The sequence below is a fragment of the Chenopodium album genome, chromosome 6 (genome assembly GCF_948465745.1).
Source record: "Chenopodium album chromosome 6, dcCheAlbu1.1, whole genome shotgun sequence".
Lineage (NCBI taxonomy): Eukaryota > Viridiplantae > Streptophyta > Magnoliopsida > Caryophyllales > Amaranthaceae > Chenopodium > Chenopodium album.
Window position 1 is genome coordinate 79116340 of NC_137839.1, and position 144179 is coordinate 79260518.

Here is a 144179-nt window from a genome sequence, read left to right on the forward strand (position 1 = left end):
TGAATGATGATGGCGATCTTCAATGTGTACAAGATATAATTTTTCCTTCTATGTTTCCTTGACATATTCATCCTGTGCTGATGTTGATTGGTTTTATTATAATTGGTGGTGAAGGTAATCACTAATTTTGATAAATCAGAAATCTAGTATTGCATGAGTGCATGTTGTTGCACTAATCCTTGGTATTGTTGGTGTTTGAGACTTTAAGTTGCTTTTAAGTACCTAAGAGAAAGCTGAATAGCTAATAGCCTATGGAAGAAGACTGATCTACATGTGGATAACATCACTAAAGAAATACAGTTTACTGTAAAGAATAGGATTACACAAATGGTTAGACAGGATACTCATACTAGGGACCTTGATTGGTTCAATGCTTTGTAATTAGATGGATTCATTCTGTGTATAGGGGATTTGATTCTTATGTTTGAAGGTTTTGCATTGCTCAGTAGGTCTGCAGCACTATGCCTTCTACCGGCACTGTCAAATGTTGAACCGCCCATTTAGGTGCCTAACACACGCTCAATAGTCAATTCATTATATGGGTGGGCCCTTCTTCCAGTATACTCTCTCTTATAGTGGATTTCCAGGTTGACGACTAGCCCGTGCGATGCACGATTTGTAAATTTTTCTTGGATTTACTTTACAACTAATGATAAGTAATAAAATGAGCTTTGCAAATACCTTATTGTTAGTATATGAATTATTCCTTAAAAAGTTATTTACTACCTTTGTCTCCATTGTATTAATACGCACTTTTTATACCTTTTATACCTCTTCACTCCGTCAAAATATACTTGCAACAATAATAGTATTTGGGGGTTTTCGTGGGCAATTTTTTCCTTAATGGTAGAAAAGTGTTGAAAATTTTGTTTTAATAGTCAATTATTGGACAAAAACATGTGATTAAGATATGAAAATTTTACCATAAGAGCTAGAATTGTAGAAAAATTGTTCCAAAAATTGTATGACACTCTTAAATGAAAATTGTTTCAAATATTGTGTCACCAATTGATTACTTATAGAAAGAAAGTTGTCTAACAATTATTTCAATATAAAGAGAAAAAAAAAATACATTTTTAAGTATGAGCCCCTTTAGTTCAGCTTTTAATGTAAGATATTATTAATTTTGTAATATAATAGCAAAATTTGAATCACCTATTTGATTAATTATATTTTGAGACAATATTGAACACCAAGACATCAAGAGTGCGTTTGATCCGTTTGAAATTTTGAGTCCTCATATGAATTTTTTTATGTGATCTTATCCGATCTGAATTTTTTTATCTGATTTGAATTTTTCTTATCTTGTCTAATCTAATCATAATTTTTTTTATCTTATCTTATTTTTTCTTATTTGATCAAAATTTTTCTTATTGTAGTTGTTTTTATAGTTATAATTTTCTGATTTGGTATGAATTTTTTCTTATATGATCTGAATTTTCTCATCTTATCTTATCTGATTTGGATATTTTTTATCTTATGTTAAATTTTTTTATCTAACCTGGTCTGAATTTTCTTAAAATAAGCAAGAAAATGCTTATTTAAGTTGAATCAAATGCACCCCCAAGTCCTATATATAATAGGAGTAATATATCTATGCTACCATTTTAGTGGAAAGTAAATAATTTTACTTTTGAAATTATATATAAAGTTTAAAGTGTAACATATATTTGTAAAATGTTACACACACAATGTCTTATTTGAATTACTTTTTTTTCGCTTCTAATATCCAATTCAATGTTATTTTGTTTATTTAGTAGCAACCCATCTAATTATTTTATAATCCCCCATAAATTAATACAATAACTTTGAATATGTTCCCCCGTAAAATAGGCTTTGAATATGTTCTATATTTCAATTAGGACTATTTTATTTTTCTAATAATAATTAATGTATTATTTTTTCCCGTGTGTGAGTATCACTTAGGGCATGTGCTCCTCAACTTATGCTTACTCCAGTTTTGCTTAATTCACTTTCTAATTTCCTTCTCTCAAAAACAATATTACATTTAACCCAATTCAGTTCATTTTAATTTAGTTCAATTAAATTCAACTATTTTCAACCAAAACAAACCGGATCTATTGCTTAATAATTATTTAAAAGGACGATGCATGCATCTTGTTGATATTAGTAATGAGTTCCCCATGAAACCCTCTTAAACCAATCTTATGAGTATTACAATAATAATGTATTTTCTTCCTTAAGAACTTATATAATCTTTTAACATATGAAAAATACCAAATTAATAAATAGGCATAAGTGAATCAATGTCCTAACTTTGCCAAAAACTTGTTTGATAAACTTTGCCATGTTAAAATTATTCGAAATATGTATCGAACATATTATAACTTTGTCACTAAGAATAAGATTGTATGATAAATTTTTGTTACGTGTATTTTTTAAGTCATCAACTAATAAAACTTTATAAAATTTTGTTATGAATATATTTCGATTAGGTCTCTCTTAATTTTCAATTAATAAATAATGCATTATTTTTTCCCGTGTATGGATATCACTTAGGGCTTGTTTTCCTTAACTTATCTTTAGTTTAGTTTAGTTCAGTTTTGTTCAATTCAGTTCGTTGCATTCCCTCATCAACAAATCATACAAGCTCAATTCGATCAGTTTAGTCAAGTTCAAATAATAAATAATGATATGACAGCCTATTCGGATTTGTTCGATTATTTTTTTAATTTTATTTTTATTAGGTCTCCTTTAATTGTTAATTAATAAATAATGCATTATTTTTTCCCGAGTATAAGTATCACTCAGGGCTTGTTCTCCTCAATTTATGTTTAGTTCAGTTCAATTTAATTCGGTTCATTTTCTAATATCTTTATCTCATAAACAATACATTCATTTCAACTCAATTCAGTTTAGTTTAATTTAGTTTAGTTCAATTCTACTCATTTTTTTTTATTTAGTTCAATTTAATTCGACTATTTTCAACCAAAGCAAATAGGTCTCGTTGCTTAATGACTAATTAAAAGGAAGTTTCATCTTGTTGACACGAGTTCCTCATCAAATCGTCTTAAACCAATTTTATGAGTATTACAATAATAATGTATTTTCTTCTTTAATTATGACCTTATATAATATTTTAGCATATGGAAAAATACCAAATTATTAATAAATAAGCATAGGTGAATCAATGAACTATAGCAAGATTATTATGTTATAGCAAGACTATATTATATTTTTATACGTGCATTTATATTTTACTATAGCAACACATTATAGTATGACTATATTATATTAGTAAAGATATGCGTGCCAATAAAAATATAGTAATATTATATATATTTTTTTATAGTAATAAGCATTTTGATAGGAATACATTTTAAATTTAGTTTAGTTTATTTTAGTTTAGTGTATTACATATTCATTGATTCGTAGAAGCTTATTAAATTTGTTATCAAATTTAGTATCCAAAAGATCAATATGGAGTATTAGTTAAAATCAAACTTTCCTTGTCAAAGGTCACAGGTTCAAGTCTCTTTATGCACAAAATAATGTGTTTATTTTTAAATGATTCTATATATACAGATGACATGGCTTGGGACAAGTCCAATTGGCAGATGACATGGCGATGACTGGGATAGCGACGTGGCAGCACACGTGTCAGCACTACATTCATCCGCTAGCGCTTTATTAGAATATATATTGATTGATTGATATTGATTGATTATCTAATTTTATTATGTTTTACATTGAATAAATACTCGTTATTTAAAAACAAATATGACAAATATTATTTGAGTTTTGTTTTAAGTATTGATTCCAAATTTATTATTAAAGATTTTGTAATGGTTTGGATCAATTTCATGGTTATATTAATTTTTGACAAATAAAATTATGTCGTTTATATTATTGTATATTAAGGGCCTATTTACGTTTACTGAAAACTCATGAACTGAACTGGACTGAATTGAGATAAAATTAACTGTTTATGAGAAAAATAAATTAAGATTTTAAAACTCTTGAACCGAACTAAACTGAATTAAATTTAACTGAACATATATAATAGAACTGAACTGATTTTATGTCTTTTTTCAAAACTGTGAAAATGTGATTCTCACTCTTTGGATCCTAACCGAACTGCAATTTTGAGTAATGATAATTAACGCCTAAATTAACATAACAAATTCACACATTAAACGTTGCATAAATATTCATGTTTAGTCAAATAATAAGTCATTATCAGTCGCATGAGCATAATTAGTTAATTTCATCAACATTTTATTCCAAAAATTAAATATATTTAAGCAACAAATTAAGTACTGGACCTATATTAATAATCCGGTTGGGAGTTCAGTGTGCAGTTTTTGGGCTCTGAAAACCGAATCCAAACAGAAAACCAAAATTTCCAAAATTTGGGTCAATTTTATGATCATAATAGTTTTTGATAAATATTTTATACTATACTATTATCTAATTTTATTATGTTTTACATTGAATAAATACTCGTTATTTAAAAACAAATATGACAAATATTATTTTAGAGTTTTATTTTAAGTATTGATTCCAAATTTATTATTAAAGATTTTGTAATGGTTTGGATCAATTTCATGGTTATATTAATTTTTGTCAAATAAAATTATGTCGTTTATATTATTGTATATTAAGGGCCTATTTACGTTTACTGAAAACTCATGAACTGAACTGGACTGAACTGAACTAATCTGAATTGAGATGAAATTAACTGCTTATGAGAAAAATAAATTAAGATTTTAAAACTCTTGAACCGAACTAAACTGAATTAATTTGAACTGAACATATATAATAGAACTAAACTAATTTTATGTCTTTTTTCAAAACTGTTAAAATGTGATTCTCACTCTTTGGATCCTAACCGAACTGCAATTTTGAGTAATGATAATTAACACCTAAATTAACATAACAAATTCACACATTAAACGTTGCATAATTAGTCATGTTTAGTCAAATAATAAGTCATTATCAGTCGCATGAGCATAATTAGTTAATTTCATCAACATTTTATTCCAAAAATTAAATATATTTAAGCAACAAATTAAGTACTGGACCTATATTAATAATCCGGTTGGGAGTTCAGTGTGCAGTTTTTAGGCTCTGAAAACCGAATCCAAACAGAAAACCAAAATTTCCAAAATTTTAGGTCCAAACCAAACCGATTATTTTTTTTAATAAAAAAAAAAGATGCAAAAACAATAAAACAATATTTATATTTGGGTTCGGTTTTCGGTTTTGAACCGATTTAGTTTTCGCCCCGTTGCATGTTCTTTAGCAGGCCATTTATTCTTAGATACAATTTTACCATTCATCATTTCATCTAAAAAGTATATGACATATGAATCTTATTTTAAAGCATTTTTCAAGCTGATTTCAATGATTCAAGAATTATAAAAGATTTCGTAACAATATTGTTCTTAATTTAATATTGAGAAATAGTTAGATTAGGATTAGGAGAATAATAAAAAAAAATTAATAAAATAAAAATCTTATCTTTTGTAATCCTAATTCTATATATAATATATAAAATAAAAACTAATTAATCTCAATCCTATTGGCCAATTAATCTTATGTGGCTTCTTAATTTAATTCTATTGGTCAATTAATCTTACGTGTCATGTTAATTTAATCTTATTGGCCAATAAATCTTACGTGTCATCTTAATTATTTAAAGGTAAAAGAAATTAATTATCTTGAATCTTATTGGCTTAGAAATTCTTTTTGATGAGGTGGCGCGCCGTATGCTCTCGGATTTTACTCCTTTATATATATATATATATATATATATATATATATATATATATATATATATATATATATATATATATATATATATATATATATATATATATATATATATATATTAGATATTAGTTTAGATTTTCATCTCAATTTCAGTTTAGTTCAGGAATTTTCAGTAAATGTAAATAGACCTTTAATATACAATAGCATAGACATAAATATTTGTCGAAAATTAATGTAATCATTACAAAATTTTGAATCACTACTTAAATTAGATCGATAATAAATACAGTTAATATTATCAAATTTTAAAAAAATTCAATCCTTTAAATCATAAAATAATAATTTACTTGTATTATTATATACTAGATTATGGCCCGAGCAAATGCTCGGATAAAAAATTGTTTGTGTTATGAGGAGTGTACCCCAATATTTCAAACCAACTTTTGGCATTATATAATAGGATTATCAAGTTACATTTATATGTTTATTAAAATAGGATTAGGGTCAAATAATAATTGTAGCTTAGATCCTAATTAAATCGAAAACATCTTTTTGTTTTATAAGTAGAAATTATATAGTTTTATTTATTTCGTGTTTTGTTTATTGGATTGGAAATTTTTTTTTAAGTAAAGGGTTTTTTTTTTTTTTTTTTTTTTTGGTGGTTACATGTTTTTTTTCCCTAATACTAATTATATTTGTTTTGTATATAAATCAACTAACAGTTTTATCTAACCATGTTTTCAAAATAACTTGTTTCACGTAATTTGTTAATTTACAAATTGTAAACATAATTTGTTAATTTACGATTTATTTCATGTTATTTGATAATTGACGGATAATTTATAGGTGAGGTTAAGAGGCAAAAAAAAAAAGTTTGGGCGGGATTTGTAGGGGAATTAGGAGGGAAAATATATTAATTCTGGACTTTGCTTTAGTAGGATAGATAGATATAAAAAAAGATTAATAGTGCTAAGAAAAACTCTAAAATAATATTTAATTTTGTTTTGAAACAAAGAGTATTTTATTGAATATAAAACCCACCAAAATTAGATATAATCAAAATTTTCGAGAAAAGTAGGAGAAGTTAGGAATAGGAAAGTGTGAAGCGTGGGATATAGATATTTGGTCAAATACTTTGGGCCAGGCCCAAATCCAATAAACCCAATTTTGAGGGAGCATAAATACTAGGAGCATAAATTTGAGGCATAAATAAATCTCAGACAAAATTGAAAACCCTCTTAGAATCCATCGCTCAAACAAAACAGAAAAAGAAAATCGGTGAATCACTTATCTCTCATCGATCTACTCAGCCGACATCCCTCTTCTCTCGGCGAGGAAGCCCACGAAGAGCCGACGCCGTGAAGGTAAAATTGGTTGATTTTATTTTACAATACAACTATAGAAATAGGAATTAATTGTTGAAATTATTTGTTGATTTTTATTAAAATTGGTTTGATGTTGGTGAATGGTGAAAGGATTGATTTTAATCTCTATGATGTTATGTTGGTGAATTACGAATAGATTTTAATCTCTATATACCCCATATGGAAGGATTATGTATGTATATTGTAAATTTACTACTCGTAATTGGAATTTTATTATTAATTAATATAGGTAATATTGTAAACTGCTTTCCAACAATTGTAATTATTGGATATTTTCATTGTTAATTAATTCTCCGTCTAATTCTCCGTCTTTATATGGTTTATATGGTTTAGTCCATGAATGGTGCTACACATGCTCAAAATTCCAATCAACTAAAAAGATTCTTGTAATCTTTGATATCACATATTTTATTTTTAAAATATATATATATATATATATATATATATATATATATATATATATATATATATATATATATATATATATATATATTTATATATATTTTGAAAAAGATATACCATACAATGCGCTAGCCAATGGGAGAGCGACAAATGTCAGCTTATCGTTCATCTGCTAGCGCTTTAGTAGAGTATATTGATTGACTAGGTGTGAAGCCCGTGCGATGCACGGGTTATGTTTCAATAACTTTTGTATACAGCCGATGTACAATTATTTACTATACATCGGGGTCACTTTTTGCCAAACTAGTCGCCCTCTCGCGCGCTACGCGCGCGATAGTTCTGCATAATTTTGATGTGGTTGTATTATGAAATGAATAGCATATGATGATTATTAAGTTATATTGTATAGCTTTTTAAATTTTATAAAGGACGTCCAAATTGGGTTAGGTATTATTGAGAAGGGAAAATTGATGAATTGTTTGTGATAATTTTAAGGATATATAATAATGGTATGGTTATGTATATGCTAAATTAATTAATATTTCCTTATTTTTATTTTTATTATTATTGCTTTTATATACCACATAAGTGATAATAATGTTGCTAAATGTAAAGTGTCACAGAGGTTATATTATAAGTAAATATAGTATATTAGTTATTCAAAGGCATTAGCATTATCTTTAATTGTAGAATGTTTTTAAGTAGAAATGAAAAGGTTTGTAGGTTGTTGACAATTGCATATTGATTGGGCTTTGGTTGTAAATTGGGCCCATTATTGAAGGGACAAAAGTAGTGTTATGGTTACTATGCTGGTTAGTTGATATGAGTTGTGGAATTGGTTTGATCTATAATATGAGTTAGGTATTTTTAAAAGTTTTTAAAATTTTTTTCTAAAAAAATATAAGAATCGGCTAAAAATGGTTTAAAATTATTATTATGCGTATAAAGTATAATTTACTTACAAGTATTGGTAAAAGTTGTTTTAAAATTTATTTATACTTTGGCACACATATAGTGTTGGGAAAACGGTATTTATTTTGAAGTTATTTATATGTATGATTTAAGTGAAGTGTTTGCTCGGAAAGGTATGTTGTTTGAAATAGTACGACTTCTTTTGCATGGTATGATTAACTAATGAAAAGACGCGAGTTTTTATAAGCGACGATTTGCAGTGTAATTAAAGGGAGAACTGATCGTCACACGGTTCTCGAAATTTGTTTGATTATGTTGAAAATTGGAAACCCTTGCCTTTTGTTTTCGTCTTCCTTGTTCTGTATTCCGTCAAAAGCGAAATCCCCTATTTTTCCTCCAATTTTATTTTTGCTTTCTTTCAATTGAAAATTAACTTACGGCCATGGCTGGAAATGAGGATGATGATACTATTTTTGGTGATTAGTACCGAAAATTTCTAGAGAAGCGCAAATATAATCTGCGTGGCCAATATGTGGCTATTGCGGAAGTTTGAAGCGAGGCTACAAAGAAGCTTGATGAATTGATGGATGAAATGAAGGACTGTGATGTGCAGTTAGCCAAGTGCGCTGAAGTTGCACAGAGGAAGAGGAGGGGCAAGGAGGTGAAACATGGGAGTAAGGGTAAAGAATCTGATCTTGGAAGTAACTATGATTCTCCAATTAAAGTACACAGCGATCCTGATGAGGACGAAGAGCCTGTGAGAATGATAAGATACGTAGGTGTTCAAGGTGAGCCATCCAGATTTAGGCGTGGATGCAGTGCTTGTAGACTGGCTTTCGGTGTTAGGGCTGAAGAAGAGAAGGATGATATGGATATAAGCGAGGATGAGGGTATTGTGAAGTATGTGATTGATGCAACGGTTGGTGCGTTTGCTGAAGCAGAAGAACAGGCTCCGGTGGTTGATGCTGAGGTTGCTAGTGCAGTGGAACAGGGGCTTGAACAGCAGCAGGAAAGACAGTCAGAGCTTTTAGAGGAGCAGGATGATGAGGAAGCAGCTGTTCCGGATTATGGGTTTGATTCTGTCTAAGAATGAAGTTTGGTTTCTTTGTTTTTTGCTTAGGTTTAGAGGATATAATTTAGCGGTTTGGTAGTTATGTTCTCTTTATATATATCTTTCTAAATAATGGATACTTTTTGAGATGGATATAAAATTTGTCTCTTTGGAACATCATATGAACCCTTTGTGAATTTAGAACTTTGTATTTTGCTATCTTTTCCACAATTAACAAGCTGTTGGTTGCAAATCATAATGGATTCTTTCTTATTTTTATAACTGCATGGTTGTCTTCTTTATTCATTTTTTCTTGTATTAGGCTAATCAGTCATCATACATTAATATTTATAAAAGTATTCCTAATTTCCTATACGTACTTTCCCAAGTTCTAACTGGTATGATTACGTTTTCTTTATTTGTTTGATGCTTATTGATCTCTAGTTTATTTTTCCAGATGCACTTTTTCACCATTAACTCGTTCATTTTTGGTTAAAAGTATGTATTTAAGTTGGGTGCCGATGAATGTTTTTGAGATATTGCTGGTGATTTATTAAGCATTTTTAATACTTTTTGTTGTGAGCATTGTGTGTGAGATTGAATAGCTTATGCTGTTATGTTTCTTTTATTGATAGCCGCTTAATGAATGCACTTTTGTATATGACACAAGCAAGTACATGGATGCTTGTGTTTTCCCTTTTTAATTTGAACAGTTTATTTAAGTGACATACATATTTGTTGTGTAGAAGCAAGATTGGATGTTATTAGAATTGAATGAAAATATATAGACAAGAAAGTGATGAATGTTTGTGGTTTACCATTATTTTGAAGAGGGTATGTCATGTTTTTCGCAGATTTTGATGTGATAGTCGTTTTAATTCCTATCTAAACCTTTATAAGTTCTCTGTGTTTTAGTTTTGATTCTTGGTCGCTGCATAGAAATCCAAGTGCTAATCTTCATGATTCAATACTATTGTTTGATTCTTGGTAGAAATCATTTAAATAAGCTGAGTAGTTGCTGAGTTGCTGTCTATCATTGAGAATTCTATAAAAGAAATTTTAATATACTTCCGTAGTGTGAATTTTGAGTTGAACTTTTTGCTCTTCTGGTTACTTATCTATGCTATATTGTGGCACATTATCAATTATCAATATAATGCAATGGGTTAACATGTAGTTCATCTAAAAAGATGTGTTTTTATAGTCATGGTGGAGCAATGAGTTTGTTATTGATTTGTTGTCTCCATAAAGCTATGCTATGATTAGTGTAGTTTGATTTGGTGAGTTATTGGTGTCATATGTTTGTTCCTGCTCATGGTATTTGGCAGAATTGGATGTGTTGGAATAGGTTGTTAGTGATCTCATGTAGGAGTCAATTGTTGGAGTGGATTGTAAAGGGGTTATAGTTGTTCTATTCACTTTGGTAGAATGCAATAAGTTATGCTATGATTAGTGCAGTTTGATGTACTGAGTTATTGGTGTCATATGTTTGCTCCTACTAATGGCATTTGGCAGAAGTGGATTTGAATATGTACAGAAGCCATCAATGAATGACATATTATCTGTGAAGTCTTGCAAATCTGATGTTCACAGTGCATTTTTCAGAATCTCTAACTTAGCCTCAGAGATCTCTGATTGAGCATGATTTCTTGTTTGAGTATCTTCTTGCTGATGCCCTAAGAGCATGATTTTTCTAAATTGTATCCTAATAGCATGTTTGCTGTCATATGAGATGAAGAGCATAATTTAAAAAGTCAAGATCATTGCAATTTACTTTCTTTCCAAGGTTAAAACAATTATAGTTTTAGAAATGTGGAAAGATGATTAGTAGTATATTACTAAATCAATTGTGATTTAAGATTATTATTTAGAGCTAGAAAAAATTTTGAGTAATCACCATGTAATATTGAGCTTATCATCAAATTTTATTACAAATTTGTTGTGTCATTGTTTTAGTAATAGTGATTTTATAAATGTGTCTACAAAAATTAAATTGAAGTCCCAATTCAATGTAAAATAAAAAAAACAAATTACTTGTATAAAATCAACAAAAAAAGCAAAAAAATTAAGTAAAGGTGAGCATGGAAGAAGACAGAATTGAAGTAGGGGTAAAATTGGATGTACATGTACATAGAATGAATCCATTATTATTGATAAGTGTATAATTTAAATCACTTTTAGGCAAGGGAAGCTTTTAAAAAATGAATTTCAAAGGCTGTGGTTTTTTTTTTTTCAATTTGTTAGGCTTGAAGGGTATAATAGAAGAATTGAGGAGAAGAGCTCAACTTTATTTTTAGTTTTTTTTTTTAATATAAGAATATAGGTTTTTGTTAGGAATATCTGTGGATAAAGGTTGAAGTTGAATAGTAGAAAGACTTAAATTGAATTAAAAGTGTTGTTTACCTTTTTATTGTTTTTTAGACTTCCTTTTTTTAGACTTCCTTTAAGGTTGTCTCTTTGTGCAACTTTTAAGGCTTAAAAGGTAGTAGAATAATTCTGTGTAAATTAGTATTAACTATGATTGTTGCTCGGGTAGGCAATAATGATGAATGCTGGTTGATTTTGTAAGGTTTTGCTGAATTCTACCTGTGAATTATTGTTTTATGAGATTGCAATGATATAAAAACTATTACTTATTTTGTTCTTGCTATTGTGTGTGATTGTATGAGTGATGCTTAGTATTTTGAGTTTCAAATGATGTAAAAGCTGCTATGATTTTTCAAAACTTGCATACACTTGCTGACTAAACTCATAGGGGATTGACAATCAGCACTAAAATTATGTTATTATTTGATAACTTGGTTACAAATGTATTTGTAGGCATGATCTGTAAGATTTAGTTGCATGTGTGTGGGATGTTTTTTTGGGTTCCTTGAGTTAGGTGTGGGTTCAGGTATATTAATATTCATGTTGACATCAGAATGTAGAGGGGAGTAATACTATTTTATGAGCAAGGGTCACCCTGCATATTTTGTTTCATTGAATTTGATTACTCTGCATTATCTTATATTAATTTGCTCATTCACAATAGTGTTTAATGAACACAAGGCAAACATTGAGCTTATACGATAGAGAAACACAATTATCAGATGCTTAGAAAATAAGTCATGAATGATGACTAAGAGTAACAAAAATGGAATTAAATAAGCTTTGAAGCCCTCTCATGTAAAGAAAGACCAAAAAGGAGATTACGCATGGATAGCGTAAGATGGACATGAAAAAGGCAATGCAGTGTAGCAAAATAAGTTTAGAATCACTGAATGTGTGTCTACAAATAGGAGGGAATTCCAAATTTGTAAACAAAAACCTGGCGACATTTTGGTATATAAAGACAGAAGCCACGATAATTACACCTAAAAATTAATCATAGCAGCCTGTATACTGTAATTTTCAATATATACCCGCTTTCAATGATAGTTCTAATAATTATCATAACATAAGCTCCTTAAGATCAAAAAATAATTGATTGGGACTGTTAGGAAGGTTAGGAAGGACAGGGCAAGCTGGCTTACCGTTCCAAATAAAAAATTCTCAAAGTGTTCGAATTTCAGTATTTGAAGCAAAGGATTAAGTGTTTAAATTCAGAAATCAATTCAAAATCAGTAGAGGGGAGTAATACACACTACTTGAATTACAAACTTGCTTAGGTTTAATTGTTCAATTGTTCAAATCTAAATTGGCGAACTAAAATCATACCCTATTTGAACTATAAACTTAATAGAATGATCATTTCCATCAAGATGATTAGGGTTTATTAATCAAGATCATTTTTATTTTTATTTTTATTTTATTTTAGCACATAAATGGCAATGAATTTGGGATGATCAATTTCATTTTTGCTTACAAGTGATTAATTAGTATTAGCACGCAAAAATGAGGCCAACTTTGTAATGATCATATTTTTGATTGGCTAATTAATCTATTATAAGTAGATTGAGATTGGTTAGAAATGTATAATTGCTTGATTAGGCATTAAGGGGAATTTAGTGTCTGATTTTGTGCTTGATTACATTTGTGCACGTAAATTGGGGATTAAATTATAGAATATGGTGAAGGGTACATTTAGGGTGGCTGCTTAGTGCTAGGGTGGCTTGCCCATACCTCAACTGTTCACTCAACAGTGAGAGGCTTTCCTTGTTACTTATGAAGGAGACTTAACAAAAGATTGATAGATGATGGGTCTCTAATAAGGAAATTTTGGATTAGTAGCTAGTTTGATATTATAGGTTTATGTCTTTTATTAATAATTATCTATGGTTAGAATATTGATTTAGTGTCAGTTTGAGCTATCAGTTGGTTTTAATTGCTTACACTTTGGTTTTAAGAAATTTCTATGTGAATAGCTTATATTTTAAAAGATGCTTATGTGATTAACTTACTTAGTAGTCTTTTGAGGTATAAATAGTGAAATACTTCATGAATCAAGATTAAATTATAGTGGCACAATAATATCTTTTTGGCAATGGTATTAATTTCTGGTCTTTGCATTGTTGATGATTAATTGCATGCTAGATTTTGTATTGCATCAGTGTTTTTTTGGTTTGCATGTGAGCAGAGGAGTGAGTCTTGAACCTGAATAATGAAAAGTCCATTCATTATATAAGTGAGGAGGTTTTTATTCCCTGCCATTTTTTTTTTATAAATTATAGGTTTCTTAGTCTTGTTTATTTTTCAATTGTTAGTGTATTTGCTTTGCTGCCATAACTATTAAACTTCATAATCTGGCATTAGTTTACATTGAACACGGGAAGAAATGGCAGTGATTGTCTAGTTGTTGAAGACCGTAATGTCCAAGCTAGGCTTCTGGGCTTACAGCTTAGGGAAGCTAAGCTAAAGGGCAAGCTATCTGATGCACGGGTTGTTCGAGTTCATGCTGAGAAAAGAATAGGCAAGCTAAAAAGAAAGCTGAATAAATTATCAGATGAGATTTTGGAGATCAGGAACTTTGGCACAGGGAAGAGGCTCATGAAGAGCAGTAACAATAATTGTCTGCCTGTGGTGCAATTAAGCAAAGCCCAAATGCACAGAACTGAAGCTGCTGAAAATGTTATGGTAGTTAATGATAGCCAAGATGATATGTTAGCTGAGAAAGACGAAGAAGGTGAAGCTGTCAAGGGGCATTGGTGGTGGCCAGGGATAATGAGATAGGTAGAGCTTTTGGTGAAGAAGACTAAGCAAGCAGACTAAGTTAATATGTTGCAGTATTAGTAGTTTCTGTTAGAAGTTGGTTGTAATAAGTAATCTGTCTAGGTGCATGAAATGGAAGCTTGTTTTGAAGTTTATGTGCTGTATTGAATGGTCTAGTTGTGCAATATATGTTTAGAAATGCTAATCTATAATTTAAAATTGGAGTTTGTTCATTTTGTTGAGAAATCAGTAAAGAACTAATCGTTGCCGATGTGTCTGATTTGTTTTTACAAGTATTCTCAGTTATAATTTATGAATCATGTATGCATCATGTGTAATTTGATAATTATTATTATACACATTAGTTTTTTCTAATCTAAAAACAAAAGGGAGAAAACAATGGTTGAAATTTGTGAAATTATTATCATGCAGATTAGTATAAGTTGATTATTAAGTTATATTGCTGTGGTTGTATTACGAAATGAATAGCATATGATGATTATTAAGTTATATTGTATAGCTTTTTAAATTTTACAAAGGACAACCAAATTGGGTTAGGTATTATTGAGAAGGGAAAATTGATGAATTGTTTGTAATAATTTTAAGGGTATATAATAATGGTATGGTTATGTATATGCTAAATTAATTAATATTTTGTTATTTTTATTTTTATTATTATTAGTTTTATATACTACATAAACAATTGTTATCAATCACATGAATAATTTATTTTTCTATATTATAACAATGTATAAGACTAATTGTAGGGGTATATATGACTTTGCTATTTTTTTTTATTTTTTTCTTGAAATAAGTAATTATTTACTTTTTTGTTGAATTGAAATTTAATTTTTTAACTTGTGTAAGATATTAAAGTTGCTAAATATATTGGAATAAGTGATATAAGTTAATGAAACAAGATTGTTGCCTCTTGTTTAAATCAATATTATAAGTTAGTTTGTTACTTTATTTTTTGCCATTTGTGTTTTCTCTGTTTGGGGGTTTTCTTATAGGCTAGGTTTAGTTTTTCTTTTATTCGATTAATTTTCTTTGTTTAGGAAATGGGTGATGAAATTATTGATTTAATGATTGAGGATGGTAGTGTCTGGTCTCCGGCTCCTGAGGACACTGCGTATGAGAGGTTGAAGAGCTACTGGTCGTGGGTGCAGCGTCAACTCAAGGTGTTTGCCAGAGAGCTGAAGGCGAAAGGCAAGGAAGCCTTGAAAGAACTGGAAGAAGAAGAAGCGGCGGCGATCAAAGCTCTGAAAAGGAAGGCGTGTCCGGAGATTTCTTCCATGTGTGCCGGAACTTCCAATGTGAAGAAGCCAAGGTTTGGAGCTTAGTAGGTTGGCTGGTGCTTTGATTTTAGCTGTTTTATTGTTCTAATTTCTGACTATTTAAGATTGTAATGTGAAATTTGTGGTAGAAGATAGTTTAATTGAATCAGAATGTATGGTTAAATTATGAGTATTAGCAGATATTTTGCATGTGTTTGAGTTGCATGTGTTTTAGTAGGATGATTGAATTAATTGTTAATCATATGCAATAATATAGTAGGTGATTCAGCATGTTAGATTATGTTTTTATTGTGCAAAATCTATTAAGAAATTTAAAGTATAAAGATTGGTCAGTAGCTGTGGTTCTTGTAAAAAGATCATGGTTGATTTGTTATAATAGTCTAGAGTGTACAAATGGGATGGGAATCTTCAATAGTGGAAGGCTATTGTTTGCTAGTAGAAATATTTTAAAGATGTGGTGTAGCATTTTCTGAGCAAGGTGTACATAGATCTTCTTATGGATTTTATGTCTGGAATCTATCAGTTGTTATATGTGGTTGAAGGTGAAGTTGTCTATGTGTACCATGTATTGTGAATGGTATTTTAGTGATTAGGTGTTGTCTATGTATACCATGTATTGTAAATGGTATTTTAGTGGTTAAGTCAAGTTTTCTTAAGCTCCACTCCCTTAGTATACATATATTAGTTATTTATGATATATTTGCAATTGATACTTATTGAAACTAAGTAAGGTTAATATGTGATTATCTAAGTTAGGTTAATATGTGATTATCTAAGTAAACTAAGTTAGGTTAATATGTGATTATCTAAGTAGGGTAGGGGCAGAGTAAAGTTGCATGGGAACCCTAGCTTGATCAATAAATTAGTCCTTGACAAATAAAGAAGGTTTATAATTGCTTCATGGTTTGGTATCATTTAAATTTTTAGCATAAGCAACTATAATTTTAGGCTTAATGTTATGGAGAAGGATCGGATTTCATATTGATCATGCTAACAATACCTATCTTTTTGGAACACTGGGGAAATAATGTTTTTTTATTTATAAAGAGCTTTATGAGTATTCTGTTTTCTATGAGTATTCTGTTTTTGTATGAGTTTTGTAATTATTAAAGGAACTTAGTATGCCTTAGTACTCTTTTGTAAGACTGGTGGTTGTATTATCACAATTATTACTTGCATGTTTGTATTCCTTGACTCTAATAAAGAAGATTGAGGAAAAATTGATGCAATTACAGAATTAAAAAAAGTAATTGTTTACAATAATTGAGATGTAACAACTAATAAATAGTAACTACTAATAAATAGAAATAGAAATGTACAAGGATGATACTTATTCCTTCTTGCTTGCCTACTCTTCAAAATAATAGCTTTTTTTGCCTTCATTCTTCCATGATATGTCTCAATTTTTCTTCCTTTTTTTCCCTTCACATGTCTTTAGAGATTGAGAACCATTCCTTTGTTCCCATTTGTATTTCTCATGTTTTTTTCTTAATTTGAAGCTCATTCATATATTCAGATTTTAACAATCTCTTTCACTAAAAAAAAAAAAAAAAAAAATTCCTCTTGTGCCTTTGGTGGATGATAAACTGCCACCAGCGATTTCATCTGCCATGGGCTTAAGTCCTTTGGCAGATAAAGCTGGTGACGAACTGGCACCAGCAATTTCATCTGCCATTGGCTTAAGTCCCCTGACAGGGAGGACCTTTTCTAACATTCCCAAGTCCTTTGGTGGAGTGTGGTGTTATTTGTGAAGGATGGCCATTTCTTTCACATAAACCCCAACCTCGTGTTGTGTATTATTGAACTTGGGTGTTATTTAGGTGTATAAATGTCAACTATTATATTTTAATTTTAGTTGACATTGCACCTAATTTTAGGAAAACGTTAGCAAAAACTTTGCCACCGATTCCATGTATTAGCAATAACTTTGCTACCGAATGTATGGGTTTAATTGTTGGTAATGGAATATGGAAGTAAGCACGTATTGTGCGCTGGTTGATGAGAGGGAGGGTTGAAGTTTTTTTTAGTAGAGTTTCCAGAGACATGCTAGAAAGTAGATGATGAGAAAGAGATGTGTGCGTCAATTTACTATATTGAGAGTTTTTTTCTTTCTTGATTGCTTTTGGTTAGTGTATAGGTGAGATAAGAGGTTGTGTATTTATAGCAAAAATGTTGGCGCAATTATTAATCAGTAAAAAGTAAAAATAAAATAGTTGTTTTCCCCTTTGTTGAATATTGTCAGTAATAGTGCATTTTTGTCTGTGATGAATGCTCATAGTTGGTTTGTGACACTGTAAGTTTTTGGCTTGTAGTTTAGTTTGAAAACTGGTAAAGTAAAATGGAATTTAATAAAACAGGGCTCAAAAGCAGATTTCCCTTGCTTTTAGCATTGATAAAACTATTTGTAACAAATATCTCTTAAGTTGAGTTGCAAGCAATCAAAGAGAATTTCTAAAGGGAAAAGAAAACATTAGGTTAAAATATTCAACAATAATGAACTTCAACTTGTCTTCAGCATAGAGTAACTATGTTACATCATAAGATTTTAAAAGTCCTTACAAATACTTAGGATAGATTTCTTTGGTTCATCAAAAGTTGTAAGGTGCAATGTTGCCTAACATGCATTATACTCAAGGTTTTTACTTCTGTTGAATATTGGCAGATTTCGTTTCCAATTAAGCCGTTGCTACATGGATATCATTCAAAAGGCATGATGTATTGCAGGAAGGTTGATCATTTCACAAAAGCAGAAGTATAGATATTGCTGGGAGCTTAAGTCCAGCTGACATCCTTAAGTACCCATGACAGAACCTGCTTCTTTGTCAACATGTATGATGGGCCAACTGCAACATAAAACTCGTTTGAACTGAGGTCTCGAGAAATGGAGCCAAAGTCAAGCGTTCCCTGCATTTGATAACATTAAATGGTAAGTAATCATTTGTGTAAATTATTAGAAATTATAGATTTGATGGTGAAATGCTTACAGTATTTGTTTGTTCGAATATTTGTATTATTGGTAGCTTAAATAATTTTTCACAATCTTCTGCAAAAGCTGTTAGACTTAGTTCTCCAGTCTCATCTACTGCATCAAACTTGAATGTAGCCCTGGGAATTAATCAACATATGTATATTTAGTATAAGGCTTTAAATCAAATAAATCTAGCAATTGATTATGTGACAAGATATGAAAGAGTAGATTTACCTAGGAATACTTGTGCAATCTAGTTTAAAACACTTTGGACAAGTCATTGATGTATTCAATGGTAGATCAATCCTTTTGCCACATTTGTTACATCCTTCATATGCAATCAGCCTAGTTTGATCTGGCTCAGGAATTTTGACCTTGATCCAATGAATTTCTTGCTGAATTGTTTGGGAGGACTAATAATAGATAGAAATCCAAATAATTATACTAATTTAAAAGTATATTGAAATGACTAATGCACAATAGAGAAGTTGGCTATAGTTTATAACCTTCTTATCCAGAAGTTGCTGAATGGTTAGAATGCTTTTCTCTGCAGTTGGATTTTTGGTATCTACCAACTGTGCCATCTTGTTTGCAAGCTCATCAAAATTTGCCATCACCCTTCAAACCATTGTCATGTATAGAATATTAGTAGTGTATAGCCAAGTAAATATGTGTTCAAAGTATATTTTTGTTGTCTAGAAATAATCTACCAGTCATGGAAAGCTACAAATTCTTCTCCAGTTGGGTTAGTGTCAATAGTCGTCGAGAGACTGCTTGTGAGAATGAATCCTGTATAATTTAAAAGTTTTATTGTTGCTCATTATATATATTGTTGATTAGTGGAGTATAGTAATATGATTAGATATACCTCTGGTTGTTGTCACCCTTAATCCTAGGAAGGCAGTTATAACTGGTTTAGTGTTCCATGAAAGTAGTTTAGGATCTTTAATGTCTGTGAGATCATCCCATATAGAGATAGTCATTGGCACTGTGGTACTGCAAAAGTAAGTAAACAATTGTTAGCTGAAAATATTAGCCAAGTTCTTGTATAACATTAGAAATTATATTGTGCTTATAGGAGAATTTGCACTGACCTGTGGTCTATCACACTGATGTCTCGAATTGGATGCTCAATGCCTGTGTCAGTTGTTATTGTTCTGATATCGCTGATGAAGAGCACCAAAGCTAGGATATCTGTGTTATCATGATTATTTATTTAATTATGAAAGCAACTTATAAAATCTATTATAGAAATGAAAGAGTGGATAGTGTCTAGAATACCATAACGATCATCTGGGCCACTTTCATATGAAATTGAGGCAAGAGGGACATATTGCACTTTGGTTGGAGTAACCTCAGTAGCAATAGGTTGGACCATTGTTTGGCCACCAAATCTTAGCGAGCAATCACCATCCCGGTCTTTATATTTTGGATGTACAGGCTCCAGTGGTGCATTAGAAATCTGATAAACATTGTCTTTCTGAAAAATGTCTCCATACTCTTTGATCTGATTCTCAAATAGAGTTCCTTTCATTTTGGTTCCCTAGGACAGACAATACTAACTTAGTGAGAATGATGTATATATGTTGTAAATTTTTAAAAACTAAGATCATCTGATTCTCAAATAGAGTTCCTTTCATTTTTGTTCCCTAGGACAGACAATACTAATTTAGTGAGAATCATGTATATATGTTATAAATTTTTAAAAACTAAGATCAGAGAATACCTCATCATCTTTGAATGTGACAACTACAAATTTTGTTTTTTTCTGTGGAGAAATAAGAACCTGAGATTTCTCAACAACTTGCACTTTAACTTTGTAGTTTCTTGAATTAGGCTTGAGATCTTTTAAGAAAGACTGATTAGATGATTGGCCTTTTCCTGTTTCATGGTGTTTTCCTACAGCATGTAATAGAAATAGGTTTAGTGTCATGTCTAAATCTAGGTAAGAGTGATTAGTACAAGTATGTGTAAAGCTGAAATCCAAATTTTATGATCATTAAGATAGGAGTAAACCTTGACAGTTGAAATTATTCTACAGAATTCATATCGAGGTCCAAATACAAGTAGGTACAGGTGATCCTAATGAGGTAATCAGAAGTATATAGTTACAGAGGTTTAATTAGCAACATTTTGAGATAGTATACTGTTATCTAGAATCACTTTAATACAGAGTTATATAAGATGTTGTAAGAAAGTGACAATACTATTATGCAAGTATAACTATGCAAGTATAACTATATATTATTTGTATGTTGCATTCTACATGTTGTATAAGATTTTATTTTCATTAATTGCATATAATAAAATGGCAGATGTTGGATGTTCTATTCTTGGCAACATAATTTTGTTTTCATTAATGGAAGTAACTGAAATAACCTGTTATGCATTTATGAGGAATAATCTGCTGTGTATTAATGGTAATTGTAATGAGTGTAAATCAATAAGCATGAATGGAGAATGATAAATTTTAAACTGTTTTGCAGGGAAGAATGACTTACCTTATGACAGCAGACTTTATCAGAGTTTGAGTTGAACCAGTGAGAGTTGGTAGTGTGAATTGTAGGAATGGAAATTGATGATGAGAAGTTCCTTTAATTTATAAACTGAAGCAAGCTGTCTAACTGCTTTTCTGTGAATGCATTTTTGTTTGTCCTTGTCAATTAGATATGATAGGCTAAGAATCAACAGTGTTTTCATTAAATGCAAGCTTTAAAAGTTGGTATATATATTTAGACTTCCTTTTTTTAAGGAAGGATGTTATTTAAGCTTGCTTTATAAGATAAGTTTTTTATCAATTACAGTTTTTACGTTCAAGATTTTTTTTTACTTTCACTTTTTTAATATCAGTAATATTTTGTTTTGTAATGATAAATACCTATAGTTAGCCATAATATGATAATTTTCTTATGTCAGTATTTTTTTTATATCAGTATTAATGATAAATGCTTATCAGATGTTTTTTTTTTTTTGGTGCGCGTAAATTTTGTTTATAATCTTATCCTAGAATGATTAGGCTATGCAAATATTATAATAATTAAATAATTTCAAAATTATAGAAAAATAGATTAAAGAATGTAGATAATGCCAAAGTTAAACCTAAATTTATATTTGATTTGATAAACATTGAAATTTACTCATACATTATTTCTATATAATTACTTTTCATTAATATTCATTTTATCTTAGGTCTAAAATTGAGATAAATTTATTTGAATTAAGACAATGGACAGATTTCTTTCATATAATTTAGTTGTTCAATTTTTATGGTTTATGATGGGTTGTTCCTTAATGTAATCTATACCCTTTTTAAATTTACAAGAATGAATTCCAATGTCTATCTTATATTGTTGTTTGAAATTTTATAGATATTAGATAATATATGAAGTAGTAATTGAGGTATTTAAAATAAAATTCGAGGTTATATTAAATAATATATAAGTAGTAATTGAGGTATTTAAAATTAAATTAGGAAATATAATATAAGTTAAATTCTATATGTTGATCATCTATGATACATTCAATGTTATAAGTGTTTTTTGGTCAAAATGTGGTAAGATTATATAGTATAAGCATTTAATGCAAAGTGAGTACATAAATCTTCAATGATAGAATTCCCCTATTTTAAGGATATTTCTTTATCTATATCTTCATGCATGGCTATTGTGATATATTTATTTTTGTGCTAAATTTCAATGCTTCATATTCATGGTGCATAGAATGCTATAATATAGGAATTCAATAATAGGTTAAGCTTATATACTACAAGCATTAAATGCAAAATGAGTAGGTTAACTTTACAATGTTTAAAACCCCTATTTTAAGGATTTTTGCTTTTCCTTATGATTTATCTATGCATGAGTGTTGTCATACTTTTTCCCTTATGAATGGTTAAGAATGAATTCTAATCAAATTTTTTTTTTCCACATTTTAATGCTTTCTATTTTACGTCGAAGAATAGAAACATGAACTTAGATTGTGTAAGACAAGTTCTTGATACAAAGTAGGCTAAGATTTATTGTAAACATTTTAATGATTCAATGTGAAATCATTATCTAGCATTATGAAATATGTTAAATTTCAAAGTTTCATATTCATGGTACATATAAAGATATATTTTTTCATATAGAATTCAATAATAGGTTAAGATTGTGTACTACAAGCATTAAATGCAAAATGAGTAGGTTATTTTTACAATGTTTAAATCCCCTATTTTAAGGATTTTTGTTTTTTCCTATGATTTATGTGTATATGACTCTTGTCATAGCTATGAATGGTTGAGAATGAACTCTAGCAATTTTTTTTTGGACATGTTAATGCCATATATTTTATGGGAAAGAATAAAAACATGGGCTTAGATTGTGTAGCACAAGTATTCATAACAAAGTAAGGAATGTACATTTACAATGTAAAAATCACCCTACTTTAAGGATTCTTGTATATTTGTATTATAGTATATATTATATGTATGTGTATGAAAGGATCAATTTGACATTTAAATAATAAATATATATATAAATTTGGGTAATAAAATTGGTCTTGTTGTGCATTCTTGTGAATGCTAACCGTGTTGGAAACTAATCATAGCAATGTAGACTGCAAGGTCAAATAAGCATAGCAAAATTCCTTAAGCCAAATCAACGCCTTGAAAATTCTTGATTAAAATGAGCTAAAAATCCTTAAGCCGAATTCGTTTAAATATAATGAATGAAATATGATAAACAAAAGAAATGCGCATTTATATGAGTGAGTTACGTTTGTCAATTTTCATTGAGAAATTACAACCTAAATATAACATGTCTATTTTTTGGTCCTACTCGTGTTGACTATAGTTAAAAATGAATTAATAAATCTAAATTTGGACGCGTATATTTTGTGTAATGCTCATCGATAACTATATTGTTGTTTCTCAAAACTATGTATGATTTTTCCCGTGGATGAATAAATTCTTGTCCGATATTTATTTAAAATGTAAAAATACCTGCTTTTAACATTGGAACTTTTTTTTTTAAATTAATCATCAATCATATGATAACAAGTCGCATTTTATTTACGTGTTTTTTAATTTTAATTTAATAATTTAAATATGCATGTAAGTATCGTGACTATTACATAGCTCATTGTCTAAATACAAAGGTGCATGACAACTATTTATTACAACTATTACATCAACTATTCGAAGTGGAATTGGAAGAGTTTTCTTCGGATTAGACGTGCTTGAACTCTTTTTTTTGTCTGCAATTCTTAACACTCTTCATTACAATTCATAAACCCTAGAATCCTCAGACTAAAACTTGTATTTTGATTCCTAAATATTGATTCAATGGCAAAAGGTTCCTCATCTAATTGTAAAGAAGAAAGTGCAGATGAGCGTAGGCTCAGAGCAGTGGTGAATTTTCGTTTTTATGTGATTAAGATGCTCGTTGGATTGCGAAATGCAGCGCAAGGGTATAACAAAATGGTAGAAAATTGCTCAGACATTAAAAAAAGGTTGAAGGATACTAAGAATGATAAAGCAAGGAGGAAGGAATTGCTGGAAGAATGTGAATGGTATGTCCTGTATCTTCGCCAAGTGCAAATTGCAATGGAACAAATGCTGAAGGAGCTCCTGAGTCACAAGGATGATCTTGATCAAGTGCTCAGAGAAGAAGAAGCAAGAGAGAAAATGGCTGAAAGAGTAAGACAAAGGGAGGAAGAACTAAGAAAGAGAAAGGAAAGAGCAAAGGAAAAGCAAATTTTAGAGAGGAGGAAGGAGAAAGCTAAGAGAATTAAGAGATGGTATGAGCCTGATTCTCCAGTACAGCTTTCCGAGGAATCAGATTATGACTCTGATAATGATAGGCACTCCATTGATGATTTGGGTAGAATTTATGATGCTGATATCTAAGTTGATTATGCTTAATCATAATTTTGTACATGATGGGTGGTTAATAGAATATCATAAGTTGAAATAGAATTGTAAGATGCTTCTCTTTTATTTAGAATGCATCTTTTGTAATGTGATTAATCATAATTTTGTTTAATTATAATTTTGAAAAATCATAATTTTGATTAATCATAATTCTGCTTAATCATAAGTTGAAATAGAACAGTGAGAGGTTTCTCTTTTATTTTGAATGCACCTTTTGTAATGTGTTTAGCACATATATTCCATATATGGAATAGTAACATTTTGGGTATTCTCTTAGTCTTTATTATTCTATACATTAGATTGTTAGCTATTTACGATATATGATATTGCGATCAAATTTGGAATGCTCAATTGTGTTAGATTGTTAGTTATTTATGATATACGATAGTGTGATCAAATTTGGAATGTTCTATTACATTTTTCACCTAGGGTTGATCAATTCATTATGCATAAATTTGGAGTATTCACATTGTGATACTTATGAGTGACCAATTTAGATTTGAATTGTTTCATTTATGGTGTTGTCAAAATGAAGTGGCATTATTCATGTATAAATTGACATCAAAGCGTATAAACCAGTTTACAAATCAGTGAAGGTTTTGTGCTTCTAATTAGGTAGGAATGAGCAAAATTTAGGGAACAATAGCAAAAGAAAAGCATGTTCTGTTCCACGGAATCATTTGCTAATGAGTCCTGTACTTAATTTAAGGAATCTGCAAATGTTAAGGGCTGTCCTGTGGTACTAATAAAATGTCTAGTGCTTAGACATTGAAAATTAATTAGTTTTTATAAATGCTTAGATATTAGAGGTTATATATAATTTTATGAAGAATAATAGCTGAGTTGGTAATAAAATGGAATGGATAGTTGATCATTCATCATTTTTACATGTCGTTGTTCCTGGAATATTGCTGATGGTTTGGCTTCAAAAGAACTTTTAATCACTGACTGATTTTGCTGTTGTCATATCTTAAAGATCATAATATTTAAGGCTTTGTGATTACTCCATTGTTGGTAACTCATGCTTGGTAACCATCTTCTGCAGGATTACACTTGAGGAAGTGTGATAAGCACAATTCTGACTGCATCTGTAGCTGCAATAGCATAATATGAAAATACGTTTAATTCATTTAGGAAATAATATGTTTTAGCCTATAAATAGTAATAGCATTCATAGCCACATGCTTACCAACATGTGTAAGTCATACTTAGGAAGCATTTTGTTCTAGCTGTGGTAGAAAATCAAAGCCAATATTCAGAATCTTCCAAACTATCAAAACCAAAATTCAGAAGCTTTAAAATATCCAAGGCTGAGGTTTGATTTGAGTATTTCTGAAACCATTGGTTAATTTCAGAATCTTCAAAATACTATAGGCAAATTGGAGCTTCAAAATATCCAAGTCTAGTTTCAAATTCTCCTGCAACCTGCCCCAAAAACAATAAAATATGGTCATTAAATCTGTAATCTGAATAGTAATGAACACGATTAAACAAGTGTGAAGGAAGAAGTTAATGTATAACATGCCTATATACAGCTTGTTCCTAGATGATGCCCGCTTTTTCAAGAATGCTGAAGGATACAACATTTCTGACCATTGTTGTTGAAACCTGATCTGTCGTAGGCTTAGATAAAACTTTAATTTGAGCCGATGTCTGAGCCCTGGATAGACATACATATAGTTGCCCATGTGAGAAAAAGGGGTGTTTAGATAGAGGCCAACTTGTGATAGAGTCTGTCCTTGAGCCTTATTGATAGTCATAGCAAAACTAAGTTTAATAGGAAACTGTATTCTTTGAAACATGTTCTCCTGCATGATGGCCAGTTATTATGGCACACTCAATTATATTAGGGTAAAAATTCTTACATAGCATACGAGTGCCATTGCAGAGACCTGATGCAGGAGCAAGGTTTCTTAGTAAGATTAAAGGACAATTTTGTTTTGGCACTAATTCGTGTGGACTCATACCACCAGGAGAAAGAGTATTTAAGAACTCTGTTGGATAAACACTTCCTGTATCATCAAGCAATGAATCATAGCTTTTATAACAAACAGATTCCCCAGGGAACTCATCAATTAGGGTAGAGTTTATCTCATCCACAGCAGCGTTGAGAGGAGTCAAGATTGCTCTATCAACAAACATGCTTTCATTGAAAATTGCCATTTTCATTTCTGGGAAAACAAAATCAGTAAGACTTGTTATAGTATTATTAGATTCATCATAAGGCACTATCATATGACCAGGCACCTGTATTTGTTGAACTTCTGCAGTCTGCAGCTGACCATTACCCATGGCAAGCAAAAAATCAGCAAATTGGCTATCTGTCCTTGCCCTCATATTGTCAGTGAGTCTGAATCTCTTAAATTGGTTCCATAGAGAGGAAGAAACTAAACTTGCTTCCACGGCTTCACTTTGTGATTTCTTGGGCACGACAGGCAATACTTGCCTAAAATCTCCTCCAAAAACAATGACTTTCCCACCAAAAGGTAAAGATGGTGAACACAAATCACGCCAAAAGAACATCCACGGCTTCAATATTCTCCTTTTTGGCCATTGAAGCTTCATCCCAAATTATTAAACATGTTTCTTTTAGCAAAGCAGCTAAGCTACTTTGTTTAGGAACAGAACAAGAGGTTGAAACAGCAAGATCAATTGGAATCTTAAATCGGGAATGTGATGTTCTTCCAGTGACTATATTGGATGCTGCTATGCCTGATGTAGCAGTAGGGAGCACAATTTTACCCATTGCCCTTGTGGCTGCATAAAGTGCACAATATAGATAAGTTTTCCCTGTTCCCCCAGGCCCGTCAACAAAAAATGCAGCTGGTTGTCCTGTTGTAACATGCTCCATAATGGAGTCAAAAGCATCTTGTTGTTTTGGATTGAGGTTAAAGCATGCTTGCTTGTACATATCAGGTACTGGTGCATCTAAGGCATCAACAATATCCCGAGTCCTTCTGATTTCATCATCTATCTCATGGATTAGACAATATAACCCAAATTCATCCAAAGTTTTACCCATTTCCTCTAAAAACTGCTCAACAGAACGGATTGTTAGTTGTAGAACCTTATCAGCATGGTTTGAAAGATTACTTGCAAAATCTTCGGAAAGATGAGGGAAAAATTTGTTCCAGAGAGCAAGTGGATTGCAAGGATTGCAAAAAATGAGTATAGTTGCAAATAGGCGTCTTAAAGCCCTGGGCATATGAGTTTCAGAAGCTTCTGACATACATTTGTCCACAGCATCATCTTCGACTATAAGACCCAGCTTGACAGCAGCTTCTTGGTAAGTTGCATGAACGTAGCCATTAACAGTCCTCAGATCTTCAAAAGACTTAGGCCCGCGAACATTCGCAAGCAAAAGGCGCAGATAATAGCGCTCACCTTCAGATGGGGATACAAAGGCCATCCTACCAATGACCTTTTTTTTAGTCTCGCGCTTAGTCCAAGTCTTTGCAGATGCTGTCCAAACAAAATGCTCTGAGAATTCTGAATACAAATATTGTGGACCATTTGGATTTGCAGCATTCATTGCAAAGAACTCTGTGAGAGAAGTTTTTTGCCTCTTGCTGTCATTCACAATAGAACCTACACTTTCACTTGGCCTAAATTGAACAGTGTGCAAATTAGGAAGATGGACTTGAAGAGGCAAGACTGGTGGTATCATTTCAAAGAGTCCAAAACTGAACAAACGCCATGCAGCTTCACAAGGAGAAACCCAACATCCTGATTGAAACTGCTCTATTTCATCTCTGGGTTTTGGATTATCCACAGAAGAAACATTAAAAGAAATACGATCATGCCCCTTGTAAACATACTTGTAGAGATATTTTACAGCCCGAATTGTAGAACACACTTCAACATTCACGTGACAATCAAAAAGTGCTAACAAATACGGATTATATGGAATGACCCACCTATTATCCATAGGCTTCCTTCGAATCATTACTGTTTCCCCAGTATCGCGCCTTCTATACATAGGATACCCATCCTCATGGCTAGTTGTCTCAGCTACACATGGTTTTGGATATCCATACTTACAAACACCCAATCGGCCCTTGTGTTTCATACACGAGCATTCAGGATTTGCCTTCCCACAAGGGCCATGCATCATGTGAGACAACACAGCTTGCCTTAAGTGAGGATTTTTTGTTGAGGGGATCTCTGCAGTTACAAACTTATCAAAAGCTGCTGCATCTTTAATCTTATAATCGGGAGCCAATATCAATAAAATATGAGCATGAGGAAGGCCACGTTTTTGAAACTCAACAACATATATCAATGCAGCAACCTCTCCAAAAAATTTCTCCTCCATGATTTGCTTCTTAAGAGCAATTAACTTTGCATGGAAAACCCTTGCAATTAAATCTGGCCTATTTTGGGCAAGCTCTCCAGGAGCAAGTTCTTGTTTAATCTCTGGCCAATTAGGATTGCATGTAATAGTTATGAACAAATCTGGTTTTCCAAACCGCTGCACCAAAGTTATTGCATTCAAGTATCTACTACGTAAATCTCTAGGACCACCCAAAAAAGAAGGGGGTAATATGACATAATGACCCACATTTGCAGAATTATTTTCTCCGCTTTCAAAACAATCAAGAATTCCCTGATAAAGATCAGCACGAATGGCAGCTTGATTTTGACGGAAAAAATCCAGTCTTGTGTTCTCTAGCTTTACATACATGTCAACTATATATTGCTGCAGCAATCGTGCAGCACGCAGTAAATAGTCCCCCTGTCTTATTTGCAACTTATATGCATAATACTCTCTACAAGAAATCTTCTACACTTTTTTCCGCTTGCCATTAGTTATATCTGTATTATATACATAAAATATAAAATTAACAATCACAACAAAATAGGCTTTTTAGCTAATAAGCTCATGAATGAGAACTAAATAAAAAATTAGTATAGTTTAACACATAAATATTCCTAATGAAATACTCATTAGCTGACTGCAAAGAGTATTAATACTTATATAGTAACATAAATAAATAAACACTTATTAGGCCAAAAAGAAGCACAAAAAATAGAAAATGATGACTCACTTGCTTCTTCTTCAGCCAGTATATCCTCCACACTGTTCATTGACTCTAGAGGGCAAACTTCTTCCTGTAAGTGTCTGCTACTGGTAGTTCCATTTATTTTTTCTAGACCCTCATGCCATCCACTGTCTCCACGCGGATAGAGCAGAGGATATTGAAGAGGATCATAGCATCCATAATAATGCTTAATTCGATGAGGTTTATCTTTCTCCTTTCGACCATAAGCAACAATATGAACACTGCTATATTTGCTAGACGATGTTTCTTCTGACCATATGACAACCACCTCATTTGCAGTTGGGGCATTGTAAACTCTCTGGTCGAGAACTGGATTCCGGTTCAAATGAATTTCAGTGCTTTCAACAATTGGAATATCCCTGAGTGAACGGAAAAACTGAGCACATGGATTGCACTCCATTATCTGCATAAGGAGCTCAACTATTTCTTGCTGCACTTGTGGAAAGGTAGATGTACGATTCCTAATCTCGTGCTCTGCATCATAGAAATACATCTGCAGATACTTGGGGCGCGTATCATGAGGTAATAAGTCAGGAAGATTATGATATATCTGACCGTGCAACTTGAATACATATATTCCTTTCTTAGTATCAGCTTTAACGGATCCCCCCAAGGAAGTAAATGCAAATAGATTATTATACATGCGACAATACTCTCTAAAATGATCGCTTAATTTATCCTTAGAAGTAAAAAGCCAAATCAACTGTGGTGGCCATGGATTTTCAGCCAACTGGACACCACCATTCCGACAGCAAAAGAACAATGGCTCATAGGCAAACCTTTTTGCATAACACTTGGAACGGAATGTAGGAGCAGACAGCTTAAGAGCTTCAGTAGGTACATCTCTATCACATATCAAGGCAATAGCTTCAACTGATACATAAATAGAATATGTGAACAACAGTAATTGAAACTGATCGTTGAAACTAATTATGGCTATTTAAAGAAAGAAAAAATTCTTTGAATACCTCCATTTTGCTGTTTTGTTCTTTGGCCACGTTTTTTAGGATCTTTTGAAGTCTTATGAACATCAGTTGTGGCCTGGTCAAGGTCACTCAAATTAATTCCAGGCTCTAAACCCTTTAAACGCTTGGTGTTATACTGTGTACAACTTGATCTAACACAACGTGTACCAGCATTAATATAAGCTTCAGAACGTTTTGATTTACGTGTTGCTACTGCAGGCGAACTTGGCAGGCATTGCACTACAGTCACAGGTTGCTTTGCAACAATAGGAAACTCTGCATCCTTAGTTTTATGCTTTACTAATTTGCACGATCTAGTCTTCGATTCTGCAGCAAGTATTTTTGCATTACAAACTAAAGCTATAAAGAATGATCACCCTCTATATATGTAATGGGATATTAATATTTTGAGCTATCCAAATGAACATATGCTCTTTTTCAAATATCTTCTTACTAATTGTAAACTAACACATGCATATGCATATAAAAGCATAGAATGTATCCATATATTAATTACTAAAAAGCATGTGTAGAGATTAGAACCCATGTTTTAGACTTGGCATGAAAGCATCTTTCAATTCATTCTCTTTGACATGTAGTATGTGATGTAATTCTGCAAAAGCCCACGCCTTTGCTGCAACATAGTACGCATTATCTGATATAACCCTGTAAACGCCCACAGCCCAAAGAATTGTAGTTATAGTTTTACCACAACAATACAGAAGCTAAATGTAAGATGACACTGTTTATACTCAGCAAAATAAGGTAGACTTTACCATTACATTAGGATATTCATGTTGCAAAATCTAAGATCAGATTTGCCACACACATGTTCATAACATCTAGTTACATACTATAGCCTAAAGTAGTTCCATTTTGGCTAGGAAATTGAAAGTCTTAATAGAAATACATTGGTGCAGCTAATATTCTTTACTGATCACCAGTTAGCATCAACAACTGGCCAAAAAACATGAGACAAACATCATCCAAAGCTAAGGTCAAAATAAAGCTCCACAACCAAGTAGAGATTACTGAGCAAACTACAACCACATTGGATGCCCAAAAAGTGGCTAGCTATTCAACATCCAGGCATCTACCCAATCTTCCTGCGCTTAAAGACAGTCTCAAGCTCCCCAGGAATACTCCGCATAACCTTTCCAGTCCCAGCAGCAGAAGTGGAAGGAGCTCCAAATGATGGTCGTGACACACGCTTCTTAGGAGGGTGTGGAACAGCAATTTGAGCAGGGATACTTGCTTCTTTACCATCAGGAGTGACACTCTGATCCTCAGTTCAGCAGATAACACTTCTCCTTGAACTGCAGCTTGTTGTTTGCACACCTCCTCAGTCAATGTCTTCTCTTTCTCAAGAATGGAAAGGGCACACTTTATAGAATGGCGACCAGAATTTGCATCAACTATATCGAAATTGTAGTTGTAAAACAGCAAATATATCACTTTCTTCGCCACACTCTGCTCTGCAACTTCAGGCTCAGGACGTACATCGCCAAATATGCATTCAGGCAAATCTTCACTTGGATAGAAAGTCACCACAGTCCAGGCAAAGTACTGCTCACCACTAAATTCAACAGTCACAATTGGAGTCATAGCAGCACCAGTGCGTACCAACACGACCTTTAAGTATGCTTTATAATCAATGGCAACAGAATACACAGGCATGTGAGATCTGTAATCAGGAATAGACTCATTGGCAGGCTCAGTTCCATATCCAGTTGTAAGTCGTAACTGGCGTCGCTTCATTCTGAATAAATTGGCACATCTCCTGTAAGTTCGAATTCTATCAGCAGTAAAATCATCAACAGCTACATCATACAAATCCATCAACCCATGAATTGCCTTTTCTGCAGCCTTTTCAGATGCTTTCCTCAAGCTCCCTGCTCCCTCACCATTGAAAACACAGGTCTGCTGACCATTTTTCAACTTAATCCTAACAGAAACCTTGTTTGAGGTAAAATCATCAATTACATAAACCGGTCTTTCAAGGCCTATAAAATCAGTAATCTGCTCCAGCAATGGCTGAAGAGGAATGGAAATTGTTGCAGTCATTGACGCCTTAACCTGTGTAATGCAATAAGCCATAGGGATTTGTTTATGATGATTTTTAAGTACCTAGTATGCACAACAATAACACTCTTCCTAGCTTTTCTCACTCAGCATTTTAAAACACAAACACTCTACATAAAGATCCTACAACCTCTCATAATACTGGTCATGCAGCATTTTAAATTCCAATTCATCTTGCTAATACCATACCCTTCATCAATTTCATAGACTTAATCAACTCTAATTAGAAGAGATTCTTCCCATGATACTAAATATGTCCCTAAGATCATAACAAATATTGACCAACACATGGAACAAAGATATTCAGCATACTATAATTATCATGCCTTAAAAAAGATTTCTATGTAATAGCATACAATTACAGAACAAAGTTAGCAACTTAAGACCAACATGTTCAGCAAAATTAGAATATAAACAATTCACTAACCAATATCAAACTTTACATGGAGGAACATCCACAATAATACTATAAACAATTCAGCAACCAATATCACACTTTACCCATAATACAGAATATAATATCAATGAATCTTATGATAGTAACATACCAGCAGACTCAGAACACGTTTGATCAACCTGATCGCACTAAATTATACCCTATGACAAAGCTACAAATACAATGGAAAAGAAGAATTAGTTGTTAGAAAATGGCAAATTCAAGCAACACATGATTTGTTTTTTCTTTTTAACCACATAGATAGAAAATTAAACACGGCAACACAACTAAATCGAGAGCCATCATAATATTATAACAAACAGATTCTCCTAAGAATTGGGAAAACAATAAATCACAGGAAAATCCTTCAATAACCCTTCACTTGAAAGATTTGCAGGATTTTCCCGTGAATATTCATTGTAAATAATAGATTATAGGCCAACATTGTAAAAAATAAATCAGAAGAAAATCCTTCAATAATAGGCCAACATTGTAAACAATAAATCAGAATAAAATCCTTCAATAATAAGCCAACATTGTAAACAATAAATCAGAGGAAAATCCTTCAATAAGATTATTCATAGATAATAAAGAAAATCCTTCAACATAGAGCTATAGAAAAAACCAACACAACAATACAACCATGAAACAACAATTCAAGTGAAACCTAAGAGTTATTACTCAAACATCACAACAAAATTAAAACATGAACAATGAACACCGGCACTAAAGAAAATTATTATGTCCAAAGCATGATTTCAAGAGAAAGTCCAATCTTTGTAGCACATCGAATGCTGTCCAGAATGTCCAGATCATGCCTTATTCAAGTTCAATAATCAAGTTCATTTTTTTAAGCTGCATTACATAACAATGAATCAAAATTGACACTGCTAATCAGCTTCATGACAACACAACCCACCACATAATTTCAAAGACTTTCTATGTGCTCTAATTATTGTTATTATGAATTTATTATTTACTATTTATTATTAATACAAAAGCTTAGAATAGAATCATACCAACGAAAACCAATAAGAAGAAGAAAGAACCATACAAAGCCTCTTAATAAAATCAAGGTATATATAGAAGAAGATGGCCAAGTATACTGCAAAGGGGCCTCCATTAAAAAATGTATTAAAGTTGTACACAAATGTACTAAGCAAGACAATGTTGCACCAAACAAGGAAAGCCTCTCACTGTTCAGTGAACAATTGAGGCATGGGCAAGCCACCCTAGCACTAAGCAGCCACCCTAACTGTACCCTTCACCATATTCTATAATTTATCCCCAATTTACGTGCACAAATGTAATCAAGCACAAAATCAGACACTAAATTCCCCTTAATGCCTAATCAAGCAAGTATACATTCCTAACCAATCTAAATTAATTTGTCCTAATTATTAATACATGATATTAATTAATTCATTTCTAACGAATCTAAATTAAATAGCTACATTTCTAACCAATCTAAATTATGCCTCATTTTTGCGTGATAATAATACTAATTAATCACTCGTAAGGGAAAATGAAATTGATCATCCCAAATTCATTGCCATTTATGTGCTAAAATAAAATAAAAATAAAAATAAAAATGATCTTGAGTAATAAACCATAATCATCTAAATTAATTTGTGCTAATTATGAATTCATGATATTAATTAATTCATTTCTAACCAATCTAAATTAATTAGCAACATTTCTAACCAATCTAAATTATGCCTCATTTTTGAGTGCTAATACTAATTAACCACTCGTAAGCGAAAATGAAATTCATCATCCCAAATTCATTGCCATTTATATGCTAAAATAAAATAAAAATGATGTTGATTAATAAACCGTAATCATCTTGATGCAAATGATCATTCTATTAAGTTTATAGTTCAAATAGGGTATGATTTTAGTTCGCCAATTTAGATTTGAACAATTGAACAATTAAACCTAAGCAAGTTTGTAATTCAAGCAGTGTGTACCTTTATTTCATCAATTTCGATTAATAATCCATTTTAACAATGAGTATTAAACGTGATTATCAATCATTAATCACAATGTCATGAGTAATTGAACAAGCAGTATACGATTGTAGCTAATTAATTAAACTTAATCACAATATCATGAACATTTAAACTTATGCAATAAATAACTAAATTAACATCAACGTTATCATGAACACAAATGAATATTATGAATCCCTTTATAAATTAACATCAACGTTAACAAAATTTTTAAACTTTGTTAATGAATATTATGCATTATAAATTAACATTAACAAAATTTTAATATTATGCATTGTAAATTAACATTAACAAATTTTTTTAAAAAGTGTAAAATTGTTCATACTAATAGTGATTATTAAACTTGATTATAAATCACTAATTAAATGAACATATAATCGCAATAGTGAGCATTAACCATTGTTCATTGCCAAGGAAGTTGAGAGTTGAACATAAATTTGCCAAGTCACCAAATGTCACAAAATGAGAATGGAATGACATTGAAATGCAAGTTGGTCAAACTCTCCCATTTTGCAACTTAGGAATAGTGAAATTTCATTGACTTGTGACTCATATCACTATTCCTTTCATTTGGAGAAGTTCCCACTTTTTAAAGGGTTATAGATTATAGATTTAGTGTCACTTTTACAAATTTTTGTGTAACTTTTATCAATGAAGTATAACTAACTCTTAATTATGTCAGAATAACTTTTATTCATTCTAAGGTAACTTTTGCACATGTTAGTGTCACTTTAATTATAACGAATGTATAATATTTTATTGTACATTTGTTTTATTTAAAAGGTTTGTGTTTTGTGCGTGTTTAATGTTATTTTATTATTAATTACATATTATTATAAAACACCATTTTTTTCAAACTTTATAATATGAAAAAATTATAATGTATTAAAATTACTAAGATAATAATAATTTTTACAAAAATATCTTATTTTGCTCCATAGATGATAGATATAATCTATTATAGTTTTGATAGATAACACCAGCAACTAATCATTATCTTTTTTAGGAAGAAGAGTGCTGATCATAAATATCGATGTGAAAGTATGTTTTTGTTTGTTTATTATTTTAATGGTAAAAAGATATAAAAAATTTATTTTAATCGTTATTTGGACAGATATAATATGGAAAACACAATTTTTCAGAGGGATAAAATTTTCATACTTTTTGTTTCATATTGATTAAAACAATAGATAAATAACGATGTCAGATAATAAACTTATAAGTTCCTATGCTATCACAATATGAAATCTCAAAATGAAATATAATTAAATAAGATTATTAAAAAAAGTTGATTTATTTCTTTATAGTTGATAGACATAATTGCAGTTGATAGACATAAAAGAATTTGCATCATCTGCTTTGGTGCTAAGTATATGCATCATTGTTGACTTATCGTGAAAGTTGTAATCCCTTCACAAATAAAGAAATAAAAGTCATAATCTTACAATTTGCACTTGGCAGTTGTTACTATAGCACACATGAAATTTAAGAGCTAAAAAATGACGAAAGATGCAGCTAATAAAAATGATGAAAGATGCTGCTAATGATAGTTAAGGCTTCCTAATGTTAAAACACATAATAATTATTTCTTTATAATTCATTCATAATTCCTTGTTTCTCTATAATTCATATTAGATCATGCTTGTTGGTTCATCATTCAGTCAACAACGTAGGATTAAGTTTTTTTCTACAAAATTTGTTTTTAAAACTTTAAACAAATAAGCACACATAATCTAAAAATTTGGCTTTAAATGACACTTATACTCTTAGAAAAAAGGTGATGTGTACAATGTGATAATGCAAAATAAAAACAGTAGTTGACAACTTTGAAAGGTAATCTTTGATGGTAATATAAAATTAATAATGCTCATTGGCTCTTTGCCTTGGCTAATCATGCATATACGGATATACCACCTCCTTGATTAAGGTTAGGGAAATTTAGCTTGATATAGCACAAATAAAGTACCAATATTATTGTACTACTATATTGTTTGCATAAGTGTGATGTGGCGGGTGATGTAACGATCAGAGCAAAAAGGTCATTAGAAGAAACGAATAAATTATTTGCTTAATAATTGTAAAGTCTAAAATATTAAACCATACAAAAAAAAAAAAAATCCTAATGAATAATATATTGGGATAAGTCTAAAATTTTCAATGACTATCTAATAAATACTAATTTGAAGTTTAAATATCTTTTCACTCCATGAAGCTTGTTTGTCTGTTTGATCTTTGTATAAGAAATCTTCTCCGTAAAATTAAGTCTGCAATATATATTAGATATGTTAGTAATCAAATTCAATAGGATTTTATATAAAAAGTGAAATATCTAGCAACAAATTTTTGAAAGAATTAGATATATACCTTCACTTTCTTCAATGGGTTATTGGCAGAATCTTTGTCTTCTTCATTGTTATAATCAGATTCATCATGAGAATGTTTTCCATTTTCGTTAATTATATATCTAAACTGATTAAACTATCTTGTTGTTGGAAGTTTAGTACGTCAAATAAGCGAGAAATTCGTACTTTGATTCTCCAATCATTTTTGCTGGAATTTAATTCTCTAATTAAGTTAACCCTGTAGGAAAAAATATCAAATAAAATATAAGCAATTAATCATTGAACATTACAAATTAAACATGATGTAAGTAACAATATAAATATGAATGTTTCCCTCACAAAAAAAAAATATAAATATGAATGTTAAATATGAGTTAAACCATGAATTACCCCGCCATTAATAATTTAAGATTGATAGAAAATTGCTAATACGTTTGCGTGAAGTGGTGTTGTATTGATGTGAAAGTTTGTTGGTTTCATATGATACATCTATTTATAATGGTATGGTATTAGAAATTTAAATAGAATGAAAATTGTGATATATTTTAATTCAGTATGAGCTTTATCATTAAACTTATAATATAACATATTTATCTTAATTACTAATTTGAACACAGAAAAGCTAAAACCAACTAATTGGGCGATCAAATTAGCTCCAAGTGATATTTTAAAGTTTTTTCCTTCCTGACATTTCATACCAACTACAAATTCGGACACATAAATACAGAAAGTCATCAATAATAGTGTCTTTATTCTATGGAGTACAATTTATGCTCTAGTTGACAAGTTGTCATATTTTTGTTGTATCTATCCAATTGCAGATTTTCACATTCTTAGCATTTTATTCAACTGAGCTTGTTATGGAGCTTCAATCCAAAACTGAAACTGTGGATTATTCGTTGGAAGTATGGCCTGCTAAAACAGTTAGAGAAACTTTCATCTCCTTTTTCCAATCAAAATCTCACACTTTCTGGAAATCTAGCCCCGTTGTTCCTTTCAATGATCCTACTCTGCTTTTTGCTAACGCTGGTTTGTCTTCTTCTTCTTTTTATTTTTATTGTTTTAGGTTTTTTTTTTTTTTTTTTCGTTAAAGCTGTTATGAATTTTATTTATATCTCAGTATTTGGGTCTGGAGTATACAGTCTAGTACCATGATTTTTGGATTATTGGTTTCACAAAATGTTATCTAAGACCTTATTTGGTTTTATGTAGTGCTTTCCAATTCCAAAGGTTTTAGCTTTTCTGGACCTGAAACCCGGTAAAAATGCCTTTTTTATTAAAAAAAAAAAAAAAAAAATCCAAATTTCAAAACAAGTCTGTTCATTTTTGTAACCCACCCACTAACCCTAACTCACTCCTCACTCACGCACTCTCTCTCTCAGCCGACACCGACACCGACACCACACCAACACTCACTCCCTCACGCAGCAGATCTGCACAGACACCAGTCGCCACCGCCCAGACACCAGTCGCCACCGCCCAGACACCAGTCGCCACCGCCCACCAGACCAGCAGCACGGAAACCTCTACACGCTGCATCAGCCAGACTACCATCTTCGTCCACCTGCACGAACTCCTTCACGGTGGGATTTGTAACTTCTTTTTTTTTTTTTTTTTTTTTAATTAAATCGAATTATATTTGAATTGGGTATTTTGTATTTGAAATGTTGAATTAAATGTGAGGCATTCATATGTTTATTCATGTTTCAATTGCTTATAATGATTGTTTGATATTTGCATGTTGAATTTCTGTTTTTTAGTTCATTTTTTTCGAATTCATGTTTTTTTTTTAGTTTTTTATTTATTTAAAGTAACTGTTTTTGAATTTTTTTAGTTCAATTGTTTCGAATTCATGTTGAATTTTGGTTTCTTTCGATTTGTGAGTTTAAAATATGTTTATATTGTGAATTTGCTGGGAGTATATTGATAAATCAGGGATAGGCTACTCTACTTGTTGTATAACTTATGGAACAGTTTAAAATCTGTTTATATTTTCAGAATATATGCAGTGTAGTATTCTGTGAATTTGTTGTAAATTTGTTGGACAGTGTACTAATCAAATGGTGTATTGCACGGTTTATACCACATGCTAGTGTATTGTATATTTTGTATGTATTCTGTTTATTTTATGAATTCAATTTGAATTGTAATTGAATTCTATCATTTTATATGTTTAGGATCAACAAGAACCACGGATTATACTCATTAGTGTGAATCACGCAATCAAAGGGAAAGCAACTCGCCAAAATTCAAGTTGTCTTTGGATAATTAATGTATTTCTAGTATTTGAGACTTAGAGACTTTATGTAATTTAATGAATTATTTGTTATATTTGAGACTTAGAGATTTTATGTAGTTTTTGTTATTGATATTTTCAGATTTTATGTAAACAGGTCCATAAACAGGTCTATAATCAGGTCCAACAGATTATTTATTTTCTTTTTAAAAAAAAAAAAAAAACACACAAAACAGGTCTGTTCAGGTCTGGACCTGACCCGGACCTGATTGCTCAGGTCTGGACCTGACCCGGACCTGCTGAATCATGTCCGGTCCCCGGTCCTCAAAATTGGCTGATTCAGGTCCCGGTCCTAACAGGTCCGGTCCAGGTCCGGTCCGGTTTTGGACCGGTGTACAGCCCCTATTATGATAATAATAATTAATAAAGATGATGTTTAATTAGGCCATCAAATTAGCTCCAAGTGATATTTTAAAGTTTTTTCCTTCCTGACATTTCATACCAACTACAAATTCGGACACATAAATACAGAAAGTCATCAATAATAGTGTCTTTATTCTTTGGAGTACAATTTATGCTCTAGTTGACAAGTTGTCATATTTTTGTTGTATCTATCCAATTGCAGATTTTCACATTCTTAGCATTTTATTCAACTGAGCTTGTTATGGAGCTTCAATCCAAAACTGAAACTGTGGATTATTCGTTGGAAGTATGGCCTGCTAAAACAGTTAGAGAAACTTTCATCTCCTTTTTCCAATCAAAATCTCACACTTTCTGGAAATCTAGCCCCGTTGTTCCTTTCAATGATCCTACTCTGCTTTTTGCTAACGCTGGTTTGTCTTCTTCTTCTTTTTATTTTTATTGTTTTTTTTTTTTTTTTTTTTTTTTTTTTTTTTTTTTTTTTTTTGCGTTAAAGCTGTTATGAATTTTATTTATATCTCAGTATTTGGGTCTGGAGTATACAGTCTAGTACCATGATTTTTGGATTATTGGTTTCACAAAATGTTATGTAAGACCTTATTTGGTTTTATGTAGTGCTTTCCAATTCCAAAGGTTGTAGCTTTTCTGTGTTTTTATATGGTCTTAATTTTCTTTTTACATGTTGGTTCCCTTGTGTTTTTATGCTGCTAAAGGTAGCAATTTTTTCGCCATTAAGAAAGGACGGAGGAAGTATTATCTTAGTTTTGTTATTGTAATGAATATATACATTGTATTTTGGCTCGAGCGATGCCCCGGGTCTATGATATTGTTTGAGTTATTTAATCATAATTAGAAATTGAAATATGATAATTATATGGCGGTACATTATTCTAAAATAAATATCCAATACTAAAAAAATTGGGCGATAATTGAAAAATGTCCATAAAAAATACTATATATAGAGATAAAATTTGAACATTAACTTTTAAAACTTAAATTATATAAACCAACTAAGGGTGCGTTCTTTTCGTCTGAATTTTCCTTATCTTATTGGAATTTTTCTGATCTTATCTGATCTGATCTGAATTTTTCTTATCTGGTCTTGAAATTTTCTTATCTTATCTGATTTTTTCTTATCTGATCTGAATTTTTCTTAATGTAGTTGTTTTTATAGTTAGAATTTTTCTTATCTGGTATGAATTTTTCTTATCTGATCTGAATTTTTCTTATCTAATCTGATTTTTTCTTATCTTATCTAATTATTTTTAAAATAAGCATTGTAGTGCTTAAATAAGTTGAAAAGAACGCACCCTAAGTGTAGCATAAATAGTTAAGTCGAGTCTCTCACTCTTTATCCCGCGATAGATTCGAAAGTAGTGAAAATTCTTCATAGTAATAGGAAGGAAATAAAGTTTAAATGAAGCGTTTAACATTTTGTAATGCAAATAAAATTATGTGCAATTGTAAATAAAAAGAAAAAGAAATTGGGCCAATTTTTTGTTACACCCTAAAATGGAAAGTTGGGCCAATTTTGTGTTACGGAGTGAGTATTATTTTTTTTTATTTTTTTTGTGAATTTGTACAAAGTTAGCTTGAACATTATTTAATAAGAATGCATAAGAACTTATCATATTAATTATGAAACATTAAACAATAAAATTAACTTGGTTTAGTGGTTAAGATTTCACATACCTTGCCAAAGGTCTTGTGTTCAAATCCCTGCCTTTTAATAGATAGTCTAGATTTGTGTCAAACTTGTGAAGAAAGTGACACGTGGCACGTACACGTTCTTAGGAACGCCTTTTAATAGATAGTATAGATAGATTCAAGTACACAAGTTGGTTTTGATCATTTACTTATAATTACTGTGATTGGGCAGGTATGAATCAATTTAAGCCGATCTTCCAAGGAAATGTTTATCCTAACAGTCCTTTGTTGGAACTGAAGCGTGCTTGCAACACCCAGAAATGTATTCGGGCCGGTGGGAAGCATAATGACCTTGATGATGTTGGGAAAGATACCTACCATCATACCTTCTTCGAAATGCTCGGCAATTGGTCCTTTGGTGATTATTTCAAGAAAGAGGCAATTGAATGGGCCTGGGAACTCTTGACCAAGGCAAGTAAATTGTGGGACTTGTCTTAGTCGGCTTCTTCTATGTGCTCGTTTAGTCTTTTAATGTATTTGCATTTTAGGGAATGCTATTGTCTGTAGTGAGCGTTATGATTAAATCTTGCTTCATTTTGAGACTATATGCAAACTTTTTTCTGTAAAGGGGCTTTTGAACATGATTATTGCTGGTGTTCTGGTCACAGGTTTACAAGCTACCTGCTGATCGAATTTATGCTACCTATTTTGGTGGTGATGAGAAAGCTGGACTCGCTGCTGACATGGAGGCCAAGGATATTTGGCTGAACTTCTTGCCTCCTGAACGTGTATTGCCTTTTGGTTGCAAGGTGAATTTTCTTAATTATGTGGACCCTATGATGGCATTGTTAACTTTACAAGCTAAACTACATTTTATTGCGTAAAATGGTGAACTTTCTAACCTTGGATGTAAAAATAAGTTTTATTGCTATGAATGCTCTTGAAACCTTTTTCAATACTCTCTATCATGGAATGGAAGCTTCCGCAATGAAGCTTATTGTTTCATATATAATGTGGCTGAGGGTTAGTTTGTAGGTATATGATCAGTTTATTGTTAATCGGGCTGAATTCTTTTAGTGAACATCTACAAAGTTGCGATAGCAGTGTACATTCTTTTGTAGTTATAGCTAAGCTGCAGTTCCTACTTAGTTCATACAATCGATGTTCTAGCCTTGGGAAGTGGCTAGTGTCAAATTTCATAATTTACTGAACTTGATTGCTGATTGACAACTAAATAGGGGTTCCGTAGTCAGTTGACTTTAGAATCACCTTCCACAAAGACTATGTTTCGTGCCATAACATTAATATATGACAAACTTGCACATCTAAGTCCGAATAGTTTACTACAAGACTTGTGGCTGTCATATGAATAGCTTTTTCTTTTGATTATTGTATCAGTGGGGAATAAAGAAGACAGTAAATGAATTTATGTTTGTATGCAATTGGATTTTATATTGTGACATTCTTGATTTTTGAATCTTGCAACCTTTTCTAGAGTCCCTTGGGCATAATTAAATCAGATCTGTTTTATTTTTCTATATTCTTTTTTAATCCTAAAGGGGGAAATGTTTGCTTTCAAGTTCCTTTGGTTGATTTTCTATGACATGAACCAAAATGATTGATTGATTGATTCATTCATGCTTCATTTATTATATTTTAAGTGATCTCACTTTTGATTTTGATTTTTTGAACTAGTATGTAGTAGCTATATGAATCTAAACAAGATCTTCAGCAAGCCCTTCATTTAGTCCAGGAAATACATCTTAACTTAACTGATACCCCTTTTGAAAGGGGCAATGTTAAAAATGATCACTTCCAAAGTGATGTCATTTTACTCCTCATATAGCCTAGGAATTTTCTAAATGGAAACCAGTTTACTTAGTTAGGAAGGAGGGATTGAAGTTTCTTTAACCAGTTAGGCGTGTGCTACCAGTTTGATCATTATTTTCAATGCCCAAGCCATATTACGATTGCTGTTGCATGCATTCGTAATCAGATCTTAATCTATTTGGCTTTATGTTTGCATGACATAGGACAACTTCTGGGAGATGGGAGATACTGGTCCTTGTGGGCCATGCACTGAGATTCATTTTGATAGGATTGGGAATCGTGATGCTGCATCACTTGTTAATGATGATGACCCTACTTGTATAGAGATTTGGAATCTTGTCTTCATTCAGGTATTTTTATTTTTTATTTCTTCATATTTTGTGGAACTATTGCTACAAAATATCAGACTTCATATACTGTTTTCATTCTTATGAAAAGTTTTTCTTTGATGCTGATCTTGTCAGTCACAACAATACCAAAGTCCTAATACCAAAAGATGGGCTGCTGATCTTTTTCATCTGTGCAATATTATTATTATTATTATTATGTTTTGGCTACGAAGCATTTGTTTCCTTTGAAAGGCTTCTGAATATTGGCTTCTGAATGATGTACAGTTTAACAGGGAAAGTGATGGTTCTTTAAGAACCCTTCCTGCCAAACATGTTGATACAGGAATGGGTTTTGAAAGATTGACTTCTATTCTTCAGAAGAAGATGAGTAATTATGATACAGATGTCTTCACCCCCTTGTTAGATGCTATTCAACAGGTAATCAGATGATGGAAATATATTTTATTGGTAGGTACTCTGCAATGTGAGGTTTTATAGTTGGTTTTGGTCTGGGGCGAGTGTCCAAATATAAGGTATTCACTTGTATGTGCCAATGTGTTTGAGGGGTTCATGTATTTTCATAGTGCCACATTTTATGGTAGAAAAGATTTTGAAGAGTCTTGATGTGATGGTCAGATTGATACATAAGTCTTAATGTTGGGTATAAATCCAAGAAATTAGTATCTAGTTACAAGTGTATGGAGTTACAATGTGGAGATGAGCATAAAGGATTTCCTTACATTTATTTTACCAAAAGAATTACTTGTATAGTATATTGAATATTTGAGCATCTGACATGACATGGATACTTGAGCTGATATGAAGAGCCATAACATCATAAGTCTTCAATTCTGCATTTAACAATGCATCTTCGAGGAATGTAAAGTTTATCATTGGTAGATTAATGGGAAATTGAGTGTCTTTGAGTAATTTATTTTTCCAATTTAGAGTTCTGCCTGTGCTTGGTGGTTCAAAATGTAACAGAATTTCCTTAACATTTTTATGGCATGGTTCTGGTCTTGATCTGCTGTACCCTTGTGGCCTTGCCAGTCATCTATTTTCAAACTAATGAGGAGTTACACTGTTTAAAGAGAGGGGGTCAACTTGTGTTTCATATATAGCAATGAATGCCAATACATTAGTAGGATATAAAGGAGCACTACTTATCCGAGATACTAAACCATAATTATGTGGTGTCATGGTGGTTGGGTGGCCTTCTTTGGGTTAAGGGCTAAAGCTGTATTTCCATTCCGGCTGCTTGAATTAGTGATTTTCACTAGAAGGATAACTGGCTATTTAATGAACTGTCTGTTCCAGCCTATGAAATTCAATGAACTTATATGCAACCTCCTTTATCCTAGTAGACGCGGGAGTGTAGGCATTAGCAATGTTTATAAATGCATAGTTTTACTAAAGCAATCTCATGCTGGTTTTCATTTTCTGCCCCTACATTAAGGTACATTACCGGCTATGAAGATTTGTTTCAATATAATTTTTCTCCTAGTTGTATGAGCTTGGTCTATTTTGGACTCTTTTCAGTTGGTTTGTGGTTTATGTGAAGGTTTTTGTGTGGACAGATTCTAGATTACTTAAAGTTAATCCTTTAGTGTTGTGTTGTTGTATTAGTTTCGTGTGTAACTTGGTTTTGTATGAGTAATAGATCATTTTTGAGCTTTAAGGGTTTGTTCTACTAAATTTTTTTTACTTCAATTTTAATTGAATGTAACGGAACTTATTTGATCTTAATTATATTTGACTGAATTTGAAGAACTCCTACTGTATATAATTAATATAAGTCAGGTGTGTAGAAGAGAGCTTATATCTTTAATATGCATTCAGGCAACTGGGGCTCGTCCTTATTCTGGAAAAGTTGGAGATGATGATGTAGACACAGTTGATATGGCTTATAGGGTGGTTGCTGATCATATAAGAACTTTGTCCTTCGCAATTGCTGATGGTGCTTGTCCAGGTATAGTCTGAATGCTTTGTAGGTATTATTGTTGCTGTGGCCGGTAAATCTTATTATATATCCTCATAATCATGAGCAAATGAGAGAATTATTCATTTTTGTATTCAATGATTAGGTAAGAGGAATAATATTGAGTTGAAGATGATGGGTAATTATATTATTGAAGTTCGCTTTTGAAGCTTTGGTGGTTATTTAGTCCTTGTCTTATAATACAACTTGTTTCTCTTTTCTCAATCATAGAGAGGCTCAAATTGCTTATTTTCTTAGCAAAGGTTATATATTACATCTTTACCTTAGGTTTTTAATATTGTGATTTTTGGTGGAGTACTTTCTTAGATATATTTCCTTTGCTTCATTTTGTTGTACCCACTTATCGTTCTTATCATTTGTTTTTTTTTTGTCCCACATACTTTTAGATTATTCCTTTTTTAACTTTCATCCTACAACTCCCTGTCAAGATTAACAAACTTACGTTATCTCATACACTCTCCCTTTTACCTTTTCTCACACAAACCCTAAACATAACTCCCTTCCACACACAACTCCCGCTACCTCTCTAACCACATTTGCTTCTGTTGCTAGTTGTAGTAGATGGTTAAGACAAAGAAATGGAGGGAGTTGTATATTAGATGTGTTACATGTACTGCTTTTAGTTTGTTACAACCAATGAATTTCTAGGTCACACTATTGGGTCTGGGAATGTTGATCTCATAAATTTCATACTTCGTATATGAAGAAGATGTTACTGACCTTAAGGCAGATCATGGGTAATTAGATTATTGAAGTTCGCTTTTGAAGCTTTGGTGGTTATTTAGTCTTAAAATGGCAACTTGTTTCTCGTGTTTTCAGAGAGACTTATATTGCTTATTTGCTTATCAAAGGTTATATATTACATCTTTACCTTAGGTTTTTACTATGTGATTTTTGGTAGAGTAGTTTCTTAGATATACTCCCTTTGCTTTATTTGTTGTACCCACTTATCGTTCTTATCATTTATTTTTTTGTCCCACCTACTTTTAGATTGTTCCTTTTAAAATTTCCTCCTCTTCCTTGGTTGCTGCCTCGTCCATGACCTCGACCATTGTGGTATCCACCACGAGTAGTAATATGTGCTCTAGTTTGTAGAGCATGCTCCGAATTTGAAAGATTATTGTTCTTGCAATATTCGTTGTTCATGTGATGACAACGAACCCATTAATCTTTCCAGGGTCATTTGAGACATATTATTCCCTTCTTCTATAGCTGGAACAACATTGTCAAATTTTGAAATTTGTCGATCGTATAATTTTCTCAAATACACGTTGGTCGCTAATAATTTCTCCATTGGCCCGTAATTGATTGACTATATATTGAACACGATCAAAATAGGCTGCAATGGTCTCATCTTCACTCTTGTTTAAATTTTCAAATTGGCCACGTAATGTTTGCAAACGTATGTGTTTAACTCTATCATCACCTTTGCAAAATGTCCCACGCAGCATGTGAAGTTTGAGCCAAAGATATTTTTTGAAAAATTGTTTTTTGTTCAACTGAAGAAAATATAAAGCATAATGCTTTTTGATCTTTTTTTTTTTTTTTTTTTTTTTTTTTTTAATACATCTTTCTCCTCCTTTGCTAGAGACTCAAACGGTGTAGAGTCCTTGACATCTTGAAAACCATACTCTATTACATCCCATAAATCTTGGGCTCTAAAGAAAACTTTCATATGAACTGCCGAATCATTATAATCCTCTCCATTTGACAACTTTGGAAGAGGCACCTGAAATGTCTTGGTGGTGGATGCTATTATTAAAATCAATAATATATATTGGTTTATGATTCTAGCTCTGATACCATGTAAGGAAAACAGGAATTTGCCAGATAAAAATAAAAGATGCAATGTAGGAGGAGAAAATATTTATTTGTTTGTAATAATAAAATTTTATTAAACTCTGTGATATATATATTTTCTTGATTGATATATTCTTGTTTACATAAGCTGTTTATATAGCTACTCTAATGCTAAAGAAACAATGGCATATATATCATCCTTATTTTCATCCATTTATATTGGATGGATTTAAAACATTTGCTAAACATGCTTTGCTATTAGTAAGTCTTCCCTATATTCAAGTTTGTTCATTCTTCACACCCGCTATCTCTCTAGCCACATTTGCTTCTCTTGCTAGCCGTATATTAGATTTGTTATATGTTCTGCTTTTAGTTTGTTACAGCTAATGAATTTCTAGGCCACACTATTGGGTCTGGGAATATTGATCTCATAAATTTCATATATGAAGAAGAAATTACTGGCCTTTGGCAGAAAATGGGTTCTGTGATTTCTTACTTGTTTGGTTATTTGTCTAGTTATTTGTCTAATGCTTGTGTTTATAATGATGTTCATATTTTAGATATTCATCATTTCATGGCTATCTTGGTTTCTTGATTTACCCTTTAATATATATGGACAAAGTCACGTTGGTTGGAACCAAGAGCTAGCAAAAAATGTGAGCAAAAATTGATCGTAATAAAACATGCATTCTAGGATTCAATTATATACTTGTATGGAGTATTGAACTGGATTACACTCTTATGTTTTGGCTTACATGTCATTTGGAAAAAGGTACTCTGTTGTGAATACACATATGAGACTTCACAAATTTGTACTTTAAATGCAGGTAATGAGGGTCGTGAATACGTTCTAAGGCGCATTCTGCGTCGTGCTGTACGCTACGGACGTGAAGTGTTAGGTGCCAAGGAAGGGTTTTTTAATGGGTAAGAAAGTAAAGCATGCTCTTTTTCAATCATTTTTGCTTTTTTGTAACTACCACCTTTGATACTCCTTTCTCATTAATCATGTTTTGTGTAATTTTCTATTATATTCACACTAACGTTCTGCATGTAATTAATTCATCTCTGGCATCAGGCTTGTACCTACTCTGGTGGATCTAATGAGTGATGTTTTTCCTGAGCTAAAGCAGCATGAGAAACAAGTCAGGGATATCATTGCAGTTGAGGAGTCCAACTTTGGGAAAACATTGGTTAAGGTGAGAAAGTAATGCTTGCAATAGATGCTTACTTTCTTGCATGTGGTAATGCCTTTACAGATTTGCTAAAAGTTGTTTTTTTCTACATGTCTTTTGCTCCTGGCTGTTCCTCATTCAGGCTACCTCTAAAATAGTTTTGTTTATTTGAAAACCTTATGATGTGATATATTTATCAAAAGAGGGACCATTGCCTATGTTTGAATTTGATATTTACCACTTCATTAATTCTGCCCTCTTGACTTCGTCTTTTGCTATTGTTGCTTATAATTGCTTACTCTAGCTTGACAAGCTAGTGATGGTACATGACTTGTTAAGATGCTTTCAAGGAAGGCACGAAACTGTATATCAGAGAAGAATATTTCCTTATACTTGAATGCAATTAATTCATACATGTGATTTTCAATTTGCAACCAGGGAATTGAGAAATTTAAGAAGGCTGCTCAGGATGTCCAAGGGAAGACTTTGAGTGGCCAGGTAAATTGCTTTCCTTTGGTCGTTTGTTTATCTTTCGTTTCTGTTGTGAGTGCTTTGTTGCATTTTTACTCGTATTTTGTGAAAATTGTTTGAAATTCTTACTTTGCCTTTGGTCTACACACACACACACACACACACACACACACACACACATATATATATAATATATATATATATATATATATATATACACACACACACACACACACACACACACACACACACACACACATTTTTTTATTTAATATTTTTAATGAAATCACTTAATATGGTCCTAGCTCAGCAAATTAGGCTTAAATGGGGTCGAATGTGAATGTTCTGGGCCTCAACAATCTCTTTTTTGGCTGTTTCACATATGCAATATGGCCATTGCTTTCTAAAGTTCTTTTCTGTTAATGCAATAGAGCTGTCAATGATTAATAAGGTGTTTGTTGCAGGATGCATTTGAGTTGTGGGATACATATGGCTTCCCATTAGATTTGACCCAGGTATTGAGTTTTTGGATAACTTTTGAACAAAAGCAATCATGCTGTTCACATACTCTGACTCCTAGCCATTTTTATTCTGTAGTTGATGGCAGAAGAAAGAGATTTGACCGTTGATACAAAAGGATTTGTTGATGCTATGGAGAAAGCAAGGGAAAGATCAAGAAGTGCTCAAACTAAGGTATTTCTAGAAATACTAGTATCTATAGCTGGATCTATACATGTTGGGTGGAGGTGAACTGCATCTTTGTTTAAAAATGCATGCCTTAGGTGCATAGCTGATTTACAATAAAGGGAAAAAAATCCTTTCAGTTGATGGGATTAGTTCCTTGAATCTTTCTAGTCTATCGAGTGGATTTATGTCAATCTAATTCTGTATATGAACTCTTCTAGCAAGCTGGTGGTGCAATTAGAATGGATGCTAATGCTATAGCATTATTGCAAAGCAAAAAAGTTCCGATCACTGATGACTCCTTCAAGTACATCTGGTTTGAGGTTAGTATATACTCATTTCCCTTATTCTAGTAATGTTACTTTAGTCTTCAGCTGAAACTCTGGATTTATAAAAATTTTATGGCTTACATTACATGTAATGGGGGCATGTTTTTCAGGGTCATGATAGCACCATAAGAGCTATATACACTGGATCTGAGTTTTTGGAGATTGCTGTAGCTGGCCCGGAAATTGGTGTCGTTATGCAGTCCACTAGTTTCTATGCCGAGCAAGGTGGTCAGGTATTATGCTCTTTACCAGTTATATGAGACGCATAACTTGTCAACTGTTCTTTGTTTTCTGGTCTGCTTTTAGATAACTGCTCTCTCATTAGCTAGCTGTTCAGCTTGACATTGCGTGATTGTACTTTGATGACTGCTTTTGTTTAGTGTTTGCTTATTTCTGTTTTTAAACTGAGTCACAATAATTTTGGTACAATTGGAGAGTTTCCATGCTTAACAAATGTGCTCCACGAAGCAGAGCTTTTTCTTTATTTTCTGCACATTCTATGCTTATCTTTATCTAGTCCCTTCTTTAAGTATATTGTTGCTGGACAAATGTTACTTGATATTGATTTACATGGAACGTTACTGTCTAGTATTTATGACAAGACTTGAATTTGTTTTAAAGGACCAGGCCTTCCAACTTAGCCTTGAATGGGCTAAGGTGGTAATATACAGGACATTAATAAAGGGAGATTGACTTTATTATACGTCAATCTCATAGGGAGTCTCAAATGAGCTTATGGGGAACTCATATTTATAACAGTGTAGACCGTATAATCCATGGAAATAAGAGAATTGATGTAAAGGATGCAATTGATGTAAGCCTCCGCTAGTTCTTTCTAAAAGACAATTCACTTAACATAAACCATGTAAAACTTCTAGTAACAACCTAAAATAATTATGAAGTATTAAAGGTTAAAATTGATAATCACTCCATGACTTTTTGTTAGCCAAACAGTTATTTCTATGGAGCCTACAAAATCCCAATTTGTATGAAGTTTTGTTACTTCACGTGATGCGATTTCTAGTTTTATCTGTTAGCGATAATATTGTGATGAAGGATGATATAAGAAGCAAACAACATCATGGTGAGATATTTTAAGAATTAGAAAGATATTGAAGACTACATTGATATCAATATCGATTTCTTATGCCATTAGTAAATGCAAGCAAGCCAAATTTTCTTAATATTTAAGGGTCTTCCGTTTTCTTCTTTTGAATGCTGGTACAAGACTTTGTTCAAGATCCTATGATCATCATCACATTCTAAAAGCCCACTCCTTCATTTTCCTTCTTTTTATAACAACAAGTCCTTTTTCTATTTGTTTTAGCTTGAGATTAAATTTGTAGGTGCAAATGAATTGGGCTTTGTCTCATTTACTCCGTAATTCCTTTCACCCAAATGGCTTCCTTCTTGTGTATATTTAACTGCCACATTACCAAACATAAATCAGTTGAACCAATTCACAATAATTGTATTTGCTAATTCTAACTTATATGCAGAATTAGATAATTAAGAATACTCAGGGTGCGTTCTCGCCGTCTTATAAAACCTGATGAGGTCTGATCCGATTTGATTTGATGAGTTCTTATGAGATCTTATGATAACTTATTATGAGAACTTATGAGTTCTTGTGAGATCTGATCTGATGAGATCTGATCTGATAAAATCTGATCAGATCTGATCTAATAAGATCTTAAATAAGATGAACAAAACGCACCCTCATAGTACATATTGTTTCAAATCTGATTAAAGTATTATAAATGCAATAATGACCATCCACTAATATTTTTCAAGGACTTAGCAAGTAAATGTAAGTGTATAAAAATATATAATATTTAACCATTATCACCATGTAATTAAGTGATGGCATGTCACAATTGAATAGTGCCTTGGACTGGGTGTTGGAGAGGGAGCTTCGTTTGGTGAGATAATGTGTAGTGCATTTGCATTGTAATAATAGTTTAGACTAATTAATTTAGATTTAAAATATTTCAAAACCTTTCCAAACACACGGGCGTTACTTTGTTTTAGATGTAAACGATTTTAAAATCTTGTATTTTAGCTTTGAAAAGGAGAAGAAGAATGGGGAATTTGGGTTTTCTTCAAGTGAAGAATTCTCATTTTTGAATTGGTATATGTGACCTAGGATTTCACCTTAAAACCCTAAATTTAGCCCTCGTAAATCAGACTCATAAGTCATAACTGAAGGCTGTGCTAAACTACTTCCTCCGTCTCTAATTAATGATTACACTTTTAATATTTTTTTTTTTATCAAAGTGTAGCTATTTAAAAGAAACGGAGGAAGTATTATTTTCATTTCTTATGTCCCACTTTAATCATCTAATTATTTATTTGCTTTTTGTCTCATGGAATTTTCTAGTTGATAGGAAGTACATGACTTAACCTTTAAACTTTAGAAGTATATAATTTTTGTTAGCTAGTTGTCCAGTTGCACTCTTTCATTTGATCTTTTTATTTCAGATTTTTGACACTGGATCACTTGAAGGCCCACAAGGAAGTTTCAAAGTTTCTAATGTTCAAGCATTTGCTGGTTTTGTTCTACATATTGGTTCCTTTACTAGTAATACTGGTAGATTTTCTATTGGCGATTCAGTCACTTGCCAGGTAAAGTTTGGTCAACATTGATGAGGCTTTTTCCATATGTACCTGTAAAATGTTGCCACATGCTTGTTTTCCCTTAATCAATATATTTTTCGGTACAGGTGGACTATGAGAGGCGTCAACGCATTGCCACCAACCATACCTGTACACATATGTTAAATTTTGCTCTAAGGGTGGGTAGCGTCATGGGAGAAAGACCTTTTCATGTTATACGTGTTGCTACATGCTGTGTCTAATTGCTGTACATATGTAATTGTGCAGGAAGTTCTTGGGACTCATGTCGACCAGCAGGGATCTATTGTCCTCCCTGAGAAATTAAGATATGATTTTTCACATGGTAATTGAATTTCAAAATTGTGTTGGCCTTTCTGCCAGTTATTTGTTTGCTGAAAGTTGTTGATTTTCTGAACAGATGGGCCCGTTCAACACGAAGAATTGAGAAAAATAGAAGGCATTGTGAATGAACAAATTAAGGCTGAACTAGATGTATATTCAAAAGAGGCAACTCTTGCTGATGCCAAGCGTGTGAACGGTCTAAGGGCTGTGTTTGGGGAGGTAGATTTTTAGTTTTTATCCTAGTGGATTTTTATTATATTATACTCCCTCCGTTCACTTTAGATATTCCCATATGGAATTGGGAAGGGGACTAAGAGAATTAAATTTGCGGTGAAAATGCATTTAAAGAGTTCATACATTTAAGTTTGTTAGTAAAATAAATCGTTATCTCACCAAAACATTGTAATTGTAAAAAAAATCATTGATGCAATATACATCCTGACTAAGACCACTGAAATTGCAAATTGGTTTGATTTTATATGAGTGAAATTTAGAAACATTACATATGTGAACTTAAAGGAACACTAATCGGGAAATGGGAACATTAGGGAACGGAGGGAGTAATATCATTCTCAGTGTGCTCTTTTGGTCTGCTCGGGCTCTTTTGGTCTGCTCGGTATCTTTACCTAGTAAAACATTGTGATTGTCATGGCAGATATACCCTGATCCTGTAAGAATAGTATCAATTGGGAAGAAGGTGGAGGATCTCTTGGCAGATCCAGATAAGGAGGAGTGGCTGCAATACTCTGCTGAGCTTTGTGGAGGTCCCCATGCATTGATTTCCCCTATTTTTTCATTTTGAAGTACCCTCCGACCTCTGTCACTTTGTACTGAAAGTAGTGTGTATATTATGTAGGAACCCATATATCAAATACAAGAGAAGCTCAGGCATTTGCTCTTTTATCTGAGGAGGGAATTGCCAAAGGAACACGTAGGGTGACTGCTGTTACAACTAAAGATGTAGAGAAAGCATATGAGCTGGCACACTCCCTTGAGCAGGAAGTTATTGATGCAACAAATCTTGAAACAAGCCTGCTTGAGAAGGTTGTATTTGGTTTTTTTTGAACCATTTATTCTGTTTTTCCCCTTTAGCTTTCTAATACCGAATCTTATAATGTATGTCGCTCCATGATATTAGCCTCACTTTTATTCTACAACAACCAAACCTTAGTCCCAAAATAATTTATGGTTGGTTAGACATGATTCAATACGTGGATTTGCAAAAATCAACTGAGCCTCACTTTTGCTCCACTTTCTAATATTTTTTGCCAGAAAGTAGCTTCTCTAAGAAGCCAAGTAGCTTCAGCAGCCATCCCAGTAACCAAGAAAGCTGACATCAATCTGAAGTTACGTTTGTTACAGGTAATTTTGCCTGTGTTCTCATTGCCCTTTTTTTTTCCATCTGATAACCATCTGCTTATATAGTTGTATATTGTCCTTGTTTTCTTGCAATGACTTCAGGAGCAAGTGAGCATGGCAAAGAAAAAATTGGATGAAGAGAACAAACAAAAAGCACTAAAGACTGTAAGTGATCAGGCAGAGGCTGCTGTTTCGGAGGGGAAATCCTTTTATATTTCTCGTGTGTATGTTGGTTTAGATGCTGCTGCTGCTAGGGAAGCTGTAAAAAAAGTGGTAGAGCGAAAGGTTTGTGGCAGATATTGAACCTTTTCTTGGTCTCATTTTTCCCTTTCTATAATTGTATTCCCCTTTCTATAATTGTATTCTTTAAACATATTCAGCTACATGGCTACTTGTGTGTGTATTATGTTGATTGCTAACTTTGCCTTTACTCGGGGAATCAGGGAATACCAATCATGGTATACAGTGTGGATGAAACTGCCCATAAGGCTATGGTATGTGCGAAAGTACCTGGTGATAACAACACATGGAAGGGCTTAGAAGTGTCTGAGTGGTTAAAGAAGGCTTTGCGCCCTTTGAATGGAACGGGCAGCGGAGGGAAAGGTAGTTTCGCTCAAGGCCAGGTCAGCAACAAATTCTCTTTTTAGGAGATTGAATGCTTATTTATTATGCACTGACTAATATTGCATAACTGTTTTTTTGCTAATGTAGCTTATTTCCGCAATATTAGTTACAATGATTATGTTGTTTTGAGCTTTAATCAAGAGATTTAGACATCTGCCTTTCAAATTAGAGCTCTAAATTACTATTATTGTGGATTCATTCATAAATATCTCTATTATATAAGCCAAGAGGGGAGGGTGGTCTCCCGTGTCAAGGTGGATTATGCATTTGCCCCTCTCCGCTTTGCAAATTACACACTGCCATTAATGGCTTATATAATAGAGATGTGCACGCGATGTCACGCACGCATCGCGTGTATAGAAAACTAGTATTATATATTGAGGAAATAGGTTCTCTTGATGATGAGTGGCTTTTCCTCTTTAGGGTCGTGACGCATCAAATGTGGAGGAAGCTGTAAAAGTTGCAGCAGACTTTGCGTCATTGAAGCTGAACTGATCTTTGTTTGCGTAAAAATTTGGATAATCAATCAATCTTGCTGCTGCAAGATTCTAGGAAAGGTCATATTTATTGCTTATTGACAGATGTTAGATATGATTTTTATTTTATTTTAGGAAAGCTCAGGCTTTTTTCCGAAATTGTTTTTTTTTTTTGTTTTTTAAATAACTAAAAATCTATAATTCTAAAAAAAAATACCATAAAATTCCTCATTTTCAGATCTATAAATAGACACCCATATTGACATACTTTCACTCACTTCATTTCTCACCCTTTCAATTAAAATTAATTAAATTTCCAAAAAATAAAAAAAAAATCCCTAAAAACAGCCAAAAATTCTATAAAACTCCCAAAAAATTAAGAAATTTTTTTCTAAAATTGTGAAATATTATCCTCTTATATTGTGATCAACTACTAAAAAAATGAGTACAAATCCTAACAATTTCCCACTAAACATTGATCCAGAAATGTTGCAAAATCCTCAATTTCAAGAATATTTGAGGAACCTTTTATCCCAAAATTCATCTTTATTTCCACTCAACCCACCCCAACAATCACAATCTGCTTTCAATTTTGATTCAACACCTAACTACAGTGCATATGAGCATGTGCCAAACACTCCACAAAGTGAAATGAATGTTACTACACCAAACCAAGGTAGTAACAATTTCGTAACTCCACTAGATGAAGTGGAGGAAGCTGATGTTGCTGAACCTATTTTTCCACCTCCATATCCGTTGCATTCCTCCCAACCATCCTCGTCTGAACCTGCGGGTAAGAAAAATTGGTCGAGAAAAGAGGAGGAAGCATTAATTGCTTGTTATATGGAGCATTGCACTGATGCAACCACAACACAAATCAAAAAGCATCTGTTCTTTGGAGGAGTGTGGCTGCCTCATATGAAGCTGCAAGAGCATCACGTCCTCATGAACTTAACAAGAGGACTGTCAACATGTTGGAGAGTCACTGGAATAGAATGTGTACTGCCATCATGAAGTGGGTCGGATGTTATGATGAAGCTAAGCGCAATACAAGGAGCGGTGAGAATGACGCCGATGTGTTGAACAAAGCACATGTGATATTCAAACACACGAACAACAAAAATTTTGGACATGAAAGTGCCTGGAAGATGTTGGAAAAGTACCCAAAATGGAGCACAAGGGTCAACCGCTATTTACCAGGTAAGAATAAGAAGACTATTGAGCCTTCCAATAGTGATAGTAGTGGTAAACGTACAAGAGATGACCTTGAGACGGAGATCAACACACCAACCGATGGTGGTGTTGGTAACTTCATCTCCGGTGGTATTTCAAGGCCACAGGGTGTAAAAAATGCGAAAGCTGCTAGGAGGGAAGGATCCAAAAGGGCCAGTAGTGGGTCTGGGTGAAGTTGATCTGGTATCGGCTACTGGTATCGGCTACTGAGAACATTCGAGCAGCTTCAGATGTGAGGGCAAGACATATCAATGTGCAAATGGAGAGGTTGGAGCTCGACAGGGCTAAAGAGGAGAGGAAGTTAAGGCAAATGGAGTTTGAGAAAAATAAAATGAAACATGATACACTCAACGCTTTGCTCAATAGGACAACTCCATTAAATGATGCTGAAGAGAATTTGAAAAATCGTCTATTGAGAGAGATCTATGGGGATAAGTCTTTTGATTTCTATGTTTGTATTTTAATTTGCCTTCGATTATGTTGTTTCAATTTCGTACTTTGATTATGTTTTTTCAATTTCGTACTTTGTTCTACTGTTGTTTTAAATTTTAATAATTATGTATTTTAATTTGTTGTTTTAAATAAAATGTATTTTAATTTGTTTGTTTTATATTTCAAATTTTGATATTAAGTGTTTTAATTCGTACGTTATAATGAGTGTGTTGTTCCATCACTGGCAAAAACACATATAAATTGAAAGAAGGCATGAATGAGACTGCCAAAAGCAATAAATTAAGCATGCATGTGAGTGATCACATCATACTGAAAAAGACTGATATATGATGAATCATCACCTTTAATTAAAGCAAACAGATACATTTCAGTGGTATGCAATAATACTGATATATATGAATGGAATGCATTAATACTGATATATTTGAATGGATAGCATGCAGCCAATGAGTAATCAAATCAAACTGAAAAAGACTGAAATAAAGCAAAAGTATCACCTTTTACCAAAGGAAACATATATATTTGCGTGGGTTACAATAATACGGATATAATTGAATGGTGTGCATGGAGCAAGTGAGTAATCAAATCAAGCAGTAGTACCTCTGAAATAAAACACAAGCAACAGATATAATGGATGGTATGCATAAGAACTGATGTAAAGTGAATGGCATGCACAAGAAGACAAGGCATGCATCAATGCCATGCATGCAACAAAAGTTAAAGATTTTTTGTTTTTTCTTCTTGTCTACATTACACAATATATAATAAGCAACGTGTTTATATTTATGCACACCATCACTTATATTTATCTACATTACACCATTTTATGCACACCATCACTTATAAACAACATCTATTTTAGACTCATTTAGTTTACCACTTATTAAGTTTTATTAGAATTATGTTCAATAGTACCTCTAGTTCAAATTCTTCAACATTTAGGCGGTTAGATGAGGAAGATTTCGAGTTGGAGGAGGAGGTGAGTAACTATGTATTAGAACAAATAGCAAGAAAGAAGGTAGAAGCAAAAAAGAAAAGTAAGAAAAAAAGAAAAACGATTGAAAGAAATAATGAAGAAGGCCACAATAGGCTGTTTCTTGATTACTTTGCCCCCAACGCTGTTTATCCAACAAATATATTCAGAAGAAGATTCCGTATGAAACGGGATCTTTTCCTGAGAATCGTTGAAGGGTTGTCTAATTATGATGAATATTTTCATCAAAAACCTAACTGTACAGGTAAGCTTGGTCTATCTAACCTTCAAAAATGTACAGCTGCATTAAGGATGTTAGCGTACGGTGAAGGTGCTGATACGACGGATGAATATTTACGTATCGGCGTGCGACAACTGCTAGGGAGTCTTTGGAAAAGTTTACCGAAGGTGTGATTGCTGTGTACGGTGGTGAGTATCTAAGAAAGGCAACTCATGATGACATGGTGAGGTTGCTAAATTCCGGTGCAGCAAGGGGTTTCCCAGGAATGATTGGAAGTATAGATTGCATGCACTGGGAGTGGAAAAATTGTCCAGCAGCATGGAAAGGTCAATATCAGGGTCGAAGTGGGAAGGCTTCCCTCATTCTTGAAGTTGTTGCTTCGCAAGACTTATGGATATGTCATGCATTTTTTGGTATTCCAAGATCATGTAATGATCTGAATGTCCTCTATCGAAGCCCGGTGTTTGATGATATTCTACATGGTCGTACGCCTCCGGCAAATTTCATCGTCAATGGTCGTAGTTATAACATGACGTACTACCTAACAGATGATATTTATCCTCAATGGGCTACATTTATTCTTGGAATAACTCATCCACAAACAAATAAACAAAGAGTCTTTGCTCAACGCCAAGCTGCAGTCAGAAAAGATGTTGAGCGTGCTTTTGGTGTGTTACAAGCTCGTTTTGCAATAATAAGAAAACCATCACTAGCTTGGGATGAAGACATTCTGAGTAACATCATGAATGCTTGTATAATCTTACACAACATGATAGTAGAAGATGAGCGAGACACATACTTAGGATATCAAGATCCTTCAGAATTCAATGAAGATCTCCGACAGAACATCCCATCCAGCTCGAGCAGAATGAGTGGTGAAGATAACACGTTCACGTACAATGTAGAAAGACCATTCGATATGGGTGCATATCTTGCAAGAAGAGATGAAATTCGTGATAGGCGCACACACCAAATGTTGAAAGATGACTTAATCGAACACAATTGGAGTAGATATGGGGCGTTTCATTAGATATCTTAATGTTGTAATTTTCTATTTTAATGTTGTAATTTTCTATTTTAATGTTGTAATTTTCTATTTTAATGTTGTATTTTTTTATTTTTAATGTTGTATTTTTCTATTTTTAATGTTGTATTTTTCTATTTTTAATGTTGTATTTTTCTATTTTTATTGTTGTATTTTTCTATTTTTAATGTTGTACTTTGTTTTTCGTTTTGTAGTAGATCAGTAGCTTATACCATGTTTACCGATGAAATAAAATTTATTAACGAAAATTTAATGTTAAAATAAATAACGATCATGTTTTTAACATAAATTTAGTAGCAAAATAAAAAAAAAAAACAATTTCATAACGAAATACAATTTAATAACGAAAAAAATAAAAAATTAAAAATAAAAAATATTAACGACAAAAAAATGAAATTAATTTATATGCGTTTTAAAAATAAAATAATAGCATCAATTCATTAATCAACTAATATAACTGGGTTAATATTGAAAATTATGAAAATAAATGAAAGAGAGAAAAAATAAGGTGGGGTATAGTAGATAAAGAAGAGAGAGAGGGATGATGGTTTTTTTTTTGGCATTGTTGTGGTGTGGATGATTGAAAAAATCTTGAGTAGTGGAAATATGAGGTGGATGAGTGAGAAAGTGTTAAAGAGAGAGGGATGATGAGTTTTTTTTTTCATTGTTGTGGATGGTCTAACCAATTCAACCAACATTATTTGTTGTTACAAATATAACTTATTTAATTGATATTATTCTATTATCAGAGTGTCCTTCACTTTGTTCTGTGCGATATGAAAATAAAAAACAGATTTGAACCATTAATCGAAAAATTATTAATTATATTGTCTAATTACTCTAATATAAAAAATGACAAACTCCGATTAATTTTTAATTTATTTTGGTGATGAGGCAAAAAAAGGGACGGTTATTATTAGGAAAATGAGTATGTTTAAAAAGCTCAAAATTTATGTCTTAAAGGAATTTAAAATTTTAAGACAAAATTACATGCTCCCTTTGTTGAGTCCTTTCCCCCAATAATGCTGGGAAGAATTCTAATTCCCAAAATACCGCTCAACTTTTATTTATTCCCTCTATACCGTTGAAGTAGCGCTTTACACATATAAACCGCTAAATCATGTAGCGGTTTTACTAATTTACAAACTGCTACCTCAAGTAGCGGTTTTGTTGAATAAAAATATGACTTTGCAAGGGATTATAATGTAGGATAATGATATAAAAACTCTATGTTATATTCTTCTTATTATATGACTCACACTTTTTCTCTCATACAACTTATTCGTTTACAATGTCATGAATGCATATATATAATACAATATAATTCTAAAAATGAAAAATAACTTTACTAAGATTTTTGCATGAATAATTGATATTAAACTGCTTTTCAACAAACTTTTGTTATTATGTTTTTAACTTTACTATAAATAGCTTATAATTTAGTTATTGATGAATTGTTTTTAACACTCTCCCTCGTCAATAACTTTCTCTTAAAGATGTTATTGACTTTAAACCGAACTTCTTTCGTAATTCTTCAAATTTGATTTCGTTGAAGCCTTTGGTGAATATGTCAGCCACTTGATTTTCTGAATTGATATGTTCCATGTGTATCTCCTCACGTAACACTTTCTCTCGTACATAGTGATAATGTACTTCCACATGTTTAGTTCATGCATGAAACATAGGATTCTTTGCTAAGCATATAGCTGACTTGTTATCGCAATATAAATTCACCGAATAATCAACTGGTTGATGAAGATCTTTTAATAATTGGATCAACCAAGAACTTTCTTGCGTTGCCATTGCTGCAGCTCGATATTCAGCTTCTGTACTTGATAAGGATACAGTTGGTTGCCTTTTACTGCACCATGAGATAGGACTTGAGCCAATGTTAAATACATAGCCTGTAGTTGATCTTCTTGTATCATGGTCAGCGTCACAATATCCTGTCAATTTGATGGTGTCACATTTCTTGTAATAAATGTCATAATCAATAGTTCCTTTTATATATCTCAAAACTCTTTCAACAGCCTCTAAATGGGGCTTCTTTGGATTTTGCATGAACCGGCTTGCAACTCCAACTGCAAATGATATGTCTGGTCTTGTTAGAGTAAGATATATCAAACTTCCAACAAGTTGTCTGTACATGGTTCTATTTTCTAAATATGTTCCTTCTGCCGAGCATAAACGAGTGTTAGCATCTATTGGTGTAGCCATTGGTTTGCAATCTAACATACTGAATCTTTGCAACAAATCTTTTGAATATTTGTGTTGACATAAAAATAACCCTTCGTTGGTCTTGTGCACTTCTAGGCCAAGAAAATGTTTTAACTCTCCAAGCTCTTTCATTTGAAACCGAATAGAGAAATTAGCTCTAACTTGACGGATTTCTTCTTCATCGTCTCCTGTGATGATGAGATCATCTACGTCCAAAACAATTGATAGTTTTCCATTACGAGCTTTCACAAACAAGCTTGAATCAGATGGTGCCATTGAGTATCCACTTTCTACTAGAAATTCTGCTATTTTGTCATATTATGCCCTAGGTGTTTGTTTTAATCCATATAGAGCCTTCTTTAGTTTACACACATATAATGGTTGTGTGTTACTTGTGAATCCTTTTGGTTGTTCCATATAGATATCACGATCAAGTTCTCCATGAAGAAAGCATTCTTCACATCCATTTGCCATAACTTCCATGACTTGCTAGCTGCAAGTGCCATCAATACTCGAACTGTAGTTATCTTAGCCACGAGGCTGAAAGTCTCATCATAATCAAGTTCATATTGTTGTGAAAATCCTCTAGCTACTAGTCTAGCTTTATGTCTCTCTACGGATCCATCTGGTTTCCTTTTCAATTTGTAAACCCATTTGCATGAAATAAGTTGAACACTTTCAGGCTTAGGCACTAATTCCCATGTTTCATTTTTTTTTAGTGCCTTAATTTCTTCCTCCATTGCTTTCCTCCATTCAACACTCTTCATTGCTTCTTCATATGTAAGTGGTTCCACCATGGGCACAACATCTAGTATTGCGGCATTAGCAGATCTAGGATTGGGTTTTCTTGGTCTCGTTGATCTTCGAAGAGTTTGTAAGTTATTATTATCTTCAGGGTCATTAGGAGCTTCAAGATTTACTCCAGTCTTCCAAGGGCTCTTTGATTTATTTGGTGACTGAATATTAGTTGTTTCATCACCACTTGATGCAATTTCAACCGCTTGTTTTTCATCCGAACCTTTTCTTACATCTGATGCACTCGACTCAATATTCAATCGTGACTGTGCTTCAATTTTCTCTAATCTTTGTTGTAGTTGTTCTTCTATCTCTTTTGAATCTGGTAAAGATATCACTTGCGATGACCACCATGATGACGCTTCATTAAAGACTACAATTCTGGATACATAGCATTTATTTGTGCTAGAATCACAACATTTCCATTCTTTTCGTTGATTATCATATCCAACGAATATACACCTGATTGCTTTCTTTTCAAATTTTGTACGCATGTGATCTGGTACAAATACATAGCAAACACAACCAAACACTTTGAAATGACTTACATTTGGCTTTAAATTCCATAATTTCTGGAATGGTGAGATAAATCCAAGCCTAGCCTTTGGCAATCGATTTATCACATGAGCCGTGGTTGTCATACACTCTGCCCAAAAATTTGCAGGTATATTTTTGGCATGTAACATACTACGACATACCTCTGCCAGATGCCTAATCTTTCTTTCAGCAACTCCATTTTGTTGCGGAGTATAGGGACATGTCAGTTGTCGCCGTATGCGATACTGCTTCAAGTAATCCCTAAATTCATGAGAAGTATATTCTCCTCCATTATTTGTACGCAAGCACTGAATATTGTAGCCGAGTTCTTTTTCTACCTTCTCTTTGAAAGTCACAAATTTTGTAAAAGCTTCTGACTTATCTTTCATAAAATCAACCCACACGTACCTTGAATAATCATCAATAAAAGTGATCATGTACTTGTAACCACTTATTGAAGCTTGCTTAATGGGTCCAAAAACATCTGAATGAACTAACTCAAGTGGACGTCTCGCCTTATAATTAGAATCCTGAAAAGGTAATTTGTGTGCCTTTCCATATTGACAACCAGCACAAACAATGCCATCTCAAACATTAAGTTGGGGAAGACCCTTAAGTGAAGCTTCTTTCATCATCATCTTTAACATGTTATAGTTAACATGTCCTAACCTCGCATGCCATAATTCAGGCGTCTCATTCTTCCTTGTTTTATCGACATAGGCTTCTTGGGCCGACATAACATATATAGAATTCAGTCTTCGTCCTTCCATAATCGGTGCACTTGGTGGATTAAACTTTTTATATATCTTAACATCATCAGGATCAAAAACAACATAATTACCTGAAGATGTAATTTGTGAAACTGACAAAAGATTTTTCTTCATACCTTCGACATGAAAGACATTGTCCAGCTTAACTTTTTCAGAGTTAAATCGAGGCGCAATAGTAGTTTTGCTAATGTGAGTGATTGGCAATCTTGAGTTGTTAACAATAATCACATGATGTGCTCCAGGGACATTTTTTGTGTTTTGTAGCTATTCTATGTCTCCTGTCATATGATTGGAACACCCATAATCAACTATCCAATCTTTCTCATAACTTAAATCTTTGTGATTGGATACAATTTATGCCATCTCTTCATTTAGATTAGTTTCATTTATCGTACATAACGCATGGAAATCCCATTCAACTTCGCTCTTAGTTTCAGAAATGTTGCTATATTTCATTCGGCCACTTTGCTCCAACAATCACGTGCAAAATGACCTCTCTTACCACACTTGCTTGTAGCATTGCACAACTTCCTTCTGCTTTCTTTGTGCATTATACATTCCTTTTCCTCGATCATAATGTGCTCCCCCTTGTTGAGGACTTCTCCATGTTTGCTTTTTCTGCCAACGATCTTGCTGTTGTTTTGGCTTGTGGTCATTATTGAATTTTGAACCACCTTCTCGCCCATTTGAATATTTTTTAGTGAATCGCTAAACCCCGCCTGCAATTTATCAATATCGCCCACATTTTATAAGGGTATTCCAAAATACCCTTACTAAAATTGATTTAATAAAAAAAAAAAAATTGACCCGCCCAAATTACCCAGACCCCAACCCCAACCCAAACCCCAATTCAACATTTCAACCCTCTCTCCCTCAACTCTCTTCTTTCTTCTCTCTTCGAAAAAACCAATCCCCATAGCAGCGGCGGCGGCGCGGTGTAAGAGGTCCCGGTGGACGAATCGGTCTCCAGAAGCGGCGGCGGCAGCCAGGCTTCGACGACAAAGCTTTGGCGAATTATCATTGTTGGCGGCGAATTCCCATCGTCGGTTGCCAATTCCCAGCGTTGGAGGCGAGTTCCACAGCGTCGGCGACGATTTCAGGAACCCCGGCGGCGAGGGCTTTCCCCTGTGGCCGTACAGGAGGCGGCGGCGTCGAAGGTTAGTTATTTATTTCGACGTTTTGTTTCAATTAATCAAAAATTAAGTTTCGATTAATCTAAAATCATGTTTTGATTAATCTGAAATCTGAAATTAATCTGAAATTATGTTTCGATTTTGTGTTTGTTGTTGAAGTTGGAGTTGTTGTTGAAGGTTGTTAATCAGCTTTTCGTCGCGGAGTCGGTGGCGTTGAAGGTCTGTGGGTGTCGAGGCTCTAATGTCGAAGAATAAATGGACGTCGTGGCCCACTACGGCGGCATCGACAGAGGTAATTCTTCCGATTCCTCAATCTCGAACATACACATGGCTGTTATTGTTATTTTTAAATGGCAGTACCTATGATACACCATTTTTGTGAGATAATACAACCTAGCATCAAATGTTTTTTGAAAACATTTAGACAGTGGTGGTACCATTTTTTTTAGACAGTTGAACCACACCAGTAACGTTTTTTTTGGACATTTCACCTATTGATGTAATGTTTTTTTCAGACATTTTTCCTATGGTGAAAACGTTTTTTCTAAACATTTGATCATAGGTAGAAACGTTTTTTTTTTAACATTTGGCTTATGGTGGTACCGTTATTTTGACACGGTTGATCGTTGGATATAAAGTTTTTTTTTGGACATTTCTTTTTTGGTGGTACCGTTTTTTACAAACGGTTCTATTTTTTCCCTAATAATTATGTCTACAAATATTTTTTAGCATAAATATTGATATGTTGTATGTTTTTTGTCATATTTTAACTAAAAGCAATTACAAATTAAAACTTGTTTAATTAATTAATGAAATTAAAATTTAGTTTGGTGAATTTAGAGATATGATTTTAATTTTGTAAGATTATTAAAATTGTTAATATTTGTAAATATATAATAATTTATGAATTATATTTATTGTTAATATTTGTATTTGTTTTGTTAATATTATTAATATTTATGAATTATAAATCACATAAACATAGCTAACATTGAATTAAATTCATAAAATTATATTGTTAATATTTGTATTTGTTTTGGTATCAATAGCATCCATTAAGACGTATTGGTGTTGATTTTGAGGATGATAATGATGATGAGACTGTCGAGGGATCTGGTCCTCGACATGCACACACTAGGGGATTGACTGCATCAGTTAGGAGGGAGAGAGGGGCAGGTAGAGGTCGTTCTAGTCAGAGTGACGTAGGTAGTGCTTCTCAGGCTGGGGATGATGAGTTGGATGAGGCTGAGCGTATGATATTGATGGAACAGGATCGAGTGCTTGGTTTAGATCAGGGTGTAGGTGAGGATAGATTTGAGGACAGGGGAGATATTGGTGGGTCTACCGGAGGGTCTGTTGGAGTTCAGGTTGATGTTGGTACGCGTAGTATGCGTATGCGTCGAGGCAAGAGGGGTAGGTTCCAGAGGGCAAAGCATAGGGTTGATTCAGGGGCTGGTGAGGCAGAGGGTAGTGGTTTGGATGTTGTTTCTCATCGTTCGAGAAAGGGGAAAGGGAGGGATGAGTGCTGGGAGGTTAAGGAGGCGATGCCTGGTGGTCCAGTAGATGGGAGTGTTATTCCGAGTTTCGGTGCTCACATTGCCGCCCTTGTTTGGAAGGGCCCCGAGCACGAGCGGGATACGCTTAGGACTTATAATAGAAGCACAACATGTGCTCAGCTAAGGAAGTGGCGGGTAGAGTCCATGAGTGAGGAGGTGAAACAGATTGTTGACCAGAGTGGATTAGCTCACCTGCCGGATGCCATGATGTCAAACATTGATGCTCCCTTGATTTCTGCATTTGTTGAGAGGTGGCAGCCTGATAAGAACTCTTTCCATATTCCATTTGGAGAGATGACTATCTTGTTGCATGATGTTGTTGCTATACTTCGGATACCCATTGATGGCTTACTTGTATTGGAGACCGGAGAGGTTTTCAGAGATGACCAACCCGGCCTACGAGATCATTTCTGTGAGCTACTTCAGGTCACTAAGGATGAGCTTTTGGCATAACCGAAACCATTGTGGGACATTGGTGGAGTCATTGTGGCAGCAATACTCGATAAATGTTGGACGACGAAAAGGGCCTCTGACATTGAGGTGATTGGATATTTGGTAGCTGTTCTTGGGAATACTTTGTTTGCTGATAGGAGTGGTAATCGTCTTCTGCCGGCTAACAACCTCGAGGTGAGGAATGACTTGAGAGGAGTGAGCAAGTACTCTTGGGGTTCGGCGACTCTTGCCTACCTTTATCGCCAGCTGGGTTTAGCTTCCCGGAGCGGCTGCACTGGCATTGCAGGTTGCCTCACTTTGCTGCAGGCGTGGATATATGAGTACTTTCCTTGCTTTCGGCCCAGAAGTGGTTGTCTTGCCATTTCTCCTGATGCTCCTCGTGCTGCTATATGGGATTCGGGGAAGTCGGGTAAGGAATTTCAGAGGGTCTTGTCGTACCGGCTCCGGATTGATCAGTTGACTGCTCGGGAGGTATTGATATGGCCTGCTTATGTTTTCATGTTTTTTTTGGTTTTTTTAATTTTTTTTTTAATTTCCATGTGTCACATTTACTAATATTTATTCACTTTGTATATTTACAGGTCAACTGGTTGCCATACTCTCCTCAGCCAGAGAAATTCGGCTGCAAGACTATACTTCCAGGTTTGTGCATATTCATTCACCTTTTATTTTTGTTTTTATTATCATAATTAATGAAATGCAAACTTATGTTGTGTACATATGGTGATTGTTGGTTTTTGGACATTTGGAGAAAATTTGGAATTTGGTGAAAATTTGGATTTTGGAGAAATTTGTTGATATGTGTTGTTAGAAATTCAGTTGATCATTCAACCCAGGTTTTGGAAATCTTGCCGATTTCCCATTTTATGGGACATGCTGCCGAAATTTTTACGGATTTTGTATCGATTTTGCAGGATATGTTGTGTATCGGGACATTATCGAGCCATACCTTCCCGATCGGGTGATCCGCCAGTTTGGCTACGTGCAGGACGTTCCAGATGAGATCCTCCGGCCAATGAAGGTGCGTAGGCCTTCGTCTGCCAAGTCTTACAAGTTGGTGTTCTCCAGGCCAACTATGTTGTCCCAGATGAGCAGTAGATCGTCATTGAAGATGTTGAATTTTAGCAATGTTCCACGCATTGATTCACAGAACGGTCAGCCATTCGCTCCAGAATATTGCACAGAGGACTACATGGACTGGTTCACGACCTATTCCCACCCTCGAGTCACTCCAGACGGTGCGCAGCGGTCTGCTGATGGTCCCGTCTCTAGGACAAACACGGACTACGTATGTGATTTGGTGTATTTTCGTTTATTTGCAAAAAAATAATTCTCACTATGCCATATTGCAATCCCAAAGTGAATTATTTCACTAACTTTATTATCTTTAATTATTTCAGTGGGTGAACTACACGACGGAGTGCATGCAAGGACTCATGGAGGAACATCCAAACAAAACCAGTGAGAAATACAAGAAGTGCGAGCAATTTTTCGAGGATTGGCACAGAAGTGAGGGTGTTAGAGGTGTTGTGTAGTGTTTGAGCTTATTTTGTGATAAGTAGACTTTATTTCAGTATTTTCGACTTTATTTTAGTTTTTTGCACTTGAATGTACTATTTGGACTTAAATAACAAACTTTGTTTGAGCTTACTTTGTGATAAGTACACTTCATTTCACTTTATTGTAATTTTTCGACTTAATTATATTATTTGGAATTAAAATCATTTATAATAGTTAATTACAAACCAAAATCAAAGTAATTACATAATTTATTAAAAAAAAAAGTAACTACATAATTAGTGCTTCACATACTAAGAATTCAAAAATCAACATCATTGATTGTTTGAACCCACTAGCACTTGTCAATCATTCAACCTATCTTGAAACTGACGCTCCCACCCAACCACACTATTATCACGCCACCAAAACCACATATATGCAATAGGTGGCATGGGGGAACCCTCTGTCAGCCTAAGATATATGTAATGTAAATACTGATCACTATGCCCTATTGCAATCTCACCGATCGGACCATCGACCTCTAACTCATTGTAAGAAGGTAATACAGTTACAGTGGCTTCAAGAGAACCATTAGGGAGGACCTTATATAGCATCACACAAACATTGAAAATGTTGGCAATCGAAAACATGTCTTGTATGGTATGCGTCCAATGCCTATCATCACAAGCATCCCCATACCAGTTAATGCGCGCAAGAGCTGCATCGACACCATCAAAGTAGATATGCTCATAGTGGGCCCGTTAGGCGACCAACTCATTGGCCACCATACGCCTAATAAACCTCCACTCCCCCTAATTGCCGAAACGCCAATGGGCAACACACCTGAACCCGCAGTTTCCATCTCCTATCACATCGAGGACCTCCTCCAAGTTATTAAAGATCTGCGAGGGAATATCGTGCTTGTACCTCCATGTGTCGAAATCTATACCTGCACCAATCCATGCACGGGTAAGTTTCACAAAAACGCAGATAGTATTATGAAAAATAATCACACATGGTGTTCAAAACTTACCACAACGTGAATGAATAGGCTGCGACACATGTCTCCTACGGCTACACTCTCGGGCAACATGCTCATGCAAACTCGGTTCCCCTCCGAACTCCTTGGGGGTGACTAGGACGACCTCGGCGCACCTCATTAACAACTGGCTCATGTATATCGGAACTATCTGGATGTAATTCCGATTCAAGTACGCGAGCAGCACTCCGAATCGTGGATGGGTCTCTACGAAGAACCTCCTCAACAAGCTCTCTCAAGCGAGCCTCATCCTGAGTGGACTGGTCAACTATATGTGCCCCTTCACCTATCACTAGTGACCTCCAAAATGGGTGAACCATGTCCAGATACAAACCCTGTGCCGTTTGTGATGGAAGTGCGTATAGTACACGCACAAGGTAAGCCGTGAGTACTGTGCAAGACACAACCACATCGTTCATATTCCTCGTTTCCAAGGCCTCTCATCCTTATCCGCTCATCTTCCAAAAGTTTTTGTGCGTAGTGGGAGACATTACCAACAATGTTATGAAAGGGCATCTTCATAAACATGCCTCCAAACCTACGACGAGTGCTCTCCAAAAGCTCTTTAATCTTGGTCACTTGAACTTCCGTGGCTCGTTGAACCGTATTGAAAATTGTATCTAAGGAACTAGTCGAAGTCCCCAACCAACTTTTCGAAACAGAGTGCTGGCTCTCTACACGACAAGTAGTAGTCTGTCCACAATGCATCACCAAGTTTGTCCATGCGGGAACAAACTTCTCCCTGTGGTCTCTCAGCCAGGTGGAGGGCACATATTGTAACACGGTCGGCCTTCTTACCCATGTATCTTCCATGATGCGCACATTTCTCATGTATTCATCCTCTGTCTCAGATTCCATGATCCTCTTCCACACCCCATTCTTGAACGCAACTCCTGCTTTCATGTCTCTTCCACATTTTCTTGCAACTTGTGCCTCCACATCCCTACAATTATCGAAAAAAGAAAAAAAAAATAATAAGAGAAAAACAAAACAAATAATAAGGAATAAAAAACCAATAATAAGGGATAAAAAACAATTAAATAAAAAAAACAATAAAGTAATGACTTTTTACATTTCAATATGTGGTATCACTTACTTGTTGATATGCCATGTGCAGAGTAAGTGAGATGTCGCCGGGAAAATCTCCTGAACGGGTTGTAGCAAACCAGCCTCGCGGTCTGAAAAGATGGTGGTGGGGTTTAGATGGGGCCCGAGGATGTCATCCTTCAACTTCTGCAACACCCACCGATAATCCTCCTTGGTCTCTCCCCTCATAATGGCATACGCTATGAGAAAGTTCTGATTACAAGGGGTGACACCAACAATCTCTATAAACGGCATGCCGTATCGGTTGGTCTTGTATGTAGAGTCAATACCAATGCAGTACGGCCATGTATGCACCATGTTAATCATGTCAGGGTGGGCCATAAAGCAACTAGTGAGGCGTTTCGTGGAGTCAACCCTGACCCCTCCGAAGATAACCGGCTTCCTCAGCTAAGTGCATAAGTTGGTCTACCACATCTCTTCCTTCAGCTTTCTCTTTCTTTATCTTTTGCCGCTCATTGTATATATGCCTTTGAGCCACTTTATCGTCCGGAAACTTATCTTTCAAGGCCACCAAGATTTGGGATGGCTTCACTTGTGCTTTGGTCATCTCCCGAACAACTTTCTTAGCGCCTGGGCTAAGGTGGCTAAGAGATCGGTGACCCTCACAGTAAACAATCAAGGGGTGGTTGTGCATCCCATTAATCCCACCCTTCACAACAATAGTGAACCGGCCTCCAGAACTTATCTCCCGAGCTTTGACAAAGAAAGGACAATCACAACCTTTGCTCTTCGTATCGTGACGCTGAGCCGCACTCATGTCCCTCTCAGCACTAACATTCTTGTGCCATCGGGTTCATCTAATATACACCGATAAACGACCATTCTTCTGTTTCTTATGAGACTGAAGCTGCACCACAAAGCCAAGAGCCACGGCGATTGGACGAGTGTAACGGAAAGCCTCATCGTAACTCTGAAAAACACGATCAATCACAAAATGATGACTGTAATCAACACCATTACCGCCATAATTAGGAATCTGTAAAGAAAACAAACAAACAAATAAAAACGATCAAACACTTTATAATATTAATTAATTAAAAAAAAACAATATTATTTTTTAATATTATTTCTATATTTAATTTTTTTTAAATATTATTGAATTTTATTCTTTTAAGTATTATTAAATGTCATTTTACAATATTATTAAATAAAATAATATATAAATATATTTCTTTAATATTATTTTTTACAGATTTTTTACAATTTTCAAAATTAAAATTGTATTTCCTTCATTTAATAATTAAATCTAAAAAGCAATTCTCTCTATCAAATATGTTTAAATTCATTCAAAAATAATTAATTCTAATAGACAAATATTGTTGAACTTCAACTTTTTATCCCCCGGCCAAAATGTTTTAAAAAAAAGATTACCCAACAGGACAACCGTTTTTTACAAACATTTCACCAGCGAAAGTAACGTTTTTATTAAACTTTAGGCCACATGGTGGAATGTTTATAAAAAATGTTTCGTATGTAACAATAAATCTTCGTAAAAAAACATTTTACCTAAGGATCAACCATTCGACAAAAACGTTTGATGGAACGGTTAAACATGCGACAAAAACGTTAAATTCATGGTCTAACCGTATCTTACAAACATTACACGCACCAGCGGTGCAAATGTTTTCAAAAAACGGTTATCCATGGGCACAAATGTTTAGAAAAAACGTTTTACCGTTGAGCACAACGTTTTTTTCAAACATTTGTGCCCGATTCCAAGAAAAAAAAAAGAACGAAACTTTACCTTGTTTGTCGCCGGAAATGGTGGCGTCTCCCGCCGTGATTGTGACTTCGGTGGTGTGGAGGACCCAGCCATTGCAACAAAGACCAAGAATTTGGAGGTCGAGAGAAGGAGGACTTAATGGTTGATATAGGAGAAAGAATTGGTAGGGTTGTTAACGGCGATTGGACTCGGTTGTGGAGCGGCGGTGGCGAGGCAACGGGAGGCGACCGGCAGTGACGGCGCGGCGGTGCCGGAGGGTTTGTGGAGTAGTCGGCCGGCGGTGGGAAGGAGAGGGAAGGATGGAGGAGGTGGTAGTATGGAGGAGAGAGAAAATTTTTAAAAATATGGGTTTTAAGGGTTGGGTTTTGTTGGGTTGGGTTTTGGGTTTCTTCTTTAAAGGGCGGGTAATATTGGAAATGCCCATATGAAATGTGGGCGATTTCCATAGATTGTGGGCGGGGTTTAACAATGCCCATTTTTTATTGCTAAAGAGAGCCTTTTCCTCTTCTTTAACAGTATATCCACCTTTTTGTTTGTCTAAGGTTTCTTGATTAGCCAATATATTTTCCAACTGCTCTAGTGTAGGTGGCTCGACCCATCCACGGGTAGCTGTGATAAGTGAACAAAACTCTGGTCGTATCCCACTTGTAATAATCCTCCAAGTCCTTGTATCGGTAATAGGATTATCCTTATCTAACTTTGTTATTTCTTGACAAAGAGATTTCACCTTTGAAAAATAATCGATAACGGTCTTGTTACCTTGTTCAATAGTCATCAGCTCATTTTCAAGGTATTGTAACTTCGCATCATTTGTTTTCTCAAACAACGTTTTCAAGCTATCCTAAATCTCTTTTGGGGTCTTTGCTTCTCGCACTTTGTGCAACAAACTATCTTCAATAGAAATAGTGAGAGCATACATTGCTTTCCCGGCCTTCACATGTCATGTCTTTAATCCTTCTGCATTGCTTGCAGCTGGTGCAGTTGTATCATTTCCTCCTACAATCTCTCAGAGATCTTGCCCTTGCAAATAAAACTTCATACGAAAACTCCAATTATTGTAATTGTTTACGTTGAGTTTTACCAATGTACTCATGGAATTAGTAAATTCTGCCATTATAACTTTAAACTTGGAGTTGATCACGAATCTAGCTCTGGTACCAAATGTTGAATAAAGATATGACTTTGCAAGGGACTATAATGTAGGATAATGATATAAAAACTCTATGTTATATTCTTATTATTATATTGATAAGTGTTTTATTTGTCCACTTATCATGGTATTTTTAGCACAATTTTGTTGTCATTTTCCCCTCTTTACCCCCCCTTTCCGACTCCTTTTTGTGTATGATTACAACTTTTGGCTTCCCCATTCCTTTTTATGTGTGTGTTCGTGTTTGTAGATGCAAGGAGAAATTGGTCATATAGCATGAACATGAAGAACTATATTGGAAGCAAAGCACAAGAGGAGAGGGCGTGCAACCCCTTAGGAGCGGGCGCTCCTCCCTGATCTTCCACAAACTGCCTCAAATCGCTGCAGGAGGAGAGGGCGCGCAAGAGACAGGAGAGGGCGCTCCAGCCTGAGGAGCGGGCGCTCCTCTATGTAGGAGCGGGCGCTCCTACATGCAGACCCGACTTTTTGGGCGGATTTTACAATGTTATTTCGGGGTGTATAAATACGACCCTTGGCTTCAGTTTTCTGCATCTTCTTCCTTGGAGAAGATCACCTTCTTCCCTTTAGTCTTCTTAGGCCCTTAACTCTCTAAACTCTTATTAATTAGCTTAGTTTCTCTCAAACTCTATCATTGAAGTAGATTAATTGAAGTTTGTATTCTTCCTTTCAACATTTTCTCAACCTTGAAGCTTCATTAGTAATCTCTTTCCTCTATCCCTTACTCTTTATTTTCTGTTTTTAATTCCTTGAATTGTAGATTTCTCTCTTAATCTTGGTTAATTGTTGTTGCATGTTCAATCTACTTTGTTCTTACTACTCTCTTCAATTTGTTAGATTAATTTTGAATTTAGATATTGTTGTTAGAATGTTCTTCACCATGTTTAGTGAGTAGTTTCTTAACTAGGGGTTGGGTGGAGACCCAACCAAGCCATGGGTTAATTGATGTTTGTGTTTGCATGTTCATTTTGGGTTGATGATTGATTGTTAAAGAATTGGTTAATTGCATGTGTAATTGGATGGCCACTTATTGCTCATGTATTCACTTCTATGCTTGCATTGAAAGATGAGGTCTAGATGTGAGCCATTTCTTGTATGATTATGCTAAATTCCTCTTGATTACGGTACCTCGTTTGGATGATGTAGTAGTCTTAGTTGCGGTAATTAGGAGAGAAATCCCAATTATTTGTGCCTTAGTACTATCTCGAACCGATCGAAAGACAAACCCGAGTTAGTAGTCTACTTCCCATCGTTAAAACTTGGTTGGCCTATCTTGTTAGTCGAGTTTAGTTTAGGAATGCTTAGTGTTGTAGTTTCGAGAGAAGTGAACCTTTTCTTGTATGATTAAACCGAATTTCTATCTTGATTACGGTTCCTTGTTTGGATGATGTAGTAGTCTTAGTTGCGATAATTAGGTGAGAAATCCCAATTATTTGTGCCTTAGTACTATCTCGAATCGATCGAAAGACGAACCCGAGTTAGTAGTCTACTTCCTATTGTTAAGACTTGGTTGGCCTATCTTGCTAGTTGAGTTTGGTTTAAGAATGCTTAGTGTGGTGGCTTCGAAAGAAGACAATGTTGAGTGCCCTCTCTATCACCCAATTTGTGTTCGTGCTTGCCTATTGTTTTGATTCATTGGTTTGGTTGGTATCGATTCCCATTTCCCCCTAGTGTTTGTCTCCATAGTAGTTATCTAATCGAAACCTCCTATTTGTGACCGAACTAGATTACAACCGTTTCATATTCTCGGTGTACTCATACCCATTCCCTGTGGATACGATCCTTTACTTGCCCTAGACTTGTCTTAGGTTAGTTTAGGTAGAAATAGTGTTTGGCTTGAGGGTGATCGTCCAACGACCGAATATCCCACTACCAAAATGGCGCCGTTGCCGGGGAATGGCATTGAGCATTGAGTTACTTGTGAAACATGTGAGACTAGTTCATTTGTATAGATTTGTTTTTCTTTGATTTCTTTGACTAACTTTTTGTTGTAGGTGTTAGTGAAGAAACCAATCTTCGAATTTTCGTCAAGCTAGTGACGTTAAAGAAGCGCTCCCGGGAGGCAACCCGAGTATTTTTGCTTTTCCTCTAAAAAAAAAAAATTGCTTTTAGAATAGTCCTCAATGAGGATATTGGATTGCATGTGATGGATATTTGCTTTCTTTTGGTAATAAAATTTCGAGCATGGTTTAGATGCCCTTGGTTGAACATAGAATTGGCTAGTTTAGGCTAGTGTGACAATAACCTTACCGAATGTACGAGACCTAAAGTCTAGGATTGTGGTAAGAAGGTTGTCGCCCATATCAAAGGAATTTGAACCCCAAAAGGTAGTAATTGATCCCATATTGTTCCCAAAAGTGAGGTTGTAATATTTTTTTTTCAAGCCTACTACATTTTGAATGAGTGGCAAGGATCCTCTTTGATTTAGTACCTAGATCGAGAACTTGAGTCTTAACTCCCAAGATCGCGGCCTAAACTACTCTTAGTGATTATGAAGGTTGTTATGTATTGTTCATTCGCACAAAGTTAAGGCATGTCATTCTTGTTTCATTAGTTCAATCTTTAAGTTGTTATAAATAATAGTTTGTGATGTAAATGCCAAGTTTGAAAAAAAAAAAAAAAAAAAAAAAAAAAAAAAAAGAGAAAGAAAGAAAGAAAAAGAAGTGATGAATAGCTACCACCCTAGCAATTAAACAAGCTTGGGGGTGCATTTTTGTTTCAAGTTTATTCATAGTTTGTAACGGGTCAAAGTCAGAAACCTCTTTAGGTTTGCTCTTAGTGTTATATATCTTAGCTTGACTTTAATTGCAAAGCACTTCTAATTTTCTCTATGCCTTAACTTTGTGCCGTAATCCTTGAGTCTTGTAATGTTAGTAGAATAGTTGAAGCCATAGTCGGTGGAGGGAGTTGGTTCACAAGCATATGGAGAGGGTACTTATCATTGAGATGTCGAGTGTTCTAAGCCTTCTTTTGTTTATTTTTCTTCCGGCTCCTTCGAGGAGTCATGAGACACTACCATTAAGGGGAATTTGAACTTTGTGTTGGGGACGCGGTAAGATTGGTTGAATGGACCAAAGTTGAGTACATTCGGGAAGGTTAGCTAGGCCTTGGTTAGTCATGACCGTGGTTGATCTTAGGCATATACCTCATGCTCGAGTTTTATTGCTTAAGGATTCTTTTATCTTTACATGTGCTTTTCTTTGGACTAATCTATTAGTTTCTTTAGCGCCAAGTGAATTGCTTAGGGACAAGCAATTGGCTAGCTTGGGGGAATTTGATAAGTGTTTTATTTGTCCACTTATCATGGTATTTTTAGCACAATTTTGTTGTCATTTTCCCCTCTTTACCCCCCCTTTCCGACTCCTTTTTGTGTATGATTACAACTTTTGGCTTCCCCATTCCTTTTTATGTGTGTGTTCGTGTTTGTAGATGCAAGGAGAAATTGGTCATATAGCATGAACATGAAGAACTATATTGGAAGCAAAGCACAAGAGGAGAGGGCGTGCAACCCCTTAGGAGCGGGCGCTCCTCCCTGATCTTCCACAAACTGCCTCAAATCGCTGCAGGAGGAGAGGGCGCGCAAGAGACAGGAGAGGGCGCTCCAGCCTGAGGAGCGGGCGCTCCTCTATGTAGGAGCGGGCGCTCCTACATGCAGACCCGACTTTTTGGGCGGATTTTACAATGTTATTTCGGGGTGTATAAATACGACCCTTGGCTTCAGTTTTCTGCATCTTCTTCCTTGGAGAAGATCACCTTCTTCCCTTTAGTCTTCTTAGGCCCTTAACTCTCTAAACTCTTATTAATTAGCTTAGTTTCTCTCAAACTCTATCATTGAAGTAGATTAATTGAAGTTTGTATTCTTCCTTTCAACATTTTCTCAACCTTGAAGCTTCATTAGTAATCTCTTTCCTCTATCCCTTACTCTTTATTTTCTGTTTTTAATTCCTTGAATTGTAGATTTCTCTCTTAATCTTGGTTAATTGTTGTTGCATGTTCAATCTACTTTGTTCTTACTACTCTCTTCAATTTGTTAGATTAATTTTGAATTTAGATATTGTTGTTAGAATGTTCTTCACCATGTTTAGTGAGTAGTTTCTTAACTAGGGGTTGGGTGGAGACCCAACCAAGCCATGGGTTAATTGATGTTTGTGTTTGCATGTTCATTTTGGGTTGATGATTGATTGTTAAAGAATTGGTTAATTGCATGTGTAATTGGATGGCCACTTATTGCTCATGTATTCACTTCTATGCTTGCATTGAAAGATGAGGTCTAGATGTGAGCCATTTCTTGTATGATTATGCTAAATTCCTCTTGATTACGGTACCTCGTTTGGATGATGTAGTAGTCTTAGTTGCGGTAATTAGGAGAGAAATCCCAATTATTTGTGCCTTAGTACTATCTCGAACCGATCGAAAGACAAACCCGAGTTAGTAGTCTACTTCCCATCGTTAAAACTTGGTTGGCCTATCTTGTTAGTCGAGTTTAGTTTAGGAATGCTTAGTGTTGTAGTTTCGAGAGAAGTGAACCTTTTCTTGTATGATTAAACCGAATTTCTATCTTGATTACGGTTCCTTGTTTGGATGATGTAGTAGTCTTAGTTGCGATAATTAGGTGAGAAATCCCAATTATTTGTGCCTTAGTACTATCTCGAATCGATCGAAAGACGAACCCGAGTTAGTAGTCTACTTCCTATTGTTAAGACTTGGTTGGCCTATCTTGCTAGTTGAGTTTGGTTTAAGAATGCTTAGTGTGGTGGCTTCGAAAGAAGACAATGTTGAGTGCCCTCTCTATCACCCAATTTGTGTTCGTGCTTGCCTATTGTTTTGATTCATTGGTTTGGTTGGTATCGATTCCCATTTCCCCCTAGTGTTTGTCTCCATAGTAGTTATCTAATCGAAACCTCCTATTTGTGACCGAACTAGATTACAACCGTTTCATATTCTCGGTGTACTCATACCCATTCCCTGTGGATACGATCCTTTACTTGCCCTAGACTTGTCTTAGGTTAGTTTAGGTAGAAATAGTGTTTGGCTTGAGGGTGATCGTCCAACGACCGAATATCCCACTACCAAAATGGCGCCGTTGCCGGGGAATGGCATTGAGCATTGAGTTACTTGTGAAACATGTGAGACTAGTTCATTTGTATAGATTTGTTTTTCTTTGATTTCTTTGACTAACTTTTTGTTGTAGGTGTTAGTGAAGAAACCAATCTTCGAATTTTCGTCAAGCTAGTGACGTTAAAGAAGCGCTCCCGGGAGGCAACCCGAGTATTTTTGCTTTTCCTCTAAAAAAAAAAAATTGCTTTTAGAATAGTCCTCAATGAGGATATTGGATTGCATGTGATGGATATTTGCTTTCTTTTGGTAATAAAATTTCGAGCATGGTTTAGATGCCCTTGGTTGAACATAGAATTGGCTAGTTTAGGCTAGTGTGACAATAACCTTACCGAATGTACGAGACCTAAAGTCTAGGATTGTGGTAAGAAGGTTGTCGCCCATATCAAAGGAATTTGAACCCCAAAAGGTAGTAATTGATCCCATATTGTTCCCAAAAGTGAGGTTGTAATATTTTTTTTTCAAGCCTACTACATTTTGAATGAGTGGCAAGGATCCTCTTTGATTTAGTACCTAGATCGAGAACTTGAGTCTTAACTCCCAAGATCGCGGCCTAAACTACTCTTAGTGATTATGAAGGTTGTTATGTATTGTTCATTCGCACAAAGTTAAGGCATGTCATTCTTGTTTCATTAGTTCAATCTTTAAGTTGTTATAAATAATAGTTTGTGATGTAAATGCCAAGTTTGAAAAAAAAAAAAAAAAAAAAAAAAAAAAAAAAGAGAAAGAAAGAAAGAAAAAGAAGTGATGAATAGCTACCACCCTAGCAATTAAACAAGCTTGGGGGTGCATTTTTGTTTCAAGTTTATTCATAGTTTGTAACGGGTCAAAGTCAGAAACCTCTTTAGGTTTGCTCTTAGTGTTATATATCTTAGCTTGACTTTAATTGCAAAGCACTTCTAATTTTCTCTATGCCTTAACTTTGTGCCGTAATCCTTGAGTCTTGTAATGTTAGTAGAATAGTTGAAGCCATAGTCGGTGGAGGGAGTTGGTTCACAAGCATATGGAGAGGGTACTTATCATTGAGATGTCGAGTGTTCTAAGCCTTCTTTTGTTTATTTTTCTTCCGGCTCCTTCGAGGAGTCATGAGACACTACCATTAAGGGGAATTTGAACTTTGTGTTGGGGACGCGGTAAGATTGGTTGAATGGACCAAAGTTGAGTACATTCGGGAAGGTTAGCTAGGCCTTGGTTAGTCATGACCGTGGTTGATCTTAGGCATATACCTCATGCTCGAGTTTTATTGCTTAAGGATTCTTTTATCTTTACATGTGCTTTTCTTTGGACTAATCTATTAGTTTCTTTAGCGCCAAGTGAATTGCTTAGGGACAAGCAATTGGCTAGCTTGGGGGAATTTGATAAGTGTTTTATTTGTCCACTTATCATGGTATTTTTAGCACAATTTTGTTGTCATTTTCCCCTCTTTACCCCCCCTTTCCGACTCCTTTTTGTGTATGATTACAACTTTTGGCTTCCCCATTCCTTTTTATGTGTGTGTTCGTGTTTGTAGATGCAAGGAGAAATTGGTCATATAGCATGAACATGAAGAACTATATTGGAAGCAAAGCACAAGAGGAGAGGGCGTGCAACCCCTTAGGAGCGGGCGCTCCTCCCTGATCTTCCACAAACTGCCTCAAATCGCTGCAGGAGGAGAGGGCGCGCAAGAGACAGGAGAGGGCGCTCCAGCCTGAGGAGCGGGCGCTCCTCTATGTAGGAGCGGGCGCTCCTACATGCAGACCCGACTTTTTGGGCGGATTTTACAATGTTATTTCGGGGTGTATAAATACGACCCTTGGCTTCAGTTTTCTGCATCTTCTTCCTTGGAGAAGATCACCTTCTTCCCTTTAGTCTTCTTAGGCCCTTAACTCTCTAAACTCTTATTAATTAGCTTAGTTTCTCTCAAACTCTATCATTGAAGTAGATTAATTGAAGTTTGTATTCTTCCTTTCAACATTTTCTCAACCTTGAAGCTTCATTAGTAATCTCTTTCCTCTATCCCTTACTCTTTATTTTCTGTTTTTAATTCCTTGAATTGTAGATTTCTCTCTTAATCTTGGTTAATTGTTGTTGCATGTTCAATCTACTTTGTTCTTACTACTCTCTTCAATTTGTTAGATTAATTTTGAATTTAGATATTGTTGTTAGAATGTTCTTCACCATGTTTAGTGAGTAGTTTCTTAACTAGGGGTTGGGTGGAGACCCAACCAAGCCATGGGTTAATTGATGTTTGTGTTTGCATGTTCATTTTGGGTTGATGATTGATTGTTAAAGAATTGGTTAATTGCATGTGTAATTGGATGGCCACTTATTGCTCATGTATTCACTTCTATGCTTGCATTGAAAGATGAGGTCTAGATGTGAGCCATTTCTTGTATGATTATGCTAAATTCCTCTTGATTACGGTACCTCGTTTGGATGATGTAGTAGTCTTAGTTGCGGTAATTAGGAGAGAAATCCCAATTATTTGTGCCTTAGTACTATCTCGAACCGATCGAAAGACAAACCCGAGTTAGTAGTCTACTTCCCATCGTTAAAACTTGGTTGGCCTATCTTGTTAGTCGAGTTTAGTTTAGGAATGCTTAGTGTTGTAGTTTCGAGAGAAGTGAACCTTTTCTTGTATGATTAAACCGAATTTCTATCTTGATTACGGTTCCTTGTTTGGATGATGTAGTAGTCTTAGTTGCGATAATTAGGTGAGAAATCCCAATTATTTGTGCCTTAGTACTATCTCGAATCGATCGAAAGACGAACCCGAGTTAGTAGTCTACTTCCTATTGTTAAGACTTGGTTGGCCTATCTTGCTAGTTGAGTTTGGTTTAAGAATGCTTAGTGTGGTGGCTTCGAAAGAAGACAATGTTGAGTGCCCTCTCTATCACCCAATTTGTGTTCGTGCTTGCCTATTGTTTTGATTCATTGGTTTGGTTGGTATCGATTCCCATTTCCCCCTAGTGTTTGTCTCCATAGTAGTTATCTAATCGAAACCTCCTATTTGTGACCGAACTAGATTACAACCGTTTCATATTCTCGGTGTACTCATACCCATTCCCTGTGGATACGATCCTTTACTTGCCCTAGACTTGTCTTAGGTTAGTTTAGGTAGAAATAGTGTTTGGCTTGAGGGTGATCGTCCAACGACCGAATATCCCACTACCATATATGACTCACACTTTTTCTCTCATACAACTTATTCGTTTACAATGTCATGAATGTATATATATAATACAATATAATTCTAAAAATGAAAAATAACTTTCCTAAGATTTTTGCATGAATTGATATTAAACTGCTTTTCAACAAACTTTTGTTATTATGTTTTTAACTTTACTATAATTAGCTTATAATTTAGTTATTGATGAATTGTTTCTAACAGGTTTTACCCTTTACATTATTAATGAATTATACTTGGTGAAAAACATGAAACAGGGAAAACTGCTACATGAAGTAGCGATGTTCATCGAAAACCGCTACTCCATGTAGCGGTTTTCATGGAAAACAATAAAAGAGAATGCAATGACGTGGATGGTATGGTGGGAATAAAAAAAAGTTTAGCAGTATTTTTGGAATTGAGATTCTTCCCAGCATTATTGGGGGAAAGCCGGAAAGGACTCCCCTCCGTTACATATTTTATTGTGCAATTTTCCCATTTGGATGTTCCATATTATTTTGTGCATTGTGCTTTATTTCATTTTGGGGCATGTTTTTACTATTTTTTAATAGAGTGGATCTACCACTTTTCCCACTTTTCTTACTTTTCCACATTTTCTCCTCTCTCTGTAAGGGGGGGGGGGGGGGGGGTACCCCCTCCGCGGAGGCCCAACACCAAGTTAGCTTTATTGCTTGTGTGTTGGTAGTTATATAGAGGAATAAGGACAATAGCACGAAAGTAACAAAATAGAAGTCGCCAATGAGTTTTTTATGGAGCAAACTCATAAACACGTAATTGCGTGGTTTATTCCCACGATGACTCCATTAATGGTCTTACAACCAAAGTGTGGATTCGGGGAAGATGGTACTAATGCAGTAAAGGTAGTGCATTAGCCCTTTGACAAGGCCTCTACTTTAAGATTCAAATAACTATTTAACAATTACACACCATGCAATGATAATACAATCACAATGTTACTTTGGCAATAAAAATTAGATCTTGATTTAGTGATCACAACAAAATACTACTTTTTTAGGCCAAGTTTATTTAGAACATAGTTTTAATAAAAGAAAGCCTAAAACATGATTAGATATGTCCAATAATTATTCTTTATTATGCGATCAAGCAATGAAAGCAATAAAGAATCAATTTTTAAGCCTTTACACAATTAATATGGTGATTAGGGGGTTTTTCAGAAAAACATATGATGAGTCTATTTTATATATATATTTATTCCCCGTCCCACGGTCATATTTGTGCTTATTTGGGCTCCACGGAGCTATTTTTATTACTAATATACGTTTTCTAGCGTTTTTGTAGAGTTGGTATTATTTTGTAGGAATTTGAAGAATTATGACAATTCCCGAGCTTATTGAGCCACTATGAAAATATTAGAGATGATCGTACCTTATGACGAGTTTTTGAAGCCCAAGGTCGAGCTAATTAAATTTGGTTCGGTGATTAAGGGCTCGGTTTGTTTGGAGTATTAATTTTGTTGCAAGTCCAAGATAAATTAAGAAAAGAAAAATTCAGCCCAAGTGAAAAAGGCCTGTCGAAGTTATGCCCAGATTATGAAGTCGAGGAAAAAGGCGCGCCCGATCGGGCGGCCCTTTGCCCGATCGGGCGCGTGTTTCCGGAAGTCGGTTTAAGCGTTCGTTTTATTTGCTTTAGCTTAGGTTTCGTAGATTAGTATAAATACTCTTTTGTGGAGCTAGTTTTGGTTGTCTTGAATCATTGTGTGAGACAATTTTCCTTAGATCATCTCTTTTCTCCCTTACTCTCTCTCTACTTTTCTCTCTCTCTCTACTTTTTTCTCTCTCTACTTTTCTCTCTCTCTCTACTTTTTTCTCTCTCTACAACTCTTGGTTTATTCCATACTCTATCTCTTTTACTCTAGTAACTATTTCTCTCTCTTACTTTAATCTCTTTCTATTATGCTTTATTTAATTGCTTTGTTTAGTTTAGTTTTTATTATGTCTGAGTAGTTTAATTCTAGGGTTTATGGGGATCCATAATTAATATGAAGGGATAATTTGTTATTGTTGATTATTGATATTGCATGATAATTTCTTATTGAATTGTTTTAATTCTTTGCAATTAGATTATGAATCGAGAAGATGTAATTTGATTGTGAATGTTTAGCAATATTGAATTGATGAATCGAGCAGATGTTAATTTAATATTAAAGGTTATTTTCAATAGGAACTTAGATCTAGTAAATTGCGAGAGCCTGTTAGATCTATGTTGATTAATAAATTGCGAGAGCCTGTTAATCATGTTATCTATGCAATGTTAATTATTGATTGTTATGATTTATCCCGGAGTATTATTTATTGGTGAACCTATGCCCTAGATCCTTTTATATATTGTTTTCTCCCTATTCCTATTCTTTGTAGTTTAGTTTCATACTCAAACATAAATATTGGTTACTTAGATAATTTAGATTATAATAATTAATTAGGAGTAAAAAGACTTGTTTCCCTGTGGAGATCGACCCTACTTCCCTATCTACTTTAGTTAGTGAATTAGGTAATTATTTTTGATTAGGGGATACGACTTTACCCTGTCAAAATTTGGCGCCGTTGCCGGGGAAACGGTTTTATTTTTATTTCTAGTTATTATTAGAGTCTAGATTATTTTTAATTTATTATTATTATTATTTTTTAATTTTTAATTTTTTTTTATGAGTTGAAAATATCCATGCTTATGTCACTACAAGAATTATATAATTTTTATGCAGCACCTAACTACTGTAGTTGTCAACGTCTTTGTCATGAAAATCCTGAATGCCCTTATAGTGAGTTCTTTGTGCGTGCTCCGGATGATTTTAGAGTCTTTCCATATACATATGATCATATTCGGAAACGATTAGTTGCTAATGAAAGTTATTGGAAGGCTCTTGATGAAAAAGTCTATGGACACTATAATAATATGAATGTTATTGAGGATGAAGAACCATCGGTTATAGAATTTGTGGTTGAAAAATCATTGGTTGACGAATCGGTGATTGAAAAATCATTAGTTGTAGAAACGGTGGTTGATAATTCCTTTGTTGATGATGAGGTTATTTGTGAGGGTAAAATTTTAAAGTCATTATTGGATGATAAAGACAATGACTACCTCCATGTTCGTTCTATTAATTCTAAATTTTTAGCGGAGGAAGTAGAAGGTTGTGGTATACTTTCATCTCCCTCTTTTCATTTTTCTTTCTACCTTGAGTTCTCTTTATGTACTCCTAACTTCTTCTTTATAGGGATATATGTGCTTGCTATTAAGCCCTATATAGTGCTTAATGAAATGTTTGCAGGAGCGTTTGATAAGTTACTCAAGGCATTGAATTCTTCCGATTGAGAGAAGGAGTATGGTCGAGCGGGACCTTGATAAACTAGCGCTTTGCGGGAGGCAACCCGTATTTTGTTGATTTTTATTTAGTTTTTTTATTTATTTATTTGTTTGTGTGTTTTCTTTTTGTTTTGTTTTAGAGAGGTAGAGGAGAGTATATCTTATATTTGTGGGAGTGTTATTTTGTGCACAGATACTAGAAAAGTTGAGAAAAGATCTAAGGGCTAAAGGAATCCCAGGGCAATTAGCAGCAGCAAGCTGCCCCGTCAAATCAGTAGCACGGGCCCGATCGGGCAGAGCTCGCCCGATCGGGCGCGCGTACGCGTCAGCAAACTACGTCAACTTCGACAGGCCATAACTTTTGCGTTTCTTATCCGATTTTTGCGTGTGACCTGTCGTTGGAAAGCTCTTCAAGTCTAGTTTCCAATTCAATTGGAATAACTGCATTATCATTTATATATCAAAATTTATGATCAGAATAGTGTACCTGACTCAAATTTGGACTTTTTCCCACTAACACTTTGTTTCTTTCTTGCCCAATTTTGTTCCAAAGAGATGCATTGCAATCTTCGAGGCTTTGGTGACATTGATGTGGTGATGATGAAGAGTAGTCACCTTGACTACTAGCTTCCCTTTAAGACAATGAGGACATTGTCTGATTTAGTTTGGGGGGGAGGTTCTCGTGTTCGTATGGTACATCTTTCACTCTCTCTCTTCTCTTTTTATTTTTATTTTTCAATGAATTGTAAATCATGCTTCCCTGTGCCCCTTACTTGAGAAAATTGTTTTGATTCTTGGTATTTGATGATAAGCATTGTGGATTAATTAATCATGATTTGAAGTTTGATTGCCTTGAAAACCTTAACATGCGTCAATTTTGTCCAACTACTTGTGAATATAGTGTTTGACTAGTTGTTTGGTTAGGAAATGTGTGATAGTTCCATAATTCCTGGTATGTCAATGAATTTGAGTATTGATTTGCAACTATGAGTAGTGTCTCATGACTTATTATTATGCACATGAGGAGGACGAAGGCGTTCATTCTTTTAGGTAGCCTTCAGAGTATTAGATACATTTGTTCCCTTCTTGTTACCCATGTTGTTGCTTGTGCCCTTTTATTGTTTATTTAGCCACATTACAAGCCTATTTTGCCCCATTGGTTACTAGTCCCAAGCTTGGCTTGGGGGAGCTATTAGTGAGTGAGGTGAGGGAGTTTGTAGTGTACTTATTATTTGCACAATTTGGGTGGGATTTTGAGAAGTTGTTTTGTTGTTGATCATGTTTATTTTTGATGAGTTTGAGAGTTATATTTTCTTGAAAAAATAAAGCATGATGTTATAAAAAAAAAATGTTCAAATGCTCTAGTTGGAGGTTTGTAAAGAATAATTTTGAGCCTCAATGGAAAATTCAAGTTTGGAAAATAAAGTTTGTTTATTCACTCTATTGCTCCATTATTATATCTTATGAGTGAAATTGTAAGAGTTGGGTTTATTTATTATGATTGGAGTTTATTTGGTTGATGTTAGAGTTGGTTATGTAGGAGATGTATGATCATTATTTATTTTGATCATGGGTTTTATTAGGATATGGCTCCTTTAAGCATAGCTTTTCTCTCACTTATTCCCAAATTTATCCTACCCTTTACCCTAGCCTTACATTACAAGCTTTAAAGACCTTCTGACCTTTGTGCATAGAATTATATGAATGTGAAAGTGTTGTTTATCAATGCAAGTTATGATTTAGCATATTTCGAGTCGACTAGTAGGATTGAGCGTTCATTGTTTTATACACACGAGAGTGTGAGTTGGGAGGGCATTGTTCACATTAAAGGGGTGGTTGGAGAGCGATCGAGTACATCTTTTACTCGCCACATAAATGAGAGTTGAGTGTGTGAGCACTAGTCTTGAATTCTATATGCTTTTGTGGTTTGCTCTATTTGACAATTGTTAGGGAAGATTGGTAGTTGGATGGATTTGATTGGTTGACTTTGATACATGTTTGTCAGATTTACCTTAAATCATATTTGTTAATTTAAATTGTTTTTGGGGTGAAGTATTGATTTATTTATTCATTGCTTTGCTTAGGGACAAGCAAAGGTTTGGCTTGGGGGAGTTTGATGAGTCTATTTTATATATATATTTATTCCCCGTCCCACGGTCATATTTGTGCTTATTTGGGCTCCACGGAGCTATTTTTATTACTAATATACGTTTTCTAGCGTTTTTGTAGAGTTGGTATTATTTTGTAGGAATTTGAAGAATTATGACAATTCCCGAGCTTATTGAGCCACTATGAAAATATTAGAGATGATCGTACCTTATGACGAGTTTTTGAAGCCCAAGGTCGAGCTAATTAAATTTGGTTCGGTGATTAAGGGCTCGGTTTGTTTGGAGTATTAATTTTGTTGCAAGTCCAAGATAAATTAAGAAAAGAAAAATTCAGCCCAAGTGAAAAAGGCCTGTCGAAGTTATGCCCAGATTATGAAGTCGAGGAAAAAGGCGCGCCCGATCGGGCGGCCCTTTGCCCGATCGGGCGCGTGTTTCCGGAAGTCGGTTTAAGCGTTCGTTTTATTTGCTTTAGCTTAGGTTTCGTAGAGTAGTATAAATACTCTTTTGTGGAGCTAGTTTTGGTTGTCTTGAATCATTGTGTGAGACAATTTTCCTTAGATCATCTCTTTTCTCCCTTACTCTCTCTCTACTTTTCTCTCTCTCTCTACTTTTTTCTCTCTCTACTTTTCTCTCTCTCTCTACTTTTTTCTCTCTCTACAACTCTTGGTTTATTCCATACTCTATCTCTTTTACTCTAGTAACTATTTCTCTCTCTTACTTTAATCTCTTTCTATTATGCTTTATTTAATTGCTTTGTTTAGTTTAGTTTTTATTATGTCTGAGTAGTTTAATTCTAGGGTTTATGGGGATCCATAATTAATATGAAGGGATAATTTGTTATTGTTGATTATTGATATTGCATGATAATTTCTTATTGAATTGTTTTAATTCTTTGCAATTAGATTATGAATCGAGAAGATGTAATTTGATTGTGAATGTTTAGCAATATTGAATTGATGAATCGAGCAGATGTTAATTTAATATTAAAGGTTATTTTCAATAGGAACTTAGATCTAGTAAATTGCGAGAGCCTGTTAGATCTATGTTGATTAATAAATTGCGAGAGCCTGTTAATCATGTTATCTATGCAATGTTAATTATTGATTGTTATGATTTATCCCGGAGTATTATTTATTGGTGAACCTATGCCCTAGATCCTTTTATATATTGTTTTCTCCCTATTCCTATTCTTTGTAGTTTAGTTTCATACTCAAACATAAATATTGGTTACTTAGATAATTTAGATTATAATAATTAATTAGGAGTAAAAAGACTTGTTTCCCTGTGGAGATCGACCCTACTTCCCTATCTACTTTAGTTAGTGAATTAGGTAATTATTTTTGATTAGGGGATACGACTTTACCCTGTCAACATACCAAATCGCCTTGGAAATCGAGATTATTATAATTAGAACACTTTTTCCTTGCTTCCCCGACCTTCTTTGCCAGAATTTAAGAACTAATAATTAAAAGTTTTTAGAGAGTTTTAGAAAATATTATGAGTATTGTAAGTATAATGAAAATTCAAAGGTGATTTTTGAAGAAGGATGACAACCCCTATTTATAGGAAAAACCATCATGAAAAGATGATAGAAAAAAATAAATAAAATCTAATCTAAAAAAATCTTTTATCAATTAAAGATCATTAAAAATAAATAAAATTTGATGACATCTTTTTTATTACTAATCCTAATAGGAAAACTAATTAAAAATAATATCTTATTTTAAAAAACTGATGACATCTTTTTAAAGATAATTTCCAATTAATTATTAATTAAAAACTAATTATAAAATTCAGTCATCTTTTTTAAAACAAAATCTATGACACGTTCTGACCAATCAAAACGCACCAAAGATTCCTAATCTAATTTTATTTCAAAATATCTTTTGAAAAACACGACTAATAAATCTGATTTTCTTATTGATAATTAAAACTGATTTTATTGAATAGGAAAACAGATCAGAAAAAAAATAATTTTATCCGAAAACTTAATCAGAAAACAGGTTGTACGCAAAAACAGGAAAGCACGGAAATGGATCGGGCCGGACCCAGCCTGGCGCGTGTGGCACACGAGCCTGGGCCTGGGCGCGTGTGTCACACGCGCCTGGGCCTGGCTGGGCTCGGGCGCAGTACGCTCGTTTCCGTATTTTTTTTTAAAACTAGTTTTTTTTCGTAAAAATAAATAAAAGATTAATAAAATAAAAAATTTAACTATTGGCACAAGATCTCAGCTCTGCGTGTCTCGATTCCTGCAAATTGAAAGTGATAAGCTCATCACCAAAACCCGGGCTAATCGCCCGTGCACAACTAGTGTATTTGCTAATTGGCACACGACAAATAACGTTGAAATGAACATTATTGTCATAGAATGCTGAAAATGGCATTCACTAATTTCCACTAAAGTAGCGAAAATCATTAATAATTAAATATTTACTTCAAGGCTAGAATCGTGATTATTTGAAGTAATACCTAATTATTATAAAATAAAGCAAATTAAGACGAAAAAAATTTGCCGTCTACAGTTAGCCCCCAGTTTGATTGAGTCTGAAGAGACGAAGTCTTGTAAGACGAAAATCAAAGTACCATCTTCATGGAGTGCTTGAAAACGAGATGATTGAAGAAATTAGCAACGGGTTGTGCTAAAGACTTAAATCGAAATAAAGTATCAAGGTTCGGATGTGTACGACCCTAGGGATAATATAAGGATAATAGTGGCAAGAGTAAAAGTAGTGGCAAAGGTTTAGGAGTATAATAAGAAGAACTTGAATCTCGTGTTCAAAAGTATGTGTGGATGTGAATCTCGTGTTCAAAGAAGGCAAGACTAGTGTTCAAAAGGATTTGGGTTTCAAAGGCTCGTGTTTGAAGGAATGTTTGAATCTCGAATCTCGTGTTCTAAGTATGTGAAGCTTGTGTTCAAGAAACTCGTGCTCAACGGTTATGAAACTCGTGTTCAAAGAATATGAAACTCGTGTTCAAAGAATACGAAACTCGTGTTCGAAAGGATATGAAACTCGTGTTCGAAGGATATGAAACTCGTGTTCGAAGGATATGAAACTCGTGTTCGAAGGATATTAAACTCGTGTTCAAGGATATGAAACTCGTGTTCGAAGGATATGAAACTCGTGTTCAAAGGATATGAAACTCGTGTTCAAAGAGAATGAAACTCGTGTTCGATAGATGTGAAACTCGTGTTCAACGGTTATGAAACTCGTGTTTAAAGAATATGAAACTCGTGTTCGAAGAATATGAAACTCGTGTTCGATAGATGTGAAACTCGTGTTCAACAGTTATGAAACTCGTGTTCAAATAATATGAAACTCGTGTTCGATAGATGTGAAACTTGTGTTCAACGGTTATGAAACTCGTGTTCAAAGAATATGAAACTCGTGTTCGAAGAATATGAAACTCGTGTTCAAATAGAAGTGATGAAACTCATGTTCATATTATGGAAAAAATATATGGATGTTGTTTCAAAATATTCTTAGCCCCCAGTATCTTGCAATGAGTGCAAAGGGTAATGCAATGAGGAATGTGCTCAATATATATGTCAATCATTCAAAAGTTATTTAAACGATGGTGATCGTGTCATGTGGCGACTTGCGAAGTTGCTTAGTGTAATAATTGATGAGACTTAATAAAACATTGGTGCTAAGCAACAAAAATCAAGGGGAGGGTATCCGACTTACTACCCTAAAAAAGAAACGAACATGGAGAGTAATACATATATAATGTCCAACTACTGCACTTTAGACACGACTAATATTTAAATAGAATTAATGCACTCACAAGAATGTTGTGAATAGTCTAGGAAGGAGCCCTAATACAAGAAAGCTTACGCTAAGGCTTGTAATGACGCAAGAAGATGTGCGCTAGATGAAAGGTTTTTTTTTTCATATTCTCATTTTTTTATTTCCTAACTGTCTAGGAGATAAGGTGCTGGTACTACTTGTTATAGGATAACATGAGTAGGATTTCAGAGTTGTCATAAGTAGGTCAATATGAGTAGGAGATAAGGTGGTGACTCTACTTGAGATAGGCTAATGAGGAAAGGATTGCAGGGTCAAAGTGCATGTGTAGGTCAATGAGAAGGTGGTTGAATGTTTGTAAGTTCAGGCCTTGTGAGCAAACTCATGGTGAGTGTATGTAGCTAGAATGTAGCATTATTGAAGTTCTCTTTTTTTTTTTTTTCTTCTTTTTTTTTTTTCTTCTTTTTTTTTTCTTTTTTTTCTTTTTTTTTCTTTTTTTTTTTTTTTGCTAAGTATGAGGACTCTGGACTAGGACGTGGAGAACTAGGCTCGGAGATCAGATGGACCAATGCATGTGAGAGAGATGCTCGGGATGTGGTGCAGGACCATGTATATGAGTGAGATGTTGGGCATAGAGCACGTGGCAAGTGTGCCACAAGGACTTTTCTTTTGATGACTAGCTTTGTCGAGTCTTCATTGTGTGAATTGACTATAAGTTCCATACTCAAAGTAATGGGGAGAATGACACTGGAGAACGATAAATGTGATGAATGATTCGGAAAATGTGATATAGAGAAAATGGAAGATATGATATAGAGATCATGAGGAGACATAAATGATACATAGGATGGAAGATACGGTATGAGTAAAAATTTTTGTGGATGAAGTATAGAGTACATGAGAAGAGATTTTATGGGTGAAATAAGGAAAAGGAATATTGGGAGAGAATGAATGGGAGAATGAGGATGACTCTAGGAGACCTGTTTTGGAGAAATAATGATGAGAATGAGAAGAAATGTGAGAGACATGATATAGAGGTATAAGTAATGAGATGAGAAAAGTATGATGTGAGAGTAAGGGAATATGAGTTGTCTTGCTTTGTACTTGTTAATTTTTCTTTTAAGGCAATGTTTGGGACGTGATTTGCTGCGTCCTTAATAGTAATATGACCAAGTCTTTGTAGGCTGCCTACGTATCTCAGATGAGAATTAGGTCGTGCGTAGTTTTGAAGGGTGTTTGATTGAATGACTTAAAATATCTAGATGAGATCTTGTTATCTAAGGACCGATTTGCGAGACCTTAAATTAATTCCAACTAACAAGTGTTCTACTTGTAGAGTCGTATGGATTATTATAGAGTTTAAGAATGAAACTCTAATGTGACTACATGAAGTGTATATGAGAAATTAAGAGTTATTAAGACCGCGCCTCTTGGGAGGTTGCATACGCATCCATGTTGGAATCAGGTCTAACGTAGCTCTAATTGTTGTAGTCTTTTAATATTTGTGGATTTAGGCACAAGTTAAGAGGCATGCCTAATTGAGGACTTTTGCGGTTGTAATGCGTCTGGGTTGTGGGTTAAAGAAAGAAAAGGGATATGAAGGCTCAAAGTTCCCATGATGACCCCCCATAGTAGTGTGCTTAGCCTTTTTTGAATTTTGGACAACGTTATGATGAGCTTTGTGGATTTTGTGTTGAATTTTTTATGTTTTAGGCTTTTAAAGTTTTGATTTCCCCATTTGTAATGCAATAGTATTGAGGCCTTAAAAATATGGAATAAAGTATTAGTTTGGCCTTATTAGGAATTTTGATATTTGGTGCAATTTTTGGCTTTGGATAGCTTGGGGTTCTTTTTAGTAATAACGCAACTAGGAGTTGCGTTTGGGTAATTTAGCATAGGTGCGAGTGGTACCTGTGCCAGTTTCAACATCTTTATTTATTTATTATTATTTTTGTTTATTATTATTATTTATTTATTTTTGTTCTTATCTTTTGAGGTGTTGCCCGTACTTGCTTTTGTTTCTCTCTGAAAATGTTTGGAGCTTGGTTGTCTTTTTTTTTTGTTTGAATTGCTTAGCACACTCCCATTCCCACGGGTTAGGAAGATGTAAGTGGAAAGAAATAAGCCATTGTGTTTAGGTTCAAAGGGGTTTCCAAAGAAAGTGGATATGATATGTAGGGTCAAAGGTGAGATGATGTGGTTACGAAGTTGCCTCTTATGTTAATGAGTGTGTGCCTTTATCACTATAGGTGAACTTGGTGTGAGTCCCCTGTTTTGTAAGACCTAAGATGGGTCTTTTAATGTAGATGAGCTAAGTGAGCCCCCATTATTGAACATTTTAATATTAATAGCATGGTTGTTCTTTGTTCATTGTTGTCATTCAGGTGATTAAGCATTGCCTTTGTTAATTATATACTTGATAGTTTGATTAGCAAGACAAATCAAGAGAGCATAGTGAAAGGTAAGATAAAGAAAGGAAGTGAAACATCAGATGAATAGAGTCATTTTTATTAATGGCAAGAATAAGAAGTACATATTGAAAAGGCTTAACAAATACAAGCCTCGAAACAAGAAAAGATATAGAGAATTGATGAATGAAGAGAACATAACCTAAACAACTAGACTCAATTTCTAAGCTAAACTAGACTCTTGGGACTTTGAGCATGGACTTGGACTTGAGATGGCACATGGACGAGTGGGTCACGCGTCTTCGTTTCGTAGCTAGTCATGATCTAAGCATTTGAATGGAATAACTAGATTGATCATTGAACAGTCACTTGGAGCGTTCATTTTTAAGGGAGTGATTTGCTGCTCCCAAAGCTCTAAGGCCATTCTTATATTGGAAGAATGAGCCTTCCATCTTCGATCATGTCTTGAATTGTATGTTTAAGGATATAGAATTCTTCAGTAGTGTGCCCATTTCCTTTATGGTACTTGCAATAAGCATTCGGATTCCATCGCTTGCTCTTCTTATCCGGAGTTGGTTCTGGAGTTGGTCCTATAGGTGATAAATTATTTTGACTGCACAACTTCTCAAAGGCTTGTGTATACTGGATCCCGATTGGCGTGAAGACTCTGTCGCGATTCCATCTCTTCTTAAGACTGGCGTCGACAACGTTTACTTCATTTCCCCATTTAGTGATGGCCCCTCTATTGTTGTGTTGCTTAGCCTTGAGCAAATCATCTTCGATTCTAATTCCGACCTCATAGACCTTTTTGAAGGAGTCATGGCCGGCATATCGTAGGTACTTTTGATAGGTTTCAGTGAGGTTGTCTACGAACTTTTGTACGAGCTCGGCATCAGATGGACGTTGAGACATTTGTGCGGCTCTTTCGCGCCATCTGGTATAGAAGGCAGAGAATCCTTCGTTCTCTCGCTGTTTAAGGACTTCTAGATCACGCAAAGTGACTTGGAGGTCAACATTGCTAGAGTATTGAGCTAGGAAGGCCTTTGTCACCTCGTCCCATTTGGAGACCTTGATCGAGTGAATAGAACCAGTTCAGTGGAACTGCTTCGAGTGACACGGGGAAGACTCTTGCATAGAGACTTGGGTCGACCCCTTTCAATATCATGCACCCTTGATAGCTTCTCAAGTGGTGCACAGGATTGTCCGTTGCTTTGAACTTAGGGATATCAGAAGTAACGAACTTGTCAGGGAGGGATGCTCCCGTAGACGGTGATGCGTAGTCATATTGGAAGTACGTTTCAGGGCGTACGATCCTTGTGACCACGTTTTCGAGTTGTTTGATCGTGTCAGGATCAGAAGCAATACTCTTCTTTCATTCCTCTTCAAGCTCAGTTTCGAGTTGAGAGAGGCGTGCGGTGAGATCTTTAACTAGTTGATCGACTTTGCTCATGTCTGACCTTGTTGGTTCGCTAGAAGGGCTAGGAGATGAAGGTATTCTAAAGAGGAATGGAGGGAACAAGGTAAGAGAGTTCAATAGATCTGAACTTCGCGTGGATGAGTGGGGTGAGGGTTCTAATGGTGTGGATAATTGAGGTTGATGGACTAGAGATGGTTTGTGGAGGAAGGTGAAAAGATATTTGGTATTGTGGACTAGAGGGTGATATGGTAGGGTGTTTTGGCTTTGTGGACTAGATGGTGGTGTGATATAATGGGGAAAGACTCAAGAGGTGGTTAGACACGAGAAGGAATGTCACTCGATCTACGTCGTAATGGTTTGGACCAAGTTCGACGCCAAGTAGTATCAGTTCTCCTAACAGGATTAAAACGAACCTTAATGGGAGACATATTTTAGACTTTAGACTTTAGACCTTTGAAAACAGTCCTAAGTGCAGTAGTTGGACTTCCTTAATTGTGTCTAAGACTCTCTAAAGATTCGTTTAGAAACTGGACCATGCTAATAGGCTCCAACATTGCTATTGGATCGTGTTCGCAAAGTCCTTAAAACAAGTCCATATGAACCTTTGGACCTTGTGGGTCCATTGGTACATGTGGGCTAGCGACCTTAGTTTAATGACCTAAAAGTCGAGACTACCATGAACATGACCGTTAGGAGAGCTAAGCATGACCACTAAAGGTTCCTTTCTTGAAGGAAGCTATTAATGGTAATGATTAACATGGAAAACTTACTAAGCATTCCCAAAATAGCATGGACGAGTATGGCAATAACTATTTCGGGAAACATACCCATGTTATCCCATGGAGAAGATAAAAGTGGTAAGTTTCCTTCTATATCCATTGCAATAACTTTCCATATTTGGAAATGGCTAGTAAGGGTCCAATCCTCCTAATGGTCAACACTAAGCCTATAAGTCATATGACTAGACATGAACACACTATAAGGAGAATCAATCGCAACTACGAAAGTTTCCTCTTTTTGAAGAAACTAGTAAGAGTCGTGATTAATATGGAATTCTTACTAAACACCTCAAATAGTATAGAGGATTATAACGACGCTCTTTGGGGAAACGTGCCAAACTCGTCCAAAAATAGGAAAGACGAAGTTGATAAGTTTCCCTCAATTTCGTTGCAATAATTTTCCATATTTTGGTGATGGTTAATAAGAGTCCATGCCTCCTAATAGTCAAGACTACACATATAGAACCTATGAACTAACATAATAGCATAACACATAAGTCAAAACAATACAACAACCACAAGCGTATGCATATGAGTCAAAAATCCTAATCCAAGGTTCTAAGTGTGCTAAATTGGTCGGCTTGGTTCATGGTCAAGTCAAGTCAAGAGGGTCCCACTATTAAGAAGACGTTCCTCCATGTGGCATCCCAATGTGTACATCCACGAAATGCGTGAGCACATATCACATTGCTAGTTGCATGGCCGACTAACGCCCTCACATCCAAACATGGAGTGCAAGATGGAAAACATAGTGGTTGGGATAAGGTCTCGTTTGCGAATTCAGAGGCCGAGTGGGCCAATCATGACGTGGGTGAGCACCTCCCCGGGGGGTAGTTGAGCCAAAAGACTCGGGATTTACAAGGACATCTTAGTATCCTCCGGCCGTCCACGGATGGAAAGCTTTTCGGATGTATGCATATGAATGCAATGCTTACAATATTTGTACGCAAAAGTTAAACAGTTATTTGAACCTTTCCTTTTTTAAACACAAATCGTACTGCGAAACAGGTTAATGAATCGGACTAGAAACTCAGAACTGCACAATATGTTGGGCGCACCTGAGAGGTGCGCCTGGTATGAAGGTATGTTTTTTTTCGTTTTTGCTGAAATCTTACCTTTCGGAGTCGGAAAAACAGGCAGGGGAAATTTTTTTTTTTTTTTTTTTTTAGAAAATCAAGTTTCGGAGTCGGAAAACAGGGCGGAGGTTTGGGCGCAAATGAGACATGCGCCCAAAAAATTTTTTTTTTTTTTTGGTTTTCAAAAAAAAAAAATCGAAGTTTCAGAGTTGGAAAACAGGACAGAGGTTTGGGCGCATGTGAGACATACGCCCAAAATTTTTTTTTTTTTTTTGTTTTAAAAAAAAATCGAAGTTTCAGAGTCGGAAAACAGGGCAGAGGTTTGGGCGCATGTGAGACATGCGCCTAAAAAAAAAATTTTTTTTTTTTGGTTTTCAAAAAAAAAAAAAATCGAAGTTTCAGAGTCGGAAAACAGGGCAGAGTACTGGGCGTGGGTCTTAGGTGCGCCCCATACCCGAACTATTTTACCTTCTTTAAGCTCAATCCACGTATGCGCTGTGCACGGCGGAGATCAAGACGGTAGGTCATGGGCGCATCTGAGAGGCGCGCCCAGTCCAGTTGGGTATTTTTGGCTTATTTTGGCTCAGAATCACGTATGCGCTGTGCAAGGCGAGAAACGGAGCGAGGGAAACTAAAACGCACATGAGATATGCGCCCAACCCTAGGGTGATTTTAGGTTGTGCAGATTACTGTACGGTACAGTAATTTCGAGTTTTCAAAGAAAGTGTAACATTGTGGCGTGCAACGTCAGTTTCCGAACCTTGTTTCAAGTCTCTTCCTCTTAATTTCGGAATTTGGAGTGCAAAAATCGAAATACTAGTCCCCAATGAAGTCGCCACTATAAGGGGGGTACCCCCCTCCGCGGAGGCCCAACACCAAGTTAGCTTTATTGCTTGTGTGTTGGTAGCTATATAGAGGAATAAGGACAATAGCACAAAAGTAACAAAATAGAAGTCGCCAATGAGTTTTTTATGGAGCAAACTCATAAACACGTAATTGCGTGGTTTATTCTCACGATGACTCCATTAATGGTCTTACAACCAAAGTGTGGCTTCGGGGAAGATGGTACTAATGCAGTAAAGGTAGTGCATTAGCCCTTTGACAAGGCCTCTACTTTAAGATTCAAATAACTATTTAACAATTACACACCATGCAATGATAATACAATCACAATGTTACTTTGGAAATAAAAATTAGATCTTGATTTAGTGATCACAACAAAATACTAATTTTTTAGGCCAAGTTTATTTAGAACATAGTTTTAATAAAAGAAAGCCTAAAACATGATTAGATATGTCCAATAATTATTCTTTATTATGTGATCAAGCAATGAAAGCAATAAAGATTCAATTTTTAAGCCTTTAAACAATTAATATGGTGATTAGGGGGTTTTTCAGAAAAACATACCAAATCGCATTGGAAATCGAGATTATTTTAATTAGAACGCTTTTTCCTTGCTTCCTCGACCTTCTTTGCCAGAATTTAAGAACTAATAATTAAAAGTTTTTTAGAGAGTTTTAGAAAATATTATGAGTATTGTAAGTATTAAGAAAATTCAAAGGTGATTTTTGAAGAAGGATGACGGCCCCCATTTATAGGTTAAACCGTCATGAAAAGATGATTAAAAAAAATAAATCAAATCTAATCTAAAAAAAATCTTTTATCAATTAAAGATCATTAAAAATAAATTTATTTGATGACATCTTTTTTATTACTAGTCCTAATAGGAAAACTAATTAAAAATAATATCTTATTTTAAAAACTGATGACATCTTTTTAAAGATAATTTCCAATTAATTATTAATTAAAAACTAATTATAAAATTCAGTCGTCTTTTTTAAAACAAAATTTATGACACGTTCTGACCAATCAAAACGCACCAAAGATTCCTAATCTAATTTTATTTCAAAATATCTTTTGAAAAACACGACTAATAAATCTGATTTTTTTTAAAGATAATTAAAACTGATTTTATTGAATAGGAATAGGAAAACAGATCAGAAAAAAAATAATTTTATCCGAAAACTTAATCAGAAAACAGGTTGTACGCAAAAATAGGAAAGCACGGAAACGGATCGGGCCGGACCCAGCCTGACGCGTGTGGCACACTTCTTATAATAAACAATGATAATTACGAAAATATAAAAAGTGCATACTTCTTATATAAGCATGTGACATAGTATAAGGTAAGTGTCACTTGACACAATTCCTTTAAAAGGAGCTCAATATAATATGATGTATTAGTGTTTCGGCCTGAGATATACTTTCGGTCGATCACAAAAAACAATTGTGTCAGCATTAAAGCTCTCTATTGATTTATATTTCAAATTTTTGTCTTGTGAAAACTTGCAAATAGGAATGGCAACAGGTCGGACTCGGACCGGATAATGACCTTGATGATGTTGGGAAAGATACCTACTATCATACCTTCTTCGAAATGCTCGGCAATTGGTCCTTTGGTGATTATTTCAAGAAAGAGGCCATTGAATGGGCCTGGGAACTCTTGACCAAGGCAAGTAAATTGTGGGACTTGTTTTATTCGGCTTCTTCTATGTGCTTGTTTAGTCATTTAATGTATCTGCATTTTAGGGAATGTTATTGTCGGTAGTGAGCGTTATGATTAAATCTTGCTTCATTTTGAGACTGTATGCAAACTCTTTTCTGTAATGAATATTATACTAAAAAGAGGCTTTTGAACATGATTATTGCTGGTGTTCTGGTCACAGGTTTACAAGCTAAGCTACCTGCTGATCGAATTTATGCTACCTATTTTGGTGGTGATGAGAAAGCTGGACTCATTTTTTTGTTCTTAATTTTTGGCTTTGTTTACTTCATTTCACTTTTTGGTCAAGTAGTGGCTTTATTAATTTTAAGTTATTTCTTGGTCCCGTTAACTTGTTCACTTGTTATACAAAATTACAAATAAAGTAAAGAGAAGTCATGTGAACCCACGTGGGCATGCATTAATGATTTTTTCCCCTTTTAAAACAAGTGATTTTATTTTATTTATTTTTAATATTCTGAAATAAAAAGATATTTCCCTTAATTATCTCTTAACACCTTTCACTCTAACTCCTCCCTCGTTCAAAAACCACCATGAGTAGCACCTCCACCATCCTAATTCCTAATCCACCACCCAAACAAAACCTACCTCCACCACGCTAATTGTACCCATAAAATGCCCATCTTCACGCTGAAGACCTTTACAACCTGAAATCGTCTCTCGTCCTAACTAACCTAAAATCACCGACACCTATAATACCATATAAACACAAACTAGCAACCACCATCTTTAGACCCCCCCACAACACAACACCCACTTAAAGCACCCATTACCCCAAATAAAATCCGTTCGAACCCTACTCGAAATTGATCATTGAGAACCTTCCTCACAATCACAAGTGCAACCACAAGGACCCTTAGGTCCCTAGAAAATCCACAACCCAACCATTGCGACCCTAGCACTAGAAACTCGGTCACCACCATGACCCTAATCCTTGAAACCCTCACAACCCCCAAAACACACTAACCTCAAAAACGTAGTCATTGCCACTCTAACCCCGACAACCTATCGATCCACCACCACTGTAACCCCCTACCACCTTCCACCATCACCATTCTAACCCCTTGACATACATCAAAATTTCTATTAACTTTTGTTGACCGATCGTTGGACCAATTAAGACCAATAGAAGTGCACATGATCAGGCCCAAATGGTGATAACACAATAGCTCCAGCTAAGGTGTGGGAGTGACTGGTACAACCCAAATTCGCAAAGCCCAACAAGTGGTACACTAAAGGAGACAAATTATTATTGTCTAGAATTGTTGTATGAGCATAAAATATTATGATCATGACTTAAACTATTTTTATTATTAATTGGTCATTAAGAATAAATTATAATATTTTCAAAATTTTAAATGAATTAAATTATGCTTTTGATGGTTTTAGAATTGTCTTTAAACCCCAAATTGTGACTAGATTCACTACATACAATAATTCCATGAGTTTTAATGGTTTCGTATTTTATAAAAGTTGAAATTATTGGGGTGTTACAACCACTACCACCACTCCTATTACTACCATGGAATTTGATGAAAGTATCTTGAATTCAATATTTTATAGCTCGAGGAAATTTCCTCCTAAAGATCATCTTTGAAAATAATGGGGTAGAAGATCTTCTATTTTCATTAGAGAATGATTTAGGTGACACTAATTTTGAATATGTTTTGAGTGCTATTGTACAAGAAACTTTATACGATTTAGCCCAATGTGATAGTTTGACCCTTTCTCTAACCCATGATGACTCTATTGCTTCACTTGGTCTCTTGGACAAGCTTGTTCCTTCTATTTTGCATGCACCTCCAGTTGAGCTCAAAACACTGCCCGATGATCTCAAGTACATTTTCCTTAGCCTCAAGGAAACTTTACCGGTGATGATCTCTGGTAAGCTCAACAAGGAAAAGGAGGAGAGGCTTTTTCAAGTGCTAATTGAGCAAGGCATAGTCTTGGGACATGTTGTTTCGAACGAGGGTTTAAAAGCGGATAAGGAGAAGATTGATATCATTCAATCTTTGCCCTTTCCTATGTACCAACATTTGAGACATCCGGTCTATTCTAAGCCATGCCGGATTCTATTGAAGGTTCATCAAAGATTTTTCTAAAATCCCATCTCCACTTTGCAAACTTTTGCAAAAAGATGTGGATTTTTCTAAAAGGATCAACTTGTATCGGATCCTATCATCAAACCACGTGATCGGTCTGTACCCTTTGAGATAATGTGTGATTCAATCGATTATGCTGTCAGGGCGGTATTAGGTCAAAGGGTGAAGCGGCCACCACATGCCATTTATTATGGGTCCATGACCCTTAATGAGACACAACAAAACTGTACTATTCCACCACTGAAAGAGCTTTTAGCCATTGTGTTCTCCCTTGAAAACTTCCTTTCTTATCTCCTAGGTACGAAAGTTGTTGTTTCAATTTGGAGCATTGTTGCAAAATATGTACGAAGTTTATATCTGATACGGTACTGCAGTTTGGATTAGATTTCAGTTTTTATCCGATTTACTTTCACCATTTAAAATATTTAAGGGAAATTCCCAATGTTATACCCCAAGTTTAAGGTATTCCCATTGGTATACCCAAGTTTTTTTTTATTCCCGTTGGTATACCCGAGCTTAGATACAAATCCCAAAAGTGATAATTTCAACAAAAACCGTTAAATAAACAAACCATGGTTAATTAACTAACAAGTTATTTTTTTTTATTTTTTTTAAAAGGAAAGGAAAAAAACCAAAGCAGCCAAAGGGTGGGGGTGGCTGGGTTGGGTTTGGGTGCGGAGGAGCTGATCGAGGCCGGGGAGATGATGTGGGAAGTGCCGAGAAGGGGCCGACGAAGGGTGGGGGAGTTGTGGGAAGGGTGTCGAGTTTGGGTGGGGAGGAGTGGAAAGGGGTTGGGGAGGGTCGCTAAGTGATCGGCTAGGGGCGGGGAGGGCAGGAAAGTGGTGAGGGGTGCTGAAATGGGTTGTAGAGGGGTGGGGTTTAGAGTTAAGGCTAGTGGGTGGGAAAAGGGGGGAAAGGGTTTGGGGGGTTGGGGAAGGTTCGACGGTGGTGGGGAAGGGTGGGGGAGAGTCACCGGCAGTCAGAAGTGGTGGGTGAGGGTTCGGCTGGGTGGTTCCCCATTATTTAGGCCCTGTTCTCGTTAACTTATTTCAACAAGTTTCAGTAAAAATAAGTTCAGTTCAGTTCAGTAGTATTAAGTTCAGTTCAGTAAAAATAAGTTCAATCCTTAACAAATTTGTTAAGGTTTTAGTAAAAATAAGTTCAGTTAATTACTAATAAGTTCAGTTCAGCAAAATTCACTTGACAAGAACAGGGCCTTGATGAATTGCCCTTACAAAATTACTCGTACATGTTGGACCTAAACCCATAATTGTAAATTTGTAATACCCTCAAAGGCGTGAATTGCAGTCACTCAAACCCTCGATTGCAATCACAACAACAGTAACCCCAAAAGCGAGCAAAATCGATCAACTCCTAAAATAATGCAGAATTCGGAGGAGATTGGTAATGATACTGCTGATATGGCGGAGTCCTCGCAAATCCCAGATCTTCCTCATTGCATTATAATGCGGGAAATTCTCCCTCGACTCCCGGTAGAATCGCTAATCCGCTTCAAATCAGTATCAAAGAGCTGGTATACTACTATATCTTCTGATACTTTTGCTAAATTGTGCCTTAAATTTAGCCCTTCATGCGACAAGTTTCTTTTGATTGACAGAACCTTGGACAAATTCATTAGGACTGATCCTCCGTTTTACTTGTTACCCTATAATAAGGCCTATGGTAAAATCAATGAGTTGATTAAAATTGTGCTTAGCGATTTTAATTTCGTCGATTATATGAGCGACTTTTATGCCACTGATGAATTGTGTCTAGTGGGTTCTTGTGATGGGCTTGTTTGCTTTGACTGCGAGAGAGACGGCTCCAGTCATTTTTGGGTATGGAACCCTGCTACTCATCAACTTCGAAAAATTGGTAATCCTGGATGTGTGGGTTTTAGCAACGCTCACTTTTTTGGTTATGCCTGTTCCGATTACCATATTATTTCTTCATTTTGGGGGCAGAAGGAGAAATGGTCTGGATTCTATATGTTTTCCTTGGGTGAGGGCTTGTGGAAGAGGATTGGTGGTTTAGATGAGGGTATTGGTGAGCGGTTCTTAGACTGCTCTGTTTGGGTTCGTGACACCGTTTATTGTTCTCCTATCCGAGTATTTGCAACCTTCATTCATGAGTCGGAAGTTGGTGCTTTAGATAAAAGTATTGCGCATATCTTAGACAGATCTGTTTGGGTTGATGACACCGTCTTTTGGATTTATTTGGCTCCCCCAGAATATGCAAACCAGATTATTGGGTTGAACATTCAGAAAGAAGAGTTGAAAGAATATCCTATGTCAATTTGGGAAGGAAAACAATATGATGATATGGTTTTGCATCGGCTCAAAGGTTGCTTGGCAATGCATGCCGTCACAAGATATACATTGGATTTCTGGTTATTGAAGAAAGCACATGTCTGGAGTTCCTGGGAGAAACTATTCACTGTCGATTGGGATATGGGTGTGAATTATTTTGACTTCCATGGCAGTGTCTCCTTTCTCTATCTATCCGAGGATGGGAAGTGTTTGCTACGGTGTTACGACCAATTCAGATTAGTTGATCTTTGTAAGGAAGAAATCGAACGCGCTCAAGGGGATTTCGTTTGGAACGAAAACGAAGATATAGACCTTTATAAAGGCATGGCGAGAGTAGCTATGTATACTAGGAGCCTTGTATCTCCATTTCGAGCCACCACGTCAATGCAGCTAATGAAGATTCATGAGGTATGATGATGGTGTTAGCTTATGTATTTGTTGCTTGCTTTTATGATATAAATAGTATCTATTGTTGGTCCATGTGATTTTCGTTGTCACTCGATATAATTAAATATGTTCGAATCTAGGTTTTACTAAGTTCTACTTTATTAAGGCTTAGTTCCTGTCTAATGGTTCTATAAACATAGTTGCTTTTCAAAAGCCATGATTATTTGTTGTTGTTGCTTGTTGACTTACCGTGATATATCACTATCTATTGCGAAGGTTTGAAATCATGTTTTTATTCGTGTGTATTTTGGTTTCATTTGTGGTGTGTTTTTATTGGGGAATAAGAATGCGTGGAAGTAGATGGGTAAACCCAAGTGGCCGGTGGTCTACGTCTACTTCATTATTTCAACATTTAGGATAAAAATAATTGTTGGTCCAAAGAGATGCCTTGTGTGGATTTAATGATTTATTTCTATCAAGTAAAAAGCGTAAATTGGTGATTTATTTTAAACCTTTTTAAAAATCTTTCTCAACATTAAATGGGTTTTCATTGATATGTTTGCTTATTAGTAAGAACTCCATATTTTCCATACAAGGTTGTGCGTTTGAATTTATACATTTATATACAATGTTAAATTGCATGAGGTGGCATTTGTGGGCCGCCATCACTGTCACATAGTTCGCTTTATAATTCGTTTCCTCGGTTCGCAATTCGCCTAAAATGGACCAAAATTAGCCCAAAACCGACCATAATTTAATTTTCTCAGTTCGCGGATCGCGGGCTGTTGAGAGAACTATGTGACACTGATTGCGGCCCGATCTTATTTGTTGATGTGGTGGAACTTAGTCTCTAATAAGGTTTTAAATGTTAATGGCAACTTTGTATATGACATGAGAATTGAAGTTTATATGGAACGGAGCTTTCTACTGTCAACGCATGAGTAACTTTTAACCCAAGTTATGTTCTCAACCCCTTTTAGTTTAAGCAAACACCGATCATAAAACTACCCTTCTTTTCTGTCATGTTGTCTAGGGCTAGGGCTAGGGTTGTGTGATGATGTTAGGATTAAAGATTTTGTTAAACAACCTTCCTATCTATGGTCAAAAACCCTGTTCTGTTTCTCATTTCATCCGAAATCATGTCATTCTATTTAGCAAAGAAAAGTGAGGAATGCAAGTGTTTTCTTATGGATCTCGTAATTATGTTTATCGATCTTCTTTGTAGGACTCATATGTGGTATCTAAAGATGTCATTCCTATTTCCCTCAAGGGTCAATGTTGTGATAGAAGACATTCCCTTGTTGATTTACTTGATTGTTCCCATTCACCACAATTTTCTCACTCCACACCTCCATGAAATGCAAAGTCTAGATCTTATTGTTGTTGTTAAGAGTCACTAGGCAGCCTCTAAATTAAAACAATAGACAAATTACGGTATGTGGTTGCTTGTAAAGAATCTAACGATTGTATCACCAATGCCAGATTGTCCAAGTGAAGGCTTCACAATTTTCTTGGTAAATTCAGCACTGAGATATCCAACGCATATTATTATCCCAATGCCCCTAAGATTTTAGAATGTTAACAAACTTAACCACATTGACTTTACCAGACAAATGCTTGTTGTAATCCTGAATATGGAAAAAGTGGGATGATCAAGAGAATCCTAATATCAAACAAAGGTTTCTCAACTGTTTTTGCAGCAGATACCACATAAGACCCGCAGCTAACGGAAGACTGTTTAGGTTGCTCTTACACAAAAACCACATTAATATGCAACCAAAGGTCGATATGCAATGAAATACGAAGGACAACTGAACAACGTCATGGCACCACTTGTATCTCCATCCTGCAATCTGTTTGTTCACCTACATTATCTTTCGTCTTTCGTCCTTGAATAGGACTGTTTTGGTTCGGCTTACTTGCATTTCATCTGCTCGCTTTCCAACATTTTTCTTGGATAAACTATTAACTAAATATAAAAAACAAAAAACTAAAGGAAATTCAGAAATATCAAATAGCTGTGTGATATTGGCATTCATGATCCTGTCATATGTAATAATGTATGTATGTTTGATTTCTGTGTAAATGTATCCGGTAATTGTGATCATAGATATGATTCATACATGTAAGATCTTCTAGCGTTTTAAGTTGCACTAGTCTCTCTATTAATTGATAGATTGCTGTTTATATGTTGACAAATTGCTCATTGACATTCCACTGGACAGCTATTCTCCAAGACTACTCAAGCCTTATTCTACAATTATAAACAGGATCCTATCCAGCGCATGCTTGATTTTGATTTCCTCTGTGGTCCGTTGTTCTATCATATTCCTCCATCTCTTCCCATCTTCACTTTTTTTTTACCATGTTTTTTTTTTGAAACATTGTGCTAATACGTTTATATTCATTCCACAGGGAGAGAAACACCTTCAGTTGCTGGAATCATAAGTCCTGGTTCTCAGGGATTTCAAAAACTATTCTTTGGTCAGGGAGAAATTGCCATTCCTGTACATTCCACGTATGTATCACTTTTTTTCGTAGATTTTTGTTTTCCACTGCCTGCTATAGTTTCAAGTTTGTTCTTTAGAGTCTAACCCTTCATTTGTCTAGGCATTAAATCTTGAAGAGTTTAAAGCTGTAATTTCTTTTTGCAAAAGATGTCTACGATGCATAACAACTTCATGGAAAAGCCTAATCTTCTAAAGGATACTTAATTTTGCTTTGGTTGTGGATTGAATCAGATATTATTGCGTTTATTTGTGCAAATGCATTGCACTATTGGCATGATTATAAAACTATAGGATAATATACACTAATTGTAGTACAATGCAATTTTTTTTTTCCTTTTTTGTTATAATAAAAGGTAGGATGTTCTGCCTACCAAGGCTGGTGCTTGAGCCTTGTTTTAAATGCCCATCTGATCCAAATTTTTGTACCTTTGATCAGGGTGGTTGGTGTGATTCAAAACATAGAATATAGGAGTAGTTAGCTCACAGGTGTGGATTCTCACAAGCGTGGTTGATTCTAAACTTTGAACCTGAAGTACATGTTGATTGGGTGACATGTGACATCATTGATGTTGTCATATGGGCTTTCGATTATCGTGCCTCTCCAATATTTTTTGAACTACTGCTAATCTTGTGGCTTTACAGTTGGGTGCAGTAGCATACCATAATAAGCAGGTCTATTAGCAATTTCAATAATACTGATGAATTGAGATTGGAGCTTCTACTGGCTTGAATGGCAGAAACAAATACAAGTTTGCTATTTTCTTTAGCTGACTTGGCGTTCCTTTTTGCAGCATTGAAGCAGCTTGTGCTGCGCATCCCACCGCTGATGTGTTCATTAATTTTGCTTCTTTTAAAAGGTTAAATTCTGTTCCTCCCCTATGTCTTTTCAGTTATTTAATGAAATGAAACGAGCTGCATCTTCACTTGTATTTTTGACCTGTAGTGCGGCTGCTTCTTCCATGGCGGCATTGGAACAACCAACCATACGAGTGGCTGCTATTATAGCCGAAGATGTTCCTGAGTCTGACACCGAACAGTTGATTGCATTTGCCAGGGAAAATAACAAGGTAATATCATGAACTTTGAGCTCATTTAGTTGTTCTTTTCTCTACTTAAGATTTAGGTACTAATGTCCTTTTCTATTTGATATTGTTGGACTTAAGGTTGTTATTGGTCCCGCTACTGTTGGATGTATCCAAGCTGGAGCCTTTCAGATTGGCGACACTACTGGGACTATTGACAACATTATCCAGTGCAAGCTTTACCGTCCTGGATCAGTTGGCGTTGTATCTAAATCTGTATGTCTTGATTTGAATCGTCTGCAACTCTGGTTGTTAATCATGTCATAGGGTTTTTAATATAAATATGATCCAGAATTCCAGTATAATGATCCATGTATTATTTTTCACTGTTGCAGGGTGGCATGTCTAATGAATTGTATAACACAATAGCACGTGTTACAGATGGAATATACGAGGGTATTTGATTATTCCAACCCTTTTTCCCCGTGCACTTCATGTAGCTCGTTGCCCATCCTTTAACAATGTCTTTTTGAACTTTTGCGACTTCTCAGGTATTGCCTTTGGAGGGGATGTCTTTCCTGGATCAACTCTCTCAGATCACGTGTTGAGGTTTAACAACATCCCTCAGGTACCTAATCTCTTGCATAAGTTATTGATACTTTATGTAACAAGTTGCATAAGTACCTTTTTAGTTAGTTGATGGTCGTATCTCTTCTTGGGTGCTTATTAATAGCATATTCAATGAGGTAATTGGTAGTAGGGGTAATAATGAGTTAAGCTGAGCTCTATCTTGGCTTTGAATTGCTAAAAACCATCCTTGTCTAGCTCTAGCTTGCTGAGCTCTTGAAATTGACCTTAACTTTGAGCTCAACTTGTTATGGCAATACCCCATTAAGCTTTTTTAGCTAAATTTTTGTAACTTGCCATCAGAATGAATTTTCTTGCACATGAGTAGGACAAGGTATGGTTGGAATGGGGATGTATGTATGCTCTTTCTTTCTCAACACCTTTAAATAAGGTCTAATGTTTTAAAGCACTATGAATTTGTACTGTTCAAGTTATTAGAACTTTCATAATAAATTAGTTTAGATTAGTATTAATAAGTACTAATAAGTTTAGATAATTCTAAACTACTAATAAATTCAAATAAAGAAGAATTAGTATTGACATCACAAAAAAGTATTCATTAAGCTCAAATAAGTATTAAAAAATACTAAAAATTTCAAATTAACAAAAATAAGTCAAACAAAAAAGACTCAAATGCCGGGTAAGGGATAGGGGCAATTAGACAAAATAAAAGAATAGGAACTAAGGTGTGCATAGAGACTAAGGCTTTGTTTGGTTCATTTTTAGTAAAGGAAAGGGAAGGGAAGGGAGATAAATGTTATATTCCCATGTTTGGTATAAAGGAAATGACCACCATTTCTTGAAAAGTTTCCTTCACTTGAGTAAACCCTCGATTGCATATGCTTTAAAATAGAGTTACCTTCTCTTATATCCTTAGCAATACTATCAAGTCTATCCTTCTCATCATCCGGACTTCCCTATTTTTTCCTTTACTCGAATTCTCAACTTTGCTGTCATTGTTTGACTTTGTTGTGGTAGAGGTTAGTAATATTATCCGGAGCTATTTCCTAAGGTTATTTCATTTCAACTAACTAGTTCATCTATATCATCAATAGTGTTTGGAGGAGAATTTTTTTCAATATTAATCCTTTGGCGTGCTCTTTCTTATGTTGTTAGAGATACTTCACCATTTTCCCTATCCTTCACATATAACTTGAGCAACTTCTCATAGTAAGGAATCGGAGTAGTCATCAACTTTTTGGCTTCCGGTTTAATCCTAAACCCTAAACAAATATTAGGACTATAAATAAAATTACAGTACTCACACTTTTGCACAGTCAATTTTTTTATTCATCAAAATATATATAGTTGTAATTGTCATTAATTGCATATACACACAATAGCAATTAAAAATTAAGAATAAAATTGTAGTACTTACTTGAATGATAGGAGTCACACAAATGAATTGGTAATTGGTGATTGAGATCAGATAAAGAGGCACGAAATTAATGTAGAAATTTGATCAATAGGCAATACCTAGATTTGAAAATTTTGGGGATAAGTAAAGACTTTGTGAAGGGAAGTTCAATTTTGTTCGAGGGAAGTTGGAGGGAAAATAACAGTATAAAATATTCTATTAATTTTATAGAAGCAGTTTATGTCTCTAGGAAATGATCACTTTGGTTCATGGTAGTCGACTCCACTTTTGGGATTAAGGCTTTGATTGACCCAAATCCTCCCGATTTTGGAAGGAAAGTGAAATTTTTGTAAAGGAGCTTTCCTCTCAATTGCTTTCATTTCCATCAAATCCTCTATTAATTTTTGAACCAAACATTGGAAAATATCTATTTTCCTCAACCTTCCTTTCCTTTCTTCTTGAATACCCTCTACCAAAGACGTGAGTGAGGGGAAGAAAAATAATTATAATTTGTTTCGTAAACAAATGTTTTGAGAAACATTTTGAGGCTTGTTATTTGATGCCTTTTCTTGTGAGAACACTTTACACTTGGATTGCTAACAATTGTTTGAAACGTGTTGAAGTATTATTGAAGTTTTTTCAACCGATTGATAAAGGTTTGACCCATGGTCTGGGCTTGAATGGTATATCTAATCAAATTTCGAATAGAGGGAGTTCAACTTTTGGAGTATAGTGCTAAAAATACTCTCTCCGTCACTGAAAAAAATCAACATTTGATTTTGCACGCTTTGTAAAGAATCGATTTAATGTTGTAAAACTGTAATTGAACAAATTAATTAGAATAATATTAAGACCAATAACTTAAAATCGTTTTTGATTGATTTGTTTGTTTACACCTTTAAATCGATTCCTTAAAAAGTGTGCAAAAATAATTGTTGAATTTTTTCAATGATGGAAGGAGTACTATATTACAGAGTATAACCTATGGAAGCAACTAACTAATATTCAGTCAGTCACTGTAGTTTTACTATCCAATCAAAAGCACTTAGTTCTTTGCCAAATATTCAGTACCTCTGGGCCGCCTCATCATGTTTAAGGGAAGAGGATTACAGGGTACATATAGCTGCTTAATTCTTTGCCGAATATTCTTTTCTGCTTCAATATTGCAATGTCAAGTGTCTTGGGATGCCTTTCAAAAATACATAATAACTTCTATGCGATATATGTAATTCATGTGGGCAGATTCTCGTGTTAGAAAAAACTGTTCTTTCTCTTGCCATATACCGTTGTACAAATTTTTAGAGACCCAGCTATTGCCCTTCTTTTTTTAATTGCCTTTGGGAGAATTAGTAAGCACACAAATTTGCCAGCCTGTGGGGGCTAATTTCTGGTATTATAATCAGCTGATAGATATATGTCGAAATTCCTTATAGTGTCATAGAGGCATGCAAAGCGAGATGTTCTGCGGTTCTGCCTGATACTGTCTATCCTTTTCTAGCTTAATTGACCCCACAATACCATGCAGGTTAAGATGATGGTTGTACTTGGAGAGTCGGGTGGACGAGATGAATACTCCCTTGTTGAAGCCTTGAAGCGGGGTAAAATAAATAAGCCTGTTGTTGCTTGGATCAGCGAAACACGTGCACGGCTCTTTAAATCAGAAGTGCAATGTGGCCATGCTGTAAGTACCTGTTTGAATATTAACCTGATCTTACAAGATGCGTAAGAAGTGAAGAAAGACAGACAGATGAATCATGATATGTTTCTATTAAATTAGGGTGCAAAAAGTGGTGGTGATATGGAGTCTGCCCAAGGGAAAAATCAAGCCTTGAGAGAAGTTGGAGCTCTTGTTCCCGTCTCTTATGAAGCTTTTGAGAGTGCTATCAAGCAGACATTTGACCAACTGGTTAGGCCTTTTAATCTCCATTTTTCTGCTGGAAGATGACTTCATCTCCCTGCCGATCTTCCACTATATTGACTCTGCTTGTTATCTTCTTGTGGTAAAGGTTGAGGAGGGCAAGACCTCACCAGTGAAAGAATTTACACCTCCACAAATTCCCGAGGACCTTAATTCAGCAATTAAGAGAGGAAAAGTCCGTGCTCCAACTCACATTATCTCTACCATATCTGATGATCGAGGTCTGTCACAACTCACAAGTTTTCACTGACTTTTTCTGCAGTGCGGCAGTACTCAGCTGAACTTAATATGATTATCTATGGTGTTTTGATCTTCTTTTCTCCAGGTGAGGAACCGTGCTATGCTGGGGTTCCAATGTCATCCATCATTGAGCAGGGCCTTGGTGTTGGTGATATTATATCTCTGCTGTGGTTCAAGCGTAGTCTTCCTCGTTACTGTACACAATTTATTGAGGTCAGTTTATGCTGTAATTCTATTATACTTCACACTTGCATGCCCCAACCAATTAAAAGAAAATGTATCTACTTTGGGATCTGTAACTCAGAATTTTGTGAGGGCTTTGATGGTACAAGCAGGAGCACCTAAATCTAGGTACTCCTCACATTATTTGCTTATATCTTGTTCATTTGATAAATGTACAATGTGAAATGAGCAAAATTATGTGGGAGGGAGTACCTGGTTCTGGGTGTAGATAAATTTTTTTAAAATTTTGTGAGTTCTGCTGGGAGGGAGGGTTTATTGTTTGTTATTTTGAAAGCAAACTCCATTTGCACCACGTCTCAATACACTCTTTTTAAAATTTCTGTAGATTTGTATTATGTTGTGTGCCGACCATGGTCCCTGTGTGTCTGGTGCTCACAACACTATAGTGACTGCAAGAGCTGGAAAAGACCTTGTTTCTAGTCTAGTTTCAGGTAATTTTGTCTACTGCTGTATAGCTATGTATTTGTGACTATTTGTGCTCGAATTTGTTTTGAACAATTGATGGCAGCTGCCGATGTTATGTAACATTCAGTTGCTGAGTTATGCTTAAATTCTACTACCAGGCTTACTTACCATTGGACCTCGGTTTGGAGGGGCCATTGATGATGCAGCTCGATACTTCAAGGGTGCATATGACCGGGTAAGTTTTCATGGAAATTAGTACCTGTGCACCTGTGGTAGTCTAATTGTGCTTTTGTTTAACTCTGAATTTGAGATTGTTTCATGTTTTTTTACCAGAATTTAACAGCTTATGAATTTGTCGAGAGTATGAAGAAGAAGGGAATTCGTGTCCCAGGAATTGGACACAGGTAAGGGCTGTAAACTCTATATGAGGATATTTTCCTTTTAAAGCTCATATGAGAGCCAATGCTTCCAGTTTGCATTATTAAATGGGAGCTTCCTGACTTCTCCATACTGTTTTGGAATAGGATCAAAAGAGGGGACAACAGGGACAAGAGGGTAGAGCTCTTGCAAGAATTTGCTCGCACACATTTTCCATCTATCAAATACATGGAATATGCTGTACAGGTTGAAACCTACACCCTTTCGAAGGCAAACAACTTGGTTCTTAATGTAGATGGAGCTATTGGATCACTCTTCCTGGATCTCCTATCTGGCAGTGGAATGTTCGCAAAACCAGAGATCGATGAGATTGTTGAGATTGGTTACTTGAATGGACTCTTTGTGTTGGCACTTTCAATTGGTCTTATTGGGTAAGTAACGTCCGCCCCCCCCCCCCCCACACACACACACACCAAAATCTACTATTGGCACAGATGACTCAACCCTGCAAGGATGATTTATGTCAAAGGTGTACTTACTGTTGAAATTTGGGTCATAAATGCTCAATGAGCTTCGGTGTTTACAGTTGTGTTCTACCCATTTTCCTCTCCTGCAAACAAATTTGGGCTATACAGTTTTGCTTTAGTTCATAAGTAATATCAATAATTAAGATTTGTCTTAATGGCTTGATACTGATGGAGTCATTGGATGTCCAGGCACACTTTTGACCAAAAGAGATTGAAGCAACCATTGTACCGCCATCCATGGGAGGATGTTCTCTACGCAAAATGAGATGGTTTCCAATGGCAGGGTTGTGCCGACCTGCTTTCTACAAGCATTCTTTTCATCTGTTTACTCTTTGGTCATATTCTAGGTTTTCCATTCAGAAGATTATTACTTGAAAGCAAGTAATAATGTGGACATATGTACTGATTATTCCATAATGTGGACATGTCACCAGTAAGACGCAAGGATTATGAAGTTGTATGCAAATTCTCCATATTTGTAAGTAGAATGCCATAATGTTATGCATTCTCTTTCGGGATATATGTTGTTTAAGGTGGATACACTGCTTGCTAATCTGATATTTACTGTCATTGAGTAGACTTGATCATGGGTTGGGCTGGTCAAGGGCAAAAAATGAGGTCCAAATCGGGCCAGACCAAAGTTTAGGCGGGAAAGTCTTGCCCTAATCTGCTTTTTCGTGGCAAAGGGGTGGGCTTTTTGGGCCAGATCGGGCCATGTCAAATTTAACCAGAATGTGATTTATTATTATTTTTTTTCGTTTCCTCAATCTGTAATTTTTTCCAAAAAAAAAAGAGAAAATACCCTGCTCAAACCGGGCAAAAAATCGGGATGGACCAGGCCATGTTTGATCAGCTCTATCATTGAGCCCCAACATATGTTAGGGGTAAGGATCGATCCATGAGATGGAGAGTGCTATTACCGAGCCAACTTCCACATCCTTGAGTTTCAATTCGATGTGCTTATATGTGTTTCAGATAAATATATATGTATGTTTTAGCTATATAATTAAAACACAAAATACATTAACTGAAAAATAAAATATATTAAATCGAAACACAAAATACATTAACAGAAACACACAATGTATCAGCTAAAACAATAAATGTGTCAATTAAAACTAATAATGTGTCACTCAATTGAAGATTATATGATGTGATTGTATGATGTGATTTGACCAAATGAGAAGGACCCAAGAGCCCCAACATTGGGGTTCTCCAACTATATCTCCAGATGCCTCTCCAAGGAGAGAGAAAATGGAGAGCTCTCTCTACCCTAACAATGGGGATCTTGAGTGGCTCTATGCAATCTCTCCATGGAGAGACATGACAAAATGACTCTTGGGGAGAGTTTCAAGAGAATCACTTTCATAGTTTAATTGCATGATAAAATGAGAAGGATGATAAGAGATATTGATCATTGGATATTCAAATAGATGGTCATGATTAATTGTGCAGAAATTTTTATCCTAAAAGAAAATTATGCACATCCGATAAAAATTCATGCATATTCAAAATTTATGCACATCCGATAAAAATTGGTCCTTTGGTGATTATTTCAAGAAAGAGGCCATTGAATGGGCCTGGGAACTCTTGACCAAGGCAAGTAAATTGTGGGACTCAGGGGCGAAGAGCCATTGGGGCCAAAGAGGGCCATGGCCCCTGTCATGAGCCCAACTTTCCTTGTAGAAATAAAGAGAAATAAAAAGCTGGACCAATTTTTTATTAACTTGGCCCCTAGGCCCACTGGAAAACACTATAGTACTATACTACCATACATGCATACACTAAACAATACTCCGTAGATTTCTATATGTATGCGTGTCAAATTGTCAGTCATACCTCAAATTTAGAATTTTGACATTATTCATAGTATGAGAAAATCTTCTAAATAACTCACAATATATAAAACATAATATAGTAATGTGGGATCTTGTTTGATTCGTCTCAACGTGTATATTATTAATATCCAATTATTATAATTTTTACATATATGCAACAAAATATAAAGCATAATGACCTTGATGATGTTGGGAAAGATACCTACTATCATACCTTTTTCGAAATGCTCGGAAATTGGTCCTTTGGTGATTATTTCAAGAAAGAGGCCATTGAATGGGCCTGGGAACTCTTGACCAAGGCAAGTAAATTGTGGGGCTTGTTTTAGTCGGCTTCTTCTATGTGCTCGTTTAGTCGTTTAATGTATCTGCATTTTAGGGAGTATTATTGTCGGTAGTGAGCGTTATGATTAAATCTTGCTTCATTTTGAGACTATATGCAAACTCTTTTCTGTAATGAATATTATACTAAAAAGGGGCTTTTGAACATGATTATTGCTGGTGTTCTGGTCACAGGTTTACAAGCTACCTGCTGATCGAATTTATGCTACCTATTTTGGTGGTGATGAGAAAGCTGGACTCATTTTTTTGTTCTTAATTTTTGGCTTTGTTTACTTCATTTCATTTTTTGGTCAAGTATTGACTTTATTAATTTTAAGTTATTTCTTGGTCCCGTTAACTTGTTCACTTGTTATACAAAATTACAAATAAAGTAAAGAGAAGTCATGTGAACCCACGTGGGCATGCGTTAATGATTTTTTTTTTCCCTTTTAAAACAAGTGATTTTATTTTATTTATTTTTAATATTCTAAAATAAAAAGATATTTCCCTTAATTATCTCTTAACACCTTTCACTCTAACTCCTCCCTCGTTCAAAAACCACCATGAGTAGCACCTCCACCATCCTAATTCCTAATCCACCACCCAAACAAAACCTACCTCCACCACGCTAATTGTACCCATAAAATGCCCATCTTCACGCTGAAGACCTTTGCCACCTGAAATCGTCTCTCGTCCTAACTCACCTACAATCACCGACACCTATAATACCATATAAACACAAACTAGCAACCACCATCCTTAGACCCCCCCCCCACAACACAACACCCACTTAAAGCACCCATAACCCCAAATAAAATCCGTTTGAACCCTACTTGAAATTGATCATTGAGAACCTTCCTCACAATCACAAGTGCAACCACAAGGACCCTTAGGTCCCTAGAAAATCCACAACCCAACCATTGCGACCTTAGCACTAGAAACTCGGTCACCACCATGGCCCTAATCCTTGAAACCCTCACAACCCCCAAAACACACTAACCTCGAAAACGTAGTCATTACCACTCTAACCCCGACAACCCATCGATCCACCACCACTGTAACCCCCTACCACCATCCACCACCACCATTCTAACCCCTTGACACACATCAAAAATTCTATTAACTTTTGTTGACCGATCGTTGGACCAATTAAGACCAATAGAAGTGCACATGATCAGGCCTAAATGGTGATAACACAATAGCTCTAGCTAAGGTGTGGGAGTGACTGGTACAACCCAAATTCGCAAAGCCCAACAAGTGGTACACTAAAGGAGATATTGTGTTTTATATGTGTAAAAAATGTAAGTCATGTGGGATCTCTATCGATTCGTCTCATTGTGTACTTTATTGTAATTAAATTTTTTTAATTTTTGGCAAAACACATAAAGATTTTACGAATATAAAATATGCATTGTCAAACGTGAAAATGACAACGTTTAATATCGATCGAAGGAAGTATTATCCTTTTTTTAGACAATATCTTTATAAATTTTTATGGTGAAATATTTAACTGATTAATGCTTGAACCTTGCATATATATGATGGAATCGGTGCTTTCTTAGAGTTCAATGGCTCTTGTACGTTGTTTATTGCTTATTTTTTTTAATAGTTGATATTGTATCGTGATGGTTAATCATATATGTACACTGTATGAAGTAACGTTCTTGATTTGTAGGGTCTTATCAAACTAGACACATGAGAGCAAAGAGAATTGCAATCATTGTTATAAAAGTGGATGTCTTTGGATGATGCAACCTTCTAATTGATTTGCAGGGTCGTCTTACCAAGCTATCCAACAAGTATTGCGCATACCCTTTGGACCTATTATGTGTTACATATTAGTAGTCACCACAATTAGCACTTACCTCTAATTACAAAGCTTATGGCAAGGAATACATCTAATGATGCTTCAATATTGTTCCTCTTGGTGGCATGTTTAAATAAATATAATATGACCTCTAATGGTGTTGTGTAACTTAATCTTAAATGAATATGTTTGTATTAATTTCTTTGGGTAGGAATTTATACTCTTGAGCTTGTATGCTACCTTGTATAAAATTCTTTTATTATTATCTAACATGGTTTTATCATCATCGATCGCTTGTAATTGTAGACTTGTGTTTTATACACTGTTTGAGGCACCACGCGCATTGCGAAGATAAACAATTTCCTATTATCGATAGACATTGGAACACAAGACCAAAATAGGTACAACTCATTTGACATTAATAGATAAAATAAATAAATATGGGAGTCATAAATAAGAAGCTCAAATACATAAATAATAACCAAATGTTTCCTGAAGTTCTCTTATAATCTCGTTTTCCGGGCAGATTTGGGTGGTGGTGTTGTACAGTGAAAATGGGTGAAATATTACATAAACCCTAAACTCTAATATAAAATACAACGCATGTATACAAGAGAACCATTTGTGGTTATAAGAAAAGAATAAATAAAAAGACTAACAAGAAAAGAATTGGTGTCATTAGTGTTGAGTTCCTACCTTATAAAGTTTTGAATGATGACAAACCTCATTGAACTATTCATTTTGCATGCAAGTCTCTGTTTGCATGTGCAGGTACAAAAGACACAAGTTCAATGGATGAAAAGACAAGCTCATCAAGTCATGTCTTGAAGTTTGCATGAAGACCAAGTTATCAATTGTTTAGTTATGGATCTTAGATGCAATGTAAGTGGTATATAAGTTTTGAAATGCACTATAAAGGTTAAATTCAGAGAGATGAGATAAATTTCCTTATCAAACACAACTACAAGTAAATTTGGCTGACTGGAACAGTCTGGGAACAGTTATGAACCAGTCCTCTCAAGTTTACTTCACAACATCCATATTTTTGGAAAGTTTCTTTCGGCGCAAATTGAATTTCAAAACACAACGGATGGATGGGTTTTGATGTGGCATCCCAGCTGGATGCCACGTGTCATTTACAACTGGACCATTGGCCCGCCACGTGTCCAAATCAACCTGAAGCCTTGATCACTAAAAGCTGCCCATGAAATGGGCTAAAATTGCCTCGTTTGGTTAAGTTAAGGAAAGTATAACATGGGCCTAATAAGGCAAAGTAAATCTGCCAGCCCACCAACAGTGACCTATGGTATAGTGCCACGTGTCACCATATTATTGGGAAGCAGTCATTGAGGAATAGTATAAATACCCCAATGATTACACAATTCCCAACTTACATCATTTATTACCTTTCAAATCAGTCCCACTCTATTTCTTTCACCAAAAAGGAAGATTCTCTTACCTCACTCTATTTACTCTTTTACCCTTTTTGGATACTTGCTGACTTAAGCATCGGAGGGGGGATAATCATTAGATTATCTCCTTTGTTTCAGGTGTCCAGCGAGTCCATCTCTAGGAAGGCGAATCACTCCCAGCATGTCGAATCACCTTGTGTCTCAACGAATCAGTCCGCACTCGACTAAAGGAGAGCCTAATCACCCCTCCCATTGTACAATTCAACTTCCACGTTACACTTGTAACAACATTTGGCGCCGTCTGTGGGGAGGCGTTTAGTCATGGCGGACGAAGGGAAATCTGTTGAGCAGACCCAAGTTGAACTTTTCGGGCATGATAATGATCAGCCCCTCGTCACGGACGAGGTAGAGGAGGATGATGAAGGCGAAGGGCAGGATGATCATTACACCCGACGGGTGGATCCCTCCACAGTCTTCATCACCAAGCAGGAGTATGACTTCCACTTGGACACTCAGAGGCAGTTGCTCGATACCATGAAGACGTTGAGCCAGATGGTACAAGACATGCAGGCCGCCCAGATTCAACGGGTTCAGGTCCAGCATGCCCAAGCGGAGCTTGCCCGGAGAAGGGGTAAGTTCGTGATTCCAGGAGCGGAGACTCCAATCGAGCCTAAGCTCAAAACCATGGTGATTAAAAAGCCAAATCCTATCCCAACCGGGGCACCGAAAGCCTCCTGTCAAGGAGAGAAGGCTCAGCCTTTGACTAAGCCACTGGTGCAGCCCTATCGGAAGGCCCCTTCCAAGCCTTACCGACGGACTCCTCATCCTAAGGGGTCCAAGGGTCAGGAGAAATCTCGAGGGCAACAGAAGGAACACTCTTCCCACTCTGGCGAGTCACATTCAAGTCCTCATGTGTCCAAGTTACCAGCTTATGATGCCCGACGAATCATAGAAGAGAAGAAAGCGCATGCTTTAAGGGGGGACGTTCGTCAACTCTTGGAAGCCAAAAGGCAGGGCCTTGCCACGAATCTCAAGGCAGGGCCCCAACAATTTTCAGATTCGGGATCCACTCCCGTGATGCAAGATCCAACCCTCTCCGTTCCGCGAGAGGTTTCTCCATTCTCTAATATTCAAGATCCAGACCTACTCAACTTGTACCAGACTCATCTAGCTGGTGCAAAGCCTCGATTCGACATGGGGGGTCGCCCATTGTCGCATGGCTATGTACCCGGGGGGTATATTGACAACACTCTACAAGATCCGGCATTAGCCGAGAGGTTACGTACCTTGTCTTTTATTCAGCATTCGCCACTCTCCCAGGCCATAACCATGGCCCCCCCACACTCACAAGGTGAAGTTCCCAACTATTGCTCCATATGATGGAACGACTCATCCTGACGACCATTTGGCAATGTATAAGCATTTGATGCTGACCACATCGGCTGACGATGCCACATGGTGCCGCTACTTCCCGGCAACTTTAACTGGTGTTGCACAGAATGGTTCAATGGACTACCCTCTGGGTCCATTAACAATTTCACCGAGCTCTCAGTGGTGTTTACCCATCACTTCATGGCCAATCGTCAGGAAAAGAAGTGTAGCATTCACCTTGCTCAGATCAGACAGAGAAACGGAGAATCACTCCGGAGCTATGTCAAGATATTCAACAATGAGGCCCTATAAATCCCTTGACTCTCTCAAGATGTGGTATTTGAGAGTTTCATACGGGGTTTGCATGATCATTCGGACTTTAAGTTCGATTTGGTTAAGAAGGGATGTTCTGATCTGAAGAGTGCTTTGCAAGAAGCAGAAAATTACATTCGTGCAGAAGAAGTTTGTTCTGTGACTCGCTCCGATCGGAGGGAGAAGAGTCATTCAAATCAACAGGGGCAGTCGTCCAAAACCTCAGGGGGAAGCTCCCATAAGTCTAATCAAGACAGGAGTGGGGGAGATCGGCGGAGGCAAAGTACTTGGGCTGTTGAGAACAGTCGAAATCAATATCAAGACAGGAAACGCCGAAGGGAGGATGATGGTCCCAGATTCGAATACACCAAGGATTTGTTTCAGATTTATAAAGAATTGATGGATAAGCTGTCCATTGAGGATCCTCCGTCCATGAAGACGGAGAAGCAGTACAGAGATAAGAACAAGTTCTGTAAGTTCCATCAAGATGTGGGGCATATCACTGATCATTGCCACGTCTTGAGACGAAAGTTAGATACCCTGGCGGCTGAGGGCAAAATTCCTACACATCTAATCAAGGGCCAGGGTAAAAAGCCAAGGAAAGTTGAAGCAGCAAAAGATGATGGCGACACCGACACGGAGGTCTGCCATATGATTGCAGGGGGATTAGCCTCGGGGGGACCGACCATGCGAGGAAGTAAAGACTATCTGAGGAGTCTATTGGTCGCCGAGGATCCGCCCGTTACAGAGGAAGATGAATTTCCAGAAATTTTAATTTGTGAAAAGGATAGAGGTTCGATTCGACATCCTCATGATGATCCATTAGTCGTGGAGATGAAAATGGCGAACATGAAGGTTTGGAGAATTCTGATCGATACTGGTAGTTCCTTTGATATCATCAGCTGGGATTGCCTTGTAAAGCTGAAGTACAATGATGAGGATTTGGTTAAGGCCACCCACCCGATCGTTGGATTTGGTGGAGGGGTGATTCACCCTGTAGGGATTGTAACCCTGCAAGTAAGGCTTGGAAACCAGGACGAATGCAGGCATTTGAGGGTTAAGTTTCTTGTTGTCAAGGGACTTACCGCCTACAACATTATCATTGGACGTCCAACTCTTAATATGGCCAAGGCTGTTGTGGTCACTCACCTGATGCTTCTGAAGTTTGTATGTGATGATAACAAAACTGTCGGATCAATCCGAGGAGACCAGCGAGTGGCTCGAGAGTGCTATCTAACCACACTCAAGCCACTTGCTGGGGGGGAGGACAAAGATGAGTTGGATGTTCAACCAGCACAGAAGAAGAGGAAATCAGGAGAAGTAATGATGGTGCATGGAGTGCACCAGGAAGCAATGGCCGTTCATGGTCTTTACCAGGCGGCTTCAAGGCCTGAACCGTTGGATGCTCCAGAGGATTATGCTCTTGATCCGACTAAACCGGAGAGAACAGTGAGAGTTGGGAAGTCATTGGACCCCTCATTGGGGCAAAAAATCAAAAAATTATTGTCTGAGTATCAGGATGTTTTCGCCTTTACGGCAGATGAGATGCCGGGGATCGACCCTTCGATCGCCCAGCATGCCTTGCAAGTGGACCCACTAATGAAACCAGTCAAGCAAAAGAAAAGAAATCTGGGTCCAGTGCGGAGCAAGGCAGCGGATGAGGAAGTGAAGAAACTAATGGATGCCGGATTTATCCGAGAATGTCAATACCCCGAGTGGGTGGCGAATGTGGTCTTGGTCCCCAAGCCGAATGGTACTTGGCGGATGTGTGTCGATTATACCGACCTGAACAAGGCCTGCCCCAAGGATCCATTTCCTCTTCCAAAGATCTATAACTTGGTTGATGCAACGGCCGGTGAGCTTCGTTGATGCTTTCTCCGGTTTTCATCAAATTCCCATGAAACCGGAGGATCAAGACAAGACGGCCTTTGTTACCAACAATGGCCTTTATTGTTACAAAGTGATGCCGTTTGGTCTGCGAAATGCTCCTGCCACGTTTCAAAGGTTGGTGAATACTGTGTTTTTCAAGCAACTAGGACGAAAATGTCGAAGCTTACATTAATGATATGATCATTAAGAGTAAGCTGTCGAATGATCACCCTTCAGATTTGAAGGAGACCTTTGAAACACTTAGGCATTTTCGGATGAAGTTGAATCCCAAGAAATGTATTTTTGGAGTAACGTCAGGCAAGTTCTTAGGATTCTTGGTTGACGAAAGGGGCATCGAGGCCAATCCGGATAGGGTACAGGCTGTGCTTGATATGTCATCGCCAAGGAGTGTGAAGGAGGTTCAAAAGTTAACCGGCTGTCTTGCCGCACTTGGGAGATTTCTCTCAAAATCAAGGGATAAATGTCAGCCTTTCTTCAAGGCAATTAAGAAGAATGCGAAATTCGAATGGACCCCCGAAGCTGAAGAAGCTCTAGTCAAAGTCAAGGAGCATCTTCATACACTTCCTCGCTTGGTGAGTCCCCGTTTGGGAGAAACGTTGTACCTCTATCTGGCTGTATCTCAACATGCTGTTTCGGCCGTGCTGGTAGCCGAAAGGGAAGGTGTTCAGCTTCCTGTTTACTTCATAAGCCATGTATTACAAAGTGCTGAGATTAGGTACCCCACACTTGAGAAGTTTGGACTTGCGCTCCTTAAGGCAAGTCAGAAGCTTCGACCGTATTTTGCCGCCCATCGGATTGTTTTTTACACTGATCAACCGATCAAGGATTCCTTAGCTTGACTCGGCTTGAGGCATCGGGTCGGATGCTCAAGTGGGCTATATGGTTGAATGCTTTCTACATAGTCTATGAGCCCAGAAGGGCAATCAAGGGTCAAGCCCTAGCAGACTTCATTGTCGAATTAACGAGGCCTCCACCGCAAGAAGGGGTACCTAATGTGTGGAAATTGTTTGTCGATGGATCCGCCACTCAAGAAGGCTGTGGAGCTGGCATTCAGTTCAGATCTCCGGAGGGGGATGTTTTTGAGTATGCCATGAAGTTCAACTTTCAAACAACCAACAATGAGGCTGAGTATGAGGCGTTGATTGCTGGTATCAAGATGTGTAAGGCTTCAGGGGCACGGCGAATTGAGGCCATGTCCGATTCTCAATTGATCGTCAGCCAGGTCAGTGGGGAATATGAAGCTAGAGATACTAACATGGTGAAATACTTCGAAATGGTGAAGTCTGAGATCAAGGATCTAGACTGTTTTATGCTTCATCAAGTGCCGCGATCGGAGAATAACCAAGCGGATGCCCTTTCCAAGTTAACTAGCTCAGTCGTCGGAAGTGCTCCAAGAACAGTTTTCTGGGAGGTCAAGAATTCAAAAGGCATTGATGACTTGGAAGAGTCAAATTTCATTGATAGAAGTAATTCTTGGATGAATGAGATTGTCGAATACAAGGTGAATGGGGTTCTGCCATCAGATCCCGATAGGGCAAAGTATGTCAAGGCCCGAGATACATGGTTCGTTCTTTGGAATGGGCAGTTGTATAAGAAGTCCTACACTCATCCGCTGCTGAAGTGTGTAACACCGGAAAAGGGGGTAGAACTTCTCGAAGATGTGCATGAAGGATATTGTGGTTCTCATATTGGGGCAAGGGCACTAGCTGAAAAGGTGCTAAGGGTTGGCTATTTCTGGCCGACGATTCGCAAGGATGCCCAAGATTTGGTGAAAAAATGTTATAAGTGTCAAGTACATGCTAATATACCGCAAAGGCTACCCACTGTTATGACTCCAGTACTTTCTCCTCTTCCATTCGCCAAGTGGGGCATGGATATTTTGGGGCCCTTTCCACAAGCTGCAGGCCAGCGAAAATATGTGATTGTAGCTGTTGATTATTTCACCAAGTGGGTGGAGGCCGAGCCGGTTAGGGGCATTAAAACTTCTGATGTCAAGAGTTTTATTTGGAAGAATATCATCACCCGCTTTGGTGTACCACGATCCATAGTTTTCGATAATGGCCCACAATTTGAATTCTCGGGATTGAGGGATTGGCTGGAGGATGCTGGAATCACAACTCACTTTGCTTCGGTAGCTCACCCGCAAGCAAATGGGCAAGTGGAAGCCTTCAACAAAACCATTGTCACAGGCATCAAAAAGAAGCTCGATCATGCCAAGGGTCTCTAGGCAGAAGAACTTTACAATGTTTTGTGGTCGATTTGCACAACGATCAAGAGTTCAACTGGTGAAACTCCATTCATGCTGGTTTATGGATCAGAGGTTATACTGCCCATCGAGATTTACGAACCCACTCTTCGTGTTATGCTATATGACGAGAACGTCAATTGGTCTACCTTGCGCCATAACTTGGATTTGGTACCAGAGACAAGGGGCAATGCATTATTGCGCCAACAACTTTATAAGTTGCGAATGTCTCGTGAGTACAACAAGAGAGTGGGCAGGAGAACCATAAGGCAGGGGGACTTGGTCCTTCGAAAGATGGAATTGGTGGTCCGATATAAAGAGGATGGCAAGTTGACGCCTAATTGGGAGGGACCATATAAGGTCAGTGAAGTTCTAAGGGAAGGTACCTTCAAGCTCGAGACCCTGGATGGAGATCAGATACCCAGAACCTGGAATGCGGATAATCTTAAGAAATTCTACATGTAACTATTCGAGTTGTGTAATTAAAGGTCTGCATATTGAATGAAAGGAGTATTTGAGCCTTCCTATATACTTTTGAGTGCAATAAAGACCCTTATCATAGGGCAAATAACATAAGTCTTTCTCCTATAAAGCAGTCGAAAGACCCTTATCATAGGGTAAATAACATAAGTCTTTCTCCTATAAAGCAGTCGAAAGACCCTTACCATAGGGCAAATAACATAAGTCTTTCTCCTATAAAGCAGTCGAAAGACCCTTATCATAGGGCAAACAACATAAGTCTTTCTCTTATAAAGCAGTCGAAAGACCCTAGTAATAGGGTAGATAAACTAAGTCTTTTTGCTAAAAAAGCTGACATAAAACCCCTACGATAGGGCAGCGAAATTTAAGACCCAAACATATTCGACAGAGGGCAAAATCTCTAAGTTTAAGGGCAATCAGTATGATTGATTGACTTAACACCCCTACTAGGTCTTAAGTCAATCAATCTTAAGGTTCATCTAAACTTAGACATTTTGCCCATGATAAAACGTGTTCGATGTTGTTTGTCCAAATGAAGTCATCTGATCGATTCGACAAAGAGAATTACGTCGAATCGGGAGATGTATATTTCACAAACGTTAAGTTTGTTCAAAGTAAATATGGAATTTGATGTCATTTGATCGATTCGACAAAGAGATTTACGTTGAATCGGGAGACGTATATTTTACAAACGACAAGTTTTGATGATTAGTTAAGGATTTCGATCCAAGCTAACTGATTCGATAGGAACTAAAACCTGTCGAATCGAGAGTTGTATATTTTACTAACATCTAGTTATTATACAGGATGGGCATCTGATCGAATCGCCTGATTCGACCAAACCATCAGTATGATTGATTTGACATCCTAAGTGGTGATGGAAAAATGACATTGAACGTTTCGATGTTTTATTACTAAGGTATGCGTGATTAAGCTACTAAGGCAAAAAGACGATGTCAAATTTTTTGATTTGTCAAAATTAAACTAACGGTCAAGATAAATAGCATTCGTCAAGCTGACTCGACAGCCCCATGGCGTGTCGAAAACTTCATCTAACTTCAAAATACTTACAAAAATTATTTCAAATATTCAAGAAAACTGGAAAAGGAAATTACAAAGAGTTTGAATTCATTAAGTCAAGAAAAAAGTGAAGGAGTTGGTAGTCAATTCCCCGCCGTCGATAACTTCTCGTCAACAACCTCATCAGCCTTTGGTTGTTCTTGAGCAGCCTTGTTATCGGCATCATCCTGCTCATCCTCATCTGATGAGGAGCCAGATTGGGATCGATCGCCATTGGAGGAGCCGGATGAACTAACTTCAAGTTCATTGCACTTGTAGTCCCGAGGGGGAAGTTCTTCGATGGTTTCACCTTCCTGTTATGCCCGCTTCTTCTTGGCAGCATGGATGGTTTCATCGACTTGCCTCTCGATGCGCTCCTCTAAGCACATCAAGTTCATCCTTTTTGGTAAGTCCCCCCAAGCTCGACGGACCATCTCCCTCATGTCTTTGAAGCCATCAGCTCGGGCCTGTCTTTTCTCTTTTTTGAGGTCTTCAACCTGCTGGGTGAGAGAGTTAATAGAAGACTCGGCGTTGGAGGCTCTAGTTTCAGCATTGGAGCCCTTGGTCTCAGCGGCATTGATTTTTTCCTACATCTCCTCATTGAACTCGGCAATGCCCTCATCGATTCGCTCTTTACAAGCAGAGTCAAGTCTCTTCTTCAGCTCAGACTCGACTTGGGCATTGATTTCAGCTTTGAGGGACTCTTTTTCTTGCTTGATGGTGTCCCTCTCTTTTTTGATCCTAAAGATTTCTTTAAGGGCCCAAGTATAGGAGTGATGCAGGTTGTGAAGCTTGACAGAGGTATGATCTTGGGCATATTGCCTCTCGGCAATAATCAATTCAGCCTGCTCTCTTATGTATTCCTCGGCAGTTTATTGAGCGGCGAACCCTCTACTTGCTTCCCGCCTGTCAGCTCTGGCCTTCTTGACAAACGAATCCATTCTCGCCAGACCCTACATAACAAGGGAAAGTGAGTCAATAAAACTTGTAAAAATTTGAAGGAAGCAAGTTGAACAAGAAAACAAGTTGAAATACCTCAATGAATAGGCTGAAGAAGGGCCCAGCATGGCCTTTGTCGCAGCCATGAAGGGTGTCCCGGTAGGCTTTGGGAATAAGGCTAGTCACTTCACTGACCATGTTTCGCCTCTCCTTCCAGGTGAACTTCTTTGAGCTCCCCAAAGATGCCTCGCCCTCCTCAGCGAGGTACTCATCATCCATCTTCTCATCCTCCTCCAACTCTCTTTCCAGATTGGCGTTTCTTTTTCTAAGGAAACGCTCAAAGCCCTTCGACAGGTTGATGTCGGGGATTCGTCGTTGCAGAATTGGTTGGGTAATCTGGTCAGGGTTAGATTGAAGGAGGGGAGGGTCCATCATTGGGTTATTGTCGAAGGCCTCCAGGTCCATTTTGTCGAAAGAATCGACATAGACCGAGTCTTGGAGAGGGAGTGTATGGAGTGCCAAGTACTCCTGAATTTCTTGTTGTCTCTCTTCATCTTCCTCTTCATCATCATCATCACCCTCTACCTCGACGACCATGGGCTCTTTACCCTTTCGTCGGCGAGGATTTTGTTCAGCTGTTTCAGTATGATGGACTTCCCCCACAAATTGAATGGGGGAGCTACCAGCAATTCTTTCGCCATCTCCAGGCGGTAGGACAGATGGGGCTTTACTCTTTTTCTTCTTTTTCTTTTTCTCTTCTTTGCTTCGCCTCGTCTCCTCAGAGGCTCGCAATTCCTCAGCTGCAAAAATCTGCTTGACTGGAGGATCAGTTGGGCTGAAGGGGTCCAGCTCGACTCCTTCATCTTCCTCGGCATCCACCACTACCGAGCCCTTTTCTTTTTTGTGTTTCTTTTGTTTTTTAGCTTTCGGCTCTTCCGGAGCAGCCGAATCAGTTTCCTTCCGTTTCATAACGGCATAAGTTTGTTTTTCTTCCTCCACTACCGGGTCATCCTGACCCTTCGACTTTTTGGCACTCTTTTTTGTAGTGCCTGTTTCTTCAACTTGCTTGGCCACTCTTAATGGCCGTTTCTGCAAAAACAATACATCAAAAGGGTCAGAATAATTCTAAGTCTTGAGTCCATTGCCCACAAGAAATAAACATGCAAAATTTGATTTACCTTACGTGGTTCGATCAATTAAACAAGTCGAATCAACAAATAAGCATTTTACAAATAAAAAGTGATTTATTCACTAAGTCTATATTCGACCCAATAAACCGGTCGAATCGGGAGTTGTGTATTTTACAATCAACATGTTATAAGGTCATGCGACACAGACATGCATGATTCGACCTATAAGTTTAGGTCGAATCGGGAGTTGTGTATTTTACAATCAACATGTTATAAGGTCGTGCGACCAAGACATGCATGATTCGACCTATAAGTTTAGGTCGAATCGGGAGTTGTGTATTTTACAATCAACATGTTATAAGGTCATTCGACCAAAACATGCATGATTCGACCTATAAGGTTAGGTCGAATCTGGAGATGTGTATTTCATAACAAGTAAGCTATAAGGTCTTTCGACCAAAACATGCATGACTCGACCAATTTGGTTAGGTCGAATCTGGAGTTGTGTATTTCACATGGGTTGGTTTACTGATTCGACCAGAAAACCTCCTTTGTGAAAACCCCTCTCCCGATTCGACTTCCACATTCTAAGTCGAATCACTTGATTCGACCACCATTTGATTCGACCAATATGGTCAGGTCGAATCAGGAGTTGTGTATTTCACGTAGGTTGGTTTACTGATTCGACCAGAAAACCTCCTTTATGAAATACCCCTCTCCCGATTCGACTTCCACATTCTAAGTCGAATCACTTGATTCGACCACCATTTGATTCGACCAATATGGTCAGGTCGAATCAGGAGTTGTGTATTTCACGTAGGTTGGTTTACTGATTCGACCAGAAAACCTCCTTTGTGAAATACCCCTCTCCCGATTCGACTTCCACATTCTAAGTCGAATCACTTGATTCGACCACCATTTGATTTGACCTATATGGTCAGGTCGAATCAGGAGTTGTGTATTTCACGTAGGTTGGTTTACTAATTCGACCAGAAAACCTCCTTTGTGAAATACCCCTCTCCCGATTCGACTTCCACATTCTAAGTCGAATCACTTGATTCTGTTGAGTTCCTATGTTATGTTTTGAATGATGACAAAACCACATTGAACTATATTTGTATGCAAGTTACTGTTTGCATGTGCAGGTACATTGTCACAAGTTCAATGGATGAAAAGACGAAGCTCAAGAAGCCAAGTCTTGAAGTTTGCATGAAGACCAAGAGCACAAGATTGTCTATCCTAGGTCTTAGATGCAATGTAAGTGGTAATTGGATTGCAAAGTGCACTATAAAGGTTAATCTTAGAGAGATGAGATAGTTGTGGATGATAAGGAACCTTGGTAACTTATCATACACAACTACAAGTGAACTTGGCTGATTGGAACAGTCTGGGAACAGTGCCAAACCAGTCCTCTCAAGTTCACCTCCTAGCATCCGTAATTTTGGAAAGTTATTTTCCGCGCAAAACTGATTTGAAAAATGCAACGGATGCTTGGTTTGTTATGCAAGCAGAATTTCTTAAGTATGGTAAAGTATAATATTTATTATTTGAACTGATTTTATTTGATTGCAAATAAAATTAGTGAGAATATTTTCTTGGAATATTTTATATTCTTCCGTGAAAATATTCTCTCAAATATCATGTATTCTATATTTACCAAAGGCTTATTTAAGGATCTCTACATGCATACAAACCCTACTGCTTTTGCCGAAAAGAAACTGATATTTTGATCGCAAAAGCTCTCTCTCTCTCTCAAGCTTAACCTAGCATTTTCCATTACCACATTAGGAGCAAAATCATACTCTCAATTTAAGCATTTTAGGCTATGTGTATTCTGAGAGAAAAGCTTGTCATTCGAGCAAATTGTAAGGGCAGTTTGCTGCGGAAACTGGTCTGGGACTGGTTTCAGTTGAGCTTCCATAGTTGGAAGCTGGGGAACATCTTGTGCATAGGTGCATAGGGTGTTTGTGTGTTATTTTTTTGTTACTCTGAGTTGATTAATAAAAGAAGTGAGTGAGTGGAGGACGTAGCCCATAGTTGGGGTGAACCTCGTTAAATTCTTGTGTTGTTTCATTTTTATATTCCGCTGCTGTGAACTGTTCTTGAACTGTTCTAACATAAATCGAAAAATTTACAACACTTGCCTTATACTCAATTTACCCCCCCTCTTGAGTATACATTGCACTTTCAATTGGTATCAGAGCCTAACTTCTCGAAAGGTTAACACCTAGAGGAGGAAGAGAAAATGAGTACTCAAGAGATGACAAATGGAAACGGTGGATCAAGGTTGCTTAAGTTCAATGGAACAAATTACCCTTGGTGGAAGATCTGCATGCAGAATTTCATCATTGGTACTGACTATGAGTGCTAGATGATAGTCAGAGATGGTCCAAAGGAAGTCAGCCTCAAATCTGATGGAACAGAGAAGAAGGAGAGTGAATACACCTCCACAGACATGAAGATCTTTGAAAAGAATGCCAAAGCCATGTCACTACTTCAATAAGACATTGCTGATAATGAGGTTAGTCGTATTTTGGCATGCTCTACTGCTAAAGAGATCTGGGAAACTTTAGAGTTAGCATATGAAGGTACAAGTGAGGTCAGAAGATCTAAAATTGACATGCTGATGTCAAAATATGAAACCTTTGATATGAACCGAGATGAAAATATAAAGGATATGTTTACTCGTTTTATGTCAATTATAAATGAACTGAAATCACTTGGAAAAAGTTTCTCTAGTGAAGATCTGGTCAGAAAAATATTGAGGAGTTTGACAGGGAAATGGCTGCCCAAAGTGACTGCAATTCAAGAAGCCAAGGATCTGTCAACCTTGTCTGTAGAGCAACTCATTGGATCATTGATGACTCATGAGCTGTTGGTGGATTCCAAGGAAGAAAGCACCACCAAGAACCGAGGGATGGCCTTGAAAGGTGAAGAGACTGAAGAAGACTTGGATGATATAGGGTTCATGGCTAAAAGATTTGAAAGAAGTCTCAGATCTCAGTTCAAAGGGAAGTCTTGGAAAAACAAGGGCAACACAAAGAAGACCAGTTCCAACACTGGTTGTTTCAAATGTGGAGAAACTGGGCATATGATCAAAGACTGCCCAACCTGGAAAAATGATAAAGGAGGACAGAGAGAGAAGAAGATAACAAGGAGAGCCATGCTTGCAGCCTGGGGAGATTCTGACTCAGGTGGTGAAAGCGAGGAGGAGGAGGCTCTTGTGTGTGTGACTGCACTGATTGAAGGAGGAAACCAGATGCAGACCAGTTCTGGTGATATGGGGCATGTATGTCTCATGGCAGGAAGCAGCTCTTCAGATGAAGAACATGTAAGCATTTCTGAAATGCAGGAACAGGTTAGATATTTTGATAGAGATGAACTGCTAGGTTTTATAGATTCTGCTATAGAACAAAATGTTAAAGGTAATGCTGCTTATAAAGCGAACAAGAGAAGACTAAGGGAAGTAACTCAAAATCTAGATCTTAGTGAAAGCCGTTCTGCTGAACTAGAATTTATTTGCACAGAACTGAAAGAAAAAATTTCAGAGCTGGAAATAAGTCTAGATCAGAAGAATATAGAACTTGAAATGCTAAAGCCTTCTTCAGATTTTTCAAAGACAAATTTTTATAAAAACAATGAGAAAGGTTTTAGCAAACTCAAAGAGGCTGAGATAGAAGGTATAAATTTCGAGTTACTCAAACAGAAAAGCTTTACTCTTGAACATTCTGACTTGATTTTGGCACATAATTACATGATTGATGATGTAGAAGAATTGTTCAAAGATTATGTAGATCTGAAAGCTTCTCTTACTAGCACAAGTGGTCCCAGTGTTGATGTTGATGAATTGTGCTTGGAATATGAGGGTAAGATTTGTGATTTACAGGCTGAAATATTCGATTTAAAGAAAAGTATCAACACTGAAAATCAAGGTGTTAATATTGAATCTTTACATTTGGAATATGAAGTCAAAATCTGTGATCTTCAAGCCGAAATATACTAGCTAAAGAAAGGCAAAAACATTGAGACCACTACTGAACCAGATCCTGACTTGATTTCAAAACTTAAGGATGAACTTCATAGGGCAAAATTGGATCTTGCCATTACTGCAGAATTTAATGAGGCTCAACTTAAGAAGCTTGAAATCAAAGAGCAGGATCTGAGTGACTGCCTAAGACAAATGAACAGGTTGCTAGATGCTCAGAGTACTCTAAACATCCTAATCTCTCAACCTGGTAATTCACAAAGGTTTGGATTAGGGTATTCTGGGTCCAGTTCCCAACAACCTCCTAAGTTGTGAAGAGATGACACTTGGATTTCTGAATTCAAAAGAGGTAAGTATGTGTTTGCAAAGGACATGCATGTATGTACCTATTGTGGGAAAAATGGACATGTGATTGATACTTGCTGGATTAAGCAAAAACATGATAAAAGGAATCACTCACATGTTCATAAAGTGTCAAGTCCACAAGGACAGTCTCAACATTGGTCCAGAACTGAGGAACATGATAAAACTAAGAGGACCAATGTTAGACAAATCTGGGTTAGAAAGTACAGAGTCAGACCAGTTGTTAAGAACAAGGAACCCAAGAAAATCTGGGTTCCTAAGACTAAACCTTGATTTGTTTGTGCAGGTTAGAGTGAAAGGAAAGCCATATTGGTATCTGGACAGTGGTTGCTCAAGACACATGTCAGGAGATAAAAGTCAATTCCTTTCACTCGTAGCCTATGAAGGAGGAAGTGTCACCTTTGGAGATAATAGCAAAGGTATGATCAAAGGTATAAGTAAGGTTGGTAAGACACTTTCTCAAGCAATTGATAATGTATATTTTATTGAGGGTTTGAAACACAACCTCTTGAGCATTTCTCAGCTATGTGACAAAGGAAACCCTGTTGAATTTGAAACCAATCTTTGTCACATAGTCAACACTGAAACAAAGGAACTAGTCTGTAAGGGGTTCAGCCATAATAATGTTTACATAACATTCTTAAGCCAAAGGGTTTAGGGTTTAGGGTTAAGGGTTTAGGGTTTAGGGTTTAGGGTTTAGGGTTTAGGGTTTAGGGTTTAGGGTTTAGGGTTTAGGGTTTAGGGTTTAGGGTTTAGGGTTTAGGGTTTAGGGTTTAGGGTTTAGGGTTTAGGGTTTAGGGTTTAGGGTTTAGGGTTTAGGGTTTAGGGTTTAGGGTTTAGGGTTTAGGGTTTAGGGTTTAGGGTTTAGGGTTTAGGGTTTAGGGTTTAGGGTTTAGGGTTTAGGGTTTAGGGTTTAGGGTTTAGGGTTTAGGGTTTAGGGTTTAGGGTTTAGGGTTTAGGGTTTAGGGTTTAGGGTTTAGGGTTTAGGGTTTAGGGTTTAGGGTTTAGGGTTTAGGGTTTAGGGTTTAGGGTTTAGGGTTTAGGGTTTAGGGTTTAGGGTTTAGGGTTTAGGGTTTAGGGTTTAGGGTTTAGGGTTTAGGGTTTAGGGTTTAGGGTTTAGGGTTTAGGGTTTAGGGTTTAGGGTTTAGGGTTTAGGGTTTAGGGTTTAGGGTTTAGGGTTTAGGGTTTAGGGTTTAGGGTTTAGGGTTTAGGGTTTAGGGTTTAGGGTTTAGGGTTTAGGGTTTAGGGTTTAGGGTTTAGGGTTTAGGGTTTAGGGTTTAGGGTTTAGGGTTTAGGGTTTAGGGTTTAGGGTTTAGGGTTTAGGGTTTAGGGTTTAGGGTTTAGGGTTTAGGGTTTAGGGTTTAGGGTTTAGGGTTTAGGGTTTAGGGTTTAGGGTTTAGGGTTTAGGGTTTAGGGTTTAGGGTTTAGGGTTTAGGGTTTAGGGTTTAGGGTTTAGGGTTTAGGGTTTAGGGTTTAGGGTTTAGGGTTTAGGGTTTAGGGTTTAGGGTTTAGGGTTTAGGGTTTAGGGTTTAGGGTTTAGGGTTTAGGGTTTAGGGTTTAGGGTTTAGGGTTTAGGGTTTAGGGTTTAGGGTTTAGGGTTTAGGGTTTAGGGTTTAGGGTTTAGGGTTTAGGGTTTAGGGTTTAGGGTTTAGGGTTTAGGGTTTAGGGTTTAGGGTTTAGGGTTTAGGGTTTAGGGTTTAGGGTTTAGGGTTTAGGGTTTAGGGTTTAGGGTTTAGGGTTTAGGGTTTAGGGTTTAGGGTTTAGGGTTTAGGGTTTAGGGTTTAGGGTTTAGGGTTTAGGGTTTAGGGTTTAGGGTTTAGGGTTTAGGGTTTAGGGTTTAGGGTTTAGGGTTTAGGGTTTAGGGTTTAGGGTTTAGGGTTTAGGGTTTAGGGTTTAGGGTTTAGGGTTTAGGGTTTAGGGTTTAGGGTTTAGGGTTTAGGGTTTAGGGTTTAGGGTTTAGGGTTTAGGGTTTAGGGTTTAGGGTTTAGGGTTTAGGGTTTAGGGTTTAGGGTTTAGGGTTTAGGGTTTAGGGTTTAGGGTTTAGGGTTTAGGGTTTAGGGTTTAGGGTTTAGGGTTTAGGGTTTAGGGTTTAGGGTTTAGGGTTTAGGGTTTAGGGTTTAGGGTTTAGGGTTTAGGGTTTAGGGTTTAGGGTTTAGGGTTTAGGGTTTAGGGTTTAGGGTTTAGGGTTTAGGGTTTAGGGTTTAGGGTTTAGGGTTTAGGGTTTAGGGTTTAGGGTTTAGGGTTTAGGGTTTAGGGTTTAGGGTTTAGGGTTTAGGGTTTAGGGTTTAGGGTTTAGGGTTTAGGGTTTAGGGTTTAGGGTTTAGGGTTTAGGGTTTAGGGTTTAGGGTTTAGGGTTTAGGGTTTAGGGTTTAGGGTTTAGGGTTTAGGGTTTAGGGTTTAGGGTTTAGGGTTTAGGGTTTAGGGTTTAGGGTTTAGGGTTTAGGGTTTAGGGTTTAGGGTTTAGGGTTTAGGGTTTAGGGTTTAGGGTTTAGGGTTTAGGGTTTAGGGTTTAGGGTTTAGGGTTTAGGGTTTAGGGTTTAGGGTTTAGGGTTTAGGGTTTAGGGTTTAGGGTTTAGGGTTTAGGGTTTAGGGTTTAGGGTTTAGGGTTTAGGGTTTAGGGTTTAGGGTTTAGGGTTTAGGGTTTAGGGTTTAGGGTTTAGGGTTTAGGGTTTAGGGTTTAGGGTTTAGGGTTTAGGGTTTAGGGTTTAGGGTTTAGGGTTTAGGGTTTAGGGTTTAGGGTTTAGGGTTTAGGGTTTAGGGTTTAGGGTTTAGGGTTTAGGGTTTAGGGTTTAGGGTTTAGGGTTTAGGGTTTAGGGTTTAGGGTTTAGGGTTTAGGGTTTAGGGTTTAGGGTTTAGGGTTTAGGGTTTAGGGTTTAGGGTTTAGGGTTTAGGGTTTAGGGTTTAGGGTTTAGGGTTTAGGGTTTAGGGTTTAGGGTTTAGGGTTTAGGGTTTAGGGTTTAGGGTTTAGGGTTTAGGGTTTAGGGTTTAGGGTTTAGGGTTTAGGGTTTAGGGTTTAGGGTTTAGGGTTTAGGGTTTAGGGTTTAGGGTTTAGGGTTTAGGGTTTAGGGTTTAGGGTTTAGGGTTTAGGGTTTAGGGTTTAGGGTTTAGGGTTTAGGGTTTAGGGTTTAGGGTTTAGGGTTTAGGGTTTAGGGTTTAGGGTTTAGGGTTTAGGGTTTAGGGTTTAGGGTTTAGGGTTTAGGGTTTAGGGTTTAGGGTTTAGGGTTTAGGGTTTAGGGTTTAGGGTTTAGGGTTTAGGGTTTAGGGTTTAGGGTTTAGGGTTTAGGGTTTAGGGTTTAGGGTTTAGGGTTTAGGGTTTAGGGTTTAGGGTTTAGGGTTTAGGGTTTAGGGTTTAGGGTTTAGGGTTTAGGGTTTAGGGTTTAGGGTTTAGGGTTTAGGGTTTAGGGTTTAGGGTTTAGGGTTTAGGGTTTAGGGTTTAGGGTTTAGGGTTTAGGGTTTAGGGTTTAGGGTTTAGGGTTTAGGGTTTAGGGTTTAGGGTTTAGGGTTTAGGGTTTAGGGTTTAGGGTTTAGGGTTTAGGGTTTAGGGTTTAGGGTTTAGGGTTTAGGGTTTAGGGTTTAGGGTTTAGGGTTTAGGGTTTAGGGTTTAGGGTTTAGGGTTTAGGGTTTAGGGTTTAGGGTTTAGGGTTTAGGGTTTAGGGTTTAGGGTTTAGGGTTTAGGGTTTAGGGTTTAGGGTTTAGGGTTTAGGGTTTAGGGTTTAGGGTTTAGGGTTTAGGGTTTAGGGTTTAGGGTTTAGGGTTTAGGGTTTAGGGTTTAGGGTTTAGGGTTTAGGGTTTAGGGTTTAGGGTTTAGGGTTTAGGGTTTAGGGTTTAGGGTTTAGGGTTTAGGGTTTAGGGTTTAGGGTTTAGGGTTTAGGGTTTAGGGTTTAGGGTTTAGGGTTTAGGGTTTAGGGTTTAGGGTTTAGGGTTTAGGGTTTAGGGTTTAGGGTTTAGGGTTTAGGGTTTAGGGTTTAGGGTTTAGGGTTTAGGGTTTAGGGTTTAGGGTTTAGGGTTTAGGGTTTAGGGTTTAGGGTTTAGGGTTTAGGGTTTAGGGTTTAGGGTTTAGGGTTTAGGGTTTAGGGTTTAGGGTTTAGGGTTTAGGGTTTAGGGTTTAGGGTTTAGGGTTTAGGGTTTAGGGTTTAGGGTTTAGGGTTTAGGGTTTAGGGTTTAGGGTTTAGGGTTTAGGGTTTAGGGTTTAGGGTTTAGGGTTTAGGGTTTAGGGTTTAGGGTTTAGGGTTTAGGGTTTAGGGTTTAGGGTTTAGGGTTTAGGGTTTAGGGTTTAGGGTTTAGGGTTTAGGGTTTAGGGTTTAGGGTTTAGGGTTTAGGGTTTAGGGTTTAGGGTTTAGGGTTTAGGGTTTAGGGTTTAGGGTTTAGGGTTTAGGGTTTAGGGTTTAGGGTTTAGGGTTTAGGGTTTAGGGTTTAGGGTTTAGGGTTTAGGGTTTAGGGTTTAGGGTTTAGGGTTTAGGGTTTAGGGTTTAGGGTTTAGGGTTTAGGGTTTAGGGTTTAGGGTTTAGGGTTTAGGGTTTAGGGTTTAGGGTTTAGGGTTTAGGGTTTAGGGTTTAGGGTTTAGGGTTTAGGGTTTAGGGTTTAGGGTTTAGGGTTTAGGGTTTAGGGTTTAGGGTTTAGGGTTTAGGGTTTAGGGTTTAGGGTTTAGGGTTTAGGGTTTAGGGTTTAGGGTTTAGGGTTTAGGGTTTAGGGTTTAGGGTTTAGGGTTTAGGGTTTAGGGTTTAGGGTTTAGGGTTTAGGGTTTAGGGTTTAGGGTTTAGGGTTTAGGGTTTAGGGTTTAGGGTTTAGGGTTTAGGGTTTAGGGTTTAGGGTTTAGGGTTTAGGGTTTAGGGTTTAGGGTTTAGGGTTTAGGGTTTAGGGTTTAGGGTTTAGGGTTTAGGGTTTAGGGTTTAGGGTTTAGGGTTTAGGGTTTAGGGTTTAGGGTTTAGGGTTTAGGGTTTAGGGTTTAGGGTTTAGGGTTTAGGGTTTAGGGTTTAGGGTTTAGGGTTTAGGGTTTAGGGTTTAGGGTTTAGGGTTTAGGGTTTAGGGTTTAGGGTTTAGGGTTTAGGGTTTAGGGTTTAGGGTTTAGGGTTTAGGGTTTAGGGTTTAGGGTTTAGGGTTTAGGGTTTAGGGTTTAGGGTTTAGGGTTTAGGGTTTAGGGTTTAGGGTTTAGGGTTTAGGGTTTAGGGTTTAGGGTTTAGGGTTTAGGGTTTAGGGTTTAGGGTTTAGGGTTTAGGGTTTAGGGTTTAGGGTTTAGGGTTTAGGGTTTAGGGTTTAGGGTTTAGGGTTTAGGGTTTAGGGTTTAGGGTTTAGGGTTTAGGGTTTAGGGTTTAGGGTTTAGGGTTTAGGGTTTAGGGTTTAGGGTTTAGGGTTTAGGGTTTAGGGTTTAGGGTTTAGGGTTTAGGGTTTAGGGTTTAGGGTTTAGGGTTTAGGGTTTAGGGTTTAGGGTTTAGGGTTTAGGGTTTAGGGTTTAGGGTTTAGGGTTTAGGGTTTAGGGTTTAGGGTTTAGGGTTTAGGGTTTAGGGTTTAGGGTTTAGGGTTTAGGGTTTAGGGTTTAGGGTTTAGGGTTTAGGGTTTAGGGTTTAGGGTTTAGGGTTTAGGGTTTAGGGTTTAGGGTTTAGGGTTTAGGGTTTAGGGTTTAGGGTTTAGGGTTTAGGGTTTAGGGTTTAGGGTTTAGGGTTTAGGGTTTAGGGTTTAGGGTTTAGGGTTTAGGGTTTAGGGTTTAGGGTTTAGGGTTTAGGGTTTAGGGTTTAGGGTTTAGGGTTTAGGGTTTAGGGTTTAGGGTTTAGGGTTTAGGGTTTAGGGTTTAGGGTTTAGGGTTTAGGGTTTAGGGTTTAGGGTTTAGGGTTTAGGGTTTAGGGTTTAGGGTTTAGGGTTTAGGGTTTAGGGTTTAGGGTTTAGGGTTTAGGGTTTAGGGTTTAGGGTTTAGGGTTTAGGGTTTAGGGTTTAGGGTTTAGGGTTTAGGGTTTAGGGTTTAGGGTTTAGGGTTTAGGGTTTAGGGTTTAGGGTTTAGGGTTTAGGGTTTAGGGTTTAGGGTTTAGGGTTTAGGGTTTAGGGTTTAGGGTTTAGGGTTTAGGGTTTAGGGTTTAGGGTTTAGGGTTTAGGGTTTAGGGTTTAGGGTTTAGGGTTTAGGGTTTAGGGTTTAGGGTTTAGGGTTTAGGGTTTAGGGTTTAGGGTTTAGGGTTTAGGGTTTAGGGTTTAGGGTTTAGGGTTTAGGGTTTAGGGTTTAGGGTTTAGGGTTTAGGGTTTAGGGTTTAGGGTTTAGGGTTTAGGGTTTAGGGTTTAGGGTTTAGGGTTTAGGGTTTAGGGTTTAGGGTTTAGGGTTTAGGGTTTAGGGTTTAGGGTTTAGGGTTTAGGGTTTAGGGTTTAGGGTTTAGGGTTTAGGGTTTAGGGTTTAGGGTTTAGGGTTTAGGGTTTAGGGTTTAGGGTTTAGGGTTTAGGGTTTAGGGTTTAGGGTTTAGGGTTTAGGGTTTAGGGTTTAGGGTTTAGGGTTTAGGGTTTAGGGTTTAGGGTTTAGGGTTTAGGGTTTAGGGTTTAGGGTTTAGGGTTTAGGGTTTAGGGTTTAGGGTTTAGGGTTTAGGGTTTAGGGTTTAGGGTTTAGGGTTTAGGGTTTAGGGTTTAGGGTTTAGGGTTTAGGGTTTAGGGTTTAGGGTTTAGGGTTTAGGGTTTAGGGTTTAGGGTTTAGGGTTTAGGGTTTAGGGTTTAGGGTTTAGGGTTTAGGGTTTAGGGTTTAGGGTTTAGGGTTTAGGGTTTAGGGTTTAGGGTTTAGGGTTTAGGGTTTAGGGTTTAGGGTTTAGGGTTTAGGGTTTAGGGTTTAGGGTTTAGGGTTTAGGGTTTAGGGTTTAGGGTTTAGGGTTTAGGGTTTAGGGTTTAGGGTTTAGGGTTTAGGGTTTAGGGTTTAGGGTTTAGGGTTTAGGGTTTAGGGTTTAGGGTTTAGGGTTTAGGGTTTAGGGTTTAGGGTTTAGGGTTTAGGGTTTAGGGTTTAGGGTTTAGGGTTTAGGGTTTAGGGTTTAGGGTTTAGGGTTTAGGGTTTAGGGTTTAGGGTTTAGGGTTTAGGGTTTAGGGTTTAGGGTTTAGGGTTTAGGGTTTAGGGTTTAGGGTTTAGGGTTTAGGGTTTAGGGTTTAGGGTTTAGGGTTTAGGGTTTAGGGTTTAGGGTTTAGGGTTTAGGGTTTAGGGTTTAGGGTTTAGGGTTTAGGGTTTAGGGTTTAGGGTTTAGGGTTTAGGGTTTAGGGTTTAGGGTTTAGGGTTTAGGGTTTAGGGTTTAGGGTTTAGGGTTTAGGGTTTAGGGTTTAGGGTTTAGGGTTTAGGGTTTAGGGTTTAGGGTTTAGGGTTTAGGGTTTAGGGTTTAGGGTTTAGGGTTTAGGGTTTAGGGTTTAGGGTTTAGGGTTTAGGGTTTAGGGTTTAGGGTTTAGGGTTTAGGGTTTAGGGTTTAGGGTTTAGGGTTTAGGGTTTAGGGTTTAGGGTTTAGGGTTTAGGGTTTAGGGTTTAGGGTTTAGGGTTTAGGGTTTAGGGTTTAGGGTTTAGGGTTTAGGGTTTAGGGTTTAGGGTTTAGGGTTTAGGGTTTAGGGTTTAGGGTTTAGGGTTTAGGGTTTAGGGTTTAGGGTTTAGGGTTTAGGGTTTAGGGTTTAGGGTTTAGGGTTTAGGGTTTAGGGTTTAGGGTTTAGGGTTTAGGGTTTAGGGTTTAGGGTTTAGGGTTTAGGGTTTAGGGTTTAGGGTTTAGGGTTTAGGGTTTAGGGTTTAGGGTTTAGGGTTTAGGGTTTAGGGTTTAGGGTTTAGGGTTTAGGGTTTAGGGTTTAGGGTTTAGGGTTTAGGGTTTAGGGTTTAGGGTTTAGGGTTTAGGGTTTAGGGTTTAGGGTTTAGGGTTTAGGGTTTAGGGTTTAGGGTTTAGGGTTTAGGGTTTAGGGTTTAGGGTTTAGGGTTTAGGGTTTAGGGTTTAGGGTTTAGGGTTTAGGGTTTAGGGTTTAGGGTTTAGGGTTTAGGGTTTAGGGTTTAGGGTTTAGGGTTTAGGGTTTAGGGTTTAGGGTTTAGGGTTTAGGGTTTAGGGTTTAGGGTTTAGGGTTTAGGGTTTAGGGTTTAGGGTTTAGGGTTTAGGGTTTAGGGTTTAGGGTTTAGGGTTTAGGGTTTAGGGTTTAGGGTTTAGGGTTTAGGGTTTAGGGTTTAGGGTTTAGGGTTTAGGGTTTAGGGTTTAGGGTTTAGGGTTTAGGGTTTAGGGTTTAGGGTTTAGGGTTTAGGGTTTAGGGTTTAGGGTTTAGGGTTTAGGGTTTAGGGTTTAGGGTTTAGGGTTTAGGGTTTAGGGTTTAGGGTTTAGGGTTTAGGGTTTAGGGTTTAGGGTTTAGGGTTTAGGGTTTAGGGTTTAGGGTTTAGGGTTTAGGGTTTAGGGTTTAGGGTTTAGGGTTTAGGGTTTAGGGTTTAGGGTTTAGGGTTTAGGGTTTAGGGTTTAGGGTTTAGGGTTTAGGGTTTAGGGTTTAGGGTTTAGGGTTTAGGGTTTAGGGTTTAGGGTTTAGGGTTTAGGGTTTAGGGTTTAGGGTTTAGGGTTTAGGGTTTAGGGTTTAGGGTTTAGGGTTTAGGGTTTAGGGTTTAGGGTTTAGGGTTTAGGGTTTAGGGTTTAGGGTTTAGGGTTTAGGGTTTAGGGTTTAGGGTTTAGGGTTTAGGGTTTAGGGTTTAGGGTTTAGGGTTTAGGGTTTAGGGTTTAGGGTTTAGGGTTTAGGGTTTAGGGTTTAGGGTTTAGGGTTTAGGGTTTAGGGTTTAGGGTTTAGGGTTTAGGGTTTAGGGTTTAGGGTTTAGGGTTTAGGGTTTAGGGTTTAGGGTTTAGGGTTTAGGGTTTAGGGTTTAGGGTTTAGGGTTTAGGGTTTAGGGTTTAGGGTTTAGGGTTTAGGGTTTAGGGTTTAGGGTTTAGGGTTTAGGGTTTAGGGTTTAGGGTTTAGGGTTTAGGGTTTAGGGTTTAGGGTTTAGGGTTTAGGGTTTAGGGTTTAGGGTTTAGGGTTTAGGGTTTAGGGTTTAGGGTTTAGGGTTTAGGGTTTAGGGTTTAGGGTTTAGGGTTTAGGGTTTAGGGTTTAGGGTTTAGGGTTTAGGGTTTAGGGTTTAGGGTTTAGGGTTTAGGGTTTAGGGTTTAGGGTTTAGGGTTTAGGGTTTAGGGTTTAGGGTTTAGGGTTTAGGGTTTAGGGTTTAGGGTTTAGGGTTTAGGGTTTAGGGTTTAGGGTTTAGGGTTTAGGGTTTAGGGTTTAGGGTTTAGGGTTTAGGGTTTAGGGTTTAGGGTTTAGGGTTTAGGGTTTAGGGTTTAGGGTTTAGGGTTTAGGGTTTAGGGTTTAGGGTTTAGGGTTTAGGGTTTAGGGTTTAGGGTTTAGGGTTTAGGGTTTAGGGTTTAGGGTTTAGGGTTTAGGGTTTAGGGTTTAGGGTTTAGGGTTTAGGGTTTAGGGTTTAGGGTTTAGGGTTTAGGGTTTAGGGTTTAGGGTTTAGGGTTTAGGGTTTAGGGTTTAGGGTTTAGGGTTTAGGGTTTAGGGTTTAGGGTTTAGGGTTTAGGGTTTAGGGTTTAGGGTTTAGGGTTTAGGGTTTAGGGTTTAGGGTTTAGGGTTTAGGGTTTAGGGTTTAGGGTTTAGGGTTTAGGGTTTAGGGTTTAGGGTTTAGGGTTTAGGGTTTAGGGTTTAGGGTTTAGGGTTTAGGGTTTAGGGTTTAGGGTTTAGGGTTTAGGGTTTAGGGTTTAGGGTTTAGGGTTTAGGGTTTAGGGTTTAGGGTTTAGGGTTTAGGGTTTAGGGTTTAGGGTTTAGGGTTTAGGGTTTAGGGTTTAGGGTTTAGGGTTTAGGGTTTAGGGTTTAGGGTTTAGGGTTTAGGGTTTAGGGTTTAGGGTTTAGGGTTTAGGGTTTAGGGTTTAGGGTTTAGGGTTTAGGGTTTAGGGTTTAGGGTTTAGGGTTTAGGGTTTAGGGTTTAGGGTTTAGGGTTTAGGGTTTAGGGTTTAGGGTTTAGGGTTTAGGGTTTAGGGTTTAGGGTTTAGGGTTTAGGGTTTAGGGTTTAGGGTTTAGGGTTTAGGGTTTAGGGTTTAGGGTTTAGGGTTTAGGGTTTAGGGTTTAGGGTTTAGGGTTTAGGGTTTAGGGTTTAGGGTTTAGGGTTTAGGGTTTAGGGTTTAGGGTTTAGGGTTTAGGGTTTAGGGTTTAGGGTTTAGGGTTTAGGGTTTAGGGTTTAGGGTTTAGGGTTTAGGGTTTAGGGTTTAGGGTTTAGGGTTTAGGGTTTAGGGTTTAGGGTTTAGGGTTTAGGGTTTAGGGTTTAGGGTTTAGGGTTTAGGGTTTAGGGTTTAGGGTTTAGGGTTTAGGGTTTAGGGTTTAGGGTTTAGGGTTTAGGGTTTAGGGTTTAGGGTTTAGGGTTTAGGGTTTAGGGTTTAGGGTTTAGGGTTTAGGGTTTAGGGTTTAGGGTTTAGGGTTTAGGGTTTAGGGTTTAGGGTTTAGGGTTTAGGGTTTAGGGTTTAGGGTTTAGGGTTTAGGGTTTAGGGTTTAGGGTTTAGGGTTTAGGGTTTAGGGTTTAGGGTTTAGGGTTTAGGGTTTAGGGTTTAGGGTTTAGGGTTTAGGGTTTAGGGTTTAGGGTTTAGGGTTTAGGGTTTAGGGTTTAGGGTTTAGGGTTTAGGGTTTAGGGTTTAGGGTTTAGGGTTTAGGGTTTAGGGTTTAGGGTTTAGGGTTTAGGGTTTAGGGTTTAGGGTTTAGGGTTTAGGGTTTAGGGTTTAGGGTTTAGGGTTTAGGGTTTAGGGTTTAGGGTTTAGGGTTTAGGGTTTAGGGTTTAGGGTTTAGGGTTTAGGGTTTAGGGTTTAGGGTTTAGGGTTTAGGGTTTAGGGTTTAGGGTTTAGGGTTTAGGGTTTAGGGTTTAGGGTTTAGGGTTTAGGGTTTAGGGTTTAGGGTTTAGGGTTTAGGGTTTAGGGTTTAGGGTTTAGGGTTTAGGGTTTAGGGTTTAGGGTTTAGGGTTTAGGGTTTAGGGTTTAGGGTTTAGGGTTTAGGGTTTAGGGTTTAGGGTTTAGGGTTTAGGGTTTAGGGTTTAGGGTTTAGGGTTTAGGGTTTAGGGTTTAGGGTTTAGGGTTTAGGGTTTAGGGTTTAGGGTTTAGGGTTTAGGGTTTAGGGTTTAGGGTTTAGGGTTTAGGGTTTAGGGTTTAGGGTTTAGGGTTTAGGGTTTAGGGTTTAGGGTTTAGGGTTTAGGGTTTAGGGTTTAGGGTTTAGGGTTTAGGGTTTAGGGTTTAGGGTTTAGGGTTTAGGGTTTAGGGTTTAGGGTTTAGGGTTTAGGGTTTAGGGTTTAGGGTTTAGGGTTTAGGGTTTAGGGTTTAGGGTTTAGGGTTTAGGGTTTAGGGTTTAGGGTTTAGGGTTTAGGGTTTAGGGTTTAGGGTTTA

The 144179-nt window shown here is 36.2% G+C and overlaps 8 protein-coding genes across 11 annotated transcripts; 4 read left to right on the forward strand and 4 right to left on the reverse strand.

Annotated features, from left to right (window-relative positions):
* Positions 1 to 18683: 18683 nt before the first annotated feature.
* On the reverse strand, positions 18684 to 20812 carry LOC145637362 (replication protein A 70 kDa DNA-binding subunit D-like). Its single transcript, XM_081688817.1, has 9 exons — positions 20606 to 20812; positions 20161 to 20422; positions 19974 to 20073; positions 19748 to 19875; positions 19590 to 19668; positions 19386 to 19497; positions 19114 to 19292; positions 18896 to 19016; positions 18684 to 18815 (listed from the first exon to the last, which is right to left on the reverse strand). Exons 1-9 carry the CDS (start codon positions 20810 to 20812, stop codon positions 18684 to 18686), a joined length of 1320 nt encoding a protein of 439 aa, XP_081544943.1.
* Positions 20813 to 27296: 6484 nt separating this feature from the next.
* Positions 27297 to 29474, reverse strand: LOC145637363 (uncharacterized). Its single transcript, XM_081688818.1, has one exon. The coding sequence runs from the start codon at positions 29472 to 29474 to the stop codon at positions 27297 to 27299; it is 2178 nt and encodes a 725-aa protein (XP_081544944.1).
* Positions 29189 to 31477, reverse strand: LOC145635467 (uncharacterized). The gene is made up of 4 exons (XM_081686749.1): positions 31362 to 31477; positions 30822 to 31145; positions 29839 to 30726; positions 29189 to 29605 (listed from the first exon to the last, which is right to left on the reverse strand). Exons 1-4 carry the CDS (start codon positions 31363 to 31365, stop codon positions 29574 to 29576), a joined length of 1248 nt encoding a protein of 415 aa, XP_081542875.1. The 5' UTR covers positions 31366 to 31477; the 3' UTR covers positions 29189 to 29573.
* A 7065-nt stretch (positions 31478 to 38542) lies between these two features.
* On the forward strand, positions 38543 to 57867 carry LOC145636516 (alanine--tRNA ligase-like). Of its 4 annotated transcripts, none has more exons than XM_081688100.1 (26): positions 38543 to 38719; positions 39073 to 39282; positions 39868 to 39963; positions 40552 to 40759; positions 42226 to 42464; positions 42662 to 42802; positions 44027 to 44173; positions 44438 to 44590; positions 45992 to 46121; positions 48779 to 48875; positions 49027 to 49147; positions 49562 to 49621; positions 50059 to 50109; positions 50192 to 50287; positions 50500 to 50601; positions 50718 to 50840; positions 53089 to 53232; positions 53331 to 53402; positions 53491 to 53566; positions 53642 to 53784; positions 54221 to 54329; positions 54422 to 54609; positions 54838 to 54927; positions 55027 to 55209; positions 55368 to 55547; positions 55972 to 57867. In XM_081688100.1, the coding sequence occupies exons 1-26, from the start codon at positions 38690 to 38692 to the stop codon at positions 56041 to 56043; spliced, it is 3261 nt and encodes a 1086-aa protein (XP_081544226.1). In that variant the 5' UTR covers positions 38543 to 38689; the 3' UTR covers positions 56044 to 57867. The 4 variants fall into 4 exon arrangements, with proteins under 4 accessions (XP_081544226.1, XP_081544227.1, XP_081544228.1 ...); XM_081688101.1 differs by having other exon boundaries at positions 39073 to 39273; XM_081688102.1 differs by lacking the exon at positions 39868 to 39963 and having other exon boundaries at positions 39073 to 39273.
* A 7236-nt stretch (positions 57868 to 65103) lies between these two features.
* Positions 65104 to 67541, forward strand: LOC145635468 (uncharacterized). Its single transcript, XM_081686750.1, has 3 exons — positions 65104 to 65445; positions 65581 to 65713; positions 66471 to 67541. Exons 2-3 carry the CDS (start codon positions 65663 to 65665, stop codon positions 67428 to 67430), a joined length of 1011 nt encoding a protein of 336 aa, XP_081542876.1. The 5' UTR covers positions 65104 to 65445; positions 65581 to 65662; the 3' UTR covers positions 67431 to 67541.
* Positions 67542 to 71425: 3884 nt separating this feature from the next.
* On the reverse strand, positions 71426 to 71833 carry LOC145637364 (uncharacterized). Its single transcript, XM_081688819.1, has one exon. The coding sequence runs from the start codon at positions 71831 to 71833 to the stop codon at positions 71426 to 71428; it is 408 nt and encodes a 135-aa protein (XP_081544945.1).
* A 31317-nt stretch (positions 71834 to 103150) lies between these two features.
* Positions 103151 to 113956, forward strand: LOC145637366 (ATP-citrate synthase beta chain protein 2-like). The gene is made up of 17 exons (XM_081688820.1): positions 103151 to 104485; positions 106678 to 106774; positions 106880 to 106982; positions 107766 to 107831; positions 107918 to 108041; positions 108138 to 108272; positions 108392 to 108452; positions 108548 to 108624; positions 111506 to 111661; positions 111758 to 111886; positions 111987 to 112119; positions 112224 to 112351; positions 112707 to 112812; positions 112945 to 113021; positions 113120 to 113190; positions 113311 to 113595; positions 113881 to 113956. The coding sequence occupies exons 1-17, from the start codon at positions 103151 to 103153 to the stop codon at positions 113954 to 113956; spliced, it is 3159 nt and encodes a 1052-aa protein (XP_081544946.1).
* A 10982-nt stretch (positions 113957 to 124938) lies between these two features.
* On the forward strand, positions 124939 to 125349 carry LOC145637367 (uncharacterized). The gene has a single exon (XM_081688821.1). It carries the CDS (start codon positions 124939 to 124941, stop codon positions 125347 to 125349), a length of 411 nt encoding a protein of 136 aa, XP_081544947.1.
* Positions 125350 to 144179: the final 18830 nt, after the last annotated feature.

Coding starts and splice junctions, on each gene's coding strand:
- LOC145637364 (XM_081688819.1), bottom strand. CDS start 71,833: ATGAGTGCGGCTCAGCGTCACGATACGAAGAGCAAAGGTTGTGATTGT.
- LOC145637362 (XM_081688817.1), bottom strand. CDS start 20,812: ATGACACTAAACCTATTTCTATTACATGCTGTAGGAAAACACCATGAA. Junction 20,074..20,160: donor TGGCCCAGATGATCGTTATG/GTATTCTAGACA, acceptor ATGATAACACAG/ATATCCTAGCTTTGGTGCTC. Junction 19,876..19,973: donor ATCAGTGTGATAGACCACAG/GTCAGTGCAAAT, acceptor TTACTTTTGCAG/TACCACAGTGCCAATGACTA.
- LOC145636516 (XM_081688100.1), top strand. CDS start 38,690: ATGATCCTACTCTGCTTTTTGCTAACGCTG. Junction 38,720..39,072: donor TCTGCTTTTTGCTAACGCTG/GTTTGTCTTCTT, acceptor TCTCTCTCTCAG/CCGACACCGACACCGACACC. Junction 42,465..42,661: donor CCTGGGAACTCTTGACCAAG/GCAAGTAAATTG, acceptor TTCTGGTCACAG/GTTTACAAGCTACCTGCTGA.
- LOC145637367 (XM_081688821.1), top strand. CDS start 124,939: ATGCTGGTTTATGGATCAGAGGTTATACTGCCCATCGAGATTTACGAA.
- LOC145637366 (XM_081688820.1), top strand. CDS start 103,151: ATGCAGAATTCGGAGGAGATTGGTAATGATACTGCTGATATGGCGGAG. Junction 104,486..106,677: donor AGCTAATGAAGATTCATGAG/GTATGATGATGG, acceptor GCTCATTGACAT/TCCACTGGACAGCTATTCTC. Junction 113,022..113,119: donor TCAAGGGTGCATATGACCGG/GTAAGTTTTCAT, acceptor TTTTTTTACCAG/AATTTAACAGCTTATGAATT.
- LOC145637363 (XM_081688818.1), bottom strand. CDS start 29,474: ATGTATGTAAAGCTAGAGAACACAAGACTGGATTTTTTCCGTCAAAAT.
- LOC145635468 (XM_081686750.1), top strand. CDS start 65,663: ATGTCGAAGAATAAATGGACGTCGTGGCCCACTACGGCGGCATCGACA. Junction 65,714..66,470: donor CTACGGCGGCATCGACAGAG/GTAATTCTTCCG, acceptor TGGTATCAATAG/CATCCATTAAGACGTATTGG.
- LOC145635467 (XM_081686749.1), bottom strand. Junction 30,727..30,821: donor AACAAAACAGCAAAATGGAG/GTATTCAAAGAA, acceptor TTTATGTATCAG/TTGAAGCTATTGCCTTGATA. Junction 29,606..29,838: donor ACTGGCTGAAGAAGAAGCAA/GTGAGTCATCAT, acceptor TATATAATACAG/ATATAACTAATGGCAAGCGG.